The sequence below is a fragment of the Triturus cristatus genome, chromosome 6 (genome assembly GCF_964204655.1).
Source record: "Triturus cristatus chromosome 6, aTriCri1.1, whole genome shotgun sequence".
In the NCBI taxonomy this organism is placed as follows: Eukaryota; Metazoa; Chordata; class Amphibia; order Caudata; family Salamandridae; genus Triturus; species Triturus cristatus.
In genome coordinates this window covers 864,025,216-864,169,394 of record NC_140589.1, presented here as the reverse complement: position 1 = coordinate 864,169,394, position 144,179 = coordinate 864,025,216, and positions in this window count along the sequence as shown.

The following is a 144,179-nucleotide window of genomic DNA, read 5'->3' as shown; positions in this document are numbered from 1 at the left end:
ATTTGATATTTCTATGGAACCCTCACTCACCAACATAGTTGGTGACATGCTTCATCATGGGGTTCCACTGGGGGTACCTTGTGTACCTCCAGTGTGCTTCGACGCTATGTTAAGGCGGAGCAAAGAAAATCAGACTACAAAAAAATTTTGGGGTGATTTTTAGTGACAAAGTGAAGGGAATAAAGTTTAAAAAGTCAAGATTCATCCACAGATATATTTAATTGTGATGAAGCCTGAACACATTAAAAACAGTGGAGGATGTTTAATACTGACTATAAGTGGGTCAGATACATCCTATATTAAATCATATTGGTCGACATGTTTCAGCTTATTCGTTGTATATCACAAAGCTTTCTTCAGGACCTAACAAAAACTGTTGTACACCTTGGCGGTATAAGCTTACTAAACCTTATCCTAACCTAAGGTGTAGGTGACCGATACACTCACGGTTGCGATACGTGTCTTCCACAACTCCGAAAGAACATATGTATAAAAAGTGAACTGAGCTCCTTAGGCAAGAAGGTGGGTGGCGGGACTACAGAACAGTTCATCCAAGTCCTCTGCCTGGTTATACCTATGTGTACCACCGAGCCCGGAGTCACAACACACCAACCAATAAAACAGTAGTCAATCTGATTATTTTGTAATGCTCGCTTGCATTTACAATTGTTCTGTCAATGACACTTCTTACCTAAACTGACCACATATGTTTGGAACTTTGCCAAGAATCAATCTCATCAAATACTAGCCTATTCCCTGGACAGGAGGAAAAGAAAAAAACAAAATTAATTGACAAACAAAATGGTGTCAATAATTTTTACATGATTAAAAAAACACTGAAACAATTTGCACACTTGTATAAAACTAATACAAAAACTGAAATAATAGTTTTTGAACCATATTCAAAATACTGACACACCACAAAATGTTATCAATGAATTGACAAACTTCACAATCCTTTTGCTGAAACGAGACAGGTGGTGCTCTTCCAAGACCCTTGCAATGGTATTGTGGCTTATTTTCAAGATTTAAAAAACTGCTATGTTGAGGTATGGACCATAAATGATCTCCATGTTTAGGTGCTGAAACTCTTACTTCACCATCGCCAGCAGTGTTATGTTGGGGTATAGACCATAAATGATCTTCGCAGCCTGCGCAGACACCCCGGCTCCTCTCAAGCCAACAAAGCTACGAGAACCAGACTGCAAGCAAGCTCCAACATAGAAAAGCTCAGGCTGACCAAATGCCACTGCAAGCAACTTGAACACAGATGGAGACAATATCAGGATGCCACTGACAACAGCATCTACACATCTACTCTGTGACGTTGCCAGCAAATCAAAGCCACCTATTACTCTGTGTTTATCACCCACATCGAAAGCTGCAAGCTTCACCAGTGTAATCCCCCTGTCAGGACCTTTGCATCCAGCTGTCCCTATTCTTTAGCAACAACCCAGCTGGTCCCCTTCCACCCTCGTAGCTTACCTGCCCATCTCAACCAACACCTAGAGGACCACCCTGGCTACCTGGTCCACCATCACCACTCAAGACACTGAAATGGCTAAACAGTACTTACAATCCAGTGCAGCCTTGCCCTCACGACGTCTAAATCAAAGGACCAGACCCCATCAGTGTAGCCCTCACCACTATCCTAAATGATTGACTCATCATAGCACCTACCCAGTTGCCTGGAAACACACCACAGTACTCACCCTCCTCATGAAATTTTCAGCTAACCCAAAGTTGCTAGCCCATTGCGGCCTATCTGCCTGCTATCCTAACCCAGCAAAAGCAATGCAAATAGATGATAAACAAACACCTAGCCACGTACCTCAACGATAACCACCTTTTTGACAACACTCAATCCTGATTCAGGCCCAACCATGGTACAGAGACTACCCTCATTGCAGCAACAGAAAACATCCATATGATCATGGAAAGAGGTAACACCACAGCCCTCATCCTACTGAACCTTTCTACAGCCTTCAACATCATCTCTCACCCCATTCTAATCCAATGACTGTATGAGACTGAATTTACTCCTTCTTCACAGGTCTCACCCAGCTGGGCAGCCTGAGCACTTTCACTTTGGATGCTGTCAGCATTATCTACGGGTTACACAAGAATGCTCTCTCAGCCCCCCTCTGTTCAATGCCTACATGACCCCACTTGCCAGCATCATCTGCACCCATAGAATAAACATCATATCTTACGCTGACATCAACAGCTCATACTCTCTGTCTCCAAAAAGACTCCAAATATCATGACCAGTTTCTCTAGCTGCATGACCCAAGTTGCTAGATAGATGATAGCCAACGGCTCCAAGCTCAACACAGGAAAAACAGAGGTAGTAACCTTTGCCAAAGACACTGCACTCGGGGACTCCACATTTTAGCCTGCCGAACTGTGCCCCACCCCTCACAGCAACCGACACAAAGAACCTCAGAATGTTACTCAACAGCCAACTTACCATGACAAGCCAAGTGAGTGCATTCTTCTGCTTCCACACACTCAAGATCATCAAGAAGATCTTCAAATTGCTCCCTGCCAACACTCGCAAAGCCATCACCAGCAAGTTGGACTATGGCAACAAGCCCTATTCTGGGATCAATGCTCAACTGACAAGAAGACTCATGTCATAAGCCACCTACCTGAATCCCAGAGGATTTCAATGGGCTGGTGATGCTAGTTCCTGAATCCTCCCGATACTTGGCCTCGGTTTACAGGAGGGGACACTGATCAGGTGGCAAATCCTAGGGGAAGGGGGTTTGGGATGGAGAGAGCAGTAGAGTCTACTCACCTACTCAACAGCAACACTTCAGCAGGCATCCACATCAGTCTACTGAATGGTACGTACAGATAGGGTACCCTATAAACATACAAGTAATAAGACTTTAGTCTAGTATTGACTCCATCGCTTAAGGTATCACCTTTCGGAAACTTTTTTTTAATCTCAACCAACATTTAGTTTTGTTCTTGTTTTGTGTTCATTTAGAAACTGTAGTGAGTATGATTTCTGCATAAATCCGACAAGCGTCACCCAAGTCCTTTCTGGCAGGGCCCTGATAACAGTATGTACAAGTTGAACAAAAACACTGGTTACCTTTGTTTGCACCACGATGTTGCGACTGAGCTCAGTGCGTAGTAAAATCAAGTCTGTTCATGCGTCTCTACTTTTCTGCTTAATCTTTTCTCCATCCAGGTGCAAGACTAATGCAGGAGGTTCTTTGTGGTGAGGTCAACGGGCAAAGATCAAGGGAGCTGGTAAGACAGAGTTCTGGGAGCTGGGAAACAGGTAACTAGCAGGCAAAGAGGCTAAGCGAAGGGGAGGAGTTTGGATGGTCTTTAAATAAGACTGATTTAGAATGTTCACAAAGGTTGCATTCTAATTGCTTATAGCAAGGAACAGGTGCAGATGAATAATTTGATAAGGCTGTCTTTTAGAAGGCATTTTAGAATGTTCACAAATGTCGCATTCTAATTGCTTATAGCCACAAACAGCTGCAGGAGATTAATTTGAAGAGGGTTGTCTTCTGGAAGGTTCACATTGAGGTCATCTATGTCGGTTGCTTGATGCTTATTTCTGGTGGATTTTCTGGATGTTTCCATGGTGCCTGAAACCTAATGTTGCATATGCATGATAAAACATTTGTAAAAGAAGCCATTAAGCCTTTTCAAACAAACAGTGGAACACCAGCTGCAGCTAGTTATTGCCAACAGCATGTAGTATGGTCAAAAGTCCGGGTACAAGACATTTGTTCATTCTAAGGGTTGGGAGGAATGATATGAGTCATGCTGGTATATTGTGATAGTCAAGGGAGTCGAACTGTGACGGGAATCCTGACAACTCCAGACCATATAAAACTCAGTGTCCAGGCACACCCTCAATCTGCAGCCCTGCACTCACATCAACCCACAAACAATCACTCTTCACACTTCACACTTGCACACACATACAAGCCTTACTCAACATTGACCCCACGTACCTCAATAACTACATAAACTTCCACAAACCCACCAGTCTCCTATTCTGAGCCAGACTCTTACTTGCACACACCCTTTAATCTGCAGAACCTGATCTTAGAGTCATGCTTTCTTCTACCTTGCTCCTGAAGCCTGGAATGACCTTCCCCTTCACATCAGAACTGTCTCCTCAGTCCTTGAATTACGCAAGAAGCAGAATACCGTATTCTTCACCTAGCCCTAGCCCTGGCTGAGCCATACAGCTCCTGCTTCAGCATCAGGATACCTTCCTGGGTGAGTTGTGCACCATACAAATACACATAGCATAACAACACAGATGTCCAATGTATGAACACTTTATTACATCACCACAGCCATCCAGGTTTCTACTTCAATTTGAACCTAAACATTCCATTAAAGAATCACCACATTCCATAACAGAACCTATGGAAGGCATACAAAAATGAAACCAGAAAACGAGCACATCACAAAAAATCATGTAGAATTTCAATAATATTCTTCCAATGATCATCCTGCAAACAGGAAGGCTATTGAAACCTAGGAACTAGAAACCAACTCTTTGTTCTTGGCCACAAAAAAAATCTCTGAATGCTGAGTGACAGATGCTCAGGATTTGCCACCTGCGAGGCACTGTCTGAAAAGCAATGTGCTTCTTTGATTCTCTGTTTTGTAGTCACTTAGTTAAAGGTCCTTGGACACAATACTCCATCAGGTGTGTATCTTCAAATTCATCACTATTTTCCATTCTTCTGGACAGATCTTTAGCTTGTCTACTTCAACATCCTTCCATCTTCCTTACTTTGTGGAAAGCGAGATTCATCTTGAACAATTAGAAGAAAAGGTTTACCCGAGACAAAATATATGCCTTTATCACTAAACACCCAGGCAATTGGATCAATCAAAAACTGCTTGAAAGATTTATCAGTCTCTGAGACTCCTGCTATACTGAAGATTTTAACTTATTGGCTTGAGGTCAGGGGGTGACAGCATTAAAGGAAACTATATGTTTTTTGTATATGTATATAAACTTTATTCAGTTAGTGCAACCATTAAAGTATACATTCATAGTAGACATAGAAAACCAAATCATAGTTTTAAAATTATTTACATTTTTTTAAAAAATGCATAAAATACATTCTGATTAATTGAATACATAGAACATCACAGCCCTAATGTAATTACAACAGAATATAAAGTGACCAGTGGTTTAGAAACAGTGCATTTGCAATCAACAACTATGAACCAATAGCAAAAGTACAATAAGTACACTAAATATCTCACCACCAAAGTAGGGGGCACAGTAAATGTGAAGTGCATATTATTATAAAAATCCTTAAATAGCCGCATTTGAAATTCTTCCTCTCCTGTACCAGGTCGCCTCTGAAAATCTGCTTACAGCTAGTACAATTTTAAAAGAAGTGTCAGTTTTTAAAATCCTAAAAGATACCTGGTATCGGGTTATTCCCATATCACGACACAAGGGACAAAACTACTTGTGAGGAGCATTTCTGTACTCTGAGCAGAAAAACAATGAATGCGATTCATTTTCATCATCCAGACGACATATAGGGCAAGCAAAGGACTCCTGTTCCTTGCCCCAGTTATGAGTGAACGATCTCAACGGGAGAGTCCCAAAGCGGAATTGTAAGTACAAGCTCTTGGCTAAGGGAGATTGTATTAAAGGTAAGTATTGTTCAAAGAACGGTATGAATTTTTATTCAAGAAACGCATTAGTTAGGGGGCCATTTGAGCTACTATTTATATGTTCTTTGTTGATATAAGCCCAATAGTTAGTCTTCAATACATTCATATCGTTTTTAGGTCAAGCCTAGCCTAGCCTTGTCCTAGTCAAGCCAAGCACATGCGCAGCTCTGCGAGGCATGCAGTATTCCGTATGTGTGGTGTGGACACACCCACAACTGTTGATTGGTTCCTTTTTGTGCCTTTCCAAGTGCCTTTCTTTTGTATGGTCAATTGGTGTAATTAGTACCTCTTCTGGGTAGTTTCTCACGCCAAGGATGACTTGCCCTGTTACATGGGTCAGTTCGCTTCAGCCAATTTCCCATTTGGAGAGCACTCTTTTTTAACATCTGTGTATGCTCGGAACACTGGTGCTCGTGTTCTGAGTCGCTGTGGGCTTATTTGGTCAGCAGTTACGTAGATATAGCCCCTTCCACTTGTTGCAGCCAAGCATGCTGAGCTGCATCTTGTAATATGGGGGACGACCATTTATCTTGTTTTCTATCTAATTATCTCACTTTACTCTGACATCGTTATGTTATGTTAAAACGATTTATAAAGCGCATGGCTACTCGAAGAGTCTCCCGGCGCTGGCAAGGGGGAACAGACAGGACCAGGGGACTATGCGTTAAAAAGATGGGTTTTGAGTTTTTTCTTGAACAGTTCCAGGCTGTCAATCATCCTCAGGTAGGGAGGGAGACTATTCCAAGCACTGGGACATAAATATGCAAAGGATCTCCCACCCATCCGAAGGCGGTTGATTCGGGGGGCCCTTGCCATTTGAGTCGAGGAAGAGCGAAGAGTACGGGCTGGAATGTAAGGACTGATTCTCTCCTTGAGGTAAGATGGTCCCATCCCGTTCAAGGATTTATAAATAAGAACCATACATACATACATACATAAGAACATGGCTTTTGAGATCCCTTTGCTGCACTGAACTGGTCCAGCTCCTGTTTCCGGTGCACCGCGAGCGTCAGCTTTCATGAGGCACCTTCAGATACTGAGATGCTCGGGGAGAATCTCCGTACTGCCAGGCAGTGCTGCGTTTTACATCACTTAAAGGTATACTAAATTGAGGCAATGTTTTCAGTGTGTGTTCTGCTCCACTCCTCCCAGCCCATTGCACACACACACTTTAGGCAGCACTACTTGTGCCACTGCTGTCCCATGTAATCCAGACCTGTTCCAGGCAGGTCACCTCTGACCTCACCCTGGAGCAGGAGAGTGCGGGGGAAGACCTGGGAATGCCTCGATAGACATTAACATTACCAGTTTTCAGAAATCTTCAGCTTTCGTGTTGCTTCTCCCTCGGCCTGTCTGTAGGGAAACTGCCATAGGTGGTGATAGCATTCAGCATTAAAAATGTAAGCATATAACAGTGGCCACACCCTGTAGTGGAGAAGTGTGGCTCAATGATTAGAGTGGCAGACCCTGATGCAGAGGTCTAGCTGGGACCAGGGTTCAATTCCCCGCCTCGGCAGGTCTTGGGCTCAAACAATTCCATGGACCTGATAATTCTCGCCTTGGTGCCGTTCCAATCATGGAGTCCCACTCTGCAACTCTGGGCAATAGCTTGCTTAATCTCCACAACGGCCCCCACAATGCTAAGGATGCCTGGCCTCCACCTTGGGGGTGCCCAGGAGTGGATGCCTCACAGGGAAAGCCAGGAGGGGTTCCACAGCGGTATTCGTACAAGCGCCTTGAGAACCTTGCGGGTGAGAAGTGCGCTATACAAGTATCAATTTACATTTACATTTAGTTCTCCACAATCATTACTTAGCTAAGAATGCCACACAAGGGTTACGTGAATGAGTGAAGACTGGCACTGCACAGTGCTGGTCAAAGGAGTGAAAGGTAAAGTGTGCTCTCTATGGCAAAAATAAACATTACATTTCCCTGCAGCCCTTTAACACACTTTAAGCCACAAAATATAGTTGGCTGTCTTTTTCCCACAGCTTTTTCACAAAAATCAATTATTTATTCACACTAACCCAAGTTTTGATAAGGTACGTTTTCTGATTTTGGTTCACATAAAAATAAGCATCTGTTTGTTGTCACCCTGGGGAAAAGTCAAAGTACCCCGGTTTCAGAATGTAGAAATCGGTTTCTCACTTAAAAGTTCCACTGGGCTGTCTTGCTATAACAAGCATCTGTAATGCAATAGGTCTCCCATTTGCAGGAGTTTAAGCTATTAGTATTGTAAATGACTTTGCCTTTTATTTATGCTTTTAAAACCCAAAACAAATAACAGGCATTGTCATTTACAATGCCAATAGCTCAAACTCGCGTAAATAAGAGACCTATTGCATTGCAAATGCTTGTTTTTTATTCCTGCAGGGTCAGTCCAGTAACTTAGCCCCAGCTTCAACAGCCACATAGGCTCAAATGGTACCCAGGGTAGCATCCTAGCTCCTACGATCTGTTATTTCCCACTGATAGTAACAAATAAAACTGGAAGTTGGAGTTTCAGAATCCAACTGCTCAATAAAGCAATGGATAATGCTTACTTCAGAGCCATACTTTCGATCTATTACAAGGGGATCTTTGTGATTAAACAACTTGTTCTGCAATAATGTCCGTGTCAATGTTAACTCTGCGAGAACCTTATTTATGACTTTAAATTGTATCAATAAATCACCAACTGTCATGTGCGAGGTTTTATCATCTCAGCCATGTTTCAATATTTCCATTTGATTTTCGGAGAAAAAATAAGTGCAATCTTGCCTGCGACAGATAACCAGTAAAAGCTCCCATTAAGCATTGCATCGCTTCCTTTCCTATTCAGTTTCGTTCTCTTTCCTGAATTTTTACTGGTTGGACAACTGGAGTATACAAAAAAGTGATCGGTGGAATGCCTAAATTGATCTCAACCACTACAAATGACTCTGGCCACCTTCCAGTCCATTGTTATTTTGCACTCATTGCCACCACAATTTGGATCAAGTCATATGCAATTCTGTCTTGAACCTGCTCCAGTGGGTACAGTCCAGCCCGAACTGCCAGGCCAGGTCCTCCCTGAACCACAACAATAATAATAATAATCCACATTTGTAAAGCACGAACAATCACCGGTAAGGGTCTCTAGGGGCCGTCGGGAAGATTAAGCAAGCTATTGCACAGAGTCACATGGTGCTGGGCTAATCTGCTGCCAGTGCTGGGTATTGAACCGTGATCCCCAGATTCCAGAGTCAGTCACCCTGGCCTCGGTGCCACACCTCTTCCTCGCCCTGGCTGCGGCGCCACACCTCTTCCAACACAAGCAACCCCGGACTGGTTTTGCCCTTTTCCGAACTCATCAGCTGGGCATAGTTCGGTTCCAGTGGTATAGTGTGCACAAGAGCCACATCTGAGCATTACTGAATTATTTATGTTTACCATTCTTATGAAAGTTATAGATCCAATGGTGATTATAATAAGTCTTACCTGATGACATCTGTGTATAGCTTACAGGGCACATGTTAGAATTCCAGCAGGCTGGACTCACAGAAGGCACTTTTATGTACATACACATTAGGCAGTAAAGGTATTAAAATGGTGCATAGTCCAAGATCATTATTTTTCTTCTGTAAACTATGTTCTGAGGCGAAATCTTCAAATCAGATATTCATGACAGTTTTCCAAAAACTGATGACACGTTTCGTGATTTGATACAATATCACTTTGTAAGGTCAAATTAATAGTAATGGAACTTTATGCAGAAGAATAGGATTACATCTTTATCCGACATAGAGCTATACAACGATAGTTGTAGGTCTGATAACTTTTGATCATTGAAATGAAAAGTCCTAGTTTAGGTCTCTTGTTTAAAACTCAGATAATTGCTGAAATAAGTAAGACAAGCCATAGTATGGCATAAAACAATGAAAGCTGTGTTTGGTGGGTCCGCTAGGAAGCATACATGAAGAAACTACCCAGCTCTGGGTCACAGAGCTCCTGATTTCCCAACATTTTTATTTCTACCTACATTTGATGTAATTCTTTTAGAAACTGTGGGGCATATTTATGAGCCCCTAACGCCACCGGGGCCTCACTTTTTTTGACGGTGCGGTGGCATTGCGCCAATATCCATATTTAGAAGGTGGTGTTAACTTAACATTGCTTCAGGCCACCCTGTATATATGCCCCTTACCGCAGTCTGCTGGGGCAAAGAGGCGGGCAATGGGTGTTGCTGTGGGCATTCCACTGCATCTCCCATGCTTTTAACGCTGCCCCAGATTTACAAGGTTGGAGCAGCCCCAAAAACGAAGGCCAGGTAATATCTGGTCTTAAAATGGCGATACAAGGAGAAATTATTAATTTCTCCTCATTCTTTGCTCTTTCTATGTATGCTGCAGAAGCATACATAGAAAGAGCAAAACACAATTATTGATTCTTTATAAGCAGGAAGGTGTCCCTTCCTGCGCATAAACAAACGACCCTGCAGTGCAGGCACCCTTGCAACACGGCGCAAGGGTGTCTGCGCTGGCACTATGCAGCTTTTTAATTGACAACGCTAGCGGAAACGCAGGGATGTACCGTATTTTTGTAAATACGACGCACCCCTGCAATTTAAAAATTACGGAGCGCAGTGTTGCCAAATTTGCCGGAACACCACGCTACGGCATTTTCTTGTAAATATCCCCTTAAATCCTCAGAGACAACTGTCTTATTGTTAATTCTTATATTTTTCTCAGTTTCATTTCCTTATAAAAACTTAATAGAAGAGGTTGTGTCAATACAGTAATCAGGAGAATGAAAGGTGCAAAAATACTTTCATATATCGACCTTGCATGAGTTATTGATTTCCCTGCCTGTCCCTCACCCGAAAATAATGCTTTTAGTGTGAATTCCTTTTAGCCCGAGTTTTCTACTCTAAGGCATGAATGGATTTCCATGACCCCAAAATAATGTCCTCATATTATCCTTGAAAAATAAAAGTGAAAGTCAAGCTGTGAAACGCTTGGCCATTGGCGTGTTTCTTAAAGACAAAGTGAAGAATGCATTACGTGACGTTTTTATTTATTTCTCCGAACCGCTGTGCTGCCGAGGCTTCCGCCTTATAGGCTGATTCTTACTCACTTGTTAATAACTCGGGGGCATATTATCAAGACAGGCGATAAAATTATCGCCGCTTTAGCGGCAGAAAACTGCTGCTAAAACGGCGATAATGGGCTTGATAATCTGCTCTATGGAATTCCAATTGAAGCTCAGGTTAGATGTCTTTCACATCTAACATAATTTTATCGCCTGTCTTGATAATATGCCCCCTCGGTCTGGAAAAAGTCCAAGCTTAGATATAATAATATGAAAACATATGACTTCCTGTGACTCAGAGGTAAGTTTTCATTGAATAAAGGGAGCTGTTACGCATCCAATGGGAGAGGATGTAGTTTTGCGGACAGGGCAGGATAGGGAACCCAAAGCAGCCCTGGCAAATTTTGTCAGACCAGCCCCTGAGCAGTGCGTAGTGAGTGAGCACAGCAAGCGAACCTGACCACTACAAGGGGGTTTGGGGAGGGTTTCTTCCCCCAATAAATTTTAGGACAAAGAGGCAAAATGGTGCAATCTACAACCCATTTTTTATGAAATATTCAATTGTATTTGCTTTTAAAGTATAGTAAATGGTCACCTTACAGTGCACCAAGTTACAGCAATCTTTGTTGGTGCCCTTCAATGATTCCCTCACTGTTACCCCCTCATCTCTCCATAGCACCCAATTACATGTATTTATTTGTTTTATAGTGACTTTTATACCGGTGCAGGGGGTCGAAGCACTTTACATCACACACACATACAGAAATAATGAATCGTGTGTAAAATAAATCAGTGTAAGAAAATGTTATATAAGACAAAGGGGACTACAAGATGCATGTTTCACATGTCATCCATACTGCTAGGCATTTTTAAGATTGCTTGATCTGAGGAAGCACAAACCCAAGATTCAAAACGTAACACAGTGGCTAGGGTTGGCTTTACTAATAAGAATTTATTTCTACCCACACAAATCCTTTTTGGCAACATTAGCATAGTGAAAGACTGGTAAAGAACACTACTTCCTTACCTGTACAATACAGTTTTCATGCATCTCTTTGATGGTAGTTCATAGCACACTGTGCTGGATTACTATTTATGAACTGCACAGTAACAAATGGCTCTCTGTGACAAAAGCAGTAACCCACTGAGCTTTGCATTAAGCCTGGGCGGAGTTTGTGGAGTTCCGCTATGCGGAACTCTGCAAAGTGCTAAAAAAACTCTGCGTACTAAGCGGACCTACGCAAGCGGCGGAGTGTGTTAGATAAATGCAGTTCGTGGTGATTTTCAGTGCCAGGTGCTTGTCCGCACTATGCAATCATCGCGAATGGCACCATGAACAGCGCAAGCGGGTGCAGCTTCCTTTCTGTCGCTCGAGCAGGTATTTACTCGAGCGGCAGCTTTCTCAACGCGAATGGACGGTTTCTCAACGCGAGCAGTCGCAAGCATACACGACCACTCGCAATGAGAATTCTGACTGCCCGCATTGAGAAATCTCGCCGGGAGATTGATTTTCCACGCTCGCGCTCGCCAACTTGATGCTGACGATTGCGAACAAGGAAAGATCTCCTATTGGGAGGTGGATTTTCCTCGCTCTCGCTTGTCAACTTGATGTTGACGAACGTAAGCGAGGAAAAAACTCCACTACGCAGAGTGGAGTTTTTCAGAACCCCACGAACCGCACGAGCTCTGCTTCCACCTCCCAGACTTTCTTTGCATATAAAATACAGTTCTGGGATTTAGATGGAACATGTCCTTTGCAGCAGGCATATTGACCCTCTGTGCTACATTAGATGAGTTAAAAACTGCCACTAGTCAAGATTCAGATCTTTCTCTAGCAGGAAGATTAATCACCAGAGAAACTTTTATTGTTGCCTGAAAACTGCTGGATATACAAGAAACTCTGCAGCAGATGTGTTTAAAACCATTACATATTTCAAAAGATAGGGGCCTTTTTACGAAGTGATTTGCATCGCTCTTGCAAGCACAACACAAACCTTAATTCAGATTTATGAAGCCCCTTGAGGACACTGAATGTGGCCCCAAGTGGCTCCATAAATCTGGAGCGAGACAGCACAGTGCAAATCGCTGCGTTTCCTTCAATGCTTAATTTGTGAAAAAATAAGTGCCGGGGTCCTCACAAGGCTAATGCACCCTAAACCAGACCATTGCCTGTGCCAACACTGCCAATGCCAATACCAACAAAATTGCTAAGCATCACACTCACCCAAGTGTGACAATTCAGACTATTCACGGCCCCAAAACTGTAAGAATGGCTTGGAAAGTAGGTATTGGCCATTTTTAAGGTATACTGAACTAATAAACACTATTGCTTTGCTCATCTTTATATTAGACAAACACTGTCACCATGTTGCAGACTGTCATAAGTGCAGGTAATGACAATTACAAAAAGAACAATTTATGGACAGATGCAGAACACTGTAATACATTCACCCCAGTACAGAGATATGGGCCTAAATCCATCGTTTTTGTGCTTCCCATGCCATTCCAGTTTGAACCAAGTCATATGCAAATTAGTCTTGACCCTGCACCCAATGGGAACAGTCTAGCCCAAAGTGCCAGGCCAGGTCTTTCCTGGACTGGAAACAAGCATCCTAGGACCGGTTTCGGGGTTTCACCTCCTTATGACCGCATATATTACATCACTCATGACATGGTCAGTGACATCACTTATGACATCTCAAATGACATCTCTGATGACATCACTGATGACATCATACACAAAAGCACTCACACACCCACTGAGACCACCCTGCAACCTCTCGTATGCCCACTCACACACCCACATAACCACTTACATACCCATTCAATTACCTATACTAGTACTCACACACCCACTCATTCCTCCATTGAGCCACACACACCCACTAGCTCCCACAAACAGCCACTCATGCATCTATTCACTCATCCATACAGCTATTCATACAACCAGTCAGTCACTTACACAGCCACCCACACAGAGCTACTCACACATAGATATATTTACCTCCACAGCTACTCACTAAAAACCCATACAGCCTCTCAAAACAGCCACCCACTCACCCATACAAGCACTCACACATCCACTCACTCACCCATACAGTCATTGACGCAGACACTCACTCTCCAATACAGCCACTCACACAGCAACTGATTTAACCAAACACCTAGTCAAACAGCCACTCATTCACCTATACAGCCACTTACACAACGAGTCACTCACTCATACAGCCATTCAAACACCCACTTACTCACCCATACAGTCACAACATGCCCACTTACCCAGCCATAGAGCCACTCACACTGCCACTCACTCACCCATACAGCCAGTGACCCACCCACTCACTCACCAATACCACCACTCACACAGAATCTTACTCACCCACACAGCTACTCACACGCCCACTTATACAACCATACAACCACCTACACACCATACAAACAAAGATACATACAGTCACACAGGCACTTACATATGATATATTATAAGTAGTATCACTTAGTAGTAGTGCACCTAGTATACTAATTTAAATTTTGTAAGTTAGTATATATGTTTAACACCCATAAGCTCTTAGACACACTTACACTCACTTGATAATGTCATCAGTGATGTCATTTGAAATGTCATCAGTGATGTCACTTACTATGTCATCAGTTATGTAACATACGAGGTTATAAGCAGTGCATTGAGGAGCGTAAGTTATAGTTAGCTCAGGTAACTGTAGCTCCTGCATTACAATGCTTTTGTATAAGTGCAATCTGAGCCTAACTATAATGTGCCCGTAACCTTTGTTTTTTTAAGTATATATATATATATATATATATATATATATATATATATATATGCACACAGAATCTTCTGATAGAAGGACTCGCACTCGGAAGGATACACATGAAGTTTTAATTAACACTCGTAACGCGTTTCGTCAGTGAAACTGACTTGATCACACCGGTGTGATCAAGTCAGTTTCACTGACGAAACGCGTTATGAGTGTTAATTAAAACTTCATGTGTATCCTTCCGAGTGCGAGTCCTTCTATCAGAAGATTCTGTGTGCATATTGACTGCCGGGAGACCTGCTCGGTATTTTACTCGCCACCTGCCTACGGGACACGGATTTCGGGAATCTGGGTCATTTGTGTGCAAAATATATATATATATATATATATATATATTCACTGAAAAAACCATAGGTTTCACACACGTTATAGTTAGGAATTAGCATTTAAAAAACCTTGCTAATTCAATGAAAAAACCATAGGTTTCACACATGTTATAGTTAGCTGGAAATTGTACTGATAAAAAACCAATGAAATTCCCCCGTTATAGTTACTGTAGGCAACTATAACTCACGCAACCGCAATCCTCTGCTGATGCTAATACTGTATTTAGACACTTATTTGCCCATGTCTTCTTCCATTAAATTTTAGCTATACATATATTACAAATATTTTTTTTTCATAAAGACACATATGTCATCAGCAGAGGATTGCGCCCACTTTACGCAGTTAGTGCCGTACACGCAAGGTGGGCACGCAGTGCGCTACGCGCACCGCGTGCCCACGTTACGCACCGTGCGCACATGGAGGACATATTATGCGCTTCCTTGTGATAGGTAATCTGTTAAATTTAATTTGTAAGTGATGACAATAATATGCCATGCACAGAGAGTGTTTTTTTTTTTATTAAAATTTTTAGCGTAAGCGCACCGTACGCGTACGGTAAGCGTAATCGGCGAAATTTTCAAAAAATAAAAATTTACCGTTTTTGGCCTTGGGGGATCTTTGAGGACTCAACTAACATGGCTATGTGCATGGGCGCTGTCTAAACAGCCCCTTTATATGTTTTTTGCCTTTGTTTACAGCCCCCCCCTCAGAGTGCGAGAGAGAAAATGGCGGCCGCCGCTTCCTGGTTTCGACCGATTCGAATGTTTACTTAGATGTAACAGCCAATCAGAATCGCGCTCGCGCACGCCACCGTACGCGTACGGTAAGCTTACGGTAAGCGTACCGTAAGCTGGCTCAGATATATATATTGATTTAAAGGCTATTTTCTCAGAATCTACTGAACAGATTTACACCAAACCTACAAAAGGCACTTCCTTGACCTGAGGACTACCTCTCTGCCAAATTTCTCGTAATTCTGTTCAGCCGTTCGGGCTGTAGCCCTGTCTAAAGGTCCTATGGAAAAATGCATGGGAAAAACGCGTTTTGGGACCCCCCTTTTATCTCAGCCCCCGCTTGACGAATCCCCCCGAGACTTTCAGGGTAGGAGCGGAGCGTAGCGCCCCACCTATTTTGAGAAATTCGCGAGGATTCGTCGACCGGCGCCAAAGTTATTCAAAATAGAATGTTGCGGATTTCCTATGGAAACAGGGTCCTAACTATAACTACCTACTGGCGACCGCCAGTAGGTAATATAAACTCTTCGAAAAACCGCTTGGTTAATCCTGCCGCGTCTCCAGACCAAAGGGCGCGTCGTCTTGTCGGACCAACCCCGCAAGGTCCGTAATGAATTTCCACGAATTCCTTAATAAGGATTGACGACGCCGTGTCTTGTGCTGCAAAATAGTTTTATTTGCCAGCTGCTGGACGCGTTTCGCCTGACCTGCAGGCTTGCTCACCAACATTTTAAATAAAGTTTTTCACCAATTTAAATGTGCACAAATCAAAACAAAGGTCACATGGTGGACTACATAAACAGTATGATGGAAAAAAGACTCGTAGTTTTTTGTTTTGTAATTTAGATAATTACACATTCCTTTTCTCTGCACACATAATGCCTCAAACATAGATCATTTATTTATGTTAATACATTTCAAATATTTTGTTTCTATGAATGATCAGACATATACTAATATTTTTTGTTTTTATGCAAAGCCAGAATATATACCGATCTCTGCATATAAATAGTTTTAGCCCCAGTGGGCTTTGCGACTCAAAAGTTGTATATAAGAAACAATATTAATACGGCTCGTGCCTGAAAATCAGCATTTGGTATATACAACACTTGTATATCGCATTTCATCTGCTGAACATGTGTTCTTTGCCCTTTATGTTGCAATTATTATAGCCCAAGTGGGCAACAGTTGATACAGTTATCTACAGTCTCTTTATGCTTCCAGTAGTATGTGACTTTCTTCTAATACCTACTACAAATTAACCGTGCTTACATGTGAAAATGGTTAAAAACGGAAAAGGGAGTAGCGTATTTTTCAGTTCCTATTCAATTTACAGATGTGTGTATAAATCTTCTTCTACATTCAAACCTGCAGGGGTTTTGCAGTTTAATTTTATTATGTACTTGGATTCCAATTTCCTCAACTGCTTCTCACGATTTCCCCCTCTCTCATTTGGTTTGACAGCATCTATTACATAATAGGTTAGGCCCGTTATGTTTTTTTGGTGGTGTCGTTCAAAGTGGCGTGCCACTGGGTACGTTCTGTCTCCATTTTTGACTGCTCTTAAATGCTGCAACACCCTCTTGTGGACTGGTAAGATCGTGCTGCCCACGTACCTCAGTCCACACGGACACTGAAGCACGTAGACAGCATGGTATGTCTTGCAAGTATAATGGCCTCTGATTTTAAATTCCTTACTTGCTAGATTTGATGTATATTTCGTAGTGTTAGTCCCATGGATGCAGGCTTTGCATTTTGTGCATTTGATAAAACCTTCTTTTTTGTTTAACCACATCTTGGACGATTTAATAGGCACCTTTTTCATTATATTGCTAACCAACATTTCTTTAAAGCTTCTCGCTTTTCTGAATGTTAGTTGGGGCCTTCTCTGCACAATTTTACCCAGCACCGGATCATTTCTGATCAGGTGCCAGTGTTTGGATAGTATGTTTCTCACATGTGTGTGCTGTGTGTTAAACGTGGTTATCATCCTGCATACATTCACATTTAGAGTTTCTTTTTTCTTTTTTGTGTTGCTTGTCTTAAATAGAATGTCTTCTCTGGTTCTTTTTTTAGCTTTCAGGATGGCTGAGTCTATACATTGATCTGAGTACCCTCTCGCCTGAAATCGTGTATGTAGAATTTTCAACTCTGCATCACAGTTGTTTTTGTTGCTACAATTACGGATTGTTCTGAGGCTTTCCCCATACGGAATACTGTTGATTAAATTCCGGGGATGGAAGCTTTTGGCATGTAGCCACGTGTTACCTGCCGTAGGTTTACGGTATAACACTGTTTCTACTCTACCCTTGTCAATATAGATGGTAAGATCTAGAAAATTGACTGTGGTGTCACTGATGTCACTTGTAAATTTTAAGTTCAGATCATTATTCTGTAAATGCGCAATAAAGTCAATTGCAGAGTTTCTGGAGCCTTTCCATACGATGAACAAATCATCAATGAATCTGCTCCAATGCATCACATTGTTTTGCCAAATTTCTGGGTACATTTTTTGGATCACCTGCTCCTCCCACCAGCCCATATGCAAATTCGCAAAGCTGGGGGCGAAGCAGGTGCCCATCGCTGTGCCACATATCTGATGGTATAGTTCACCATTAAAAAGAAAGTAATTATTCTTTAGGCAAAAAGCTGTCATTTCTATCAGCATCTGGGTATGTGCCCAGAATTTCACTGGTCGATTGCCCAAAAAATGTTTGACTGCATTTAAGCCATCTTCATGGCGAATGCTGGTGTACAAACTTGTCACGTCTATAGTTACCAGTAAAAAATCACTTTCCCATGGCATGTCATATATTCGTTTAAAAAAATCCCCTGTATCCTGGATATATGATGAAAGACATTTTGTTAGGGGGCATAAGAAAGAGTCTACAAACTTGGAAGTATTAGCTAGTGCACTGCCGATAGCCGAAATTATAGGGCGGCCTCGAGGGTTCAATTGATCTTTATGTATCTTCGGTATTAGATACAACACAGGTGTTACTGGGTTACTGATTTTCAAAAAATTCATTTCCTCTTGCTTCAAAAGACCCCTTGTATACCAATCTGATAACATGCTATTATACAAGACATGACTATCCTGCATAGTTGATTCAGATATTTTGACATAGTTTGAACGATTGTTCAATTGTTTGTTTACTTCCAGTAAGTATTTCTGTTTGTCCCAAAGTACCACATTGCCGCCTTTGTCAGCATTCCTCACAATGCAGTTAGAGTTCATTGCTAATTTGTTGACTAAGGCAAGGTATTCACGTTGTTGTTTTGGTACAATTTCTTGTTTAGACAGTGTTTTAGTACATAGTTGTTTTAAGTCATTGACTACCAATTCACTATAGATGTCAACTGCATCCTTTCCAGTCATTGGGATAAATTTAGAGGTTGGTTTGAAATGCGTTGGATCATTACTGATGATATTGATGCCTTCACATTCTGCCAATGATACTGCTCGATCAATGTCCACACTTGTACTTGTAGATGGTTGAGAAGAACATGGTTGTTCCTGCAAATTATACATGTCTAGCATTAAGTTCATGTCCTCTACCACTAATTCTGTGATTGTTTCCGATGTAGAGGGGTCTTCACTTGATAATGTCGTTTTCGCGTAGTCACTGAAGTATTTCTTCAGTTTTAGTGATCGAGTAAATTTGAAAACATCGAGTCTTGTTTGAACATAATTAAAGTCTTCTTTTGGGCAAAAAGATAGGCCTAATTTTAAAATTCTTTGTTCTTTTTCAGATAATTGTATGTTGGTCAGATTTACGATTGTAGCTTTATCATCATCTATTATTTCCTTTTGTTCTTGGGCTGCCCTGCGTTTTCTGAATAGTTTTGTGCCCTTCCTCCTCTGTTTCCTCTGCCTCTTCCTCTTGGAGGCTTTGTGTACTGGACGAATTGTCTTGGCCGGAGATTGAATCTTCTCTCTTGCTCTAAAAAACGAAACTCATCCAATACTGAAGGGGTTGGAGCCATCTGTCCATTGGTTACTTCCTCTGCATCTGTGTCAACCTCTGAGCTCGGGACACTGCTTAACTCTGACTGCACTTGACCTGTTATTTTACCTCCTTCGTTTAATTTTTGGCGTCGTATGTTCTCAAATTTTTTTGCAAACGTGTAGATCTGACCTCGCTCATAATCCTGTTTGTCCCGTATGAATTTCTGTGCTTTCCTTTCTTTTATTGAATCTTCCAATTTACGCATTCTCTCCGACATCCCAATTTTAAATTTATTGATACATTCTTGATCTTTTTCTTTGTCCAAAAACTCAGTGATTTGTTGAATCTCTTCAATGATCTTTACTCTGTCTACTTCAGCATATTTTATGAGAATTGCTAACATTCTAGCCGATGACTCATGGTTATTCTCTGCCCACTCACGTAACATGTTGGGGTTTGGGTTTTCATACGTGGGAGCAACCAGGATGCGTAGTCCTCTGGGGATTCGTTTGACTTCAAGATATCTCGTCAATGATTTAGTCTCCCACCATTTTGAAAGTTCTGCTCGCTTGAGCTTTTCCAGTCTTTTCAGCCGTACACTGACATTATCTTTGTCGACAACTTTTGTTGCGTATTTACTTTTGGATTCAACCAATACATCATCGAAGATGCATAATGCCGCTTCCTCCCTTTCTTTAACTTCTTCAGCCGACATGTTGTGTTTAAATCAATTAATTCTTAAGAGTAGATTTTACTCGCTCCCACATGAACCGCCAGTGTCACAGCTTGTAATTCAGCATAGACTGTAGTGATCAAAACTGGCTTTCCCTTTTCCTTATCGTTAATCCAAATCCCGGCTTACCTGGGTCTCAGTAGAAAGCCTTGGGTCCTCCGACTCGCTGTTCTGCTACTCAGCGCTCCAAGTTTCGCTCGGGACGTGTGCTGAACACATGTTCAGCAGATGAAATGCGATATACCAAGTGTTGTATATACCAAATGCTGATTTTCAGGCACGAGCCGTATTAATATTGTTTCTTATATACAACTTTTGAGTCGCAAAGCCCACTGGGGCTAAAACTATTTATATGCAGAGATCGGTATATATTCTGGCTTTGCATAAAAACAAAAAATATTAATATATGTCTGATCATTCATAGAAACAAAATATTTGAAATGTATTAACATAAATAAATGATCTATGTTTGAGGCATTATGTGTGCAGAGAAAAGGAATGTGTAATTATCTAAATTACAAAACAAAAAACTACGAGTCTTTTTTCCATCATACTGTTTATGTAGTCCACCATGTGGCCTTTGTTTTGATTTGTGCACATTTAAATTGGTGAAAAACTTTATTTAAAATGTTGGTGAGCAAGCCTGCAGGTCAGGCGAAACGCGTCCAGCAGCTGACAAATAAAACTATTTTGCAGCACAAGACACGGCGTTGTCAATCCTTATTAAGGAATTCGTGGAAATATATATATATATATATATTTACCTTATTTATACTTACCTGCATGCTAAAGGCATATGCATGGTAAAAGACATATGTGTGGTAAAGGCATGCGTTGTGACAAATGCATGGTGAAGGCATGCATGAAAATTGCCAGCGTTTTAATGTCATACAACTCTCTCAGACAGGCTACCCTTCCCAATGTATACATAGATACTGACATCAGTCCGAAGAATAGCATCACCCCACATTACTTCCCCAGAAACAATCATTACAAACAATGACACATAGAGTTGTACCTGGTCACTACCCAACCCCCACATTCTGAAGTTACTGACACTATGGGAATCGGTGATTCCGGGGGTTGAGTTTGCCCTACTCCTCATTTCTCCAACTTGTTTCACAAAGAGATTCCCCCTGCATTAAGCAATTGAATTCTCCCGATGAAAGATATCACTTTTGTGGAGTTACCATTGATCAAGCAATTCATGTGGAGATGCTAACTCTAACTAGTAGCATTATTGGTAATAAGTGTGATCTCTTAATGTGGGCATTAGCAAGGACAGAAAAGAGACTATGACAGGCCATCTGCGGGAGTGAATTATCACTCTAAAGGTGTGTCAGATTGAAATCTAGGACTGTAAGGATCCCGGATTTTCAATTCATTTACAAACATCCTCAGTTATTTTGAAATCCAAATTTTTTCTCACTCCAACTGCATTAAAGGAACCAAACTCTGGAAAATGGCCTGTAGCGATGGACAGGAGTCACCTAATGGTAACATTAGTTGCATCTATCACCACCAGGCATTAGTGCAATAGACAAAAGGATGCTGCTGCTATGAGGAGCATTAACTGGAATGCAGCAGTCCCTACTGGGACCGTAAGTGGGCAATGAATGCATCCTAATAGTGGTTCAAGGTACTACTCACATCTCAGCTAGATCAGGGATTTGCTGTGATGACCCAAGAAATTAACAGTTTCTAATCTTCTTAAATTGTTGTAGCAAAACATTTCTTACAAATATGTCTATTTATTTATTTATTGGTGTTTTAGAGACTAAATATATCAGAGGCAGCTGGGGAGACAATACACTCTACGTGGTCCATTCACCATTCTTTTTTTCAGTAATTCTAATCTTGATCAGCCATGGCTAATGGAAGCTCTTTTTCTGAGGTTTGGTGAGGGACATTTTAATTAGGCTTGCTGAAACTTTCTTACACATTCTGAAGTCCTTACTTGTAATTCATATTACACCATTTACATTTGTATAGTTATATTGTCTGTTTGCTGTAATATTCGATTACATTAAAAATGTATGTATTGCTTTATTCACAGCACAATGTTAATGGCACACAAGTATTGCATGTATTATTAACCATGCATTTTATTTTTTAATAATGCTTATGCTGTAGCAAAGATAGGCATACTCACCCTCATTCATAAATCAAACCATGTTGTCCAGAGTCAGAATTCAGACTACATTCGTTTGACAAAAGTTGTATTTGTTTCTGATCCTTTAATGTCTTCAGTTCGCTCTTGTATTGCATTTTATTATAGTGCAATGTAATATAACCCTAATGTAGTGCTTCATAATATTAACTTGGATCTGAAGCGTAATTTTGGATGGATAGCAAGAAGGGAACCCATCTTCTTTTGCATGGTTGGTCGAGTGTGTTTAAAGTGTGAAATATGTGGCAAGCGTTGGGTGATGTGTGGGAGGACTGAGTAGTTGGTTCAATCATGTACTTGTGTCACTGTGGAGTCATCTCAAAGCCTACGCGTAAAAAACACAAAAGGCATAAAAGTCTCAGCCACTGGCAATCACTCAGGAATGTAAAAATTCCATCATTTTGTTGTCCACTTTGAATGGGAAACAATCATAACCAAACAAGTCTTGTCGCTGCTCTTATAGGAACAGCCATGATGTCAGTAATGCAGAAGTGTGCAGAAGGCTAGCTAGTGCATCGCTTGGCAATACTTACCATACTCTGCTGGTCTACAAGATTGTAAGGCTCAGTATCATTTTATACAGTGGCAGCTCCTCTGCTAAGGTAGTGGAGCGTCGCCCCACTGCTCATAGAGCAATGAAAAAGGGAAAAATAAAATGATAATAACTCAGTTATTATCACTTTATTTTTCGTTGCTGCAGGGCCGGGTTAGGGTAAGTCGAGCTGGTGGATGAGGGAGGAGTGGACTGTGAACACTAAGTGCACATGACTGCTTGGCCGGCGTCTTGGCCCGGCCCAACAGTCTTGCGAAATTTGCATATTTCCACCCAGGATGTAATGGACAGCCTGGTAGGGAATATGCACAGGCTACCTGTTCCCATCTGAGCATCGATCCACTGCTCTCAGACAAATCACATTTCTGCATTACAGTGTTTTGATTTGCTATGGGGAGCCTGGGTGCTTCCTTGTTCCAGGACTGTGGAGGAGAGACGAGGCCGGTGGAAGAGATAAGGCTTTTAAAAATATAGTTGTAAACCCCCCAGCCCACCATCCACGTTCCCTAACAGCCACTACTGAGTTTACACAGTAATCCTCTATTGCTGATCTGTCATTACTTCCAGGTCAAGTATTGCTGATTGGAATTGCCTTTGTAAAGAGTTTGATAATAGATACTTCTTGATAGTTATCTTGCAATAGTTACTACAATTACAATAGTTCACAAGTAGGCCCCAACAGTGTTGAAATTTACCTACTGCCAGAATTCACAATTGTACCTAATGTCACCTCACCTTGGATTCTTTGTGTTCCAGTTAAGGAAGGAGATGGCCTGGTTGTGTGTGCTGGAATGTTCCTATTGTAACAGGTTCAAAATTGATTAGCATATGACTGGATCCAAACTCAGGTGACATGATGAGCAAAATAATGATGGACTGGGATGTAGCCCCAAATAATTACCAGTAGCTAAGAATAACTTATGCATTCCACTGATCACTTATTTATATATTTCATTGTGATGTCCTAAGTGTGACAGGTTTACCCTAGGTGCCATGCTCACTGTGCTACTGAAACAAAGCTACACCTGAATAAAGAGCCCCAGTCAAAGCAAACCTAGTCTTGGGTTTCTTGTGTTCTGGTTTAGGGAGGACCTGGCCTGGTAGTTAGGGCTGGACTGTTCCTATAGGAGCAGGGTCAAGCATAATTTGAATACGGTTGGATCCAAACTGAGGTGGCTTGGTGTGCAAAATAACGATGGACCAAGACACGGCCCTTATTAATTACCAGTGGCTGAGATTAATTCAAGGATTCTACCCATCACTTTTCGGTATACTTCAGTGAGACACCCCAAGTGTGACGGGTTTGCACAGACTTGGGTCCTGTGCCCACTGTGCAAGTCGAAACATGAAAAGACTGACTAAAGAGGCCCAATCAGGGCAAATCCTAAGGAGGGTGGCTTGTGGCCCAGTTAAGGGAGGACCTGGACTGGTAGTGTGGGCTGGACTGTTCCTATTGCAGCAGGCACAAGACTGTTTTGCACATGGCTTGGTCAAAGCTTGAGGTGCGATGATTTGCTAAATAATGATGGGCTGGGATTTGGCCCCAAGTAATTGTTAGTGGCTGAGATTAATTCAAGCATTCTACCCATCACTTTTTTTGCATACATCAGTGCTCCTTTTTTTTCATACTTTTGCTCCTTGCATATAATCCTACCCCCACCATTTTTCCAATCAATAATTCTATATTTTCATGTGAAATGGAAAGAATTAAGGGCTTTGATTTATACGTTTAGAAATCAAGTGATCTGTGCTCTGGCCATCAAAGCTAATGAAGCATTTAGTTTCGTGAAAGACTTTTACTAGCGAGGAAAACCATGTGTCTAGTAAATTAGCCAAATCGAGACAATTTCATTGGCATTGTTCCTTGAATGAAATACAATATGTTTCAATTCAGAAGCCTTTATTATTGGTTCAGAAGAGGGTACACGATAAAGCTTCCACAGAAGTAAGCCTTCCAGACAAAGCTTTTAATTAGCAGGAATTTATTTGGGCAATTAAGTCATTATCAAAAAAGAAGGTCTCAGTGAATGATGATTTAGATGACATATTCTACAAAACGTTTAAGACAACAATTGCACCAATTGTTTTCAATATATACGGTTAATTATTACAAGTATTCAAAGTAAATCAACCAGATGAGCTAAGAAGCTTGGCCTTAGACCAATGGCGTTTTATGTAATGGTATTTTGAAAGCTTACATATACTTATGTTCCCTGCTACTAAGGAGTGAAGAACAATGGTAATTGATTAAAAACAGTGCATTTCTTATTTTTGTATGAATAATACAGTTTTAAGGGCGTTCCTAGATGTTTTGTATTAGTGTTTTTTTGTCTGACATTTACTCTAAGGCATTCTAGTTCAAGGACAATAGAATTCTGAAAGGGAAGGGCACCTAATTCCAAATTCTTTCAAATTGGAAAATATTAAGGGGTTACCACCCCCTCTGCGGAGTCAGTAATGTTTCAATGTTTTCTGACCGGATTATGGTTGCAACCCATTGATATGTCCTACAACATGCCCCTTCAAAATTGCAAATCGATTTCCAATTGCAGTCCTATTTTAGGAATCGGCAGAGAAGCTCCCAATCCTAAAATGGGATAAGTACATAGTAAAAACCTATTCTGGGGCCGTAAGCACACCTATTTTGTGAATTGCAGGATTTGTGAATGCAAAATAAGTTAGTACATCAGACCCCTAAAGTTGAGTGATTCCTGAAAAAAGGAGAATCAGCTACAAATGCAAAATAAATACTTTTGTAATATTCTTAAGCCTACTCCTGATTTCCATGAGCAAACCTGGAGTACTCCTGGGATGAGGAGAAGTTCAGGAATAAGCTATGAGTCACACTCACTCGGGGCAAGATGGCGGCCGTCACCATGGCCGAGTAAGCCGGTATCAGTACCCTCTCTGGATGAACCGCTAGGACTTACTGTGATGCAGTGTGGTTACATCTTCTCGGAACGAACAGCAGCGGGAGTCTGAGATGATTCGGTGGCTCTTTTCCAATACTGTATTACAACGCACATTTTCGGCTCGAGGCTTTCCGGGGCACAGTTTATCGGTGCTAGATCGCACCACCAAATCCCTTCAACGGCTCCTGTGTTTCCAGCATTATAAACTCGTTACCAGTTTGGGGGGCTGCAACGTTACGATGCCGCCGAAAAGTAAAAATCCCCCAAAAGCTGCAAGAGCCACAGCACTACCATCATCTGCACCTCACGCATTAAAGCAAACTTCTCCGCTTTCAAAGAGTAAGCGCTCGGACGGTGCAGTTGCCAGGCCTCTGAATGCAGGCTTACCTCCGGTTCCTGCGATGTTCAAACCGCGACAAGCCGTCTCTCATGAAACGCCGCGGAGCCCTGCTGATGTGGAGACTCCATCGGCGGCCGCTGCCACAACGGGACAATCCGGTAAGGATCAGACTGCTCCTGCTGTTAGTCCTTCAACGGGCGAATCTTTGTCTCCTAAGGGGGGCAGCAATAAGGGGAGTCCTACAGACTTGTTGCCTCAGATCAATACAGGGAATAATTCTGAGAATGCAGGTGGGATCCTCGCAAGTGTTCAAACTTTGTCTGGATTAACTTTACAGACCAGCAGCATGCTGGGAGATGTAGTCTCTACAGATTCATCTGCAACCGCACTTTTAATGGCTCTGCATCCGCTCCCTATAGTCCAACAGAGGGACACTATATCTTCTAAGCTCTCAAACAAAGAGGCTGACACGGATGGTGATAATTTCTATTCATTATCCGACCATACAGGATCCTTAGTGGCTGATGATGCAGTGGACAAAGATTGGACCGATGATGAGGATAGTGTATCAGGAGACTGGCGCCTCAATGAAGTCCTGAATCCTGCTGATGTAATAAGGGTCCCTTCCACAGTACGCAAGGTACTGCAAGAGTTCGGCAGTAATACAGGTTCTCTGGCATGGGATTACTCATTTTCAGGACAGCCGACGGATCAATCTAACGCCCAAGACCTCGCTATTCAGGGCCCGGGCTCTAATTCTGATTTACACCCTCCACCCGGTGAGATGACTCTGTCAATAATTTACCAAACGATTATGGCACACCGTGAGGAAACCAGACAAGAGAGCGCAAGGGCACAAGGGGCATGTTGCAGGGTCCAAAACTCGCTACGAAGAGTGATCAAATCATGCGCAGATATTGCTGCTAGGGTCACCGAGGCTGAGACTCGGATCTCGTCAATTGAAGATGACTTAGTAACCCAAAAATCTACCCTAGATGCAATCCAATCTCAACGGGACGATATCCAATGGAAGTTGACTGATATCGAAAATCGCGCCCGAAGAAACAACTTAAGAGTTTTGGGGGTCCCCGAGGGTAAAGAGGGCATGGACACCCGTCAATTTGTGATTGAACTATTCACCGAGGCATTCCTGGAGGTTAAAGAGTGGGACTGGCGCGTAGAGATTCAACGCGCTCATCGTTTCCCCTTTAAGCCGAAGAAAAGTTCGGGCCAAACACCAGACAGACCTCGTGCCATTTTGATATGTCTGCACAATTTTTTAGCTAGAGAGAGGATTTTTGACCTAGCTAGGCCTGATAGACAAAGATTAGCGAAGGGGTGTCAGTTTTTTGTACGCCCTGACTTTTGTCCAGCCACAGTAGAACGGAGGTGGCAGCTCCGTCAGCTTATTGCTCCTTTTCAAGTGAAAGGAGCACAGGTCTTTTTGCTCTTTCCCGCCAAACTCAAGGTCATTTATCAAGCTCAGACAAAATATTTTGAATCAGAAGTGTTGGCCAGAACTTTCTTAGATTCAATCTAGTAAGTAATTATAGTTAGATCATAAAGTTACTAGATGTGACATACCTGTAGGTGCTTGATGCTTATGATCGGAGGCAATGCACCATATTGGGTGTAATGATGCAGTATTTATGTTTGTCTCTTTTGCTTTTTTTCGCACTGCCTCCTTAATCATGTAGTAGTTAGCGGCAACATCTGGAGGGGGGGGCCTCACGGCCTATACCGGCTTCTCCATCAATTGGACCGTGGTCCTATTGCCCTGTATGGGGGGGTTCTACGGGTGTTGGGAGGGTGTTTGGCAGGGGGGTTGGGGAGGTAGGGTCAAGGGTTGGGGCGGCACTGGGGGTGGGCGAGGGGGGGGGTGGGAGGCACAGGAAAAAAAAAAAAAGAAGCTTGGAAAAAAAATACTTTGGGTTTTCAGTATGTTAATCTCTATACTATTATAGTCATGATTCTGGGCTATATAGCTATTTGTCAAAATGGTGTTGGCTAGAATACGAATAGCATCCTGGAATATCTGTGGCCTCAATCATGGCAAGAAAAGAGCTTTATTCTCAAATATTGTCCATCAATTGCACCTAGAAGTAATATGTTTACAGGAAACCCATGTGCCCTGGAACAGTCGTGACTGTTTAAAAATTCCTGGTTTTGACTTGATTGGGTGTTCTCGACAATCCTCGATGATAAGAGGCGTGGCAATTTTATTGAAGCGAGGGGTGGGATCCTGTGTTAGAACATCACAAGATAATGGGGGGCGCTGGGTTATTGCCGAGCTTCTAATTAGTGGTACCTTATTTACTATCTGCTCAGTTTATAGTTCTAATTTTGATGACCCGGAAGTCTTAGACTTTTTAAATGTTGAGTTAGCATTGTGGCCACATCCCCTATGCCTCTGTGGTGACTTCAATATAAATCTTGCAGCTGATTTTAATATTTGTGACAGCCAGGGAAGCTATTTAGGAAAGAAACCGAGAGTGTTTAGGTCATTACAAGCATTAGTCCAGGAACATTCTCTGACTGACCTTTGGCAGCATCATTTTAAAAACCTAGACGGCTACACCTTTTTTTCTGCTCCACATAGAAAAATGGTGCGGCTGGATTATTATTTATTTTCTGATCAGTATCAAGATCATACCTCGATTTCAATCTTACCCCGTATTATCTCAGACCACAATTCGGTGGTTATCACCCTTACTTTGAATGGAATCGTCAAACCTATTAAAGTATGGACTTTTGAGAGAAAGCTCTTGACAGATCAGGCATATTTAGACCATATGAGGCCATGGTTGCACAAATTCTTAAATATTAATAGGGACTCAGCCTCTAGTAAAATTGTCTGGGACACATTGAAAGCAGCAATTCGTGGCGAAACTAAGAGCTTTTCATTTTTTCATCAAAAAAAAGCTCAAGACCAGATTAGGATCAGGATAGAAGCTCTATGCTCTGCAGAAATTCAGCTTGTCAATGCGATTAGGGAAGGTCGTGATCTATCCTATAGTCAAACTCAGGTAGCCATTATTAGAGCTTCTTTGCTTGAGTTCTTTGGACAGGACCTTGCAGCTAAATACTTTCAGTATCGCTCAATGATGTTCGAGTTTGGTGAACAGTCGGGTAAGGTCCTGGCTAAACGACTACAGCAACGAGCTACGGCCAACCGTATTACTAAGATACAGGATAGTCACGGAAATATTCAGGATACTCCAGAATCTGTCTTATCTGTTTTTCTTGAGTTTTATAAATCTTTATATACGGAAGAAATCAGGGACCGAGACATAGATCATGACATCATCACCTTTCTATCAGATCTCAACACTCTTAGAGTTACAGATCAAGAGAACATTGTTCTGGCGGCACCCATAGAATGGGTTGAGGTGGAAACTGCATTGAATTCATTGGCAAACGGCAAAGCCGCAGGACCGGATGGGATTCCGCTGGAATTTTATAAAATATTCCGGCTGGAGATCCGTGAGGATTTCTTGAAAATACTAAGAGAGGCACAACTAGGTCATATACCAGATTCTTGGTGCAACACAACTATAATTCTTTTTAAGAAGAAGGACAAACCAGAGTTGGATCCCGCTTCGTTTCGTCCGATATCATTAATCAACACTGACAATAAAATATTTGCAAAAATTTTGGCAACGAGGCTGGCACGGGTGATAACTCCATTAGTTTCCATCCGGCAACATGGATTTATCCCCGGCAGGGACACGACGGATCATGTCCGCCGTGTTATTGCACTCTTAGACTGGGCCCAGGCCTCGGGCTCCCCTCTTGGGGCAATCCTGCTGGACGCCGAAAAGGCGTTCGACAGGGTTGCCTGGAGGTTTCTCTGGCGGGTCCTACATTGGAAGGGGGTCTGTGCCAATTTTATTCATGCTTTGCAGTCTTTATATATAACACCTCGTGCAACTATATCTATATCTGGAAAGGGTTCAAGTTCTTTTGCAATCAGTAGGGGTACTCGACAAGGTTGTCCGTGCTCCCCCCTCCTGTTTGCCCTATATATAGATCCATTTTTGAGCAAACTTGAACTCTGCCCAAACATAGCTTCTGTTAAGAACCATACAGTCGATTTTAAAGTTCTAGCATATGCAGATGACATTATAGTGGTTACTTCAGATGTTTCCACCTCATTCTCAGCAATAAAAGTGGCAGCTAAACACTATGGCCAGTACTCGGGCTATAAACTTAATGCTCAGAAAACCCAGGTAGTTCAAACGGCGGCAATGGGTCCCTCTACTGCACCGGTGGTTCACAGTGCTCGTTACTTAGGGATAGAAATAACAGCCGCAATTGATAGTCTGCCCGATATGAACATCTCACCCATTATTGACAAAGTTAATCTTACGTTATGTAGATTAGATAAGCTGCATTTGTCTCTGTTCAGAAGGCGCAATGTCTTAAAGATGCTGATACTCCCGAAATTTCTCTATGTATTTAGGACTATTCCTTTGGAATTTGCTCAGTCCAGCCTTATTCGCGCAGAGAGATGTTGCAACAGGTTTTTATGGGGCTATCGCCAGCCACGTAGGGCTGCAAAATGGATGCAGCTCCCATTGGAAAGAGGGGGGTGGTCTGTTCCCAATTTGCTCCTATACAGCTGGTCAGCGTTTATTCAATATCTTGCTCTTCCACTGTTTGGGGATAGAGCAAATCTTCCACCATGCAGGTCACCATCTATTTTTGAGATCGGGCTAGGACATGTTGCCAAGGGGACACTAACGTCAATACTCGAACCCAGCTACTATAAAAAGACCAAGTTTAAAGTTATTATCTCAATGTACTCAATATGGAGGAAGGTTCGACGTAGATGGCCAATTGCCAGTATTAACTTCTATACCCCCTTGTCAGCAGCCAGACTGCTTCCTTCAATTTTCCAAGATAACGTCACAATAAGATGGCAGTTCCAAGGTATTAAGATAGTAGGGGATTTGGCATATGAAGGGAATATGGCCACTTTTCTTTTTTTAAAAGAAAAGTTTACATTAGATACCCATCACTTTTTTAAATACTTGCAGGTCCGTAGTTGCCTCTCCAAACTTCTATCTAATACCCCAACGCTATTTTGTAGGAACACACTTATGGATTTAATTTTTAAAAACTCACGAATCGGACCAATTTACAGAAATCTACTTTCAGTTTTCCCTGATGACATATTGAAATTTAAAGCCAAATTCTGTAAGTCGGATATTGATATAGTTCAGGCCTTAGAACTCTCTGCTAAGGTTCTAATTTCCGGGAGCTTGCGCTCCCAAAGTTATATGGCCCTGTATGACCTCTATTACACCCCAGCCAAAATATATAAATGGGGCGGTAGGGGTGGCCACAGCTGTCCTAGATGCGGCATAATAGCGGCTGATGATGTCCACATGTTCTTTTCCTGTCCTAAATTGGCCCAATTCCTTCATGATGTTCAAACATTTATTATTGCTAGCCTTAAAATTCCCTTGGTTTTATCAGCTGAATTAGTTATAATGGGTTGTGAAACTGATATATCAATGAATAGAACGAGTCATCTCACTGCTTTAATATATATTGCAATGTCGCAAAGAAGATTATGTATTACATCGGAATGGATAAATTCTGCCGCCCCAACCTTTACGAATTGGAGAGCAAGGATCTTAGCCCTCCACAGAATGGAGTCACCCGTCTTTTTAAGGGGGGGCAGGAGAAGACGGGAAAGGGGCACACAAATATGGGCCCCATTTACACAATGGTTGGAAAGTTAAGTGTTATACAACTGGCTCATATTAACCCAATTTGACTTTGTTCTATTCTTAGTAATATTGCTAATGTAATAATCAATGGTTTGTCTTTTTGTTTTCTAAGAATTGTTAAACATAGGGGAATGCATGACTGTAATAGATGTAACAGATGCTAATGTTACTCAAAAAGATTATATAAATTGCCTGTGTTTCCAAGCTGATAATAAAAAAAAAATAATAAAAAAAAAAATGAGTCACACTCACTCATAGCAAAATGTTTGTGAATTGGGTCTATTGAGGTTACACTAAATACAAGCAATTGGAATTAATAAATGAAAATCTGAAAATAAATCTGTGAATGAGCATATTCGATTTATTTCATTGGCCATTGCTCGTCTACAGGAATGCCTTGGCGTCTGTGGATCAGCTCAGCGCCATGCAATACTTTTGCTTAGGGGTAAGACGAATAGTATATCACATGTTGGTCACTTCAGCCCTCATCTGCACAAAATCTCCTGAATTATAAGTACTACTACTTGTTCTGTCCTTTTTGACCTGTCCTTATATATGTGCCAAACCTAAACATGTGCGGCCGTATTACACAAACTGCCCTGGGGGTGCACCAGGCGTTTGCGCCCCCTTTGTGCACCCTGGGGCACTTTGGTATTAAAGAAGGGGCCACAGATGCTTGTGCGGCCCCTTCTGTAATACCAATTAGCGATGGACCACATAAAGCACAAGCGCTATCTTCAGGGGGTGTTCCGTCATTTGAATGGGGGCAAGCCTCATGCAAATGAGGGAACTCTTTTGCCTCTGCACCCGTGCGTTATTACAGGCACAGATGCAAAGAAGCTCTCAGGAGGTGCACTGACATTGCGCCACCTAAAAGGTGGCACACTGTCAGTGCTCTCCCTGAGAGCAGCCCTCTGGAGGGAATATCCCCTTGCAGGTGGGTGCAGTCACTGTCTGCACCCGCCTGCAAGGGTATCTCTAATCTCCTTCAAAGTGTAGGCAGGGTCCCGCCTGCACTGTGAAAACACAGAGCGGCTTCAAAGCAGCCGCTCAGTTTTTTACATTAATACGCTGACCCCAGTGCTGGGGGGGTTCGTGGCTGCCCTGAGGGTAGCGCATTCATCATAATACAGCACATTTTCCTTCATTGTGCTGGGTGCACTTTTTAAAAGGTGTGCCCAGTGCAATGAAGGAAAATGCGCTGCATGTATAATGCGGCCCGTGGTGCCTACTGTTACCATCCCCAAATTTACTTCTGTGAACCAATTGTCATTTCGTGCCATATTGCCGTCACACCATTTTCTGGAATGTACAGAGGGCTGAACTTGAAACAAAAAGATGAGATATTATAATTTAGCAAATTATGGCCTCGGGATACAATAACCAAAATATTATGTGGCAGAATATCATGTCCTAAATGTTGATTACAAAAATATTGTTCTAGCGGTGTAAGTAATAGAAAATCTATACCCAGTTGTACGATGTTTGCTACCAATATTCAGGACATGTTATTTCTCTCAGATGATATTTGTGCTAAAACTGACCTGGCATAGAACTTGTAGCAGGTACTTGTGCCACACTGCAGCCAACCTTTTCCTGTTTTTGTTGAGCATCTATAACTTTATAGGTCAAGCCTTTGCAATTAATATAGCATATTGAAAGGTTGTTTTTGAAATAATTAGACAGGATGTGTTGATTTACCACTTATGGCCACGAGTATTTTGGCTGGCTGTGTTCTTTTCCACTTCATACCTGTAAATCAGACCCCTGACAATGATCTACAGTCAACCATGGGGATGCTGACACATACATTTGAAATGATCTTACAAATATTGTTGCATTTTTAATGTACTTATCAATGGGATTTCAAACAGACACGATGAGATTAGTTTAATTTATGTTTCTTGTGAAAAATCCTTGATTTACAATCAAATGGCTATTAAAATGCATTTTTCTGCTCTAATTCTGAGGAAGCCTACAAAGATAGTAAAGAAATTAGCCCTGAAGAAGGGTACATTCATACGAACAGCTCCGATTTACCAAACATGCCAGTTTAAGGTTGTATCGAAAGGATTACAGAATGGACTTCTAAATACCAAAACTCTCTCCAACTGTAGATAAATAAAAATATTGTTTTCTTTGGAAAAAAAAAGCAAGGCATAAAGAGAATTACTGTGAGACTTAACTTAATTTACTCATCAGAATAACGCAAAAGGTATTTGTTCGGTTGTCCTCTGTTAGAGTCGGGGATCTCTGGTTGGCGCAAGGTTGCCCTTGTGTCAAGCAGGAACCCTCTCCTCCACGTCAGGGCGCAGGATAACCCCTCGCGAATGACCCTTGCTCACCCTCTAGGTGCGTGGCGTGAGCAGCCAAGGCGATTCCTCAGGCGTTGTTGGTTAAGCACTCACAATCGTACACACAGTAAATACATCAATCCCCCCAGAAACGGACACCAGACTTGGATATATATAAAAATACGATTCTTTATGTAAAAATAAGGTATATATATCTCAACAGACTTATCACAAGACCAATAACGTTTTCGCTAGGCCACCAGGTTATACAGCAGGCAAATGTTCTTGGTTCGTAGTTTCAAATGGACACTTTGTAGTCTCTTTTACTTGTAGTTCCAGTACTCACAGAGATCGGTTCCTGCGAACGGGGAAATAAGGCGTTGCGGGCCCCGAGCCCGATACTGGAGCTTCTTTCGTGATGGGGAGAGTCGGCACAGGTCGGTGCGACTCTCAGCTTGGGAAGTGTTCTTGGGTCCTCAATCAGCAGGTGTGGGCAAGTAGGCAGGCGCGGCCCGCGACCCTTTAGCACGGCGGTGCAGGAGGGTCTCCACAGCGGGGGCGGCGCGGCCTGAGATGTCCGAGGATAGCGAAGCGGGGTCACAGGGCACAGTCAGTGCAGCTGGATGACCCGGCGTGGATCACAGTCGTCGGACGGCTTCCGGCAGGAGGGGTGATAGCGCGTTCAGCGCGCTCCAGTAGCAGGCGGTGACAGGGATGCAGGCGGCCTGGCCCGGGGACAGAGAGCGGCTCGGGACGGAGCGGGGCTCTCACGGGATTGAGGCAGGCGAGCTTCTGGGTGTCACGGCCCTAGGAGGGGCGATGAGGGGCGCAGTCTCTTTTCCAGCGGGATGCACACACGGCTCGAATTGGAGGACGAGCAAGAAGCACAAAGAACCCACTGTTCCTGGGGTTCAGTTCAGGGGGCAAGCTCAGATCAAGCCCTTGGAGAATGTTCAAGCACAAAGTAGCAAAGTCTTTTCAGTAAGTCTCTTCCTCTCCTCTCTCAGCAAGGCAAGCAGCAGGCCAGCTCCTCCGGCGTCTTCTTCTCCTTCTAGTCGGGCAGAGGTTCTTTGTGGTAAACAGGATTCTGATTTCTTAGGAGCCAGGCTCCTACTTTTATACCATGATTCTTTTGTTCTTTAGCGCCAGGGGGCCTAGGCCTGGCTCAGTCCAGTTCTGGAGCACTTGGTTATGGTGACTCTGCTCTTTCCTTTCAGCAGCGGGGCAGAGACATCAGCCGCCCCACAGGGGGTGGCGCCGGCTTTGTGGTGGCAGAGCACAGGTCTATTCAAGAGTCAAGGTGTACTCCTCCCACCCATCCAGGGGTAATCTCTCTACCCACCACCTGGCAGCCAACCTGTCTCTGGGGATTCCCCAACCCTGCTCCTTACTGTTGCTAGGCAGAACACATACACACAGCAGAGGCGGACTGAGATGGTCAGGTCAGTAAATACTAACTTTCTAAAAGTAGTATTTACAAACCCAGGATATTAAAATAAACTTGACTACAAGAAGTATTTTATTATTCTGAGTTCAGGCATACCAAACTTGACACTCTACCATGCTCTCTGAGTCCACTGGGGTCACAGCGTTGGCGTGATCCCAGCAGCCCATTCTGGCCTATGGAGAGCAGGTAGCCTTCAATAGTGAAGAACGGAAAGGGCTGTAATTCACTACTAAGACATGCCACACACATCAGGGCATGTCCTACCTTATGCCTACAATGCACCCTGCCCTTGGGCCTACCAGAGGGGTGGCTAATATGTAGGTAAGGGAAGGTTTAGGGACTGGCAAGTGGGGGCACTTGCGCAGTCAGCGCGACGGTCCCGGACCGCGCACAGGGTCTGCGGTGGCAGACCCTAGACACACTTTACAAGGCCGCTTCCGTGGGTGGCGCAACCAGCGCTGCAAGCCCACCAGCAGCATTGGCATTCACAAGCCCTGGCACCCCTGGTGCACTTTACTGGGGACTGACAGTGAATCCAATAAACCAATCGGGAACATCAATTACAGGTACACTTTACTTAGGGAGCACTTGCACTGCGGCACGGATTAGCCGTGGCGCAGTGCCCTGAGCGGACAACACCAGCAAAACAGTCGAGGCACACCATCAAAAAGTGGAAGGGAAACTCACGCCAAGGTGCCAGGTCCAACACGTGTCCCCTCCAGCTGAAATGTGGGGAGAACTACCCTTGCCCAGGGGGTTCCTCGTCACTAAGGCGGAAATACCTGGACAGACCGTCAGCGTTGGCGTGATCTGTACCAGGACGGTGTTCCACCGTAAAGTCCATACCCTGTAGGGAGATGGACCACCTCAACAGCTTCGGGTTTTCACCCCTCATTTGCATCAACCATCTGAGGGGCCTGTGGTCCGTCTGAACCCGGAAGTGAGACCCAAACAAGTAGGGTCTTAGCTTCTTCAGCGCCCAGACCACAGCAAATGCTTCTCGCTCAATTGCACTCCACCTACTTTCCCGTGGAAGTAACCTCCTACTGATGAAGGCTACGGGTTGGTCCCAGCCCTCCTCAGTCATCTGTGAGAGAACAGCCCCTACACCATGCTCTGAAGCGTCTGTCTGGACTAGGAATTCCTTGGAGAAGTCAGGGGCCAAGAGCACGGGCGCCGTGCACATGGCAGTCTTCAGGGTGTCGAAAGCTTTCTGACAGGTGTCAGTCCAAATCACGTTCCTGGGCTGCTTCTTCGAAGTCAGCTCTGTCAAGGGGGCAACGATCGTTCCATAGCCCTTGACAAACCTCCTGTAGTACCCAGTGAGCCCCAGGAAGGCCCTCACTGCGGTCTGCGTCTTGGGGGGTTCCCAAGCCAGGATGGTCTCAATTTTGGGTTGCAAGGGTGCCACCTTGCCACTCCCCACTTGGTGTCCCAAGTACACCACGGAACCCTGCCCGATCTGGCACTTGCTTGCCTTGATCGTGAGGCCTGCTCGGCGCAGCGCCATCAACACTTCCCAGAGGTGGCGCAGGTGTTCAGGCCAGGTGGTACTGAACACTGCGATGTCATCCAGGTAGGCGGCACTGAACGCATCCAGCCCAACCAGTACCTGGTTGACCAACCTCTGAAAGGTGGCAGGGGCATTCTTCATCCCAAATGGCATGACTCGGAACTGGAAGTGCCCATCTGGTGTAGAGAATGCTGACCTCTCTTTGGCCCCATCGGTCAAGGCGATCTGCCAGTACCCAGACGTTAAATCAAACGTACTGAGGAACCGGGCAGCCCCCAGCCGATCTATGAGCTCATCAGCTCTGGGGATGGGGTGCGCGTCAGTCTTCGTGACTGAATTGAGTCCTCTGTAGTCCACACAGAACCGGAGTTCAGGTGTGGCTCCCGGCGCAGCAGCCTTTGGGACCAAGACCACGGGGCTGGACCAAGGACTGCTGGAGGACTCAACCACCCCTAGCGCAAGCATTTTGGAGACCTCCTCCTTAATGCAAGCTCTGACCCTGTCAGTTACCCTGTAAGCCTTGTGCTTCACAGGTAAGCTGTCTCCTGTGTCCACATCATGGACGCACCAATCTGTGACACCAGGAACCAGGGAGAATCGGTCGGAAAATTGTCCCAGCAAGTGGCGGCAGTCTTCCTGTTGTTCGGGCGTCAGGGTGGGTGAGAGGTTAACTCCATCCACTGACCCATCTTTCTCAGAGGCCACTAGGAGGTCAGGAAGAGGCTCGGTCTCCTCTTCCATTCCATCATCAGTGGCCAGCAGCATGCCCACTTCGGTCCTCTCTAAGTGGGGCTTAAGGCGGTTAACATGTAGGACCCTCAAAGGGTTCCTGGGAGTCTGCATGTCCACCAAGTAGGTGATAGGACTTTTGCGCTCCACAACCTCAAATGGACCTGTCCACTTATCCTGAAGTGCACAAGGCTCCACTGGGGCCAAGACCCACACCTTTTGTCCAGGTTGAAGCTCTACCAGAGTGGCATTCCGGTCGTACCACCGCTTCATCTCCTCCTGGCTGGCTTCCAGATTTGCCTCAGCAAGTTGCCTGAAACGCCGAGTCTGGTTTCGGAAGGCCAGCATGTAACTATATACATTCTGGGGAGGTTTCCTGGGAGATTGCTCCCAGCCTTCCTTTACCAAACTCAGAGGTCCTCTTACCGGGTGACCATACAGAAGCTCAAAGGGGCTGAACCCTAGAGACTTCTGCGGCACCTCTCGGTAAGCGAAGAGCAGGCATGGCAAGAGGACGTCCCACTTACGCCTCATTGGACCGTCCAGGCCCATGATCATGCCTTTGAGGGTTCGGTTGAATCTCTCAACCAACCCATTTCCTTGGGGATGGTAAGGAGTGGTGAACTTGTACGTTACCCCACACTCCTTCCACAGGGATTTCATATACGTGGATATGAAATTGGTCCCCCTGTCGCTCACCACCTCTAGAGGGAATCCCACTCGGGAGAAAATTCCCATCAGTGCCCGTCCCACCACGGGGGCCGTCACTGTCCTCAGAGGGATGGCTTCAGGGTACCGGGTGGCATGGTCCACCAAGACCAGGATGAACCTGTTGCCCAGGGCTGTCTTGGGATCCAGAGGCCCCACAATATCAATACCCACTCGTTGGAATGGCGTACCGACCACAGGGAAAGGTTGCAGAGGAGCCTTGTGCTTCCCTCCGCTCTTACCACTTGCCTGGCAAGTCTGACAGGTTCTGCAGTAGGAATCGGAATTCTTATGCATTTGGGGCCAGTAAAAGTGGGTGACAAGCCTGTCATAGGTCTTGTCCATCCCCAAATGTCCTGCTAACGGCACATCATGAGCCAGCCCCAGTAGGAAGGTTCTGAACTTCTGGGGTACCACCAGCACACGGGCTGACCCAGGTTCAGCAGCCTTAGGCTCGGAATACAGGAGGTCACTCTCCCAGTACACGTAGTGTGTTTTGGCCTGAACACCATTGGCCTGGTCTGCAGCCTGTTGCCGCATACCCACGAGAGAAGGGCATTCTTTCTGCTCCCTGCAGAATTCCTCCCTGGAGGGACCTCCTTCTTGCTGCCAATGGGTCAGCTCAGGCAGATCTCCCAGTTCGGCAATCTGTTCCCCGGTAGGCTCCAGAGCATCCCCCTCAGGGTCTACTTCCTCCTGGGCCGTGGGAACTTCGGGGGCCGGTTTCCCGCGCCTCCTGCGCCTTCTCCCTAAGGCCGGTTCCGGGACCTCTCCCTCAGGCTCCAGGACCCTCTCAACACCCCTACTGGCTGCCATGGACCGGGTGGTCACGCACGCCCAGTCGGGTAGACCCACCATCCTCAGATGCGTGGTCTTCTCCACCTTTTCCCAAGGGGAACTCTCCAGGTCGTTCCCTAGCAGACAATCTACAGGCATGTCAGTTCTCACAGCGACTTGTAGAGTACCAGAGACCTCCCCCCACTCAAAGGGAACTTGAGCCATTGGACAACGACTCTCTACGTTGTCAGCATTGACAACCCTACAGTAGGCATTGGGTACAATCTGCTCTTGAGACACCAGGTGTTGCCTCACCGAGGTCACGCTGGCTCCTGTATCTCTAAGAGCCTCAACCTTCTTTCCATTGATGGTCACCACCTGCCCATATTTCTTAGTGTTAGAGGGTAGGTAGGTTACAGGGACCATCTCACTGTCTCCTAGCGAGACTAGGGTCATCTGCCCGGGACCCCCACCCTCCTGGACTGCTACTTCCTCCCCAAAGTTAACACTAGCTACTTGCCGGGGTGGAGCACCAGTGGGTGCGGTCTTACCAAACAGGCGACACTTAGGATCAGAGGCAATGTGACCCGGATCGCCACACTTATAACAATTGAAGGGCCCCTTTGGAACAGGTCTACCTGTCGGGGCCCCGTTCTGCTGCGGGGTTGGGGGAGGCTGAGAACCCTTCTGCTGGTTCCCTTGGGAATTACTTTGGGGGCCTTTTTGGAACCCCTTCTGTTTACCCTTGTCCCCCCCACTCTTCTGCTGGGGACCCTGCCCACCTTTGGCGGAGTCTCCCACTTGACCCTTGTGGACCCTGGTGCTGAGCCAGCGGTCCGCCTCCTCAGCAAGCTTCCTCGGGTTGGACAGCTTGCTATCAATCAGGTGCTGGCGTAGCTCAGGAAAACATTGACTGGACAAGTGCTCCCATGCAATTAAGTCAAGCAGCCCTTGATAATCATTCACTTTGCTACCCTTCACCCAACCATCCAGCGCTCTGCAGAAAAAGGTCACATATTCCACATACGTACTCTCAGGGATTTTCTTGGTCTCCCTGAACCTCTGTCGATATAGCTCAGGAGTTAACCCATACCTGCTCATTAAAGCTTCCTTCATATGGGGGTATGAGGTCTGGACTTCTAAGGGTAAATCTAACAGTGTGTCACGCCCTTCAGCAAGGAACCTTCCCCACAACCCCGCTCCCCAGTCTTTCTCAGGGACCCGGTGTGAGGACATGGCCACCTCGTAGGCCCTAAACCACTGCCCTATGTCATCCTTTCTGAAATACTCCTTTACTACATCTTTGGGGATGTACACCTTGGACTCTACCTGCGCTGGTGGAGTGCTGCCACCAGAAGGAGCGGTGTCCAAACTTTTCGCCTTCAGCTCCAACTCCTTCAATCTGATATCATGATCCATTTGGCGTTGTTGTGCCTCCAGGGCCAACTTCTGCTTTTCCATTTCCATTTGTCCTGCCAACTTTGCCATCTCCATTGCATGCGCCCTGTCTGCTGCCCTGTCTGCCAGCTCCTCTGGCGACCGGACTCTGCTGGGCTCCTCAAGGTTGTCGGGTGGAACGATGTCCCCCGCATTCCGTAGGTCTCGTGACTCCTTCCAGGCTCTCAACGCCTTGGTGTACTGGGGCTTCCTCTTGCATCCAGCATGGGGGACTCTGAATTGTACACTGTAGCCTTTCAATTGCTCCATCGTGTAGCCTTCCAGTCTCTCCCAATCCACCTCATCGATTCCAGAAATCACAGAGAGTGCTCTCCCAGCGGAGTGTGAGCCAGGCATGGTTGCAGTAATGGCAGATGTCTCAACAAAGTTCAACAATTAAACCTGTGGCTGCGTTATTTGGTCTGCTCTCACTATCTGGTGATTAATAATTCACTGTATGCAAATTACAAGTGCAAATCCGGAATCCGCACCGCTGCCACCAATGTTAGAGTCGGGGATCTCTGGTTGGCGCAAGGTTGCCCTTGTGTCAAGCAGGAACCCTCTCCTCCACGTCAGGGCGCAGGATAACCCCTCGCGAATGACCCTTGCTCACCCTCTAGGTGCGTGGCGTGAGCAGCCAAGGCGATTCCTCAGGCGTTGTTGGTTAAGCACTCACAATCGTACACACAGTAAATACATCAATCCCCCCAGAAACGGACACCAGACTTGGATATATATAAAAATACGATTCTTTATGTAAAAATAAGGTATATATATCTCAACAGACTTATCACAAGACCAATAACGTTTTCGCTAGGCCACCAGGTTATACAGCAGGCAAATGTTCTTGGTTCGTAGTTTCAAATGGACACTTTGTAGTCTCTTTTACTTGTAGTTCCAGTACTCACAGAGATCGGTTCCTGCGAACGGGGAAATAAGGCGTTGCGGGCCCCGAGCCCGATACTGGAGCTTCTTTCGTGATGGGGAGAGTCGGCACAGGTCGGTGCGACTCTCAGCTTGGGAAGTGTTCTTGGGTCCTCAATCAGCAGGTGTGGGCAAGTAGGCAGGCGCGGCCCGCGACCCTTTAGCACGGCGGTGCAGGAGGGTCTCCACAGCGGGGGCGGCGCGGCCTGAGATGTCCGAGGATAGCGAAGCGGGGTCACAGGGCACAGTCAGTGCAGCTGGATGACCCGGCGTGGATCACAGTCGTCGGACGGCTTCCGGCAGGAGGGGTGATAGCGCGTTCAGCGCGCTCCAGTAGCAGGCGGTGACAGGGATGCAGGCGGCCTGGCCCGGGGACAGAGAGCGGCTCGGGACGGAGCGGGGCTCTCACGGGATTGAGGCAGGCGAGCTTCTGGGTGTCACGGCCCTAGGAGGGGCGATGAGGGGCGCAGTCTCTTTTCCAGCGGGATGCACACACGGCTCGAATTGGAGGACGAGCAAGAAGCACAAAGAACCCACTGTTCCTGGGGTTCAGTTCAGGGGGCAAGCTCAGATCAAGCCCTTGGAGAATGTTCAAGCACAAAGTAGCAAAGTCTTTTCAGTAAGTCTCTTCCTCTCCTCTCTCAGCAAGGCAAGCAGCAGGCCAGCTCCTCCGGCGTCTTCTTCTCCTTCTAGTCGGGCAGAGGTTCTTTGTGGTAAACAGGATTCTGATTTCTTAGGAGCCAGGCTCCTACTTTTATACCATGATTCTTTTGTTCTTTAGCGCCAGGGGGCCTAGGCCTGGCTCAGTCCAGTTCTGGAGCACTTGGTTATGGTGACTCTGCTCTTTCCTTTCAGCAGCGGGGCAGAGACATCAGCCGCCCCACAGGGGGTGGCGCCGGCTTTGTGGTGGCAGAGCACAGGTCTATTCAAGAGTCAAGGTGTACTCCTCCCACCCATCCAGGGGTAATCTCTCTACCCACCACCTGGCAGCCAACCTGTCTCTGGGGATTCCCCAACCCTGCTCCTTACTGTTGCTAGGCAGAACACATACACACAGCAGAGGCGGACTGAGATGGTCAGGTCAGTAAATACTAACTTTCTAAAAGTAGTATTTACAAACCCAGGATATTAAAATAAACTTGACTACAAGAAGTATTTTATTATTCTGAGTTCAGGCATACCAAACTTGACACTCTACCATGCTCTCTGAGTCCACTGGGGTCACAGCGTTGGCGTGATCCCAGCAGCCCATTCTGGCCTATGGAGAGCAGGTAGCCTTCAATAGTGAAGAACGGAAAGGGCTGTAATTCACTACTAAGACATGCCACACACATCAGGGCATGTCCTACCTTATGCCTACAATGCACCCTGCCCTTGGGCCTACCAGAGGGGTGGCTAATATGTAGGTAAGGGAAGGTTTAGGGACTGGCAAGTGGGGGCACTTGCGCAGTCAGCGCGACGGTCCCGGACCGCGCACAGGGTCTGCGGTGGCAGACCCTAGACACACTTTACAAGGCCGCTTCCGTGGGTGGCGCAACCAGCGCTGCAAGCCCACCAGCAGCATTGGCATTCACAAGCCCTGGCACCCCTGGTGCACTTTACTGGGGACTGACAGTGAATCCAATAAACCAATCGGGAACATCAATTACAGGTACACTTTACTTAGGGAGCACTTGCACTGCGGCACGGATTAGCCGTGGCGCAGTGCCCTGAGCGGACAACACCAGCAAAACAGTCGAGGCACACCATCAAAAAGTGGAAGGGAAACTCACGCCAAGGTGCCAGGTCCAACATCCTCAATGAGGGAATAGGGTTTTCCAACCTGTTTGGAATTAGGTTCCTCTAGTATCAAATGTGCAGTCTATCAATTAGCATAATTGTTAATTTTCAGATAAATTAAATGTTTGATAATCAATCAGTTGGAGTGTTTAAAAGCATTTCTTGAATGACAGTTTTAGTCAATATTTTATTTGTGTGATGTGATCTCTTTGCAACTATCCTATAATTTCTAGGCCTTCATACAGCTTAATTAACTATATATTTGTGTATGTATATGGTATTTCTATAGCATAAACATAGCCAAAAGGCAATGGATCACTGTACATTGTCAAAGGTAACCTTAAAGTTGGTGAGTGAGAGGCGAGGAAGCTGAGTTGTGGACGAATAATACACTGTGATATAGTGTTCTTTAAAGAGGCGAGTCTTCAATTCTTTCCTAAATTTGATCAGTGTTGGAGTGGTACTGATGGATTCGGGGCTGGTGTTTCAGACCCTGGCTGCATAGATGCGAAAATGCCTGTTGATGTGCTTCTTCCTTTTTCACACTTGATAGACTGCACTCTGATGGTGTCCTCACTGTGGGTGTGCTGAGAACCACCAGCGATGGTGAGCTTGTCTGCAAGATAAGTGAGGGTGTTGGTTGTGATTACTTTGTAAATAATGCAGCTTGTTTTGTAGATGATGTGGGCTGGCCAGGGGAGCCGATGGATTTCTATCAGGGTAGGGGAGATGACATCATATTTCTTCAGGCCCTGGATAAGATGTGCTGCAACATGAAATATGTCCTTAAGAGGTGCCAGAGTGGAGTCAGGGAGGACACGGAGTAGGGCATTACCACCATCCAGATGAAAGAGTATTGATGTCCCGATGAATCCAAGTGATTTGGTTTGTTTGAGAGTTGAGTTTCCAAGACATCAAGGTTCATGTCATTTAACCAGGTTTGAAATGTATCGTTTGATGATATCTGCTCTGACACCTCTCTGCCCACTTTCCATGATACACTATTTTGCCCCTAAAATCAGATATCGTGAGGGTGATGATATACACTGATTTTCGTTGGTTTACTCATATAACTTGTCCAGAAAAGGGATGAAAACCTTTAAACATGATACCTTAGACGTCAGTCCAGAACCCTTAATAGTCATTTGTTACAACAACATTCAAACAACCATTTTAAGATTAAACTACTATTTCATGTGTGACACATCAGCCTGATTATACACTTTCTGAATCCCCACTAACATCACAAGAAATGCCAAATTCACCTGTGGCTGTAACCTCACCACTGCGTGGACAAGATGGCGGCAGGAGCATTCGCATAAAAGTGAGCTCCATCCTGGCACGATGGCAATCCTGTGATTTCAGCTGTTTTTGTCCCTCCATCTCTCTAGGGACACCGGAACATGGGGCCCTCCATATCCCAAGTCTGCACAGGAACCTGATCTGCCAACGCATGTACCCTGCACACGCCAGAGGCTGTTGAGCCGCGCTGTGCTGTGAGCGGCTTGCATTGCTGACCACTGCAGTCGTACCTGAGCTCATTTGGAGACCAAGGACGAAGCGGAGAACCAGCTGGTAGAATGGGAAGGGCTGCTGCACAAAGGTGGGAGCTTTCACTGCGTCGGAGCTGGGAGGAGGCTGCGATGTGGAGCAGTGAGTCGGCACCTCCCCTGATGATAGTGCCACGGCGCCGGGGTACATGTAGCACAGATTATGGCCTGCCAGCCTTGCTGAAAAGGACTACTGTGGCGGTAATGAAGAACTGGGGGGCGGCCCTTCCCGCGCTAATGGCCCAATGAGGCCCTGCTGCATACGGGGACCATTAATTGATCAACCATACTCAGAGAGGCAGTCTGGCCCTGCGGGAAAGAATCCTGCAGTTCAGCAGTGGGCACAGGGAGCTCATACCCACAGAAGGCCCCAGGTGTGGCACACAGCCACTTGGGTTGTAATGGGATCAGGTGGGTCTCCTTGTTCCCCACCACAGTGAAATCTACCAATTGAGCAGATCGGGCGAGGACTTACGGGAATGCTAATGGCCCACCAGCCTCTTGGGGAACCGTGCCAGTAAAAAATCAAGAAGGGTCCTATTCCTGCAAAGGGGGGGCAGTAAGAACAGAGGACCCCCAACCTCCTTCTACTATTTGCTCATATGGGCACCTACATACGGAGACCAAGCAGGCACTGTGAGGGAGGGCATTGACTGTGGTATTAATGGGGGCGCCAATTTCAGCGGGGTAAGGTCGCGGATGGCCCAGGACACCATGGGAGCCCAAGGATCTCCTCTCCCCCCATCAGCATAGAAGGTCTGGGGGTGGTAAGGAGCCCTTTCTGACTACTGGCTCCCTCTGGCCCTTGCAGATTCATGTGACAGAGCAATATTGTGACGCACAGACCAGCTTGACCAGCCACTGAGGGTGAGAGGAAGAACTAGTCCTTCATAGGGGTAATGTGTAGAGACCTAATAGGTTAAATAATTTGATTATTCATCTCAGTTACTACTGCATTTGGCTTAAATACAAAGTTTATTCACTTGCACCTGACCTAAATGCAGAACAAAAAGTATCAGAAGAGTGCTCTGCTACTCTCTCTTATTACATGGGTATGGGCAGAGAGCTTCTCTGACCCAGACATGCACATCTTGGTAACAGCTGTTTTGTAGTTTATTGAGCACCATTGTTCCATTACTTCTCTGAATTGAAGTGATTTGCAACTGTTGTACCATTGTTGCCTTGTTCTTATTTAAATCTGGATTAGAAGGTGCTCAACAAGATCTTAGCCACTCAATGACTCATTTGTGCACTCAGACCAGAATGGTTTAATGCCAGGGCGTAACACTTCCTCAACCTGAGGCAACAATTTCACACTATGGACTGGACAACATGTACGGAGACAGCGGGTTGGGCTGCATCCCTTGACATATAGAAGGCATTTGAGACGCTCGGCTAGCCCTATCTTATGGCGGTCATGAAACACATGAGATTTGGACCACCTTTTCTTAGATGGGTGGCACTGTTGTACATTATGCCAGTCGCCAGGGAACTTTTTTTACCAGTTGATAGGGGTACTAGGCAGGGCTGCCCTTTGTCACCGTTGGTGTTTACCCTGGGAATGAAAACACAGACATGCTTACTACGGGACTGAGTACCGCAGTGGGGTCTTGCGATACTGAGACATTCCCAGATAATATCCCTGTATGAAGATGATGGCTTGTTTACCTGAAAACAGACCCTCCCATGCTGCCAAGAGTGATGATAGCACTAGACGATTTTGGGAAAATGTTGGGACTCTAACAACTGGGATAAATCCTGCTTGTTCCCTTTGACGCCACTGACTGATTACCAGCGGGAGGTGCTGTTGAATACAGGTTTGACATGGCACCTTGACTCCATCAAGTATGTGGGGTGCAAGTATACTATCAGGAAAATGCTATGCTGGTGGGCAATCTGGGGATGGTGGTGGCATCCATATGTCGTTTACTCCCTACTGGACCAGGTTGCCGTTGTCCCCGATGGCGGGATTGCCATCTCCAAAATGCTGGTATTGGCCAGATTATTGTACATCTTCTGGGCCATTCCTTTGGTCATATGGAAGTCATTCTTCAGGGAACTGCAAGGTATATATTGATGACCCTGATATGGGGCACCGGTTGGCAACGGTGACCCTTAGCAACTTATATGTTCCCTTAGAAGAGGATCTCCAATTACAAGCTATATTACTCGGCAGCCCATTTAAAGTGGCTAATGCAATGGTTAGACGGTGCGCCTCCACTTGAATATGCAGGGACTGTCTGGACGACCCCTTCTGCATAGACTCCCAGACACCATCCCCCTCAAGAGCTCGGACAGCGTGTTTTTATGAACGGCCCCATACACATGGAGACAGTATGCCTGTGGGTTCAAGATTCATGCACTACAGTTCCAGCCTCCCATTATGAGCAATACCAGAATGTGCTGGTTTGAGTGTAATATACTGCCTTAGGGGTTGGGAATAAGCAGGGATTCTATCCTGGACAGATGTGATATCCGACGAAGGGTTACACACCTTAGACGAGCTGGTAATAGCATATGATCTGGGACCGGAATAGTTTCTATTATACTTAGCCATCAGAAGGGTGGTGCAGAGGACATGGAGGTCTGACCATGAACTGCCACTAGAAGCTTTTTTAGCTTGGGGGATTTCCACTAGGCCATCACTCACCTATACTCTAGGTTGCGGTTGCACACCACTGGGGGAGTGACAGCACTACAATCAACATCCTTGACAAGGTACAGAATCAGTGCCTCCAATCAGTTAGGCAAGTGACGCATAATTCTCAGTTCCGCCTTTCTCAATTCCATTATCTACACCATGCACATCTAACCCTGCAGAGGATTGGGTGATGTTCCCAGGAGCAAATAGTAAGTGCCACAGGTGTGGAAAGGAAGAAGCTAACTACATTCAGACACCTGGGGGCATATTCTCAAGGACTCATCGCCAATTTAGCGGCACTTTCCCACCACGAAAGTGGTGATAGATTTATTGCCCTATTCACAAGCCTGCACCAACAGCTGACATCGTCAGTTTACCTGCGATAGATGGCACAAAAAACATCGCCAAGGCTGACAGGACCAACTAACGCTAATCATATGCAGAGTAGGCGTTCCCTCCAAAAACTCACAATAACACCACTTTGCGATATTCTCAACGACCAGCCAGATCGGCAATGCAGGCCAAAAACAGGCGATAAGGCACATTAGTAGGAGGGACTTAAGACCTTCTTTTTTCTGGTCTTAAGTAGGACAAATACCTGCAGTAGAAAGGGATTCCAGCCCAGAGCCACATCTGAAGAGATGCCATGGAGCTACTAATCATGCAGCTTGGAGGCCCAAGGGGGCGACAAGACCCACCACCACCACCCCCAGGACCACCCCCACCCCAGGACCACCTCCTCCAGACTAAGACCGATGCAGTACAGAACAAGACAGCGGACTTTCCAAAGACGCACCAACCTCAGAGACTTAACGCCAGAGGATGTCATTGCCCTCATTGCCCACTACAGGTTCAAAAGAACAACCATCCTCCGCATCCTGACCCACATTGCCCACAGGCTGACAGTACCAACACAGTGGACAATCAACATCCCTCCGCAGACAAAGCTGCTGGCTGTGCTACACTTGTTGGCCTCTGGTATCTTCCAACCAACAACTGCTAAAGTCGGAGGAGTCTCACAGCCAGACCTATCAAAGTTCCTCACACCTGTCTTTGATGTCATCATCAGCTTGATACCCCAGCACCTTCACTTCCCCCACACTGCAGAGGAACAGCTGGAGACCAAGCAAGGCTTCTACGCCATAGCTGGCTTCCCGCACATGTTGGGGGCAATTGACTGCACACCTGTCCTACTTGTGCCCCCTGTCGACACAGCACACAATTACCACAACAGAAAGAACATGCATTCCATCAATGTGCAGGCAATAGTGGACCACCGGGGACTGTTCACCAATGTCGTCGCCAACTTCCCAGGCAGTGTACATCTTCCGACAGTCCATCATCAACCAGCGCTTTCAGGATGACACCTATGGAAATGGACTGCTCGTTGGTAAGTACCAACGGAACAAACCACACACCTCAACTACACAATCATACAACTCACAACTGTGGGAATGCACACATAACAAAATCACATACAACATGTCAAACAACCTGCACCTTTACGGATGTGGTCCACACTCAGTCCCCGCATTGCAGCTTTTCGGTTGTTAGCGAGATTCAGCTTGGTTTTGCGCTTCACATCATTCCAGCGCTTCTTGGCACTTCACTCCGACAGCAATCACCTTAGCCAAGATGGACTGCCATATTGCATTTTTAGTTGCCAATGACACAGTTGTTGGTGGTGTTCTATCACCTCCGTAATCAGGATCTTGTTTTCCTGCGGACTGAATTGCGGGTTCCTCTTCTTCTTCTCCTTGCCGTTCTCCTTCCCCGAGGTCCCTGGCTGGTCCTCCGGGGGTTTGTGGGGTTCTGGTTGGCCTCTGTAGTTGCTTTAGCTTCCTCCATGATGCTTCTCAGTTGTTTGTTTGTTTTTTGCAGCTTTTATGGTGCTTTTTCCCGCCTGACATTGGAATAGCAAGCCTGGCACTACTTATCGCTGAGTTTTTTATCGCTGTTGGACTCATCGCCGCTTTTTTCATGTTTGGGTTTCCTTTTATATTGGCGTCCTGGTAATTTTAATGTGGACGTTTGACGCGTTATCAGGATACTATCGCCTGATGCCCGCATGTTGAGAATACGCGGTTAACACGGCATTCGTTTCCCGCGATAGACAGCGTTATGTGAAGGTGCGTTAACCTGGGTTGGCGATGATTATCGCCAGTTCTTGAGAATATCCCCCATGGTGTGGTCATGTGTAATGATATCCCCCTTCTGGTTGCAGGTCATGCAGATGGTGTTGGGAGTAACGGGATGCCTGCTCCCACTGGTTATACACATGCAATTTGGGGGGTTTGTTTTTTGTTTCTTTCCTTTTGTATTGTTCATAATAAAAAATTCATGTTTTTGTTGCAATTGCCTACTCTCCTGAGATACTATTTCCTCCCCAATTATTACATGCGAGTGCTCATTGTTTTCCCAACTGGGCATGCCTGCTCCCCCATGTTGGTGGAGTCTTTGCTGGGGGAGCGGAAAGCCCACGATTGTTATATTGTGCGGTGGTATGAACATGCATGATCAAAATGTAAATGGCTTCCTTCCTCTATTATGGAGTGTTGTTACTGTATGCAAAATGTGCATTTGTTGTCAATACAAAAACGTAATAAACATTTTTTTTTTTAAATGCTCACCACTGCTGCTACCCAAAATCCATTATTTGACAAACTACCTTAATATTTGATCATGGGAAAACAATGATTTGAGGCAACGACAGCAACCACAATGGTATAAGCCTACGATCACACCGATCACACACAATCTTCGTACTATACAGCGGAACCCTCTTTGACTTCAACTTGCAGCTTCTATGAAACCTTTATTAGAAATAATTGAGGTAACATATTTTCCCACCAAACTCAAATTGGCATAGTACTTAACTGATTGACATAGTAAGATAATACTCAAGAAGCTGAACGTACTTGGTAGAAGGCTAACCGTAACAGTCAAACACCCTATTTTTCTAGCATCTAGATGGAACTTCAAATCCATGTTTCAGACGTTGGTGCAACTAAGACTGGGCTATGAACAGTCCTTATTCATTGGTCTTCCTCATTGGTCTCCCAAAAAATCCACCACTAAAGCTGCCCTTAATTCTGTGGGATGCCCTCCAGTGAGAACATCACTTCAACTCTGTTGCTTGCCTTTGGCATCCAATAGTTATTGTTATATTCATGACAGAAGTGGCAAGAGACATTTGGTACTTGCCCTTATTAGGTGAGGGGATGTGATGACTCACTCATCAATGACTTGAGGTGTACATTCTGAATCTATAAGAATTCCAGTTCAAGTCTTATGGGTTCTGAACATGTGCCAAGGCAGCTGATTCTCACCTCTTTAATGACCGCTAAATTCTGACGCACAAAAACTTCACTGCCACTCTGAGAACCCAGCTAACCCTCGAAGCGCTCATTGGATGTATCTTCACCTTTGACTCTGTGAGTACTCCACTGTCCCTCAGCTAGATTTACACCATACAAATAACAAACATACAAACGTCCCTGCTGACATACATACATACATTTTGGTAATGGCAGTGTGCTAAAAGTTGTCTTTCAGCCACTGCAGACGCTAAGGGGAAAGGGGCAAGGAACAAGAAGATGAAACAATTTACAATTTGAGATGGGGAGGTTAGGGTTTGCAGTGTTTATTAGAGCTGAGGAGGCTGATATCCCTCAGATCTGTTCACAAGCATGTTTTGTGTGCATGTGGTGCAATTGGTATTAAGCATCTGACTAACCTATGGCGTTCTAAATAATTGGGTATGAAGGATGAGAGACTGAGGCTCCATAGACTTAAGAGCAGCTATAAGCTGTTTGTAATGCTGGAGTATGTGTTTACTTCTATTCAAAATATAAGAAAATCTGCTTAGTTCTTATTTAGTGTTGGAGGCAGGCCCAGAAAGTCAATTATTGGCATGTAGTAGCCTATAAATCGTGTTTCTGATAATACCAATGTACAGGCTGTTGTAGGATCCTTAAAGAAAGGTGGAGATCAGGTTATAGGGCTAATGTACAATGGTAATAAGACCTAGGGTTCAGCATTAAAAGGATTTAAACTAAAGAAAGAACATTGATCAGGGATCACTTGTTCTATTTTAGGGTTAAAATGCAAAAGTCAGAAAATGTGCATGCTTTGCATTATGCAGAGCACTGGAGTTTTGCCAGTGGTTTTGTGGATAGTACAGGTGTGGATGGGATAGCAGTGGTGTCGCTGGGACTTCACAAATTCAAGAACCAAAATAAACAGAAAAAATCCTTTTACGTTTAATCTTTTGGTCAAAAAGGGCAGCTCCCTACTCATCCCTCTTAAATGTAGCTCTCGCTTACAGGTATCATCAGGATGAGAAACTAAAGAAGGCTCTCTAAGTCCTTTTTCTAATTGATGTTTATGGGACTTGCACCATTCAAGTACTTTAAGGGACTTTGGGTCATCCTCCTTCATGCAAAGGCTTTTTTTTCTCTGGACCCTTGAGCCAATGGCTTGAGACATTGTCAATCACATCTTGATCAGTCCATGGGAGTTTCTTAGTCTCAGCATTCTTTTACTGGTATTTTGAATGTGTCATTTGTCCAAGAATGCATGAGGTAATGTTTTATATCTGAAATCAGTCACTGTGGAGCGAGCACTGACAAGCTTCTTATAATATGGTGCTACAATAAAAATGTCTGCTTTATTTTCTGTAGTCTTCGTTTTTCAGATACATTTGCCACACAGCATTTTCAGTCCACTTTAATCCTCACCTTAAACACCCCTGCCTTTCAGGTACCTGGAAGTGCACTGCTTTAAAAATGCATTGCTAAGGTGAGGATTGGACTGGCCATCTGGAAATTCTGGTGGTTTCCTGGTGGGCTGCAAGCTAAGGGAAATTTTTTAAAGTTAGATAGGCTATCATGAGCACACCTTGGAAACACTTTGCGAATATTTTTTTAAACAGTGCTATGATAAGCTCCTGTAGTAGCTTAATTTCGTGAGATGCGACGCACTAAAGGTATAGAAAGTGCATCTCTTGTGCGTTTTCAGAAATATATGTGTGCATATTAAAATTATTTACTTCTCAGAGACATCCAGACTACTGCTACTAATCTTCTATAGGTTTAGATTGTAAGGTGGTGCGCTACAATGTATTTAATGCAGTGCAATCACCAGGTATTAGTGAGGGTGGATCATTTGTGTTTAATGCTTTTATAAATTTTGGGCAGAATCTTATGCCTGCTTAAAAATTACATGCATTAGTTCATTTATCATTTGAATACATCTCTGTAGGAGTATTCTTCTTTATTGTTCAATAATTAAAAACATTACAATATGTTACATTTTCCATGTATAGAGAAGGAAAAGAAAAAGGAAAAGTTATCAATATTTACAAATGGTAGCAGTGGTCTAATTGGTAGCACATCACTCTCTATGTGCATTAAATATCAGTATACAGTATTGGTGCCCCTCAAGGTCAAGAATTTTCACCCCACTACCTAAGGTGTAGTTCACTATGGCTCGCAAGAACGAAGTCGAAATGTCAAAGACTAAAGATAGACCTCGGCACTCAAGTCAGTTCAATTATGATTCATACAAAATAATTTTTTATAAAAAAAAAATGTATACCAAAATCTATTGGTTTTCAGGAACGGCTCCGCTAGACAACGCAACTTGCGAATAACAGGGGCATCTCATAGCCCGAGCCTCGCTGTTGAATGCATCAATTTCCATTTTAATAATTACTTGAAAATATGGGGAATCATTTTTGATGTGGAGACATATATTTTCCTTGAAAGCTTTTTCCTTCTATCAAAATTCCTTTTGAAGGACTATACATTCTTGCTAGAAGATCAAAATCATTTATGAAATACTTTGAGAGCTCATCTAGTACTCTGCTAAGCCTTGAAAAAGTTTCCTTGAAACGAAACACGTGTCAGCTGCCGGTTCATTGCTGAGTGGAAGGATTAATGTATCAAGCTTCCCATCTATGAAATACAATATTGTCTGTCTTCAAATATATGATTTAAATGTATTTGATTGATGTACTGATTACATTGAACAGCAAGTAATCTTTGGTATAAATTTTTCTGGAATAAAAAATTCTTCTGTACGAATCAAAATTGAACTGACTTGAGTGCTGAGGTCTATCTTTAGTCTTTGACAAAAAGGAAAAGTTATAGGGCTAACTGAGTTTGCTAAAAGCTATAAAATTAATTGTCCGAACTGAAATTAAAGTGCTAGTGCGTAGGGGTGACTCCTGCGTCTGGGAGCCCGATTTGCACATTTTTTAGATTGGCCCAAAGTCTGATAAAATTAATGTTTATTTTACGGTTACTAAACATTTAAGACAACTTAATTTTCCACGTTTCGGTGCCAGATACCTGGATAGGGTTTTCTAACATGCTTGTTTAGTCCTCTAGTCTTGATCGTTTTTTTGTTCCCTTGTGTGCCTGGGATTTGTGATGAATGGATTCCGAGGCAGAACACTGAATATGTTGTAGACACAGGACTGATATTTTGCTTTGAGGACTGTTTTAATCATAGCCACTCTGGCTTGGTGGCCAACTGGTCACAGCTTGTGACTTTAGTGGTTTGTGTAAGTGCAGCCCGGATTGCATCTATGAATTTCCCTAGTCGGGCTACAATATGTGCTCTGTTGGTGAAGAAGCACAGGTCTGAGACTTCTCTACATCGCCTAAAACCATGAGACCTGCAAATTGGGAGTACCAAGCAGTGCTGCTCTCTTGCCAACTTTGGGCAGCAACACAGCAGATTCACAATGGTAGCTACATAGACGACAGGCGGTTGAGTTGTCTTGCTGGGCCCAGGATGGAGTCCACGATGGGCAGTGCGAGAAATCTCATGTAGGTGATTCTTTTCTGGGCCAGACTGTCAAAGCTTGCTCAAAGTATGGCTGAGGTTTTCCCAGGATATAAGAGGTGTCCAGTGTGGAGAGATTGGGTTGGTAGTGTAAACTTTCCAGGTCGCTTTCAAATGATATTCTCTTGACCTGTGCGTTCACTGTCTTTTTCCAGGCTATGGCCAGGATATCCTGGTTGTGCAGATTTTGGACTTCTATTCCAAGTAGACTTGTAGCTGCTGCCAACTGTACCTGACATGGGGAGCCACCCTCTTGAAAGATTGTTTTGATTTGAGCTTTCAGTGAGGGTGCTGAGGCACGCAAAGTACTAATGTAGTATTTTATTATGTCCCCATAGCAAATAAAGTGGGGGCGGGCAAGTCCCAGCTCCAGTCTTACTCTGGCTCTCCTGGCCTGTCGAGGGAGAGCTAGAACCTTCCTGTAAGCAGAGATTGTATGTATTAGTTGTTGTGCCACATATACTGTTAGAGACACAGGTGTTCCGAATCTAAACATTCGACTTGGTGCTGGCTTGATTCCACGATATAACCAGCGTGGGTTCTGTCGTAAAGTTAGAGACAGACGCAAATAGACCAAAATTAACACCTTCAGTTGCAAAGTGCTGAATCACTTGGAAAACAATATAGCAAGCAGTATGAAATTGAGTGCTTTTGAGAGTAAATCCACCAAGCATAGAGTTGATATGAGTGTTCATCACTTCAGAGTCATGAGTAGAGCCCGGAAATGGTACAGTATTAGAAACGTGTCCACAGTTTTCAACCAAAGAGTGCGTCTAAAAACTTAAGTGCTAGCTTCTAGGGCAGAAAGTGACAAAATGATTGAATAGCCATAGCATCCAGCATTGCACTGTTTGGTTGGTTGGCCCATCTTGTAGGAGCTGTAATTGATTTCAAAAAAATAAAAGCTCCTGTAGGACATATCAATTCAGAACTGGGGTACATTTGTATGGTTCATATTCACAAAATGTTTGTTGTATAAAATGTGATTTGCTTTGCCTTTATGTTTTGTGGGTGAAATGCATTTCAAAGTATGTTTATGACATTTCTTGTTTATTTTGTGTATTATGATTTGAAACAAAAAGGTAAAAAATAAAGAATATACAGAATAAACGGTGATCGCATCTAATGAGTAGTGGGATCATGAAGTAACTAAGAGTATGTGAAAGCACAATCAGTATTGGCACTTGTTTGTTGTTGCATTTTTAGTGAAATAGCCTTACTAACTTAAATTGGACCTCCTCTTTTGTTGGTGATTTACATATACGAACACAGCACGATATAGCTTGATTCATTATCAAAGATTTGATCTATAGGATTATATGTAGGTTGTGGAACTAATGTGTTTTAAAGAGAAAATGTTAAGTTAGCCAGATTGTGGGCCTTAAGCTTACAGTGGAGATAGTTAATGCTAAGTATAAAATTGTTTTTCTGCATGTTTTTCTCTTTTGCAGGTGCAGGCGAAGGCCTTTGTTAGCTAGTGAAAAGTACGTTATATTTCTGAGATAGTGAGGCGAGGAAGAGCTGGCAAAGTCAAATGCTTTTAATTGAAGGAACAAAGGGAGTGATACCAGTTGGAACTAGCAGCCAAAAGGAGGAACCCAAAGATCCTTTGGAAGTAAAGACTGGAATATAGGAGTAGTCTTCACTGCACCAAGTTCTTTTCTGGGAACTGGAAAACATATCATGATGTGGATGAGGGCATGTTTTCTCGAATGTTCTTTGTGCATTCTAATTAGTAGACCCACCTTGGGTTTAGTTATATTCCCTTCAGACTTCTAGAGGTACAGAACTCTCTTGACATCTCTAATTGTGTGGATTTCCGCTATACATGACTCCTTACTTGTCGAACTTCTACAGAGATTAGGATGCTTACACCTTTTTTGCTACCTGGCTTCAATAGGGTTTTCCCTATCCCTAGATTAAAGTAAGGGTTATTAGATGCTGCAAATCTTTTCCATGTATGGGGAGAAGGATCAGAATTATTTGCCCAGCCATCAAGTTCTTTTGTTCATATTTTGTATCGCTGCTACTGAGATACTTATATGCTTCTTGTTGTTAAGGGCCAATATTGCCAGATGTTTTGGCCTACTTTTGCTAATTCTCTACTTTTACAGTATGTTCTTGAGACTGATTTATATCAGTTTAGCTTTGACTTTGTAATAAGCCTTTTAACTTCAAGTTACTGATTCTTACTTTTGTGTGGTCCTAATGATCACACTGCACCTCAAGATTTAAACTGTCGTTAATTGTTATTCCCCTGGGCTACTACAACGGTCCATTGACTAGAGTTCCAAATAAAGAAAGGCTTAGAGCGTTCTCACTCCTTTAAGACCTATTGTGTTACACTGTGTCAGACTGTCCAATATGTGGTCTATTTAAACATATGCACCAGGACTGGTTCCCAGTCTGGCCAAGTTACAATGTTTTGTGATAGGGAATATCAGGTCTGAAAACGTTATGTCCATGTGACATGGAGTCATATTGTAACTCCATGCACTTCCTTCTAGTAGACCTCCACCCCAATTACCGATAACTTACCACAGAACTCGGTTGTAACACCTCAATTCCGAAATCTTGGGTTCAAATAAAGTGAATTTTCAAATAGCAATTCTCAATCAATCAATCAATCAATCAGGGGAATTGTAAGCGCATTACTAACCCGTGAGGGTCTCAAGGCGGGGGGGATAAGCAGCTCCGTTCAGTCGAAAAGCCAGCATCTTACTGAAGATGTTCAGGGAGGGGACGCATCTGATGTTGAGCGGGAGCTCGTTCCAGGTCCTGGCTGCGATGTAGGAGATGGTTCTTCCACCTGTTCTGGCTCTGCGGATGCGCGGGGTTTTGGCAAGGTAGGCAGATTGGAGGTTTCTCTTGGGTACGTGGTAGGAGATTCTCTCATTGAGGAATTGGGGTCCGGTGTTGTGGAGGCATTTGTAGGCATGGGTGAGTATCTTGAAAGTGACTCTCTTCAACGGGGAGCCAGTGGAGGTTCCGTAGGTGTTGAGTGGTGCGTTTGTGCCGAGGAATGCCGAGGACGAATCTAGCTGCAGTGTTAAGTATCATCTGGAGCTTGGGGAGCAGAGACTTGTTGATCCCGGCATATAGGGCGTTTCTGTAGTCCTGTCTGCTGGTTATGAGTGCGTGGATGATGGCCTGCCTTGATTCGGGGAGATGCATTTGAAGGTTTTTTGGAGGATTTGGAGGGTATTGAAACACCTGGTAGTGACGGCGTTGACCTGTCCTGTCATGGAGAGGAAGGACTCGACTACGATGCTGAGGTTTTGGGCATGGTTCAAGGGTGTGGGGTGGCTGCCGAGGGTGGTAGGCCACCAGGTGTTGTCCCATGCTGAGGGGGAGGGTCCGAGGATGAGGACTTCTGTCTTCTCCGAGTTGAGCTTCAGGCAGTTTCTGCTCATCCAGGATGCAACGTCCTTCATTCCTTCCTATAAGTTGAGTCTGGTGGTGATTGGGTCCTTGGTGAGGGAGAGGAGGAACTGGGTGTTGTCGGCGTAGGATACTATGCTGAATCCATGCTGTCTGACGATGGTGGCGAGGGGGGCCATGTTGATGTAGGAAGAGCGTGGGGCTGAGTGATGATCCTTGAGGCACTCCGCAGTTGATTTCTGTGGATTCAGAAAGAAAAGGTGATAGTCTGATTCTTTGGGTTCTGCCAGTGAGGAATGAGCAGATCCAGTCGAGGGCGGTTCCTTGTATGCTGGCGGAGATTGTGCGATGGGGGACGGTGTTGAACGCTGCAGAGAGGTCAAGTAGGATCAGGGCCGCGTTTTGTGCTTGGTCGAGGAGGGTGTGGATGTCGCCTGTGGTGGCGAGTAGAGCGGTTTTGGTACTGTGGTTGCTGCAGAATCTGGATTGGGAGGGGTCAAGGATGGAGCGATGGCGGCTCTGTGGAAAATGTGCGGGGGCAAGGGTGCATGGGGGCCCCTGAGTTAATTACTTTCATGGTCGAAGTGGTGCCTTCAGTGGTGACTGGGGTCAAGGAGGAGATGGTGGGCTGGAAGTGTTGCTGGAGCAGGAACTGGTTTCGGAGTTGGGTGTCTGGTCGTTGAAGTTGTCATAGTGTGCCTTGATTTTTAGATGGAAGTAGGATCCGATCTTGTCGCAGAGGTCCTGCGAAGGGGTGATGTCTGTGGTTTCACTGGGGGGCTTGTTGAATTCCTGGATGTCGCTGAAGAGTTGCTTGGAGTTGCCGGCGTTGGCGAGGATCTATGAGTTTCTCTATTACCAGTTTGTATTTTCTATCCATAAGCTACATCATTCATTCAATATTATCCTTTCAGTTTATTCACTAGTGTTGAATACTGATTTTTAACTTTGGCCCCTTTTAGGATGTGCCACACTCCATCGGCCACTTAGCTCAATCCTTTATTATTTTGCTTGTTTTACCAATTAATAAAAAAATACTCTGCCTTGTTTCCCACGGGTGTTTTCTGATAATTCATCACATGAGAATAAAGTTTTAAGCAGGGCCCTAAACTTTACATGGCAGCTGAAAAATATTAATCTAATTATTTGATTTTAAATGTTTATATTTTACTTTCATCCCTTTTGATTTTTTTCTCTCTACAATATCATGGAACATTTCTGTACCAAATTCTCTCCTGTACTTTAATTAAAGTTATTCCGATCCATTTCTTTTAATTCTGCACAAAAACATACCAAACCGTTTTTTTATCAGCATGTGTAATATTCTGGTCAAGTATAAATATAATATGTTGTTGATAATATATCGATGTATCCCCTTCATTTGTTTCCCTGTTAGTTATTGTTTTAGTTCATATATTTATCACCAAAAACCTTTGCTCATGCATCATTAATTACAAGTAGTCTTGTAGATTTTTTAGTCATACCACAAATTTACATTTGTCTGTCTGTCTAAAATATTTGTTAAAAAATGCGGATGTGTAGTACTAAGCTAATTAATTTTATTGTTTGCTTATCCATGTAATATAATATTACCGGATATGCCTTTTTTGTAAATTATTAACAGGCAGCTCTCCTCATTGTCAGTCATGTAGCCTGCTACTATGCTTTATACCAGATCATGCCCTGTAACGGGCTGTTGTGAGAAACAGAGCACATGTGGCTGAGGCCTGGGCTACCAAGGGCCTGACCACAGAAGAGATCAAAAAAATCTAGACCCTAAACTTCTTTGAGGGCATCAAGCACAGTTGGAATTTCCCACAATATGTTATCGAAAAGATCATATTCACACTGAATTATGTAAAATGCAATTAATTAAACTGAGATCAAATAACTGTAGCAGCTCAATATATCTGTGATTAGCAGTGGGAAGACTCACAGGTGTAAACTACTTTACCATATATGGGATCCTCCATGAGTCCTTGAAGTTAACTATCAGAAGACCTGGATCAGCAAGGCACCCAAAAACACCTTTCTCCTCTGAAACTGGTAATTAAGGGCCTTATTACGATGGTCGTGGGACTGCCACCGTCAGGCCATTGTTGGTGGTCCCACCGCCATACAGCTCATTGGATCCGACCGTGCATTAGGATGCAGGCAGTCGGATCTCGGCTGGCAGAGGGAAAGACCGCTGCATCCAACAGGATCAAGGATCCCGTCAGTGCAGCAGTCGGGCTCCTATTCCCTACAATGGGGTGGTGTCTGCTCAGGCACCGCTGTAGGGTTTAGGACAACCCTTTCTGCTGGCCCTTACATGGGGGTTAACCCGCCATGAAAAGGCAGGCAGACAGTGACTTTGTGCGCCACTAGCTGGGCCCCCTTCCCCCCTGTCCATCCACTATCTGCCATACCACATAGTGCAGGGATGTTTAAAGTGTGTATATTTTGTACTGTGGTGTGTGCTGCAGGCTGCGGCACATCCCCCAATGCAAAGTATACAAATTTCAAACACCGTGAAGACGGTTGCACTGTAATGCGGGCAGAGGGACCGCCGACTTCCAGTCGGACGGTCCTGCTTCCGCCATGGTGCTGGTCAGATAAAAATTCCGACCTCCATCGTAATCAGGCCCTAAGATCTGAGTTCAGATGTAACATCCGAGAACGGTAGCTAGTGACTGCATGTGAGCAAACTTTTTACAAGTGAATAACTGTACTTTTCTTACCACAGGAAGTTGTTGATATCAAATTGTGCAAACACCATACATTATAGGGAGATTACTGTCTCCCGTTTGATAAACCTTGTGAAAACATGGTAATATTATGTCTTTTTACCTCAGTCAAATGCTGATGGAAGCACCTCAGTAAAATGTTTCAGAAACATTAAAGAGGCTGTTTTATAGAAAACGTTTGCTCATTATGATCTGGTTTGACAGTGCAGCTGTAGCCAGACAATTCTGTGAGCATCATTAGAGAGGGGCTCTGGCTCTGCCCATATGTTGGGAGCCAAGAGTACCTGTTTTGATTGGGAAACTGTTGTGTGCTTCCACAAATATGTGCTGGCCCTCCACCAACAATGCTCCTTTTGTTTATTTATCTTGTTGCCTAAACTTGAACTTTCAGTGGGAAAAATGACAATGGATTGCTATCAAAGGTTCTTAGGTAACTAAATGATTTATATTGCTTTTCTTTATCAGCAGCACAGATGGGAGGAAGGCAGTCAATAACCTATGTGACTTTTTAGGTCTAGCTTGACAGTGCAACTGCAGAAACAACAAATTGATGGATGACATTCTCAAATTAATCTCAGCCACTGGCAATGGCTTGGGCCAGATTCCAATCCATCATTGTTTGCCCACATGTCACCTCAGTTTGGACTCAACCATATGCAAGTCAGTCTTGACCATGCTCCTCATGGGAGCAGCCCAGACCGAACTCCCAGTCCAAGTCCTCCCTGAACCAGACTACAAGCAACCTAGGGACCGGTTTCACCCTATTTAGGGCTCTTCAGTCAGGTATAGCTTGGTTCCAGTGGCACAGTGAGCCTGGAACCCATCTCTGAGAATACACGGTGCACTTAGGGAGTCAAATACAAAAGCAACAAAGTAATGGATGAATCGCTAAAATTAATCTCAACCACTGAAAATCGCTCTACCCACATCCCAATTCTTATTCTTACCAACCCTGTCACCTCAGATTGGACATAGCCATCTGCAAATCAGTCTTGACCCTGCTCCTCATAGGAACAGTTTAGGCCAAACTACCTGGCCAGGTCCTCCCTGAACCAGAACACAAGCTACCTAGATCCCGTTTTGCCCTAGTTAGGGCTCTTCATGTAGGTAAACAGTGACTTGTCACTTATCTTTTAAACTACACCAATGTCAATCTACAGTTTTTTGGTTCCACACAAATATTTAACTATTCCATGCTATTTATTTGAAATGCTTTGCAATACTATACAGCATTCTTTAATGCCAGATCAGTGGGATCTACGATGTCATCTGTAACTGACTTGTGTCATTTCATTAATTACAAATTTTATTGATCAACAATTTTGTAAATAACAAGTTGCTCACAGTGAGGCTTGTGAAAAAAAAATCAGATCATGACATTGCACTATACCAAATACTTTGGATAGTACTCCTGAGTTTGTCGGTATATTTGTTAAGGTAAAGACATTTCAAAATACTTAATGCTTTTAGTATATACACAGAAGTGTATGCATAGACACAGGCCCGTGTTCAGTGTGCCACCAAGAGTGTAGCTAAGTCAGTAACATTGGAGGGGTGTTAATCTCAAATTACCCAGCTGAAAAAGCAGTTGCTGCAGGGTGGACGGGTGAGATGGCTAAGGTTCGGAATAGACTGTTTCCATGAGGAACAGAGTCAGTATTCATTTGAATTAGGTGGGCCTGTCTGGAGCATAGGTCTTCAAACTGTTTTGCTGTGAGCCCCCCAAGCAAAATATTAATTTTGTCCCCTTCCAAAACTTTATGGCAGTACTTGGGAGAGTGGAAGGTTCACAGCTGAATGCTAGGAGCATTAGTATAATTTAAGGGGTACTTTTTACGTGGCTCATAATCCATACTAAATGGGAGACTTATAAAAGAGCAAATATATCAAGCAAAAACACTACTACCTATAATTTGGGTGTCACACTCTAGGGACTCAATACAACTGTATCCAATGCCTCTTTCATCCCTTACCCACCATTCTGGCCATCTTGCACTTGTTGCTCACCACTTTGCAGCACAGGTGCCCTAAGCCCTAATGTCAGCAACGACAATGAGCCTACAATCCTCTTTTATAATTTAAGGCAGTCGTACTTGTTATGTGGTGGACCTCTCAAACTCTTGGTCATGGCACCAATGTACCTGCTTCAGTAATGATAGCAACTGCATGCTGAAGAGGGCAGTCTCCTCTACCCCTTGTTGAAGACACTGGCCTCCATTTTGTCCCATTCTCCGCTCTGCTATCTGAGGCCGAAGCTAAGATGTATCCCCTGCTTCAGTTTTTCCCTCTTTTGAGCCATTGTTCCAAGGCACAAAGCAAAACTGGCATAGCACTTGTGCACTGGGTTGTAACATAAGCATGTAATGATATTAAAACCATTTTAATTTGGGTTTAGATGGTGCCCCACACCCCTGGGACCCTGGACACTGCATCTGCTGCACAAATGATATCTAGTCCACTACTGTTAGATCTGAGGTCTCTAGTTGGCAGAGGTAGGTACCACTGTCCAAATAGGGACCCTTGCTTCTAGTCAGGGTAAGGGGGATACACCCTTTAGATAACCCCTGCTCACCCCCTTGGTAGCTTGGCACGAGCAGACAGGCTTATCAAAGGCAATATGTAAAGTATTTGTACCAACACTCACAGTAACACAGTGAAAACACCACAAATGGACTCCACACCAATGTAGATAAATAAAGTACTTTTATATAAACTACACAAGACCAAAACGACAAAAATCCAACACACACAGTTCAAGAATATGGTTTCAAAAAGAGTTCTTATGTTAGCGACAAAATCATTTACCTTAACGTCAATTTTAGCCAACAGTACCTGGTGATGCGATAAAAGTTCTTAGCGGCGCTCAGGCGTCGAAAAACAAGCAACAGCGTCAGTCCTGAGACCCTGGGGAGGCGATGCAATAACCCCGCTGCACGCAGCGGGCGTGGGTTACGAATCCGGTCTGTACGGGGAGTGAGGCGATACTTGTATGGATTCCAAGGCGTAGCTTTTCCGGTAGAAATTTACTCGCTAAGGCACAATGAGACAAAATTTGTCCCGCTAACGGGGCGACAATTTCACCAGCGATGATCTGGGTTGGCTCTGTGACGATATTCGCAGCGATAAAATTCTGCCAGCTAACGAGCGGTGCAATGATTTTGGCTGACTCTGCGACGATGTTCGCAGCGATAAAATTCGGCACGCTAACGAGCGGTGCGATGATCTTGGCTGGCTCTGCGACGATCTCACCCAGCGGCGGCAGGCTCTGTGACGATCTCATAGCGATAAAATTCTGCCCGCTAATGAGCGGAGCAGGGATCTTGGCTGGCTCTGCGACGATGTTCGCAGCGATAAAATTCGGCCCGCTAACGAGCGGGGCGACGATTTCACCAGCGTTGATCTGGCTCAGCGGCAGCAGGCTCTGTGACGATGTTCGCAGTGATAAAATTCTGCCCGCTAACAAGCGGAGCGATGGAAATTTTCTCGCTAAGCCGGCTGTGCGTGAAAAAGTGTAGATCCTTTGCTTCTTTCTTCTTGGTCAGCTTCACAACAGCAGGCACAACTTCCAGAGGCCCCACAATTGGATCAAGCACTCTAGGAAGGTCAGAACTCACTCAGCAGAGTTCAGGGGGAAGCTGGGGGAGAAGTCACTCACAAACCAGACAGTCAATTCACAAACAGGCCAAGGCACACAGAAAGGGCAGAAAAGGAAAACAGCCACCTTCTAAAAGTGCTATTTTCACACACAGGATTTAAAAAACATCCTTCCTAAAAGATGTGTTATTAAAATCTGAATTCAGGGATACCAGACTTTAGCTTTCTATCTTGCTCCTATGGGAAGATATGCAGGTAAACATTATACTCAGCATTCCCCATTATAGACTATGGGCAAGATAGCCTTTCAATAGTGAAAAACGAAATTCAGCACAGCGTCAAAAATACAGGAGGTAGAGGCAAAAAGTCAGGGGAAACCACGCCAGAGATACCAGGTCTAACATCTACTTATTCCACTGGGCCATCACTCCTCGGCTAAGTCCCAAAATGGGCTGTCTGCCTCCTTGTGTGAAAAAAAGTGTGGGGCACATCTTGCCCCCTGTTGCTTTGTACCTCTTCCCTGCCCAGCAAGGTTCACCTGGACTAATATGCTAACTACAAAAAGGGTTCCAACCCATCATATGTGTGCTAGTAACACAGCCATAATTTGGGTACAGTAGTCCCTCATAGCATTACCCCAGTGTCATTGAACCTGCCACACTGATAACAGTGATGACCATTTAAAAAAGGAATCTCCAACTTCCTTAGGGGATCTCCCGGAGGAAGCTGTGTTTGACCATTTGTAAACAAAGAAATTAGCCCTCCACAGCATCCCCTCTCCTCTGGGCCCTCTCTTTGACACTATCCATGGACAGAGAACTAAAGAAGAAACAGACCTTCTCATCGGGGTGCTTGATATCTGAAAGAAAGGTAAATGTGTGTAATTATTTAATCACCAATTGTAAAGGCGGCTTTAATTTATGGAGTCCCTTGAAGCTACATGGTGATCAAGATGTATTCTTTTTTAGGGGTGATTTAGAGGTGTTTAGTTTTGGAAAGCATCCTTTTAATGGGCTTTTAGAAATGTTTATACTAGGTACAGTGTATTACCTATTACTAAAAGGTATTCTTTGAAAGCACTTGTTTTATCTTAAACACTAAATTATTTTGTGACAGCTTACCTTATACTCAGGACCACTAGAAATATGGAATTTTAAGCCTGCAGAATTTTCCACATAATGTTGGATTTGCCATAGAATCCACCACCTGCTGCATAATCTGCAGATTTTAACAAAAAATTGTTTCTAGCTCAAACAGATAAGAAGTTACTAAAAATGCACCAATACCTGTTTCTTGCGAATTGGATGGCCCATCGCTAACGTTTACTGCTCACCTTTCTGTTGCTTATTGCTGTATTTGGGTGCTAAACTGATACTAATTAAGACAAACCTTTGCACAGACGGTCTTAGCATGTGTACAACTGACAAAATCATGAATTCATGCTATTCCAAAAAGTGCCACATGAAGCCTCATATTTTTCCTTTCTTTGCTGAAAAATAAAGTCAGCCATATAATTTAGTCCTACCGTGCCACAAAATGCCAGGAGCCATGCTGATACTGTGTGCAGTGCTATTTTTAACCAATGACTTGCATATCCACAGTAGGTTGTGTTACAGGATCGGACTTTATAGCGTTATAAATGCCCGAGCCACTATTATGAACTGCACCAACCAGGATTCAATTGTGTGACTTTACAGTCACACACTTAGGCATCTGCAGCAATCACATTCACCAACTCCTTTTGGCCAGAAGGATCGAGGAGGCAGATAGCTCCTGCAAAGAGATCTTTAAGATTGTTAAAGAATTCACCTCTCCCTCCTGCTGCATTTCTGCATCTGCTTTCTCGGAACCTTGGATCATGGAGCTTGCAGTATTTTTCACTAATAAAATACGTACTATCCAGTCAGCGTTGCAAGGAACCCAGATCATCTTGAGCACAGGTTCAGAGGTCGATGGCCTTTCCAACCCCTGGTTATGCCCACCAGCTATGCATATGGATTCTGTGGGCCCTACCCTGCATTGTTTTCCCTCTTTAGAGCCTCAGGCCTCGCTTGACCTTTTGTCTAGCCTGAAATCTGGCTCTCCTCTGGACCCTTGTCCCGCCAAGTGTCTTGCGACCCTGGCACCTGCCCTTAATCCGATCATCAACCCTCTCATTAATGCATCTTTGAGGTCGGGCAAAGTCCCCTCCTCCTGGAAACAGGCCTTAGTTCTTCCCCTTATTAAAAAACCAAATGCAGATGCTAAACTGCATTCTAATTATAGGCCAATCTCGCTGCTTCCTGCCCTGGCCAAGATCACTGAAAAGTGTGTTCATACCACCCTTACCAACTTTGTAGAGGGTAACTCCCTTTTACATCAGTCACAGTCTGGATTTAGATCTAACCTGAGCACTGAGACCGCTCTTCTTGAGGTTACTGAGATTGTGAAGGAGACCCTCGATAGGGGTGAAAAGGCCCTGCTTATCATGCTTTATTTGTCGGCGGCCTTTGACACCGTCCCCCACGACCTCCTCCTAATTAGACTCTGGGAGATTGGGCTGCGGGGTACGGTGTTCGCATGGTTTCAGTCTTTTTTGGCCGATCGGACACAAACGATCTGGGCTCCCCCTTTTTCCGCCCGGATGCCGCAGCTTAAGGTAGGGGTCCCGCAGGGCTCCATACTGAGTCCTTCCCTCTTTAATATCTTCCTTACACCTCTTGCGGCACGGGTGGAGGAGCTAGGGGCCCAGATCATATCCTATGCGGATGACACACAGCTCCTGTTCACTTGTGACAGGGGCTGTGACTTCGATGGAGCAGCCATTCGGAAGTGTTTGGAGTTTGTGTTTGACTGGTTTGGGAAAAATGGCCTCAAATGCAACTCCGACAAATCCGAGATATTGTTCTTTGGCTGTCCTGCAGACCCACGTTGGAAGTTATGGTGGCCTTCGGCCATGTCTCCCCCTGCCAGCGATTCGGTCACAGCGAAGAACCTGGGTATGATGGTCGATAACACTCTTTCCTTTAAAACCCAGGTTGCTGGCTTGACTGGGAAGTGCTTTGCCATCTTAAGGATGTTGCGCAAGTTTCTGCCCTATTTATCTTTGGAGCATAAGAAAATTACGGTGCAAGCATTAATTGGCTCGCGCCTAGACTACGCCAACATCCTTTACTTAGGTCTTCCTGAGTATCTGCTGACTCGTCTGCAGATAGTTCAAAATTCTGCAGCCAGGGCAATCTTTGGTTTAACTAGAAGATCTAGGGCCAGCAATCTCCTTGTCTCTCTGCATTGGTTGCCGATTCGTAAGCGTATCTTCTTCAAGACCCTAACTACAGCTTTTAGGGCGCTTCACAATTTCGGCGCTGAATATCTGCAGAGAAGGGTCAATTTCTATCTTCCATCTAGACCTCTGAGATCTGCTGCCCAGGCCAAGGCTATCGTTCCAACAGTGAAGCGTGCTCGCTGTGGAGGTCGCTCCTTTAGTTACCTTGCACCCCGCCTCTGGAACACATTGCCCTTGACGTTGCGGGTGTGCACCAATCTCTCGGCTTTTAGGAAAGGACTTAAAACCTATCTGTTTGCTTTGTAATGCTGTTATGGTTAATTCTGGTTATGTTTTCTGTTATGGCTGTTTGTTTGCTGCTGGTATTTGGTGTGATGATCTTAAGCGCCGGGACGCTCTTTGGAGCAGCTGAGCGCTCTACAAAACAAACAGTAACATAACATAACATAACAACTGAGTTTTCACAAGTTAAAATAAAGTATTCCCATAAATTAGTTTAATTTGGATTTATTTTTCATTTACGGTATGTGCATTATTTGATAAGCAGATGGCTAAAGGTGAATAAAAATATTTATAGATTTTTTTGTTTTTAGGCACTTAGCCACCAGTGCACCAAGAATCACAGTTGCCATACTTTTATAAGCACTTTAACAGCTTAATGTAGATGAATACAGCCTGGAAATGCAAAACAAAGAAGGTTGCACTTCAAGGCTATCTTCATTTACACATAATTACAAAGGCATTGGTGCCCTCCTGCGAACACAGCCACAGACCACCAGGGGTGCCCACGCCACCGTTTGAAGACCATTGGTCTAGAGCGTCACAGTGGCTGAAAAACGATGGGTTGCTATGCTACAGGCTAGACTATTTGCAAGCATTCCCTATATCCTCAATTAGGTTTTTGATTGCCAGAAGTATGCCTGGAAACTCGAGATTGGAGCACTTTTCCAAGCCTATCGCTGTCATTGTTTGTGAGTTTCAAAAAGTAGTACATTTACACCCATTCAAGGAACACTTCGGTGGGTGCAGATTTACTACTTCATTGGTAAACTGGTCACTATACATATTTAAGATCTAGATCCAAAATATTACCTAGGTAAAACCTCTTAGTAGAATGAGACTGACCAGAAAAATTGACACAGAAATAGCAGACCAAACTCTGGGCCACCAGACCCATCAAGCATATCAAGTGGACATTTTGAGCAATGTCACACCCTAAAAACCCCAGCTGAAGCTACGCCCCTGTCCACCTGGGCCTGGTAGTAATCTCTAGAGCCTCATGAATACGTAAAGAAAAACAGACTGGCCTGGAGTCCCTGCCATGGGCTCACATATATTAGATCTATTTTCACTTCACGTTCTCTTACTAGAAGTCTTAATGGTAGAGTTGTCAAATCAGTGCATGTTAGCAAAGTTCCATTTTTTTAGTCCTCACATTTTGCAAATCATTTTATCAAGTGACTGATTGCTGCATGCACTATGCCCGAGTCGCAAAAGGAGAAGGGTGCACCAGCAAATTAATAGGGTGAACCAAGTCATGGATTTGGCTTGGCTGTAAGAATCCATGCATGAACTGAACCATGAAAATGTTTGGCATGTATATTGTGCAACAAAGTTGATAGAAAAATATGAAAATCTCCTAAAAATAAAAAAAGTTATTATATTGACACGTGGAAGGGTTTCACCTCCGTACATCAGATTATACCATTGCATAGACAGACATTTATTAAAAATGATAGATTTTTAAAACATTCATGACACACCCCAATGACAATGCCACTAGTGAACTAAGAGGCAAGTCAGTAGTCACGCAAACCCTAAACATGGCCTAGATTCTTATTATAGATGGAGCAACATTACATTCTATTAAGTCAAATTAAGAAGTGCTTGTAAAGTGCACATCCTAAACTCAAGTATCTCAAAGTGCACTCATATATGATAATAAAGCTCAGAGTCTAAGCATCTCACCTGAAGCGTGTCCGTGTGTCATTATCCTGGCCAATGTACCAGAGTTAAGGAAGACACAACATGAGTCAACAGAGAAATTAATGGATAAAGTGCTTTATTGGTTCACCAAGTCTGCAAGAATTGGTCCATATACAGGGGCATCTCCTTATGGCAAGGAAAAGGTTATGGGTGGGACCAGACCAGAAAGGTATCTCAGGTGATTATATTGTGGTAAATTTCGATAGCCCGGGGCAAGTAGGAGACCTACTAGGACATCTACCTATAGCTCCATTCATAGGGTCCCTGATTTATCCTCAAGCCATAGGCTTTTTTTATAAGCCACAAGATATATGTAAGTTTCAGAGAGGGAGAGCAAATAGTATGGTTCACCCTCTTATCCACCCCCTGAGAAGACAAAATTTATTTAATGGAATTCATACTAGAAATCGGTTTACCCCATTGGAGAGTCTGGAGAGTTGCGATTGACCCCATAGGGCAGAAAATAAGCTGGATCAGGATAGGGAGCGTAAGCAACTAGCCACAGGGGAGTGTAACAAACAGAAAGAGGGGTCAAAAGCAATCAAGATAATAACCTGGACTATAGCAGGCTATATCCAAAAAAAGGATGAGAACGATTGGATAAAAGAGGTTACAAAATACAATATTATATGCCTCCAGGAGACATGAGGCATATCCTATTTCCTTGGATGGATATTGATCTTATCAGACCCCGGCACTTCTTTTTAGAGTCCGTAGGGCAAAAGAAGGAAGACTGACTGATAGCGAATACCTTCAGGATTAAAATATTGTAATTTTTTTATGATTCCCCTTATTTTTATTACTTGGTCTGTGAGGGCCAGGGAGATTGGGATTTGGTCATTATAAATTACTTTAATAATTATTTGGGGGACATGTTCTATGTGGTGGAAGAAGTGGAATGGGTGATCGATGATGTAAGTTATCAACATTGTAAGGCTTTGAAAATTATCTCGATGGGAGATATTAGAATCAAAAGTTGTAGAATAGTAGCGAAACAGAGGACTGTCCTGTTGAGACCCAATTATCCACTTTAGTCATTCTCTATATGGGAATACATTAAACAGGCTTTTCATTACATGGATTTGGGGATTAGTAACAGGATAGATCTTCTTGCTGGGCTAATGGATATGACCCTTGAAAGTGCAGGCAAAGGGTCCACAATCAACTACATACTGGCCTCAGAAATCCTGATAGTATAAACAACATGCAGGTGATGTTCACATGTTTTAGTGATCAGGCCCCACTTACTTGTGACCTGAGATGGGTGATGATACATCAAATCGGTTGAGGTAAGAGTCCTAAAGTCCACTTTAACTATGAAAAATGTTTATATTAAAGTGGGATAAAGTGGATAAGGTGGAGCTACTCACATTAGTCCTTACATGTAAACATCTTGAGGTTATGACCTGTTTGGATGATAGTGCCACCCCAAAACAGGTGTTGGGGGCATTTAAGAAAGTCTTGAATGGATTTAAGCGCACCTAACCCACCCATCTTTGAGCAAAGAGTGTTTACCAGTGCAGTGGTTTGACAGAAATTATTCAAAGACCCTAGCTAGTCTGCATAAAGCTCTATGTTTGGTCCCCAGAGATATTCAGCTTGTACGGGCCTTACGTTCAAGATACAAGGAAGTAAGAGACACCAGGTCAAAATTTGTAAGAGAGGAAGCATGGGGGGGATCTACTGCAAGCTTCTGAGAGAAATGATAACCAAGGGTTTTGGAAGGTAGTAAAGACTTGGGGGAACCATCGCTAGATGTGCGTATCATGGAGGATTGATGGATCACACACCTTCAAGATATTTTCCGAAACACCACCGGGATTACAAATCATATAGCTAGCTTGACGAAGGAAAACATCACCCATCAGACTTTTGAAGTGGCAGAAGTAGAACAAGCCTTGGCACAGTCATGTTCCCTGAAGGCTCCTGGCCCTGACGGGGTTCCTGTTGACATTTTTTTAACCAATACGCTGCTGTGGGGTCCTTTATTGACAAATGTTATTAATACATAAGCCACAATAGACCCGCTTACATCATGAAAACACTCAATAATTGTACCAATATTTTAAAAAGGGGGACAAATCCAAGCCAAAATATTACAGACAAATATTTTTAATTGACTGCACAGCTAAGTTGATGGGGCGACTTTTAGCAAACAGGTTAGAAGAATGGGTAGGGGAAAAGAAAGTGCTATCAGAGACACAGTACGGTTTCAGGAAGGGCAAAGGCACAATTGACCAATGCGTGAACCTGATGATGGTGGCTTCTAGGTACATAACTACAAAAAAAGGCCAACTTTGTATGGCCTTTATGGACCTATCTGCTGCATTGTACTGCGTGGTCCACAGTCAATTATGGGTCATTATAGAGGTATGGGATTGGAACTACCTATTATCACATTTATAAGGCAGCTATATGCACTACTGCATGTGACCGATATGGTAGGGATGGGGAGCGTGCAAAATCATTTAATATAGAAAAAGTTGTGAGACAAGGTTGCGCCCTTGCTCCCTTCCTGTTTGCCCTTTATAAAAATACATTGGAAGCCGTCCTGGCGGAGAGTGCCAAGGATGTTTCAGTTGAGGCTACTCAGCTTCCGATACTCCTTTCTGCAGACGATGCAGTGCTTTTCGCCAGAACCCCATTGGCACTGCAGAGACTCATAGAGGAGTGTACAAGCTTTATGACCAATTTGGTCTTACACATAAATGAGTCCAAATCATTTGTGCTAATTGCAAGGGCATATTCTAGATTTTACATAGGTAATAGAAGGGTAGAAGTGGTGGAAACATTTACATACAGGAGGGTCCTATTTGACTGTAAATTAAATTGGAAGTACATGATGCTAAACAGTTATTCTTGGGGAAAAAAGCATTGCTGCAATTTTTAGCTTTTCAAACAATTTAGGATCAAAACCTATCCTGGAGATTTTAGAGATTTAGCTATCTAAAGCACAAGACATTGTCACATATGGGGCAGCTATCCAAGGTACAGTGGATCTAGAATCACTGCAGCGTGCTGAGGGAGCATTCTGTAAAAGATTACTATCAGTGCCTTGCGGCTGCGCAAACTGTATATGTCATAACGAGCTGGGTTTACCATATCTCACAGACAAGATTAAATTGGCTCCCTTGTTATTATGGCATTCAATATGGAAAAGGGATAGTGTTAAATGTAACCAAGCAGTTTTAAGGGATTGCCTAAAAATTGAATATACACATAGTATTCCATGACTGAACTATGTAGAGACAAACCGGTCAGCTCTGGGTCTCCGTGAACCAGGGCTTTAAGTGGGCCGGGTCTCACCGGTGCTGAGCACTGGCAGTTTTTTAAAGGACGCCTTGAAATAGGTCTCTATCGGGCTCAGTTTTGTGCCCTGGCACAGGCGGTCCGTTTTTTTCCGAACTGCAGTGACAGCAGGCACATCGATGTGCGCGTGCTCACACTGCTCACTTCTCACTAGTGGAGAAGTTACGGCATGACATCATGCCAGGTGAACGTTGTAGGAGAAGGGAAATCCTTTAAAGAGTCATTTTCTCTCCGGATTTCACTTTTCTTTTTGAAACTCAGGAGCAGCAACATTGTCGTGGTGACACAAGGGCATTCAGTGGAAGCTTTTTTAATTTTATATAATAGCCATAGTTGCTGCATATTTATCTTATGCAACCAACAACCTTTGAGAAAGCCAATAGTTCTGACTTGTTGTAGGTATGATGTTACTTGTTGTATCATAGATCTGGATGCAATGACAGTAACAGCAAAATACAAGTCGGTCGGCACACCATGCTAAGCACACATTTTTAGTTTATGTGTTTTTAAGCCACACCCTTAATTGCATTGACCACGCCCCTTTGAGAGACCCCCCAGTTTTTTCATCCCAATTAAAGCCGTGCCGTGAACTTATTTATACTCTGCTGCTGTGTGCTAGCTTTCCAAAGTCTAAATTAAAAGGAATCCTTCTGGCAAAGTCTATAGCTGACAGATGGGTTACAAATAAAGATAAAAGTACGATAGCTTTGTGCCGATCGCTTCCTTCTGTGAAGTATGGCGCACAGTCATATTTGTCCTTTGTACACAATCCGCAGCACCTGTGTATTTTGATTCGGTTCAGTTTAAATTCTATCTCCCGAATGCTTGGTTTCCCTGCCAACATTCATTCGCCGAACCAATTGTCCCCCCGTCCTTGTGACTGGAAGTCCTCACTGTCAAATTTGCATTTACTATTTTCTATTTCATATACAGACAACAAATGTTATACAATGTAGGCCAGCACTATTTTTTATCGAACAATTGGAAGACGCTTTTGATTGTAATGGCTCTTGCATCTTATCTTTGGGCTGCTTTAAAGTGAGGACAAACATGTGAGGGGCTGTGATATTGGTACGGGCAGCCACGGTAGCTTTTCTGACTGACATTTAATTATTTTAATACAATATTGATTAATGTATAACAAGTTTTACCTGTGGATAAGTGTGCAGCATAAATGATATCCGGCTTTTACAACATGTATTTTATCTATGAATATATGAACTGTATGTTAACTGTAGACATGTATATTTTATTAAGATAATTGTATTATTTCTGTACTTTTCTGCATTTCAATAGATGCAAACTAAAGCTCTGTGACTGACTGACTGATAATAAAGCAGAAAGAGGCTCTGTGAATAAACTGTTTGCCTGGGATCACGCAGTTTGGACAAGCAAGGAAGCCGGCATTGGTTCAGCCACTAGATAGATATCTCTGTCTCTCTCTCTCTCTATTTCCCTCTCTCCCGTTTTCAGAAAAGGTCACTGTTTAGTCTTTCATTCTTGGCTCACAAAAAGAATAACCAACACAGAGATAGCAGACCCAACTCAGAGCACCCAGATTAGACCACCCAGCGAAAAATGCATTTACTTGCGACACAACGCCGCCCCTCTCGAAGCTATGCCCCCGTGTGCCAAAAGACACAAGCTTCACCCTATTGACAAGGTCCAAATAGGAAAAACCAGTCGGGGGTTACATGTGTTCTCACTGAGAGGGGCTCTGGCCAGGCAGTCTGGACTGGGCTGTTCTCATTAGAGCAGGACCAAGGCTGGTTGGTGTATGTTTGCTTACTGTCTAAGGTGGCATAGTGGGCAAAAGAATGATGCACTGCATCGTTGCCCATTGTAATTACCTGTTGCTGTGGTTAATTCAAGCAACCCACCCATCTCACTTTTTTGTTTTATTCAGAAACATTGCATATTTTATAAATGCAGTACATCCCCTGATTTGTGCAGGCATATCTGATTCATAGCTATCGAAATGTTTGCTCCGCCATGCGTTTTGTTTTCCTATATTCACTTTGACAAATCAGCGGCCTCTCTGTTGCTGGATGCAAGGAAGGTGTGAGGATGCCTGCACGTATGTTGTATGCAATCTTTTGGGAAACAAACCTGTGGTTACATCTGTGCGGGAGTGGCATGGATATGTCGTCCTATTTATTAAATGTTATTCCGGAGCAAGTAAACTTCTGTTACCGAGCTCCGGTCTTGCCAGCCCATGGCGTTTAACTCTAAATGTGAATGTTTCTGTGTATGGGCACTGCCTACGTTTCTTAGCACTATGTTACTTCAGAAGACAGTAAATCTGTGTCTTAAAAAATGCTGTCCCTGTCTATCCCTGTAGATGTTGTGTGTGGCAGATGCTCATCAATAACACATTTTATTTAGAAAAGGGACAATGGTATAAAAGTGAAACTTCAAACGTTGCCGCTCTGCAGCACCGTCTGCAAAGTGTATATATGGATGGATGGGTGAGAGCTTTGCAGATATGAATTGGAGGTGTGACTATGAAACAGAACTCTGTGATATACCAGTAGCCATGGCAACTAATGTCTGATATGTTCCAGTCGGTAGGAGATTCTCTGCAGTGAGCACTTGACCGGTCCTAGTAGCGCCTGACCCCTCTGTGTTTTATTTATCTTCAGTGCATGCAGGTCATTTCTAATATCGAGCAGTGCTGTACTAAGGAAGCTCTACGTCCTGCATCACCGGGTCCATGGACTCCTGGGGGCCGTGAAAACTGCTGAAGGGGGTTGCGGCTGTAATAATCATCATTATTCATTCAAAGGGCTAAAGACCAAAAGAGTCAGCTGACCTCAGGAACTCTTTACAGAATTAAATAATATTAGCAGATTGATAAATAATATATACTTAAAAAGACAAAATAAGAATTTGCAAATTTTAAATTGTTTTGCAAACGTGAAGAAATTTGAAATTGGTGGCACTAAAACTTAAGTTGGCATCCTTAGCCTTAGCTTGAGTCATGGAAGCAGCGCAAGTTAGGCGGAAAAAAAATGGTATGATGGGTGGGCTCATTGAAAGCATTAGCATGGGGTAACACAAGCATTTGCAATGCAATCAGCCTCGCCTTTGGGAACTTTTATGTATTTAGCTATGCAGCACATAAGCCTGGGTGCTGAATCATCTACTGTTCTTTAATGTGGAGGGAAAGTAAGCTCTAAACTGTGTGACACAGCAGGTAAGGGAACACATGAAGAGAAATATTGCCTTTCAGGGGGAAATGGCATAGTCCAAAGCTCTGTTTTTAATATAAAATCAGGGCCTTCGGTGCTCATATCACTGAAAATTCAAGATTTGAAAAAAATATTATTGTCTACGGGTGCTCATGGAAGACAATTTCTATAGACTGGAATCTAGAGAATGCTAAAGTGATTCTGGTATTTTACTGACCTCTGCTGGTCGTTTTCTATCAAGACACTTAAATAGAGGCAGTTGAAGAGAAAAAAAAGTACCTAAGTGGAAGCATACAAGTCCTAGGGCTGATCTCCAGAGCCCACAAAGTACATACACATATAAGTATATACTAAAGTATATACAAGAGGTCTCGAATGCTCGACCTAAAAAAGAAAGAATACTCTGGAACATTAAGGGACAAAGTTGTGTGCTAGAATCTAGTATATTGCTAGGTCTTCTAGCAATACACCCAAATTTCAAAAAGCTTCAGTGTTCCCATTCAAATGAAAATTTCGATTTTTGCATATTGTTAGTGAATGAAATAGAGTGTAATTATTTATGTATTTCAATAACCTTTTTCTGTATTTGTGTGCATTATTTTGAGGTTCCAATTGTAGAAATTGCTCAGGCCTTGGTCCCCAGCTTCCAGTAGTGATTCTGCGATGGTCCAAAGAAGTGAAAAAGTTAAGCACTTTATTGGCAAATGGTAATCCTCTGCCTGTTTATGTTCTCCCTCCTTCTCTTCAGTTCATATTCAGCAGTCTATATCCTAATGTGCCTCAGTAAGATGTATGGGACATCCAATTTGACTAACATTGTTGCATTGTGAGAGGACTGATTAATGCTAAGTGTAGCTGTATTTGGGAAATCAGAATTTTACTGGTGCAAGACAGGTTGTATTAGTATTTAGTATTCTAACTTCAGTCCAACAAACACTGGGGAAAGTGCACACATGAAAGTTGGACATATTTACTATCCTAATTTTAGTCTGACATTCTTTGGTAAAGTGTATATATTGGGGGGGGGGGGTCAAATTTACTATTCTAACTTCATTATAATAAACATTGAGTTGAGGAAAGTGCACTTATTTGATAGAGTCAAAATCCACTATTCTAACTACCCAGCCAAAGTCTTAGAGAAACTCATCAACAGGTGCCTCTTTAACCATCATAGTGATTATCATCTCTTTAATGTCACTGAGGCCGACTTCAGACCTAACTAGAGCATACAAACAGCTCTCTGTATGGCCACAGATGACTTCCATGTGACACTGGAGAGAGGAAACATGGCATTCTTTTGGACCTCTCTGCGGCATTCATCATGGTATCCCACCATGAATGTATGTCGTTTCTACGCATACATTCACCATGCATGGCTTTACAAAGTGGACGTTACAACAACCGCGTTGTTACCACGTGTGCCATTACATCGCAAGTCGTAACAATGACTTGCTGTATGGGGCGTGCTGGACTTAGGAATAGTATTAATTACTATTCCTACACCAGTTTGTGCAACAGCAGGGAAGGTGTTGGTTTTAAAATCCAACAAATTCCCTGGTTTTGCACGCCCCCTACAGCAAATCGTTGCTACGACTTGCGATGTAATGGTATGCGTGGTAACGACCGCGTTGTAAGGCCATGCGTAGTGGAAACAGCGTTGTAAATGCTGTTTCCCTTCCCACCATACCTCATCCAACACCTGCATAAGAATAGAATCCAAGGACCCACCCTCCACTGACTCTCCTCCTTCCTGACTGGCATAACAGTCAGTCAGCCTTGCCCACTTCTCCTCAGACGTACGCAACTTTATCTGTGGTGTTCTGCAAGAATTCTCTCTTAGCCCACCCTTCTTCAACACATACAGGATCTCACTGGCCAGCATCATCTGCTCCCACAACATCAACATCCTCTCCTCTGCTGACGACTTTGAGCTTACCCTGTCCCACTCAGGCAAAACCCCCAACACCTGGAACATGTTCACAGTTTGCATGACCAAAGTCACTGAATGGATGAAAACTAAGTGTCTAAAACTGAACACCGACAAGACAGAAGTTGAGTTCAGCAATAACACTTCACCATTGAACTCCACCTGGTGGTCAGTGGAACTAGGACCCACACCTACTCCCGCCAGCCATAACAAGAACTTTGGATCAACATCAACAGCAAACTCAATATGACTACACAAGTCAATGCAATGACACCATCCTACTAAAACTTCCCGAAGATGCTGAGGAAAATCTTCAAATGGCTGCCAACCAACATCTGTAAAATAGTAAATCACGCCATCATCACAAGCAAGCTGGGCACCGGCAACATCCTGTACACCAGATTAGGCAAACAACCCATCAGAAGACTGCAAACGATTATGAACCCGGCTGCCAGAATCACCCTCAAGATCCCCCACAGCTCGCACCTCACACCACACCTCAAGGAACTCCACTGGCTCATTATAGATAAATGAGCACAGTTCAAACTCCCAAGTCACACTTACAAAACTTCACACAACACTGACCCTGCATACCAAAACAACCAAATCTCCTTTGACGAACACACCAGACTCCTCCAATCAGCCAGATTCCTATTAGCACACATCTCAGGTATGCGCAGAACCAGATTAGGCAGTCAGGCCTTCTTGTACATTCCTTCTAAAGCATCGAATGACCAGCTGTTACACATCAGAGCATCCGTGTTGATTTTTGAGTTACCCAAGAAGCCGAAGACCCGCCTCTTTGATTATTCCATCCAATGCCTTATACAAGGTTACACCACACCTGCTCAGCACCAGGAGACCCTCCCATGTGATGACGTGCATTAGAAATTCCCATAACATAACATAACTCCAGTCCAACACATGCTGGGTTAAGTGCATATATTTGAGGCTGGGGAATAAGATTTACTATTCTTACTGCAGCCTAACAAACATTTGGAAAAATGCATACTTGGAGTTGAGAAGGGAAGGCCTACTATTCTAAAACTAGTCCAACAAAAGTTGGAGAAAGTACATAGATTGGGGGGGTAAATTTACTATTATAATGCCAATATAACAAACATTGGGCAAGTGCATCCATGGGGGGGGGCAGATTTAGTATTTTAACTCCAGTCCAACAAACGTTGGGGACAGCTCATATATTTTTTGAGGTCCTGTTCTAAATTTACTATTCTAACTCCAGTCCAATAAGCATTTGAGAAAGTGCATACATGGTGATGACAGTCAGATTAGATATTCAAACTTCAGTACGAAAAATGTTGGTTAAAGTGCATATATTTAGGGGCCAAGGGATCAGACTTACTATTCTAACAACAGTCCAACAAACATCGGCGAAAGTATATACACAGGGGGGGGGGGGGGTATCAGATTAACTGCTTTTATTCTAGTCCAACAAATGCTGAAGGGAAGTGCATATAATTTGGAGGTGGGTCAGATTTAGTATTCTAACTCCAGGCCAACAAACAGAGAAAGTGCATAAATGAGGACTAGTCAGATTACTATCTTAAATTTAGTCCAACAAACTTTGAGTAAAGTACATATATGGGGTGTAATTTACTATTGTAACTTCAGTCTATCAAACATTGAGTTGAAGAAAGTGCATATACATGGGGAAGTAGGAATTTACTATTGTAATTCCAATCCAACAACTGTTGGGTAAAGTTTGTATATTTGAGGGGAAGGGGGGGCAGGATCAGATTAACTATCCTAACTGAAGCCTAGAAGCACTGGAAAAAGTCAAAGGGAAAGGGGTAGATTTAGAATTCAAACTCCAATACATCAAACAGTGGGTGAAGTACATACATTGGGGGAAAGATAGATTTATTATTCCAACTCCAGTCTAAAAAATATTGTGGGAACTGCAAACATCAGGGGTGTGGGTTAAATATATCATCCTAACTTTAATCTAAAAAGTATTGGAGAAAGTGTATAAATTGTAGGGAGGTCAGATTTACTATTCCAACTCGAGGCCAACAAACGTTGGAGAAATAGCAAATATTTGGGAGAGTAAGATTTATTAATGTAACCCCAGTCCAACAAACACCGGAGAATGTATATATATTTGGTGAGTGGGTCAGAATTACAATTCTAACTACTGTCCAACACACATTAGAGAAAGTGCAAATATGGGAGTGGCAGATTTACTGTAGTAACTCCAATCCAACAAACTTTGCGGAAAGTGTGTATATGAGGATCAGAGGCGCAACTTGAGCCAAATTTCGGGGGGGGGCTAAAACTTTTTTGGGGGGGGGCTGATTCTTCCAGAAATAGTCAGAGTGGCGATGCAGGGGCTCTTAAAGGGATGAAAAAACAACAAAGCCTCATTAACAAGCAAATGGCCTTGTTTTTAAATATAATTTTATTGATCAGCTTGCAACAAGAGTATACATGATCCAATAGCTGGAACTGACCAAAACCGTTAGAACCATATAGCAGTACAAGCATTTTACATCTGAAAAGGTACACCAACGAACATACCCATCAACCCACCCCCACCCTTCCCGGCACTTTAGTTGTTATTCTTGAACACATAGCAACTTATACATCATATTTATGGCATCCCTCATTAACAGCCCCAACCCTTACAATCGCCTGCGGCCCTCACATTTATGCATCATGTCTACTGCAAGTCAGGATTCTCAAGTAAATACACAGTTAGTGGACCCAAAAGTCCTTCGGACAAGAGGCCTCTGGTAGTTCCTCTGCATAGGTCCCCAGCTGTTCTCTGCAATATATCAAATCCCGGACCCACTTTTTCACGGTTGGGGTAGTTTCGGCTCCCCAGCATTGCGCCACCGCCAGCTTGGCAAACAGGGTCGAGACAGCAACAATTCGCCAATTGCATGGCTTAAGCTTCTTTACCTTCCCAATAGACTAATGTCAGGCGTGCACTCCACACTTTCCAACATAACCTCAGTGAGCACTCTAGTGACATGAGTCCAGAATGTGAATATTTTATCGCAGCTCCATGCAAGATGCTTAAAGTCCGCATCATCCTGCCCGCACCTCACACAGCATGCATTCTCCCACAAGCCAAACCTCCGCAATTGAATTGGTGTATAGTATAACTGGTGCAGATATTTGAAATGAATGATGCAGAGGTTGCAGTTTGCTGTCAATCAGCCAGTCAGCTCGCAGCAGAACTTCCAGTGTTCCAACGACAGAGAGGATCTTAGCGCTGTGTTCCATTTATTATATGAAGGGTCTTCAATGAGTTCCCATTCTCTCAGGGACGCATTGTATATTTTAGTTAACAGACCCCTACGTTCTTCCCCTGCTATCACCGCCTGCAGCGCCATCAGTGTTCACTGCTCCGCTGGATAATCAGGAAAAATGGTTCTGACCGCCTGCCGCACCCTTACATATGTGAAACCCAGCATTATACCATGGTCCCGTCCACCCTGCTAGTCCAGTGGTGACCGGAACTGGCCATGCTTATACAGGTCTCCCAGCTGTTTGATCCCTGCTGCCCCCAGTGCTCTCAGGGCTGCCTGCTCCTGTGTCGTGGAAATTTCCGGGTGTGCAGCAAGCGGTAGCGCCGGGGCATAGAGATAATCCAGCTGTGCCCGCATAGCCAGAGTCTTCCATGCACACGCAGTACATTGAACAGAGTTGATTTCAGTTCTCAGACCGCCACCTCCACCCGACAGCGCCGCCGCCAACAGTGGTACCAGAATCGCGGTGTCCATCTCAATTGCAGTATGTGGCAGATGCCGCTGCTGCAATACCAATAGTGCGCAAACTGCACCTGCGCGCACAAGTAGTACAGCCGCATGTCAGGCGCTTCAAAACCTTCCCGTGCAAAGGGTTGTGCGAGCACGCCCCAACTGCATCTTGGTTTCTTGCCTCCCCAGATGAAGGCCAGCATGGCTGACTGAAGCGTATTAAACAATGCAATATTCAGAAGAATGGGGATGTTGAAAAACAAATAGAGGAGTTTGGGCAATATCGTCATTTTTGTTACCGCATTCTGTCAGCTAGCGAGAGAGGCAATTTAGCCCACCGCGCCGCTTGGTCTGTGTAATGACTCTTCCATAATTCATGGAGATTACCTTATCAGAATCCCTATGTAGCCATATCCTCAAATACTTCACTGGGTCATTTGACCACGACAGCGGGAGATCCAACTCCACCTCTTGGGTGCCAGCCATCAGAGGGAAAACTGTTGACTTTGCCCAATTTAATCCTAATCCTGATTATCTCTCGAACTTCACATATTCACGCAGTAATTCCAAGAGATGCGTGGCAGGTTTGCAGACATAAAGCAGCATGTCATTGGCATATAATGAGACCACTAGTTGTCTCTGCCGAAATCTCAGCCTGCATGTGCATGCTTTTGATGTCGTTTTCAAGCTAAAGGCTCCAGCGCAAGCACGAAGAGCATCGGCGACAGGGGGCATCCCTGCCTCGCACCTCTTCTGATGGGGAATGCAGCAGAAACCAGCCGTTTACACGTACCCGTAGCTGAATCCATTTAAGGAAAAACTGTGGTAGGCCCATTCTCAATAGTACAGCAAACATATACTCCCACTGCAAGGAGTCGAACGCTTTCACTGCATCAAGCAGCACAGCCACTGCCTGGAAATCTGGCTTGAAGTAATGCAACGTTGCGAAAACATTGCGCAGGTTTTGCGTCGTCGATCTAGTGGGTACGAATCCTGACTGGTCGGGGAGGACCAACTTGGGAACCACGACTGCAACCTATTGGCTATCATCTTTGCTAAGATTTTGGCATTATGTTGATGATGGAAAGAGGCCTGTATGAGTCACACCTGTTTGCTGCTTTATCTGGTTTCAGTAGCGTAACAATAAGTGCCTCTTTGAATGTGGGGGGAAGTTTTCCCATATCATATGCCTCCGCAAAGACATCTAAAAGCCTGGGTGCCATCTCCTCGACGTACGCCTTGTAGAACTCACTTGGGAGCCCATCGAGACCCACTGCCTTACATGTGGGGAGTGACATTGTGGAAAGTTTGACATCCTCTACGTCAAAGGGCTGCGCGAGATACTCCCGCTGACCTGCTGACAGCCACCCAAGTGCAATATCTTCTAGGTAGGTGTGTATATCAGCTGCCGGCACCTGTACCCCTTCGCCATAAAGGTCAGAGTAAAAGTCCAGCACTATCTTACTGATCTTAAGCGTGGTGTGTTGCGCCACTCCTTCCTTGTCAAACATTTCCGTGATGTAATCCTGACACCTTGGGACCGCCAACTTCATGGCCAGCGATCGGCTGGGCCTACCTCCCTCCCATAGTAGCGAACTGTGCTCCACATTAATCTGTGCACCATCTCTTGGTCTACTGTTTCATTGTGCTCAGACACAAGATTTCTTATTGTGTCAAGCATTTCTGAGGCCGGGTTCCACTCATACTCCCATTCTAGATTGGATATTTCTGCTTCCAGCCTACTGGTTCTACGCCGCAAGTCCTTCAGGATTCCAGCCTGCGCACCGATACAAGCAACCCGGATAGTAACTTTAAATTTTTCTCACATGACCCCTGCGCTGTTCACTGTGCCCTCGTTTTCCCTGTAGTAATTTCGTATCGCCGCACCAATAGTACTCTTAAAAACTGGGTCAATCAGGGAAGCCTGCTGTAACCGCCACATAAAAGGAGGCCTCTTGCACACAGGAACTCGTATGTCAAGGAGTACTGGGGAGTGATCCGGGAGCGTTCTGGCCAAATGGCTAACATGAACCACCCACGTGCATGCCACCTCAGAAACAAGCCAATAGTCTAATCGGGACCACGTCCCATGTACCGAGGATATAAAGGTGCTTTCCCGTACCCCAGGGTGCCGCAGTCACCAAACATCATGGATATCCCGTGCCTCCAACAATCCAATTAAGGCATCTGTCCCCTGCTTGTGTCGAGTTGTCCCACTCCCAATCTATCTATATGCTCATCAAGGCAAGTATTAAATTCACCACCCCAGATTATTTCCGCAGGAGGGAATATTGAGATTCGGCGCCAAACATCAACAAAGAAGGAAGGGTCATCCACATTTGGGCCGTAAACATTGACGAGTAGGACCCTTACGCCACCCAGCTTGCCCTGGACTAGCGCCACACTGCCCTGCTCATCGGTCTCTGAGCTAAGTACAGTAAATGGAACCCCCTTCTTAACAAGGATCATCACACCCCTGGAGTAGGAGGAGTAGAAGACAGCCACCCACACCCCAGCCCAGCGTGTACCAACATTTTTCTCTGAGATCTTTGTGAGATGCATCTCCTGCAAGAATGCTATCTGGACATCTAGCCTGTCCAGCTAAGCTATAACAGAATGGATTTTCTTGGTTCTGTTTAAGCCACGCACGTTCCAGGTAAGGAATCTTATATTACCCCTGATACTTGCTACTCAGCAAGATATAGAAGAAATAGTGATGGCCAACATTGGTAATGAGCTGCAATGGTTCAGTTGCAATGCTGTGGGTAAGTGCCCAACATCCCTTTCCCATCCCCCCACCAACCCCCCACCTACTTCAGCACTCCCAACTTGCTAAAGGCATCCCTATCCTGAGTGAAAAATACCCTCCAACTACAACAAACAAATCGCAACATGTGGGGCACTCCCATGTGGGGAGTGACAGAGTACTACCAGCCTTCTACTAGATCAGATCTATTACTCGGGCAAGAATAATATAATCATTCTTTTAAACATTTTGCATCCGAGTGGTCTCCCATGCAAGGAGTAACTGAGCTCCCCAGTTCAACATCAGAAAGAGTGAGTCATTATACATTTGCTAGAGTCCATGCCCAAATGCAGGTATCTGGCGCAAGTCTGTTCGGCCTACACTACTGCTCCTCATCATCCGGGTCAGCCGAGGCCTAACGCCGTCTCCGTTTTAGCTTCTTTGCATGATCCAGTGCCGCCTTAGGGTTGGTGAAAATGTTAAAGTCCCCCTCCTGGCCGATTGTTAGTCAAGCAGGGTACAGCATGGGATACCCTCCGATTGTAGGAACATCTTTACTGTGCCGAACTCCCTTCTCGCTGCCTGTACTGTGACTGTAAAGTCAGGGAAGAATGCCAAAGAGTTCCCATGGTGTTCAATGGCGCCTTTTTCTCTAGCCATCCACAAAATGGCATCACGGTCTCTATAATTTAAGAGTCTAGCAATGATAGGGAGAGGGGCGGCACCCGGGATTGGTCTCGCAGCCAAAAATCGATGGGCCCGCTCGATGATGAACATATTTGACAGATTCTCTGGGCCGAAAATGTCTCTGATTTAGTTCTCAACATAGGCCTCCATCCTGCCGGTATTGGTGGACTCCGGTAGGCCCATGATTCTAAAGTTGTTGCAATGGGACATGGCCTCTAATTCCTCGTTCTTTGCCTGTATAAGCGCCAGGACGTTCTCTATGTGGAGTGTTTTACCACACTAAGACCATGTTCCGTGCAAGAGACTCTTTGTTCGACCTCCCCTAATCTGACGTTGTCCAGCCTGTGGTTCAAAGCAGCCAAATTCCCCTCGATGGATTGGAGGCTTCGCTGCATTGACAGGAGTGCTGTTTCAAGCGTGGATGGGGCCTCCTCCTGGGCATCTGCCTCCATATCCGAGGCCGCTTTTGGCTGCGCTTTACTTGGATTCCCCGCGTCAAACATGAGGCGAGGCTGGGATTTATCCATCTTCCCTATTGTGTGTGTCAGGCAAAACAATGCAGTAACTCCAAGCTGTATGCGTAGATGAGGCTGCTACGGTTAAACGCTTTCCTGGCCGCCTCCAAACAGGCACCCATTAACTCGCAATTTCCCCCTGACAGGGCCCTCTATGTCTGTGCCTCCACTAAATCCCTGTATCTGCCATCAGTTAGCAAAACACCCCACGTGTATGTATAAAGGGAGAGACAGCTGTTCCAAGTGAGTGCTAGGGGGCCGTTGGGCTGACAATCTTGAGGCTGCAAGGCACTGCCAGGCTTCTTCTCTGCCCCTCCGCGATCCCTGAGTCCTTGAAAAGTTGTGGTGGGAGCGCAGAACTCCAAGCCCCCAGGGCTTCTCCCAGCAAATATACCGGCCTCAGGTCAGCGGTTTTGCGGCACTAGCCAGCAGCGCCGCGCTTCTCGCACTACTAGCTAGCAGGCAAGCCAGTTACCCCCAATGTCAGGTGCCTCTATGCTGTTTACTCCCTCAGGCCGCAGCTTCCTGTGCGCCTTTCTCGCCAGCAGCAGCTTGTAGGCAAGCCCAGTCCAGGCCGCGCCCCCACTCACCGCACCAGGCTCCCGGCTCGTCAGTCACTCTGCGGAGCCTGTAGATAACATTTACAGGTCAACTCCAGCTCTGGCAGGCCTCCGCACTTCACAGCAGCTCCGCAATCAGCTCCACAGGTGTGCGTGGGCTACTGCACTTGCTCCGGGCAGATCTCGCTGTGGTGCAGACCAGGAAGACCCTATCTGGTAAGGGGCTGTCTGCAGACCACAGGTTCAGCTCCGCCCGACCGATCGGTGCACACCAGTGGTTCCCGCCCCGCTGCCCGCTAGCTCAGCGTCCCGTCTCACCACGTTGCTATGGCGGCCGCCATCTTACACTCTCGCAGTGAGGATCCCTCTCGGCAAACACCAGCTCTTTGCGTCTGCGCCGGCGGTCCGCAGTTCCACCACTGTAAACCGGGGTGTCTCACTGGTCAGATCTGTCATTTTTCACACCTTAATGCAGCAGATTGCAAGCAGATATTAGACAGATTGTGGATCAGCCGGGCAGAGCTGCACAACAGCGCAGCCATCTTGCCGTGCGCCCTCTAGCGCCCCCAGCAAATGATCTTTTAAGGACCTGTGAATGACCCAGTGCGGCTGTGTGTGTGCCCAGGAAGATGTCTCAGCCCGGGCTGCAACGCACAATGGTGGCGGGGGGGTTGAAGCCCTTTGAGCACAATGGGCGTGGCACGCCTGATGGGGATGGTGTAAGGGGGACTGACTTACTTTGCTAACTCTAGTTCAACAAGAATTGTGAAAACAGCGGACGGGAGAAGGGTAGATTTACTATTCTGAGTTCATTTCAACAAATGCTGAGAAAGGGCATGTATTTGGTTGGAGGGTACGATTCAGTGGCGGCTGGCATGCTTGAGCGTTAGAGGCACTGACCCTATCAATTATGGAGGAGAAAGGGAAAAGTGCATGAATACCAAAGCAGCTCAGCACAAAGGGCTGGCTGCTTTCTGATAATCCTGTTGGAAATCTTTTTTTTGGGGGGGTGGTGTTATCTGTGCATGTGTGTATTGGACGAGGTCCTCACTCACCCTCATGTAAAAGGACAGAGTTGTTAAGAAGTGTGTGAAATGTGGCCAAATATCTGCAGTGTTGGAAATATCTTTCCTGGAGCTCTGACTGCTGTGGTCCAGGGCAGAGTCAGAAAAGCTCCTTTGCTGTAATTGCAGGGGGCAGGACAGGGGAGTGGGGTTAAGGAGGGAGTTAGAATCACCAGGCTCAAAGTGGGAAGTGGGCTCCACCCACTTTTTTTGTTGCTACATGGTTGGTTGTAGGTAGGCTCCGGGGAGGAGTAGGGAAGACACCAGGTGTGCCAGATGTTAAAAGCTTCTGTGCTGAGCGCTTGCACGCGTATGATGGGTTTTGCATTATGAGCCTGGAGGTTGTAGCCTGCAGCAGTTGGTTTCCTCTCTCTTTAAGTGAACACAGATTTGTCCAGCCTATACCGCATCCGACTAAGGTAGTGGAGCAAGGAGTCCTCAGCCGATCAATGCACTCCCTTCCGGGATATATTCTCCCGAGGTAACATGTATTCTCCCCGAGGTAACAGATCTCTTGATTCGAAGTGGCAGACAAAAGAATTGTCTTTGTTGTCTCTAGGAGCAGTTGGTGTCTGTTTTCTTTCCTCAAGCAGTTTAATCTCTTACGCCATCATATTTGTATGTATTTTAGTAGTGGTGGGTGCAGAGTGGTCTCAGGCTGATTCAGGCAGCAGTGCAAGTGAGTGGAGTATTCTGGTCTCTGATTGCTGCTGGTACTTCGGTCTGCTTCACCTAGACCTGGGGTATGTAGTGACTTTGCCATATGTATCAAGCTAAATTGCGATCGCAAATGCTGAAATTCGCAGAATTTCAGCGTTTGCGATTGCAATTTAGCAGTGTGCAATGTATCATACAAAAACCCACTCGCAAAATAAGGAATCGCAATATTTGCAATTCCCTATTTTGCGAATGCCTTTGAGGTATCGCAAATTGCGATTCCTTAAATGCAATTTAAAAAGCACAAAAAAGTGCGATTTGGCCTTAAGGAATCGCAAATTACCACCAACTTCAAGTTGGTGGTAATTTGCGGTTTTCTTTAAAAAAGCACTTTTTAGATTTTTTTAACCCGTTCCCCGCTCATGACGGAACCACTCCGTCATGAGCCACGGGTGCGCTGTGCTCATGACGGAGTGGTTCCGTCATGCTGCGGCCGTTGGCGGCATGCTCCTCCCACGCGGCGCTAATTCCCCGCCTGTGCGGGCGATTAGCGCAGTGGGTGGAGTCATGACGGAACCACGCCGTCATGAGCACAGCTCACCTGTGACTCATGACGGCGTGGTTCCGTCATGAGCACAGCGGCGCCGTCAACTCCCCCAAACCCCCCCAGCGCTGCGGCGGAATTCGCGCCGCAGCGAAGGGGTTAAAGTGCCATATGTCGCACATACATGCCCTTAGGGCATGTATGTGCGCAAAATGTGCACACATGCATATTTCAGGGGTGCAAAAGGGTGTTCTCTTGGCACCCATGCAACCTTGAAAATGAATTCTCAATTTGCGATTCTCTAATTGGTAATCACAAATTGAGAATGTCTTCCCATTTTTTCCTATCGGCCTCCTAGCCCATAGGAATGAATGGGAAGGTATTCCTTATTTGCAAATCTCAAATTGCGAATCGCAAATAAGGAATATGTAGGATTCGCAAAGTTTTTGGCAAATCCTACATACATTACATTTTGCGATTCTCTAATTGCGATTCGCAAAAAATCGCAATTGGAGAATCGCAAAACTCGTTTTTGGTACATATGGCCCTTTAACTTAACTAAGACCATACGAGTCATGAGGGGAGCAGTTTGTTCTGTTGGTGGCATTGGCAGTGGTTGTGCCAGGCGCTTCTAACTGCAGCATGTGAAAGCGTTGCTCTCGTTTTGATATAATAATTACAGAAAGAGAGGTAACTTGTTATACTGAAAAGTGTGTGTGACTACCCTTCTACCCCTTTAGTCCCGGTCCACATGCTATGTACTTGTTTCTAACCTCCACTTTTACCACCATTTCATTGTGCTTTAAAAAACAAATCTGACTTGAAAAAGTGTCCAAATGTATGTGCTCCACAGGGGCTGCTTTGTACTCCACAACATGACAGGTCCAGACATGGTCAGAAGGGTAAGGACTCTTTGAGCGGCATATGCATTTGCACTGCGAGAGTTTTCTAAAGAATAGCCGACTAGACTTTGAAGCAAGTACGCCCGATAGTCACACTGATTTTACATGTGCAGCAAGGATCTTGGAGCAGAGTCTCACTCTTGTCCATTGCTGCAAATCTGCTGTGTGCTGACTGCTGCCATATATGGTGACATCCAGTAGTACTGGCTTTTGCTTTTAAACGACAGCACACTGTGTTCTGGGATATGTAGTTCACATTTCCCAGTGTAGGTGTGAGCCTACAAGTCTCAGAAAGTTAGCCAGAAATGTAACCCTTGGTGCAAAGCAGTACAGGAGGTGCTGCAGTACCATGTTTGACTATCTTTTTATTCTAGAGCAGGATTGTGTTAGATCACATTAAGACCCCTGGCATCATTGTTACACCACTGAAGACAGGGAGTGCTAAAGACATCAGACGAGACTTGGGTGGTCTTTGCAGCTTTATGCTAGATAGAGCATTACTGACTGCACTACGTGTGAAAAGCAGAGCAGTCTGGTCACAGGTGAGCTGCTTATTGGTATTATAACCACAGCCATACATTAGTTCAATGTTATCATGAGTATTCTTTCAAAATTGCCTAAAACTTGTAGTCTTTAAGCTGATTTCTTGGGGAAAACATGTGTAAAATGCACTATTTCGCAGATCTAGTGTTCAGGATTGTTGCACTGATGAACCCCATATATCCCTGTTTGAGCTTCCACACATCACTCACTCACTTCATCATATTTGGGTCAGCTGTTTACACCCCAGCACTTTTAAATTTAACCAGCCCCAGTAGTAGGATTTACTATTGTAATTCCACTCCAAGAAACTCTTGTGGGGGGATAATGCATTTGGGCTGGATCAAAATTAGTATTGTAATTAATATGCAACAAATGTTGGTGAAAGTGCAAATATTTGAGAATGAGAGGTTGGGGGGTGGTCAGAATTATGATTCAAACTCAAGTCCAACAAATATTGGGGAAATTGCATATATTGGGGTAAGGGCACATATACTATTCTAACTAGATTCTAATAAACATTGGGGAAAGTACTTCTATTTGGGGGAAGTGTCTGATTTACTATTCTAACTCCAGCCCAACAAACATTGAGGAAAGTGCATATGTCTGGGGCGTTTCAAATTCACTTCATACAAAAGTAGCCATTAAATATTACTTAAAAATTAAATGATAACATTCTAAAAAGTAATGGACTATGTAAAGTTTGGAAAAATGTTATTTTTAAATAAATGTAAGATTGAACAGAATTGTTAAAATGAGGAGTATTCCTCAGTATTATACATATAACCCACAAACCTAATTCTAAATCTGCAATGATGTGGGAAAAACTTTGACAGACCCAAAAATCACATTTTAAAAATGTTACAGATTTAAGTGTTTAATGAAAAACAAATTAATATTGTCTTTAACAAATGCCCTCACATTTTCACCTTATACCTCACAACCCAATAGAAAAAAGCAGTAAACTTTCTTTAAAAAATATGTGATCAGCTATTGTTAAAAAAAATTACTTTAATGGAGATATCTCTGCCAGTCCAGTTAAAATAGTGCAAAAGCAGTTTTCAACAAATAGACTGCTTCACTATTTATTGAAAACTGCTTTTGCACTATTTTAACTGGACTGGCAGAGATATCTCCATTAAAGTAATTTTCTCTCTCCCATATCCATTTTTAATCTCACTCACTAGCACTGCACTGACTACTCCATCACCCAAGCTACCGATATCCACTCTCTAAAGGAGATAACAGCAAATCAAGTAATTTTCTTCTTTCTTGTTTGCACTTCCTTCTGTTGTTGTTTGATGTAGCCTGATCGCAATCCGTTCCACAGTATCTCTCTCAGTGATCTGGAAGAGTTGTGGTAGGAAGGAAGGATATCCAAGTGATGACACTGACCTCTCTTGGTAGTTGATGGACATCCTATCATCTGGCGAAGGCTGCCTCTCTTTATACACTCTTTCTGGGTTTATTTCATTTTTGGATCCACGCTGGGCGTTTTCAATCTTAGTTGTTGTGATAACCTGTTTTTTGCTCTTCTCTCTGAGACCACCAGATTCTATTGTAGTTGTGATTAAATACAACCTACCCAAACTCACACGGCAACAATCTCTGTATATGTAAATTGCCAACTATATTAAATGGTATAAATACACAAACCAGTAGTCTACCTTTACTATCTTAGTTCATAGATCCTAAGAGAGGGTGTACTATGTGTAACCACTATCCTTAATGAAACGAGATCGCTATCATGCGGAGCCCTCAATTCACCCAATGTAATCATAAAATTACGAGAAGATAGTGTGATAGACAAACAAAAAATAAAAACGAAGTAAATAGAAGAAGGAAAGTAAGGTATAATATGTCTGAGTAAGACATCAAGTAGTGTACAGCGCTCAATATAAGATAACCTCTGCTCACCCCTCAGTAGCTTGGCATGAGTAATCAGGCTTATCTCAGAGGAAATGTGTAACACATTTATACATACACACACACTAACACAGTGAAAACACTAAAAAAGGACACCACACTAGTTTAGAAAAATAACCGATATTTACCTAAATAAAACGAGACCGGAATGACAAAAATCAATCATACACAAGTAAATATATCACTTTTAAAGGTTCAAAATAGTTCAGTCCATAGGAAACTATGGATGCGTCAGTTTCATCACAAAGTACCTGGTATATGTCAAAATCAAAGACAAAAACAGGCACAGGGGAGATGAGGCACTGGAAAAGCAGGGCAATGCATCGATTCATTACTCCCGGTGGAGCGGATGCGTCGATTGCTAACTGTAGCGCAGGAGAGGTGATGGGTCGATTCCTTACTGTCAGGGGAGGTGATGCATTGATTTCTTACTGTGAAGGGAGATGAGGCATTGGTCTCCGGCCACGCGGCCTCTGTTCCTTACTGCTGGGCAACATTGATGAAGAACTTGGTGCACAGGTGCGATGCGTCAAAAATCTGGACAGGCTGGGTCGATGCAGCAGTGACTACACAGCCGGGCCTGCATTGGAGTCGGAGTGGGTGCCACGGTCATCGGGGACATGGTGCTCAGGACATGGGCTGAGGCTATGTTTCAACCACACGGCAGATCCTGTGTCGATTCTTTGGCCGCACTGTGGTGATGCGTGGGCTTTTCAAGTGCACGGCAGTACTGCATCCGGAAAACCAGGCACTGGATGTCAATGTGTGGTTTTACTGGAGTCCTTTGCAGCAAAACCATCCCCAAGCACCCAAAACTGGAATTGGCATCACTTTGCAGGTCAGAATTCTCAGCAGAGACGTTCAGGCACTGCAGAAGAAGTCTTTGATGGCCCTGAGATTTCATACAGGAGGCAAGCATACATAAGCCCTTGGAGATCCTTGCAAGCAGGATTTAGAAAGCAAAGTCCAGTCCTTTCACTCCCAGGACAGAAGTAGCAAGCAGCAGGCCACCATAACAAAGCAACAAGCAGAGTGGCAGTTCCCCTTCTACAGCATCCAGCTCTTCTTCCAGGTCAAATGTCCTCTTAGCCCAGAAGTGTTCTGAAGTTATGGTGTCATAGCTTCAGTACTTATACCAGTTTGTCATTTTGAAGTAGGCAAATTTCAAAGGAAAGTCTTTGTAGTGCACAAGACTCTGCCTTTCCCTGACCTGGCTCCAAACAGACTACAGGGGGTGCAGGAAGGTTTGTGTGAGGACAGATACAGCCCTCATCAGTTGTCAGTGACTACTCTTCCCTCCACTCTAGCTCAGGAAGACCTATCATCCTGGTGATGGGCCTTCAGAATATGCAGGACACACCTCAGCTCCCTTTGTGTGACTGTCTAGAGTGAATGCAAAAACAGCCCACCTGTCACCCTCCCTCAGATGTGGACTCCACAGGCAGGCAGAGACACAGAATGGTAAAGCAAGAAAATTACCACGTTCTAAAAGTGGCATTTACATAAGCAATTTAAAAACCAACTTCAGTAAAAGATGTATTTTTAAAATTGTAAGTTCAGCGAACCCAAACTCCAAACCTCTATCTCTTCCCAACTGGAAGTTACACTTGTAAGAGGTTACCAGGCAGTTCCAATAATAACCTATGGGAGAGATAGTCTTTGCAATAGTGAAAAACAAAATTGGCAGTATTTCACTATCAGGACATGCAAAACACACCAGCACATTTCCTACCTTCTAAATACACTACACCCTGTCCATGGGCCTACCTTGGGCCTAAATAAGGGGTGCCTTACAGGTTGTAAAAGGGAAGGTTTGGGCCTGGCAAGTGGGTGCACTTACCAGGTCGACCAGGCAGTCTGAAACTGCACTCACAGACACTGCAATGGCAGGTCTGAGACATGTTTGCAGGGCTACTCATCTGGGTGGCACAACCAGTGCTGCTGAACCCGCAAGTAGCATTTGAATTGCAGGCTCTAGGTACACACAGTTCACTAGGATCTTACTAGTAAATCAAATATGCCAATCATGGATAACTAATCACCAATACAATTTAGACAGGGAGCATATGCACTTTAGCACTGATAAGCAGTGGCAATGGGCCCAAAGTCCAAAAGCCAACACAAACAGGTCAGAAAAATAGGAGGAAGAAGGCAAAATGATTGAGGATAACCCTTCAAAAAGGGCCAGGTCCTACAAGTGGTTTCCTCTGTTTGCAGGGATTTCACATTTCTGGTACCCAGTACCCAGAAACCTGCCCCTTTGGAAACATCAGGGCCACATTTGGCCACATAGGTGTCATTAAGTTAGTGACTATATCTAAGGACATGATAAATTGCAGTCTTCTGGTATATAATAAATTAGCACCCAATGCACTGACCCACCTTCTAGATTAGTATCACACAGCACGCAACTTATGCAGTTCAAAAACTGGCGCAAACTGTGAGTGTGACATAAACCCAGAAGGAGTTCTTGTGTTGGATGCTGTTCCCCAGTTACAGGTTGAAATGAGCACCAAAGCATCTGCACCTGAAATGCTTGTTTTATCCATACGGTGTGCAATTACACATGGTTGACAAAGAAGATGTAACAAATTAGTCACATTTTTAGGATTGTCAAAATTCACACCTAAGTAGGAAAAAATAAGGGGCCTTCTTCAAAACATGCCGTTTAACAAACAATACTCTAGATTTAACAGCTTTATTGCCCAAAGTTACAAAACGTTTTGGATAGCTACATCCAAATTGTGCATGCAATTATCAAAGGAGTTGTTCAAAGATTTTGGACCAATGTCTGTTTTGGCCATTACAATGGTATCATTAGTGTTTAGAAGCACAGGAATAATTTTACATTTACGTCTGTGAACATTAATCCCTGCCCCTGAAGGAAGTTCAAGAAAAATTGTACTCTTGCATCTGGAAACGTTCAAACCTGCCCATGATATTTTGAATGCATTTAAAGTGGTTTATCTTAAATGGATGAGGTAATTCCTATAATTTCCTAATGCAAAGGCCAAATTGCTTATATGATCTTATCAATTGTAAATATTTTGATAATAACAGTTTCATGGCATATGTAATGTAAGGGACCACCGAGACCAGGAAGACGGTCACCCAGGCCCTCGTCACCAGCCGTCTGGACTACGGCAACTCCCTCCACGCCGGAACCACCGCCAAACTCCAGAAGAGACTCCAGCGAATCCAGAACGCCTCAGCATGACTCATCCTGGACATCCCCTGTCGCAGCCACATCTCTGGACACCTGAGAGACCTGCACTGGCTCCCGGTCAACAAGAGAATCACCTTCCGACTCATCACCCACGCACACAAAGCCCTACACAACCAAGGCCCAGGATACCTCAACAGCCGCCTCAACTTCTACACTCCCCAACGCCAGCTTCGATCGACTGGCCACGCCCTCGCCGCCGTCCCCCGCATCCGAAGAGCCACCACAGGGGGACGGTCCTTCTCCTACCTCGCCGCCAAGACATGGAACACACTCCCGACCCACCTCCGCCTGACCCAGGACCACCTCGCCTTCAGAAAGCAACTCAAGACCTGGCTGTTCGAGCAGTAGCGGACCCCCCTTCCCCAGCGCCTTGAGACCCTCTGGGTGAGTAGTGCGCTATATAAATGCTTGATTGATTGATTGATTGATTGATTGACTCTCCAAAGAAACCCACTTTGAACCAATGCTCCAAATGTTGTCATTTAAATCATGAAATACTTTGCTAGTTTCTCTAAACTTCAAACATATAGCACATGTACAGCTATTTGAAATTTTGTGAACTTTAGTGGAATATTTCAACTGTTACAGTACGCCACTATAATATTTATGTGTTTGCATATTGAAGATTTATACTTTGGGAGCTGTGTGTTATGGTCCTGTATTATCAATATGCAGTTCTGCTGATGAGATGATCAACCTTGATGTTGAACGGTTTGTAAATGACACCAAAACCCAATAACATGTTATGCTTAGATATTTTTTATAATGCATGTTTTTGAAATAAAAAATGTATGATGAAAGAAGTATGTGATGGCAAAAAATAGCTTATAGATGCCCATGTGACGAGGAAGCCACCCAGTCCACGATGCACTTTATGCTGTTATGCAAGCTTCACCAAGATATGAGGTGAACATTTTTACGGTCAATTTTCATGGAAAATAAACCTTTCTTTTATAAGGATGCCGTGCATTTTATATGTACCTTTGAAAACAAATTAGCTTGTCGAGCTGTTGCAGGATAAATAGGCCAGGCCAAAAAAGTAAGGAAATCCCTTGCATTTTTAGATAATTTACTTTACGAAGCCAACTCAAAAATTATTTTAGAATGATTTTAAGTTTATTATACCTGTTAACCTCTAAAAAACTAAGATTAATTTATTTATGAAGTTTTAACAATCAATTGAATGAATCTTACTTTTATGTTTGATGCTATGGAGCCATTGAAGCAGATTTTATTTTTAAGTAATATGCTTATTTTTTTTATTTTTTATTTATCTTATGTACTTTTATGGATCGATAAAAGATTCTGAATAAAGATATGATGATGATTTGCAGGACATAACCATTTGATCACCACCTATCAAAAATAGAAGCACAGACGGTAGATCAGATAAAGTCAGATAGAAAGACACATCAGAAACACAGGAGAATTGAACAGGAATATAAAGCAGAATAAAGGATGAAGTAGAATTGGTAGGTGGACAAATGAAAATTTTGAGAAGTTTGTATATTTTGGAAAGTAGCTTCAGGAAACAGAAGCTGAGAAAAGGATCATTATTTAGAATATTTAAATGAAGCAAACAAGAGATATGAGCAAATGTAGTAAATAGAGAGGAGATGCCCAGTGGATTCCTAACCAACCACATGGAGAAATGAGAGTTATAATGGAAAATGTGGAAAAGCCTGGACCATACAGAGCAGTGATGGGTAGACTAAATGCCTTGTTTTAGAGTTTTGAGGGATAGAGAATTACAGAGCATCGGAAATTGAATATTATTTAGGCATGTGGATATTTGATGATGATTTAGCTATCCAGTTTCGATGAAAGCCGTCCCTTGTCTCCAGGTCCTGTGTTTTAATTAACACACAGGAACTGGACTTCACCTGTGAAGTACTGGGTATTTTAGTCCCAGCGGTGCAGGGGCACACACCCTATGACTTCTGGGTTTCACCCTGTTCCGGACCTACAGAAACACAGAGTCTTCTGGGTGAAGTCAAAGAATCGTTTATTGGCTGCAGACCAATTACAGGTATCCTAGAAGTACACCAGCGTGTATGTTCTCAGGAGACTGCTGAAAATCATAGGAACAGGCTACATCTTAAATAGGCCTTTTCTGGCCCCAAGCATACATTCCTGAGTTTTATGAAACGGCAATATACAAGGATATGTTACAAAGAAAAGGCAGAGTCATGATGACCATCCCACATTCCAGTTCGGCCAGCCCACAATGATTTACACAACAAGGTTCAGATCCCACATTAGATTTACAGATCCCCCCAATAAACATGAGCATCTCCTGTTTTGGGAAGCAAGTCATAAAGCAGGAACAGCCAGGTGCGAAAGAGATTAGCCAGGGGCTTGTGTAGGATGAAAAGGGTTTTATGACGGGCCAAGCCCTGATACGAATCACAGGTGGAGAGAGGAAGGGGAGCTCGTGAGACCAGTTTGACCCGGGGCAGCAGAGCCAGCTGCCCAGGTCACAGAGAAGTCAGAGAGGAAGCCCATGTACTGTGAGGCCCGTATTTGCTCCATTATAGCCTATGTGAGGGCAATGACAAGATGGCCACTGCTTCCAAAATGGAACCCGCGTAGCGAAGCAAAATAACGTGTACGCAGTGCATTCATAGCTAGAACGATATATAAAGCACTCGTACGTGCCGCATTTACCATTTGCGGTTCGCTAATACCAAGATAGACAGAGGTAGGGCCCTGTTCCCTACGCGGTCCCGAATATTAAAGTACGACAGACCCTCCTTTTGCCCTTACATAGGCAATCACTATACTCATCTTAATCCGAGTCTAGGTCAATGTTCACAAAGTCATGGAGATGTTGCTGTAGCATCATCCTATTACTTAGCTCGTCCCTCGATACAGGTTTCCTTACACATAAGGTAGCACAGAGGCCACATATCGCAGGAGCACACTGTACGCATAGACAGAACAGGAAAAGAATGGCTAAGGTCATTCCAATGACCATTAGAACTTTCCAACCCCAGGCAGATATCAATTCCCAGAACCACCCCACCAGTGACCAATCTCCCTTATCCACGTGTATGGATTCAGATATTTTATGGAGTTTGGAGATGGCTTGATACACTGTTGGAGCATTATCTGGTATGAAAATGCAGCAACTGGATTGGATAACCCTGCATACCCCACCGCGGTCTGCAAGAATAACGTCTAGGACCATGCGGTTCTGCAAAGTCATAAGGCGATCCGCTTGGAGCTCAGCTGTCAGATTACCAAGGGCACCAGCCGTTACATTGACGGTGGATTCAACCACACGAGTCAGCTGTCTCAGGTTCCTACTATTGACCATAGGTCCCCAAAACGGCAGGAAACCCAAGAAGAAATCTCCTGCTTCCTGACCGGCAGTGTCCTCCTTACTAATCACGCCTCTCACAACTCTGGTCTTGTGATAGTCGGAGGCAGCAGTAAATGTAGGCGGTAGCAGATTCGCAATATAACATGTGCCCGAGAAATCAGGGGGCAACCATGTATATGCTCGATCATTACAGATGAAATATGTACCCTTGGCAGTCAAAAACGCAGGGGAAAACTGTGACGGAAAAGTGTACGTTTCAGTACAGTCACTTCTTCCCAGTTGAGCTCTAGGATTCTGACCATTACCCTGTAAGCAGAACCGACCCATGTGGGGTACGACCCAGATTGGAGATGAGATTTTTCGCTGTCTTTCACCCAGACTAATACTATACCCCGTCGCGTTCCATCCTACATAAGGTCTCAGCTCTTCTTTGGGAATGGATGAGTATGCATCAATATCCCTACTCATATCGGCAATTCCTCTCACTAAGGCTTTATTATTTGTACCAGGTCTGATGGAACGCGGTTGGCGAGGGGAGTACGTATCTAGAGCATAGAGAAACATGGTCTGGAATGCCCATGACGATCCATTGTAACTATATGGCAGCACCAGGTAGGGAATACCCTTGTTAATGGTATGTGGCATTAACCCACACACCCAGCAATTGGTCGTGTTCACTACTAGTTGGTGCTGGTGCAAGAGCTGGATGAACGAGTTATTTACGAACTCTGATCGTCTGGTCTGTTCGTGTTCAGGCAAAGGGTGAAAAGAGTGAGAGGAGGCAGTAGAAAGGGGTATAGGCTGTTCAGTGGGTGCAATGGGCTTTTGAGCAGAGAAAAACACACATCCTACAATAAACATCATTATACTACACAGTGCAAAAAGGCACAAAAAGACAAAACATTTACTTTTCACAATTCTACACATCCTTGTTTGAAAGTTCATTTCCTCAATCGGTCTCTCCATCTTAAACAACTCCATCCTCTACTCGGGCCGCTCGCGGCGGATGAGTTTCTTCTGCTAAGGAGTACGCCTGTCAGTCCGGGGAAACGCCCTAGACCAACCAGAACCGTTGACCTAACGTCTTCGGCCTGTACCCCAAAGTCTTGGCACCGCGACCCTGCGGCAGAACCCGGATGGTGGTTCGAAAAACAAAAATCAAGAAAGTCCTTCAGATGGGAGAGCAAAAAATGTCAAAAAGGAAAGAGTAAGGAAAAATCTTTATTTGTCCATGGGCCTTGGTCTCAAATTATAACGGAGACGGCCAGGTGCCGTTTGGTCTTGAAACAAAAGTTCAGGCTCAGTGGTGTCCAGTCGATTCGATGGCGGCACAGCTTCCTGCAGAATATTGTCACTCTCTTGGACTGAAGCTGTGTCTTTTAGGCGTGCGTCACTGAATGGTACAAAACGAAGCACAGTGTCTGTCTCAGTGTCGGCGATACCCTCTTTGACCCACTGGTCATATGGCAGAGGCAAAGGGACTATTTTGCAGTGGGCACCATGAATCCAGTGCTTCCTCCCTTTTACTCGCACCGCTGATCTCGTTGACAGAAGCACAAGATGAGGGCCGATCCAGCGAGGTTCGTCGTTGCCCTTACGCTGGAAATTCCGGACCAGGACCCACGAGCCAGGGTTGATAGGGTGTCCAGGAGGTTCAGAAGCTTGGGGAAGAGTATCATGTACCTGTTGGTGCAAAACACGCAGTTTAACAGTCAAATCATACAGGTAATCGAGCAGTACTGGATGCTCTATTTCACTGAACTTCGTAGGCCTTGGCACACCCCATACGTTGGCCGGGCGGCCAAAGACTATTTCATAAGGACTAAGTCCCACTCGTGAGTGTATCGTCATTCTGGTGGACAGGAGTGCTAAAGGCAGAGCGTCAGGCCATTTAAGACCGGTGCTCGCCTGGATTTTGGCCAGCTTGAGCTTTAAGGCTCCATTGTAGCGTTCAACTAGTCCAGCTGATTGGGGGTGATTTGCAGCGTGGAATTTCTGCCTTATGCCTAAACCTTCACATACATTCTTCATCACTTTACCCACAAACTCACTTCCATTATCACACCATACCATTCTCGGCATTCCAAACCTGGGGAAAAATTCCTTCACAAGGGCTTTGGCTGTGGATAGGGCAGTGTTATCTTTCAGAGGATAAGCCTCTACCCATTTGGAGAAAGCACAAACAACCACCAGTACATATTTTAGGTTGTTGCATCTGTCCATGTGAATAAAATCCAGCTGCAAAACTTCGAATGGACATGATGGGGGTGCAAAGTGACCGGCTGGAGTTGGGGTTCCCCTACCAGGGTTGTACTTCAAGCATACCATACAATTCTTGACCACATTCTCTGCACACTTGGGAATCCCAGCATTCTGCCATACTGGAGCCAACAACTTACAGATACCTTTCGTACTGATATGTGCCATTCCATGTGCCATAGTAACCACTGGAAGCACATATGCATCAGGCAACAACCATCGCTTATGTTCTGTCAGATCAATCCAACAACCATTCTCATCCAACTTACCCATACTCTCTCTCCACTTGCTTAACTCTTCTTCTGTAGCTTCAGCCTGAAGCGACTTCACACTCTCTATTGTGTTCTCGCACATTCCCACATCATTAACCCATCTTGCGGGGCCTGCAACATACATTCTAGTCTTCACATTCTGTGCTGTCTCTTTCGCGGTCTCATCAGCAAACGCATTCCCACGTCCAACATCATCTGTGACTTTCCTGTGCGCACTGCATTTCATGATCGCAACTTGCAACGGTAGGGTCAGTGACTCAAGGAGATCATTCACCAACTTGCCATTCTGGATTTTAGCTCCATGTGACGTCAGGAACCCACGCTCTTTCCACAGTCGCCCGAAATTATGAGCCACGCCAAAGGCGTACTGGCTATCTGTGTATATATTCACTCTCATTCCTTCAGACAACACGCATGCTCTCGTGAGGGCAATTAATTCTGCTGCTTGGGCCGAATTATGTGGCACTCGTGCAGTTTCCACGACCGTGTGTAAAGTCGTGATAGCATATGCAGCAGTCGTGTCACCATTAGGGAGTTTGAAGCATGAACCATCCACCCATAAAGTACCATCACACTCAGTCAGGGGAGTATCTTTCAGATCCACTCTCCCTTTCGTTTCTTCTTCCGTTCTGAACAGGCAGTCATGCTGCTCAATCTCATCTGAGTCTGCTGGAATCGGCAATAACGTGGCTGGATTCAGCGTATTGCATCTTTTTATGTGTATATGATTCGCTAACAGTGTGAGTTCATACCCTGATAATCGCGCACTAGTCAAGTGTTGTGTCTTGGTCCTATTTAATAATGTGTCTACAGCATGTGGAACCATAACGATCAATGTGTTGTCCATTACCAGACCAGCAGATTGTCGGATAGACATTGCTGCAGCAGCTGTCGCTCTCAGACAGCTTGGCAATGCCCTCGCTACAGGGTCCAAGGTGGATGAAAAATATGCGCATGGGCGCGGTCTGTCGCCAAAAGGCTGTGTTAACACTGACAACGCACATCCATCTTTCTCGTGAACATACAATGTAAAAGGCTTGCTATAGTCAGGAGTGCCCAACACAGGTGCTGAACACAACGCATTGCGCAATTCCACAAAACTTTTCTGGCACTCTTCAGACCATGGGATAGGATTCGGTGTGTCTTTGCATGTTAATGCTAATAAAGGTTTTGCCAACAAAGAAAAACTTGGGATCCAATGCCTACAGTATGAAGTAATGCCCAAGAAAGCACGCACTTCTCTCTGTGTTCTTGGCACACTCAACTGTGCGATGGCTTGAATTCTTTCTGGGGTCAGTCTCCTTCCCTCCTTCGATAAGAGATGACCTAAGTAGGTCACTTCTTGTCGACAATATTGCAGCTTAGAGAGAGACACTTTGTGATGGTAAGCGGATAAATGGCGCAACAATGACAATGTGGCTTCTTTACAGATCTTCTCAGTATCCGCGGCGATTAGTAAATCATCCACGTACTGAATCAGGATAGCTCCATTAGGTAAAACAAGTGCATCAAGCTGCGCTTTCAAAGCTTGACTGTATATGGATGGACTCTCGCAGTAGCCCTGGGGAGCGCGTTTGAAGCGGAAGCTTCGGCCTCCCAGACTAAAACCAAAAATGTCTCTGCTCTCTTCTGCAATTGGGATGCTAAAGAAAGCATTCTTTAAATCTATCACTGAGAACCATGCAGCAGAAGCTGGAATCATCGTTAACAAGGCAGTTATATCAGGGACAACCGGAAACTGTGGCACAACAATCTTATTAACCTCTCTAAGATCAATCACAAATCTGTAAACAGGTGGCTGTGAAGGGTCCGTTCGTTTTAAGACAGGTAAAATCGGACTATTGCAAATGTTGCCTCTTGTCTCTTCAATCACACCCTTATTAATCAAGTCGCTGACAATGTCTAACAATGCTTTTTGGCCTTCATTAGAGATTTTGTACTGGGGAATACGTGGCAGTCTGACATTAGCCTTTAAAGTCACCACGTATGGCGGTATCTCCAAGAGGCCCACATCATTGGGACCAGTAGCCCAAAGGGCATCCGGAAGGGATGACAACTCAGGTGGCATTGTATTTTTAGACAAGTACATAGGGGAAATCACTTTTTTGCCTAATGTAAGTTGTACTCCTGAAGGAGAACAATACAGTGTAGCGTGCAATCTTTTCAACAAATCTAATCCCAGCAAATTCTCACCACAACCTGTTGTTAGGATCAGGGGTGCTTTCAGTTCGCAAGGTCCAACAGAAAGTGACATGGGACTAGAAATCGGGTTCCTAACTGGGGCGCCAGAAAAACCTACTGAAACATTTATATCGCCAGACAAAGGTGCGCCAGGGAGTTTGGAATGCATTATTGAACTCTTTGCAGCACCAGTGTCTAGCAGGAAAGGCTCCGTTACATTTGCTGTAGTCACATCAACATACGGTCCACTCTGATCCACTGGCACTGAAACAACTCCCTCTCTCTGTCTATGGCTGTCCTAGTAATCATTATTTTCTGCATCGCCATCCTCCACATAATAATCATTATTGTAATACTGGGCCGTATTACTAGTCGCGTTAGCTTGCTGATCAAAACTATTAATGGCGCTTTGGGGCGGAAGAGGACGCGCGTTTTGGGGAACACTTCCACGCCCTCTGCCTCTAGGAGCTTGCTGACCACCTCTACCTCTGGCGCCATACGCATTACCGTCCCGTTGCATTAATTTAGGGCAACTATATTTAAAATGACCTTCCTCTTTGCAGTATGAACATTGGTTGGGACCTACAGGGACACGTGGTTGATAATACCCATTCATTTGCTGATTAGTCTGAAACTGTTGGGGTTGGTGATAAACACCTTGGGGTTGCCTATAATTATTCTGACCTCCACGTGGTGGATAGGCCTGCTGTAAAAGGACCTTTGTCTTTAATTCCTTCGTTTTCTTTTCTGTCCTATCTTTCTCGTCTTTATCTCTGTTTTCATAATACTGTGCAGTAGCCAGTATTTGCGCTGAAGAAGAAACAGCCCAAGAACTCTCTGAGTCTTTCAACTTTTTACACAGGTCAGGAAGTAAATTCTGCACAAACTTATCCACAAACAGCCGTTGGCCACCCTCAGTACTCATATCCTGCCCACTGTGGTCAATAAACGTTTCCTCAAACCTAGTAAAGAAGTCTGACACTGTCTCATCTTTCTTCTGCTTACATGCAGATAACTTGTCCCAATTTACGCGCATCGCAGGCATTAGTGTCTTCATATACGTGATTATTCTACCAGGCAATTCAGCTACTAAAGGCTCAGGTTTCGCGCCACCAGTTTGTCTTGCATCAGCAGCAATAATGTTAGCCCATGTATCCCCTAGTTCTGCATCGTGATCTGCATTACGAATTGACCCCCATAGAGGCTGTGGAACAACATTACCAAACAACATGTCTATATCGGCCAGGTTCATAACGCATGACCCTGCCGTCTGTGACAACTCTTTATAATAACCTGCTGGGTTTTTACGGGGATCAGGCAATGTCTGTTTAAGTGCTAACACCTCAGAGCGCTTCCATGGAACATGCACCCAAACACGTTGGAAATGCGCTGGCACAGCGGGGTTATTGCCGACAGCTGCAACTGCTTCCTTCCATACCGGGGGAACTTCTCTCATGGGATATTGTCGCGCTTTTACCTTTTTCCCCGCAAGGACATCTTGCTCAAACAATGACTGATGACAATCATCATTCCTAAAGGAAAATACGACCGCAATTGCTTTATCTATATCGCGGTCCACAATTACACCAGTTCCGAAATCAAACCTCACTCTACACAATTCCTGCGGGCTCGGATTTTTACCACTATCCTCCAATTCCTCACAGAGAAATTCGCACATTTTCTCAAACACATATCTCTGTTTTGGGGCATCCCACTGATGGAAGACGTTGACAACTGATTCCACATCATACAATGAAGGGAAAACAATCCATCTACGCGCCATGCTATCTATTACCCTTCTCTCATCAGGGTTAGGCAACTGACTACGCAATTGCTTACGCCGTAAACCAGGAGTCGCACCAGATGACTCAAAGAGAGGCGACATTAACGTAGTAACCACATTAGCTAAACGCTGTCGCGCTGAAGGAGAAGCTGAAGCGGAAACAGGGGGAAAAACAGAGGGAAGAAAAGAGGATGTAGAAACGGGTACTGGAGTGGTGCAAGGAAGAGTGTTAGGGGAGGCAGCTGCTGGATTAGGCAAAGTCGCAGGAAGTGCGGGGGCAGTTGGAAGCACAACTGGCAGCCCTTGAGAGGGTTGCGTTACATGGATAGGAGCCGGCTGCACAGCAGCTGGCGGTAACGGCAAGGCTTGTATTATATCAACTGGAGGTGGCATATTCACAAGCTGGGGAGGTGCTGTGGCATTTTGAGCATACGGAGGTGGTGAACTCAACAAATGTGACATCAGGGGATCTTTTTCCTTTTCTTCTAACTCATTCTGCTTAGAATGTGGTAAAGCTGGGTAACATTTGTCAATCCCTAACTTACGCTGCCTGTGCATTTGCTCGCTCATCTGCTCCTCCTCATTGTCTTTAAATTGTACAGCTGCTTGCGTTACTGACATACCTCTCTCTCTTTTATTCTTCTTCGCTAGCTTAATTTCCTTCTGTTTGGCTTCCTTTCGCCATAAGCGGAAAGAGTCAAACATCGCCGGCCGGGCTTTCTTCTTAAACAATTTAATTTCCAAATTATCTAAAATATCGGTATCAAAACTACCATTTTGGGGCCATTTTAAAACACCGTCTTTCCTGGTGTAGTGGATCCACACTTCATTATATGCAATTGGGCCTACGCCATGTTTTACATAGAGCTCATAAGTTGGAGTTCCAACCGGAGGAACCGGACATGATTCTTCCAGCTGGAAACCTTTTCTACAACCCAAACAGAATAATCTACCAAATAGTCCAGAACCAGGCATCTTCGCTCACTAGTCTAGATCCAAACGTCAGAGGATTATCGATTACGATATTCTCGTGAATACACGAGTCCTCTGGCTTTGGGGTTTGCAAACACCAAATCACCAAATTACCAAATCAAACCAAACGATCCCGAAGGATACCAAAACAAATGGGAGACGCTCCACTTATACTTAACTGAATATTGCTGATCGATGACGTCACCAGAAGACTCTCTCGATTGTTTCGCTCTCTCAAACTCGTCAAGGGTCCAAAACAGGTCGATTAATCAGGGCAGCAGTCCTTCGTAGCCGTCGGGACGCGGAGAACCTCGCAGAAAAGACTTTCGGACCACGTCGACATGCAGGGGTCGATGAAGTGGCGGCCTTCCTACGGAATTTCCACACGAAGCTCCTCACGAACCTCTGGCTTGGACTGGTACCGCTGAAATCGTCCCGAGTTGGGCGCCAAACTGAAGTACTGGGTATTTTAGTCCCAGCGGTGCAGGGGCACACACCCTATGACTTCTGGGTTTCACCCTGTTCCGGACCTACAGAAACACAGAGTCTTCTGGGTGAAGTCAAAGAATCGTTTATTGGCTGCAGACCAATTACAGGTATCCTAGAAGTACACCAGTGTGTATGTTCTCAGGAGACTGCTGAAAATCATAGGAACAGGCTACATCTTAAATAGGCCTTTTCTGGCCCCAAGCATACATTCCTGAGTTTTATGAAACGGCAATATACAAGGATATGTTACAAAGAAAAGGCAGAGTCATGATGACCATCCCACATTCCAGTTCGGCCAGCCCACAATGATTTACACAACAAGGTTCAGATCCCACATTAGATTTACAGATCCCCCCAATAAACATGAGCATCTCCTGTTTTGGGAAGCAAGTCATAAAGCAGGAACAGCCAGGTGCGAAAGAGATTAGCCAGGGGCTTGTGTAGGATGAAAAGGGTTTTATGACGGGCCAAGCCCTGATACGAATCACAGGTGGAGAGAGGAAGGGGAGCTCGTGAGACCAGTTTGACCCGGGGCAGCAGAGCCAGCTGCCCAGGTCACAGAGAAGTCAGAGAGGAAGCCCATGTACTGTGAGGCCCGTATTTGCTCCATTATAGCCTATGTGAGGGCAATGACAAGATGGCCACTGCTTCCAAAATGGAACCCGCGTAGCGAAGCAAAATAACGTGTACGCAGTGCATTCATAGCTAGAACGATATATAAAGCACTCGTACGTGCCGCATTTACCATTTGCGGTTCGCTAATACCAAGATAGACAGAGGTAGGGCCCTGTTCCCTACGCGGTCCCGAATATTAAAGTACGACACCTGTAATAGAATAAAAGATTGCCTCGTGCAGAGTAATTTAATTGCAATATCGTGGATCAAGTACATTAGGAACACTTTGTGTGACTGGGACTGCGTGACTTTTTTGTAGAACCAGATAAAATTGCCCTAAATGCAAAGAATTTAATAAAAGAAAAATATATTGTATATAGTGAGGAAGCTAGGCTCATGAAGGTAGCAGACCTGGTCACGGTTCAAGCATACGTGCCACTCTCCAGATCTAAAGGCATGGAGCCCTATTTGAGCTGGGTAAATGAACCTGAGCTAAGGTTCTTCCTGACTAGGTTACGCAGAAACAAGATTCCCTTTTTGGTGGCTTTCCTATTGCCATGCACCTGGATTCCATGACTACCTTACTGTCCTTGTGATGGGAAATCACATCAAACAACGAAGCACTTTATGCTCTTTTGCACGCTATATTCCTCTCTCAGGTTAGGGTTTCTGTGCCCCGTTTTAAGAGGGCGATTTTTTTAACACTCACCAGGAGTGTTTGTGGTTCCTCCAGTGCTTGGAGTCCAAAACTATATGCTGCTCAGTATTCAATTATATTACCAAAGCACTGAAACTAAGAAGGAGATATGCACTTTAGCTCATGGTGATTCACAGAACTAAACTGAGACAAAATACTAAACATACTACTTTTGGTATTCACAGAAGGCATTTAGTAGTAGTAAAGTTAGGATTTTGTCTTAAGTTTGACTTAAGTTTGACTTAAGACAGACTTAAGACAAACTTAAGACATACTTAGTACAGACTTAAGACAGACTTAAGACAAAATCCTAACCTTACTACTACTAAATGCCTTCTGTGAATACCAAAAGTAGTAAGTTTAGGATTTTGTCTCAGATTACTTCTGTGAATCGGGCCCTAAGAGTATGTAAGGACTTTCATGTGCGAACCCAAAAAGCTATCATAAACTTTTGTAATTCACGAGGATTCTAAAATATTTCTTTAAGTATTCTTACTTTTCTTTTAAATTTGGGCAACACTTGATATTTGCATGATTTTATTGTGATCTGATCTTTTTTGGTCTTGTGGCCAAATAAAGCTTGATGATGATGAAGTATGTGATACTCTTGTATGGTAGTATTCTATAAAAGTCTCTATGCTCTCACTGGTGGAAAGCCATTATTCAATGGTGTAATTCCCATCAATTATGCAAAATAAATATTTTCTGGCATGGAATTATTCCTATGAAATATTGGCACCATTGAAAACCTTTGATTTTCAATATTTCTGGTTTGCTACTTGTAAGAAATTGGGTTCATGGTTGAGGGAGGTAGACGCCCCACTCAGTCAACAGTCACAATCCTTGTCCGGGTGAGCCACAACATTTACTACGCTAACCTGTGCTTAACCCTCTTGTAGGTTGGCACAAAAGCAATCGGGCTCAACTTAGAAGCAATGTGTAAAATATCTATTGGGGATGGATATTTATTGTGGGTGATTATTTATGTAAAACACAAACAGTAATAAAGTAAAAACACAATACAAGAAACATCCCAAACCAATTTAGAAACATAGATTATATTTCAGTAAACAGAATGCGGACCAGATACAGGAACCAGGTTTAGTCCACTGAAGAATTATTTTCTCAAGTTTGGCTAAAAGAGTTCTGTTCACATGGGAGTAGGCCACGAGGAGCTCAACTTCAGGATTTTCATATTTGTCTTCTGGGCAGAGCTTCCACTGATGCCAGCCAAGGGTCTATGACCTGGGGATCAGGACTCACTCCAGCAGAAGCCAGAAGCAGGTCACAGGCAGGTCCAGGAAGGTCAGAGCAGGAAGGCCCCTGGAAGCGTATTGTGTACCTGTAGCTCACACAGGCGGTTTTTCAACTGTTCTTTGGAGTAACTCTGGGCAGCTTGGGGTAAATGCAAGCAAGCCCAGTTCTTAGCCAGACAGCAAGACAGTCCTACAAGCAGCAAGGCAGTTCTTCTGGCAGCAGGGAAGCCCTTCTCAATCTTCCACAGGCACAGGAGTGTACTGAAGAAGGGTCTTGAAGGTCCTAATTTCATACCTAGTGTCAATCTTTGTGTGGGGGGACTAATTCTAGAAGGTTCTTCCCCTTCCCCTGGACAGTGCTACACGCTCTTGGGATGACAACAGGCAGGGCAGGTCTGGTGTCAGGTTCTTTTGTGTGCACTGAAGGCAAATCCCTTTGAAGTGGAAATGGGTCAGGGTGCAGCTCCAACCCAGTCATTCTGTCAGAAGGCCCTCTCACTAGTTCCACCCAGGTCCTATTGTTCAATGTCTGGGCCCAATATGCATTCTTAATGGGGGAAACATTAACAAGCCCAGGCAGCTCGAAACTCCTACAGGGCCTCCGAAACTTTTGGAAATGAGAATTTAAACTTTCTAACAGTGGCATTTTCAAAATTGCAATATAAAATCCAACTTTACTATTAAAGAGAATATTATCCTTCAATTAATTGGATGTAAAAAGAGTATCTCTATCTGCTCACAATCCAATGCTAGCACTTATTAGATTAAATCAGATAAACCAGTGCTAGCCTAATGTAGAGAAAGGCCTTACAGTAGTGAAAAACAGCTTTAGGGGTAAACACATATGTGCTACTTTTAAATACCATGCACCCTGCCCTCGGAATGGTTAGGGCGTACCATACAGGAAACCTATAGGTTTTAAAAAGGAAGGGTAAGGCCTGGCAAAAGGTTTGTTTTGCCGGGTCAAAATAGGCAGTTTAAAACTGTACAACAGGCTAGAGTGGCAGGCCTGGGACATGTTTTAAAGTGCTACTTTAACAATTGGCACAATGAGTGCTGCAGGCCCACTGGTAGTATTTTATTTGCAAGGCCTCACTACAGAAGGTACTATTTGCTAGGGACTTATAAGTACATTAAATGTACCAATCAGGTGAAGGCCAATTTTACCATGTTTTAGGGAGAGAGCACAGGCACTTTAGTAGTGGTGGGAAGTGGTAAAGTGCCCAAAGTCCTAAAGCCATCTAAAACGAATTCAGCAAAACAGGAAGGTGAAGGCAAAATGTTTGGGAGGAGACCATCCTAAGGCTGACAGGTTTAACAAGGAGAATGCAAACCAATTCCATGATTCACTGGCACTCAGGCAGTAGTTTACAAAAGAATCAGTATGTAGATGAGAATTGAAAAGACACCAACTAGATCTAGGATTAAGAAAATGGGTATCTCACAATGGTCAAAGAACCTCAGGAGATTAATCGGAACTTCTAACTGAGTCTTGTCTCAACTGTTGGACCTGTGGAATACTCTGCTGTGGTGATCCTTCGAGCATTGCAAGCCAGAAGAGAAGAAGCTCAAGAGTATTATGCAGAGGCCAGGGCTTACAGCTTAGCGATTAAACAATATCTTGCAGAAGTAAACAGCAAAGTAACGGCACTCACATCAGATATCACAGAGCTACAGCAGCGAGTCACGGATACAGAAGAACATGCTACCAGGTCCGTTAAAGTCTCTGAAGCACATGAGAGCCAGCTCACCTTTCTGCAAGGGAAAATTGGGGATCTAGAGAACTGGCAACGCCGGAATAATCTTAGGCTCTTTGGGGTTCCAGAAGGCGAAGAGGGAACTGATCTTCGAGCATTTGTAGTGCAATTATTTATAAACGCCTTCCCTGATTTGGCTGACTGGGATTGGGACTGCCAAGTGCAGCATGCACATAGACTACCAGCAGTCCTCAACAAGCCTGTAGGTCATTATCCCCGGCCAATTCTTATTTATTTTGGGAACTTTCTTTTGAGGCAGACAGTCTCCATCAAAGCTCGTCCTACTGCTTCTACTTGCCTGGATTCCTTTTCCATCTTTGTTAGATTAGACTTTTGTCAGAACACTACACACCAGCGATGGAAACTGCACCAATTTATAGATCCATTAAAAACTGAAGGGGCAGAGGTTTGTTTGCAGGAACCAGCTAGTTTAAAAGTAACTAAAGATGGGCAAACACAGCTGGTATACACGGAGCCTGAAGCCCAGCACGTTTTGGCCAAGTGTGACAAGCAGCTAAATAATCTTTTAAATAAGATACGCTATTAAGCTCTTGATTAGGGGAAAAAATCAGGCACCTATGAGATGGGGCAGCTAATGTGTACCAATTTGCAAGATTAGTAATGTTTATTTATGCTCTTTATTTCTTATAGCGATTCTTAGATTTATCTCCCCATGTCTTTTCTGTTTTCTTAACTTTTTATTTTTTTCTCACAAATATGCTCTAGACATGTGTGATGGGGCGGCACTCTGGGTGTGATGGCTCTCAAAGGCTGTCCGGCCAGTGACAGCAGCGAGGGGGTTGATTCTATTCCACTGACACAGGGTGGGGTGTCTGGGGGTGGGTTTAAGCCGAGAAAAAGCAAGGAGGATATGAATGAAGAAGGGCAAAATGTTGTAAACAAGAACCAGTTTATAGGAGTTTTTACAATAACTGGAGATAGCATCTATAAGGGTTATTTAAAGGAAATTATTTGTTTTTAGGAAAATCAATGATGCATGGTCACTCTCTGAAACATTATGGCTTTACTTAAGTGTCTAAGCTTGAATGTCTCTGGCTTAAATGCTGGACCAAAGTGTCAACTTGTCCGTGAGGAATTAAATATGTATAAGCCTCGCTTTGTATTCCTATCAGAAACTCATTTGGCCTATAAGGATAGGAGATTGCTTAATCAGCTAAGATATCAAACAATAGTGTGCACATCTCGAAATGTTTCGATTAGAGGAACTGCTATCTTAGCTAGTAAAATGCTTACATACAAAACACATAGGGTATTAGCAGATCATAGAGGGAGATAGGTAATTACTCAGCTGGGAATACATGGTATAAAATACGTCTTAGTAACTATCTACGGGCCTAATGCTGATGACTCTTAGGTTTTTAACTCGTTAATGTTAATACTATTGGAATGGCAAGGAGTCTTAATAATCATGGTTGATTTTAACTGTGTTATGAATTACTCTATTGATTCTACCAGCCGGCGAATGATTGCACGGATGCCGAAAGTACCGGCATCTATTCTAGAACTAACACGTTTTCATATTGTAAAAGATGTATAGAGAACTTTCCACTCTGCTCTCCCAGGATATACATATTATTCATGTCCTCACAAGCAGTACTCCACAATAGATATGGTCTGGGCTACCAATATAATATTTCAGTCAGGCACGATTGAGGTTTGTCCAAAAATAATATCAGATCATAACCCCATTGTGTTTTGTTTCCGAACACAGTCGGCAAGTAAACCTAAGCATTCCTTTTCCTTCCCATGGTATTTACTGACACACAATGAGTATATTTTACATATGGAGAAACTACTAGTAGAGTTTATCCACTGTAATCTTAATTAAACCACTTTTGGTGCTGTTTGGGATTTGATGAAGGCATATATTAGGGGTATCAATAAACAATTTATACTACAAGAGAATAAAACTAGAGATGCCTCGATTAAGGCTACCTGTTTAGTGCTCGCTATTTTAAAAATACTCCATGCCACAGCCGTTAGACAAAACGAGCCTAGACAAACACAGTTTAATATTGACCTTGTCGAAGCACTAAAGGAGAGAGTAGCAGCTTGCTATAACAAATATCGTTCCGCTCAGTACGAAAATGTTGAACAGGTGGGGAAGACACTTGCATACCATTTGGCCGATCAAAAGGCTAAAAAGGTAATAATGGCCATTAAGGGCGCGGATCATACACTCCATTCTGAACTTCAAATGATACTCAAACAATTCATAGTGTTTTATGAAACTCTTTATGCTCAATCAGATCCAATAAATATAGAGGAATTCTCTAAGTATTTAGGGAGGGCCGCGCTCCCACGCCTACAAGAAGATGCCATTGCCCAGCTGTCTTCTGAAGTTTTACCAGAGGAAACTTTTGTTGCCCTGTCGTCACTACTCTCAGGCAAGGCATTGTGGGATGATTCAGTCCCTATTGAGTTTTATAAAGAATTCAGAAGTATTATAGTTCCAGTGCAAGCCAAGGTTAAACAAGAGATCAGCGATACTGGGATAGCACCATTAACCTGGGATACCACAAATATCATATTTATTCTTTTTTTAAAGGCAAACCGCCTGAAGAATGTGACTCGTATTGTCTGATATCTCTTATCAATGCACTCAAATATGCTACGGTTTTGTCTAATCGCTTGGCTCCTCTGATGCCAGGCTTGATTTCAAGCCAACAACACAGTTGTATAATAGGTCGAGGTACTACGGCATACACAAAAAAAAGTTTTGTTTGTTTTTTTAATTTGTTTTTATTGTTTTTTATAATTATACAAAACTTTGTTAAATAAACCAGTTTAGAATAGTCCGTACACATAGTGGATATCATCTGATATACATGTCCATTACAATTTACGGCATGGTTGTGAACAGTTAACAATTATATGTCAGATAAATGATTATGAATCCAATTGTTGTCAAGGTGAGACATAATTCATATTATATAAAAAGAAGAAAGAGCAAGAGGAAAGGAGGGGGGTAAAGAGTCTCAACCGGTGCCTACATATGTAAGTATGCTGAATAGTATTACACTCCGTTAACTGGGATTACACTAGTTAAAGAAATAGAGCGGGTATAAATTCAATCTATCAAAGCATAAACAATCTTGTGCCAATAGTTAGAGCTAATATAAACACTCCTGTCTGTGTGGTTACTTTGTAAGTTAAAGAAAAAAAGGTCAGGGGGTATTAGGAACTAAGTGCGTTGTAGCGATGCATGAATGGGTCTGGGTGGGCACTATTTTATGATGCAATGTAGTCATCGGCATGGACTGCCAAATCGGGTGTTGCGTCCTGATCCTGATCCGCTGTGCGGAAATCTAACAGTATTGCGTCCCATGCTGGAACTAATGGTTGCCTACGTAGTCCTATTGCATCTTCTCGGTGGAGTGCAACACTCTCCGCCTGTGCCTAACACAAGAGAGATTGATACCAGGCCTTGGCCGCTGGAGGTTCAGGCGATTTCCACTGGCATGTGAGCAATCGCTTAGCCACTATGAGGCCTAGGTGAATGTACCTGGATGTCACTTTATATCTCTTGGATCTATGATAAAGGCCCAGGATGCACACCTCCCACGTCCAGTCCAGTGTCCTTTCTGTGCATGATGTTAGTCTCCTAATAACTTCAGCCCAGTAGGGCTGTATTACTGTACAGGACCACAGCATATGTACAAGGTCAGCCCCCAGTTTGTTACATTAAGAACATTTGGCATCTGTATGATTAAAGATTTTATTGATTTCGGCTGGTGTGAGGTAAGCTCTGTGGAGCATGTAGTACTGGATGAGCCTAAATTGCGCGTTACGGGGAATTCTCATGGGGCTTTCAAGTATGTGTCCCCATTCATGATCCGTGATCTGCCGTTGGAGGTCTGCATCCCAGTGGGTGCTCAGAGAGAGCAGTGGCGGTGCTGTGTGAGCCCTAAGTGATTCCGCAAACCATTTGATGAGGTGCCGACCAGTTCCAAGCTTGTGTAAATATTGTATAGTAAGATGTGGGTCAGGTTCCTGTAGTGTGGTTCCCCAGTGTGTGGTCACCGCGGCATGGAGAAGGAACTGCTCACGTGGCAGGCCAGTATTGCCCGCCAGGTCTTCAAAGGAAATAAGCTGCCCATCATTGAATAAGTCTCCCACTGTCAGTATGCCCACTTCCTTCCACTGCGTGAACTCTGTGTTGGATACCGCTCGATGTCTTCTGGGGGTGCCCAATATAGGCAGAGAGGGTGTGTTAGGCGAAGGCAACAGCGATAGCATTGATAAGCAACTTTCAGTTACAACTGCGTAGGCGGGCTCCCTTTCCTGTCAGAGTGAAAGAGTGTCACTATTTGGGGTTGGGTGTACCCGGGCACCTGTGTTGCCGTATCCCCAAGGTTGCAGGCGCTGAGCCAGCGTGCCACCCACTTAAGTTGTGCTTCTAAGTAATAGTGCGCCATATTTGGTAATGATAGGCCTCGCTATGTGGTCGATGGGTACATTCTAACCATTGCTAACCTGCTGCATGAATCATGCCAGATAAAGTGCCGTATATCGGACTCCAAATCCCTGAATAGTGGAGGTCGAAGATAAAGTGGAAAATTAGTGAAGTGATAAAGTAAACGCGGCAAGACCACCATTTTTATTAAAGCAATTCGATCCATAACTGCTAGGGGCAGGGTTTTCCAGAAGGACATTTGCGTCCACACTGCTTGCCCTCCAAGAGATCCCGCTGTTCGCGGGGTATATGTACTCAGAGATATCAGAACGCTGTCATTTGCCAATGAACTGGCCTACCATTGATAACTAAGCGCGGATCTGCTATAGAATTGTCGAAGGAATAGAGGCATGATTTGTCCAAATTCTCTTTTAGTCCGGACACCAAGGCAAAGCGTTCCAGCGTACGTTCAACGGACCCGCAGGGCTGCCCGATGTCTCAAAGGTAAGTGAGCAGGTCATCCGCATATAGCGATACCGCATGTATGCCATCACCTAAAGGAATCCCCCATTCAGCTTGGGTGGTACGGCACACACTATGGCTTTTGATTATGCTAAACAATCAGTTAGCAATTTAGGTATGATACATTTAGATACGGAAAAGGCTTATGACCGTGTGGCTTGGAGCTGTCTATGACCTACTCTTGCCTCATTTGGAATGACGGGCTGATTTCTTACATGGATACAAGCTTTTTACCGCATACCGCAGGCTAAGCTGAGCTATGCAGGAACTCCATCTACATCTTTTCATATACACAGAGGCACCCGTCGGGGGTGTCCTCTTTCCCCACTTTTGTTTGCACTTTATATTGAGCCTTCGATACGGGTATTACTTGCTAAGGAAAACATCCCACCTTTTCAGTCAGGAAATGATGATCTGAAAGTTACTGCTTCTGCAGATGATATTGCCATCTTTACAATGGACCCAGCCGCTTCTTTAGAAACAATTGTGAATGAAGCGGAAATTTTTGGTTCTTTTTCTGGGTATAAGTTAAATACAAGTAAAACACGGGAACTTTTAAATTTTAAACCAGATAGGCTTATAGCTGGGGTGTATTCTGAAGAGATTTACCTGGGAATTCCCACCACATCCCAGATTAAACATATATTAAGGTTGAACTATGACACTTTGCTTCAAGATGTTAGTAAGAAGCTAAGAAACTGGCATAAATTACCTATAAGTATAATTGGTAAATTTAATATTATAAAGATGATGATACTTGCAACATTTTTATATTTATTTCACTCAATTCCCCTAAGAGTTACAGACTCCTTTTTTTTAAAACTAGAAGGCGTAATAACCAGTTTCATATGGGGGTATAAGCAAGCACGTCGCGCTATTAAACTTATAAACCAGTATAATCAAGGGGGCCTTCAGCTTCCTGAATTTAAATTATACTACTGGGCTTCTTTTATGGGCCGTTTACTTAGCCTTCTTTCAAGTGAGTGTCAAAACTTTAGCCATCAGCTCCTACTAGGCCATGATAGTTGTAGGTTTCTCTATTGGGCCCACCACCCAAACTACTTTAAGCGAGTTTGTTTCAAGACACCGAGGGATATGGTCACTATATGGCAGGAAATTCTTGCTAGATATTCTCTTCAAATAAATTATGGCAGGTTCCCCCTCTGGGATCTTTGAAGACAGCCTCTCCAAGAGGTGGGCTAAGCGTGAGGTTGTAAGACTCGGACATCTTTATGACTGCAATGGCTTTAAAACTTTTCAAAGCTTACAAGATATGTTGGCACTCACACGCCATTATTATTATAAGTATTTACAACTTAGAGACTTCTTTATGAGATCACAGGGGGTCAAATCCGTAGTGATACATGATATATTGACATGCTTATAAGAGACACCTCAGAAACATGCAATCCATATAGCATCCCAATACCTGTGTCAGGATAGAATGAATCCATGCTTACAGTTAGCCTCAAAATGGAGCAGAGCGTTGGAAGTCACCCCTACAGCGGCAACCAATGCACTTATAATGCTACAAGAAGCTGTATGCTCAATTAATTTAAAGCTCCGCAGTTCCGGACAATATGCATGTTATACTACAGCCCAGAAAAAATAGCTAGCTGGGGGAAGTTAGATGGACGATATTTTAGTAACAAGACAAATTCTCCAAAGTGCGGATTATGTGCTGCAAGTAATGTGCATATGTTTGCTATTTGCCCACTGCTATTGGCATTCTGGCAGGAAATTAGACACATCTGTAAAGTTCGCTTTGGCATAGATCTGACTTTTACCACACAGGAGATTGTAATGGGGAATAAGGCTGACCCCAGCCACATGCGATGAGCACTGTTTGCTTACATTTTATTTATCACTAGGCTAGCTATTTCAAGGGCCTGGATCTCTTCAAAACTTAGTAGTATTGCAGAATGGTGGGCTATTGTGGTCGATATTTTTGAGAGAGAAAAGGCTTTGGCTAAAACCAGAGGTATACGGTCATTGTTGAAATGTAATGCTTTTTGGCATAGAATGATCAAGGATTGATAAAACATAATGTGATTTTCTATAAGTTCTTATATTTTTATAATCAGTAATTACTGTTCTAGATTTCTCTATAAGCTTTTTCTTTTACAATCTATGATATAAACTTCTATATATGAACCCACATTGCCATACTGTTTATTTATTTATGAACTATGTTGATCTCCTTTGTGCTAATAAAAAACTATTTTAAAAAAAAACTGCTAAGAGATTCTCTTTGTGCACTTCCTACACCTAATTTATTTATCTATGAACTATGGTGATCTCCTTTGTGCTAATAAAAAACTATTTAAAAAAAAACTGCTAACAAAGTCTCTCTGTGCAGCTCCTGCACCTAAAGCCAAATTGAAGATCCCTTGATCAGGCAAGTGGTTCATCATCATCCTGCGATTGTGGATTTGTTTGTGTTCAAAACATTTTATTGTGCTGCAAGAGCAAGCAAACAGACAAAAATCACAAAAAACCAAAGGTACAAATATTGATGAACTGGTTTACTTATCTTCCCTTTCAGGTGAGATTTGGCCTAGATGTTCAGATAGGGCTGCCCTGTTTTTTGGGCTGGGACCAAGCCTTCCTCTTTGTCTAAGGTTGTATCTTGTCAGTCGAACAGACATGGTAAAGGATTGGCATGCCGCTCTACTCTGCTGTCTCTCATTAAGGCTCCTTCTGAAAGAGTTCCCATAACCTACTTTACCCTCTAATAGCTTCTTCTTTTGCTGGCTTACACACCCTTCCACTCTTGCTCCTCCTCCTTACACCACCTCATCCAGATTTTACCTTGAACCCTACGTCTTTCTCTCTGGGAGTTGAGGGCTACCCTGACTCTCCTTCCTACTCTCTCTACCCCACTTCTACTTTCACCGCCTTAGCCTCCAGTACCTTCCTTGCACATCACTTCTGTCATCCCATTCAAACACTTCAGGCCTCATCGTAACCCCCCCATCTACAAAAGGGGCTTTGCCACAGCTAACAAATACAGACAGTTAGGTCACTAGATCTATGTGTTTCCCTACTCTCTCATAACCCCTCAGAGACAAATCTTCTCACCTTCCCCTGTTTTCCTTCATCCTGTAGACAGTATGCATTCTGCACTTACTGACTCCTCTTGTATCTCCTCTGTTACTATCTAATACCATCCGAATGGCTCCCAGCCCACTTTCTTGGATTAGGAAGACAGGCCTTCTACCCCTAACTTCCCAAAACATCTATTATTTCTACATGGTCAACGTCTTTCCAAATATTTATGCTCCTCACCTGCACACTTTCCACCTCGTCTTTTCTTCGGTTGCCTTTGTTCCTTATGAACTGTTCTTCCTGGTCCAACTCTCCAGAGCTGAGTGGCTTTCTCATCAATGCACGTTTGATGAACAAGAAGCAACTAAACAGCTCCAATTTGATTACAAACTCAAACCAGACTTACTTTTCATCACTGAACTTTGACTAGGAGACACTGCATCCCCAGACGTGCAAGACATAATACAATCTGCTTATGGAACCAACATCTGAACCACACAACAAAGCCCTAAGAAACACTAGCCATCAACTTCAAAAACTGTTTTTTGACAAAGTTTTCTAAACGTTGTCATGACTGAATGCAAATCTTTTCTAGTCTGCTGTTCACATTTAATCCTGGGCGTAGAACTACACTACGCTCAAGGAGCGTGCGTAGTTTGCGCTACTATGCACTACACGAATGGCACGTAGCACTGTGCAAAAATGTGTAGCGTAGTGTAGCGGGCATTTTTTGCTTGCTTGCGGTCTTCAACGTCAAGTTGGCGACCGCGAGCGAGCAAAATCAACATCCTGGCGAGACTTTTTCCTCGTTTGCGATAAGCAACATCAAGTAGCCGATCGCGAGCGTGGTAAATAAACCTCCCGGCGAGATTCTCAACGCGGGGAGGTCAGGTTTCTCATTGCGAGTGGTCGCGTATGCTCGCGACCGCTCACGATGAGAAACTACCAGTCCGCGTTGAGAAAGCTGCTGCTCGAGTTCAAATCTACTCGAGCGGCAGAAAACAACCGCTTGCACTGTGCAAGATGCCGTTTGCAATGATTGCACAGTGTGGACAAGCATCCGGCACTGTGGAATCAGTGCGAACAGCATTTCTCTACTGAACTACGCAGTTCGCGTAGCTACGCGTAGCGTGCGTAGTGTGAAGTGCACTTCACGTAGCTACGCGTAGCGCCAGTACGCAAACTATGCCCAGGGTTATTCACATTCACCTACTTTCATCTTGACCATTCTTGCTGATCTACAGATCTTCTCTGAACAGCAAAGCATTTTCAGATTCCATATGTATGCCATCTAAGACATAAACACTTTGAAGTTAATATTTGTGTTCTTATAGTACAATAAGGCAGAAATACATGTATTCTAACCTAATATCTAGTGCAAAGAAAGACTACTTAATATTCTGCTTGTTGTATTGTTCTATTGTCTGGTTTGAAGGAAATTGCTTTCCCCTGTTAATGGCAAAAGATAAGTGCCGATTGTGCTATAGCTCAAAAGAGACTATGGGACATATAATTCAGACATGCCCAAATGAATACGTTCGCAGAAAAAATAAAGTGTTACACTTAATTTTTAACAAAACTGGTATATGAATGATTAGAGAAGCAGTACACTTTTGTTTTAGTAGCAAAATAAAATGGGTAGCTAGTAGGGTAGTAGAATTTATAAGGATACTGAAAATAGCTATAGAAAACATTGGTAGAATTTGAAGGGCATGCTACATAATTCAGTGAAGTGATGGAATTAAGGAGATGAGACTAACAATATTTAGTTTTCTGTAACGTAGACACCACCACCTCACACCCTCTTATCTACATAATATTAAATTGTATTCATCTAAATTAATTAATCATTTAACGTATGTGTTTACTGTTGCTATAAGGTATTGCTTTCTCTCATTCCATCATGGTTTGACTAACTTTCACCTACCAAGATCCCTCATAACTTTTTTAGATACTCTCAAGTTCTTCGTAGCTTATCTCTAATCCTATGCATATGATTAGCCACAACGCGGACACAATATTATCTCCTCTTGTACTAATCATAGTAACAGCAATCTCCCTATCACCCAGATTATAAACAGTGCTTTAAATAGACCTACACTTCTTATGGGAGAGTACTAGTACTATTGTCATGACCTCTGCAAGGGCCCTACTCAATAACTATTTAAGGTTATGCAACTGTTACTCCAACTTATCAATCGCCCATCGAGCCACTTCAGAACATGAAGATTCATGAAGAATCATGTTCTGACGTAAAACCAATCACCAATGACCCTTTCTTAGGACATAAATTGCAAGAGTGACTCTCACCCAGACACTTGACTTCTAAGAAGATCACAACCTTCTTTAAAACCATCAGCTTGAGATTCCCACAGGGATAGGAAATATTCTGACTGAATTATCTCAAAAGTGGAGTTTGCTGCATCACAACTATTAGAATTGGCTGCAGTTTTTACGAAATCCATTGCCTCTACTTTCTAATGAGACTAGAGGAACTTTGCTTTAACAAAACAATCCTGTAATGTGTATCCTACTAACTCTAGCAGTTTTAGAATCATATTATTGACATATTTTATATCACCTCAGGGTCAGCTGATGTCATACCGCAATGTTAAATGATTTCCCCTCTCTTTTTCAATGCATACCTCAGCTCGCTACTGGACGTCATCATGTCCCTCAACTTCACTTGCTACAAATATATTGGCAACTTATATACTAAAGATGGAAACACCAAGGGACCTTGACTTTTCAGGACTATACCGCTGCTTCTAAGCTGTTGGACAGTGAATATGAGTATTTGCCTTAAACTGCATTAATACAAAATCAAAATCCCAAACTGTTGAGAAGATGAGCTCTTTTAGCTAACAACAACCAGGCCATATATTCTAGGCCCATCACCAGAACACCATGTGAAGTGAGAGACAAAGTGTGATCATAGACACCTACCTTTCACCGGCCCCTCAAGTGAACCCAGTCACAAGAAGCAAACTCTTTGACACTTCCCTCTTTCTGGTTTATTTTGGATGTTTCAGTCCACAAAGCCTCAAGTCATGCCTTGCCTAGACTACACTAACAAATTGTACCTATGGGCTCCTCTTTTATTAATCTGAGTTATCCAAGCAATCCAAAATTTAGCTGCAAGACAATTTCTACATCTTTGACTTTGGACCACATCTCACTGGCCCTGCAATCCACTACAGAGGATACCCATAGCCAGATACTTTGCATTGAAAGCACTCTGCATTGTCCACAAAACCATCCATGGCAAAAACTCTACTCTTCTTTCATACAAGTAAAACTGCTACGCTACTCACAGAACAGAACCCTACACTTCAACTGGCACCTTAACTGATAATCCCCTAATCAAAAAAAAGAACAGGTAAGTAGGATCTTTCTTCATAGAGATGGCAAAATTATGGAACTCCCTACTGGCAAAGACAACAAACTTTCAAGAAGACTTTGAATCCAGGAATGCAGTTGAGACTTGGTTCTGTTCTAAAAGATGGTAAATAACAACAACCAGAAGAAAGAAATGTTTGCTATCATAAGGAGGGCTTATATACCACTGATCTAAGGATCTTAACCAACACAGAATGAGAACAAAATGTGTAAAGAAATATAGTCATGAAAATATGCAAAACTATCTCTCCTTCACTCCACTCCATGCATTAGTGCAGCTACATTTTGCTGTGACACAGGATGAGAGGCTTCAGCTAAATTATGCATATCCTTTCTGTATTCCCTCACCTTTCTAACCAAACACATCAACACTGCATAAACTTAAGCGTCATATCTCTTCTCTTTATACCCCAATAGACGCCAGTTGAAAGTGACAAGATATAATATAGGAGCACAAGTCTTGTCATCATGCACACTGCCGTATTTTCTCAAAATGAGATAATTATTACTGTTCAAATTTATTTTACTGGCACAATTGTTGACTCCTTTTTGGAAAGCAACTCCTAACCCTCTGGTAAGGTCTACCACTACATTTAGATTGGACAGAAAAGTCAGTGGGTGGAGAAGACTTCCCAATAGGAAAACATCAAGACTGTTACAGAGGATGAGAAGCAGTATGGCAGCCATCCTTCAAATAAATGTAGATAGGATGGCAACCTACCTTCGGACACAACATGATTTGGGGATGGGCAAAGTTCCTCCACAAACAGCAGCTTCACCAATGTAAGAAATTGGGTTGTTGGTTGACTAGGGTGTACGACCTGGTCAAGCAGCAACCACAATCCTTATCAGGGTGAGGCACAAGCCAACCTTAAATTAACCTGTGCTCAACCATCTGGAAGCTTTGCACAGAGCAGTCAGGCTTAATTTGGATGCAATGTGAAAAGTATTTGTGCAGCAGTTCAGTTATTAAGTGAACACCACCATACAAAAAGGAGCCCACACCAAGGTAGACAAATAAACGTATTCCAAATAAATAAAACACGACCAACACAACAAAAATCCAATCAGTAGAACCAGAGAAATGCAAATTTAAAGATTTCAGTGAAAATTGCACCAAAAAGCATGAAGCACCAACTGTGAATATCACGTCACGCCATACTAGGACAAAGTCTCAAGATTAGGCTGACTGCAGTCAAGCATGGGCTGGCTACAGGGATCCAGTTAGGCCCGCTGAACAAAGTACCTTAAATCCTGGTTTGTGGAGTGCAGTGTAGATCTGTGTCGAAGATGCGTTGCACAGCTAAAGCAATGAATCGATTCTGAGATTCAGTGAGGTCCTGTGTCATCATCAAGGATCCTGTCAAAGAGGGCAGTGGTTCAGATGAGGTGGCAGGCTGCGATGCAAGTCTTTGCAATAGTGGAGATCCACGCATCAATGTGTCAGGTCTGCTTGGTGTTGCGCCGCACAGCACAAGATATGCATAGATTCGCTCTGGATCCACAGAGGCGGGCAGAGCCCCTTAGACCTGCTTCCAAGGTTCCATGACTGGGGTGGCACCTCTTGGTAGGGCGAACTCACAGATGGTTAAGGCCAAGAGCTGGGATTGAGGTTGTTGGAGCCTTCTGGCCCTGAGGCTCAAGTCTGGAGGCTTACGTACTAGCCCTTGGAGTCACTCTGACATCCTGGTTCACCCAGGCAAGAGGGCAGCAGGTCAGCACAGTAGGGCAGAAGCCCTTCAGATCAGCAGTCCAGCAGAACGGCAGTCCATTCAGCAGCACAGCAGTCATTCTTCCTGGAAGAGAATCCACATGTCCAGAAGTGTACTAAAGAGTTGTGTATGATGTCCAATATTTATATGAGTGAAACAAAGAGAGGGAAAGGGAATTACAGTGGAGCCACTCTTGGTCCCCTTGTAATATATCAATAAACATAAGCATACTGCCGACCTGGGGGCTGATGTTACTGCGGTGGGGGCTAATTTCGTTGAAGGAGACCTGCGTGGCTTCGAAATAAACAAAGCAAAACGAATTTCGTTCAGCACACGCAGGTCCCCATCAACGAAATCAGCCCCCAGCGAGGCAGCATGCCAAAATGCCCGGTAGCCAGTCCGGCCCTAGCTTCTGTGGAGTGAGCTCCGAAGTAGAGTTCCTGAGGTCCTTGAACCTATGCTAGATGCATCACGTTGTAAATATGTCGCATCGTGGCGCATTGTTTACAACGCCGCTGCATCACAGAAGTGACGCAAAGGCGGCATAAAGTTGGCGCAAGGGGCTTGTAAATCTGCCCCCCAGGATTTGAAAACTTTTTGCTAAATTTTGCCTGGAGAACTATTGAGGGACCAGGGCCAGCCGATCCGCCGAAGGTGTTGCCACAAGGTCAAAAATTCTGGTTGAATCACCAGTGAGCTTGACTTTGCCGCAGCTCCTGCTGTGTTCTCCTCTCAGCGCCAAAATCCATCAATGCCAACCCCTGCTCAGGTTCCAAATTGCAGATTCATCACTGCTGCCATAGAAGGAGACATGACCAATCCCAGATTCCTCTGGGATACGAAAACCTGAACTTCTTCCACCTGAGCTTTTCTCACCTAAATCAATGTCTTCGCCTAGGCTCCATGTTAACGATAAAAATCCATCGATGCGAGCCACCTTCTCCGCCAGTTTACTAACTGCTTTTACTGAAGATTTTCGACATTCGGAGGTAACTTCTCCTCTGGGACTTGTAGCCGATTTGCACTCGATCATGGCCTTAAATCCTACTGGTGGCCCAGTCAAATGTAACCAGATGACAGCGGTTGTCCCTTAAAGGTTTTTGGTGCTAATTTTAATTAAGAATTCATGTTACTGGTTACCTATTTTGAATTTTTGGCATTACAGCGTCATTTTGTTAATAAAAATGTTCTGTATTTTTAGCAGTTGGAGTGTGATTTTAATTGAGTTGTATTTTTACTTATTAACTGTTTCAGTACTTCTAAATGCTGTATGTATTTTTTTAAGTTAAACCTGTCTACTCTGTACTATGGCTAACAGGGATTAAGCTTCTGTTAAAATTACTGAAACATTTAATAGACCTAACAAGAACAGCGTCATAATTACTTGTGGTGGACTGCCATCCACCTACCTAACGATCCACTTTCTCACACCTAGTAATGCACTGAAGTAAAAAAAAAACAATTGTCCTAAGATATTATGTTGCTTATTGTAGTTGTTTAAACCATCACATGTTTACCTTAAAGGGTTCAGGGTTTGGCTGGTTTGAGAGATTAAAAGGAGGACCAGGGGAAAGGAGAGAATAAATAAAGCATACTTTAAACAGATATGGAATGAAGGAAAAGAAATAATAATGGCAAGCAAGAGAAGGAAGGAGGAGGAAGCAATCGAGGGAAGAAAGTGAGGATGAGAGTTTAGTGAGAAGATTTGGGGAAGGCAAAAAGTGAAAAATATGGGACAACTGTCCAGTAGATAGTAGGGCAGATCACAGAGAGCCCATGGGAATCACAGTATTAACCACCCACTTCACAGTGTCTGCAGTTAGATCTTTCTTGGGTTTCTCATTGATATTTAAATGTAGCTGTGTTCCCACAGTTGAAGAGGGTGAGGGAGGAATGGAGAGAGTCCTTCCCGTTGGTGGATAGCAACCATTAGATTTGGCGATCTTATGATTTTAGGGAGTGGGAATAAGTATTTGCAGGTAGGACGGTGCTTATAATGAAAACAACGAAGAGCAAGTATTTACTAACGTAGAGTAATTGCTTATTTCTCAGGAGAGCTTGTACCTGTGAAACTAAGATGAGGCGGGGAAACGTATTGCAAAGCCTGTCTACTGTACCCAGTTCCCATCCTTCACCCACACTGAAGACCCCAGTATGCAGCTCATATTACTATTACGCCCGTTTGTCCAAAATTGTTTTTAATTATATTTCTATACTAGTCCAATCACTCTTTCTAGTAACAGTTTCAATACCAGCTTTCTGCAAGAACCATTGTTATGCTATTACTCAGCATTGTCCCCAGAAGTCTTATCCCGTGAGCTCTTTGCATTATAAAGGAACTTTACTAAAATAAACTCATGATGCCGTGTTGTAATCCACACTTGTTATGCCCCCGCCACCCCTCTGCCCTCCACCCCAATGGCACATGCCTGGCAAGAATGTGCGAACATTCCACAGCTGACTCCAGCTGACTGGAACCTGTGATGGTGTTGAGACGTAATAAAGAAGACTCTTAACAAAGTACCTGTATGCCTCATCTTTGCAACACTGGCGACGAACAACCGTGTGGGGACGGTTCAACATCACCCCCAATACGTACTTCAGTGACAGCCAGTACTTTACTAAGGATAGTAGGAAAGTGAGTACTACCTTACCTGACAGAGCTGATGCTGCTGGTAGGATCACAGCCTCAAGCTACCGTATTCATTGGGATGTCGTAGCGCTTCCAAACAAATCACCTGGCCTTTACAGGAGTCTGTAGGGAAATTTAATCAAGAAACCCTCCAGTCGCCCAGAACATCGGATTGCGCTGCTGTTCAGCAAGAACAGAGAAGTGGCGGAGCGGAAAGACTGGTGTCGTGAGCGTGATCCTGTCATGGTTACCGTGTTCTGGTGTGGGAAGAAGGGAACCCGGTCTCCTGACAGGTGGTGATGGTTGAAATGCATCGCTGAGGTGAATCTCCAACTGTGAAGGGATCGTCGAGGAGGAAGCACAGCCTTAGGTACCTTGAAGGAAGCGGCGGAAGCGGCAGCCCCAGCGTTGTGCCCCAGCTTCAGGGATCGGCGTGAGGGAACTCTTCAGAGGTGAGTGGCAGCCCCAGCCTGGTGCCCTTGGGGTTCAGGGATTGGCGGGGGTGTAAATTAAGCCCACCATAATGCAGCCCTTGTGAGCGACAGCCCCGGGGGTCACAAATAAATGGCCCCGCCGACAGTGTCGTTTCACTCACGAAGCGGACTCGAGCGCTTTCCTTTCCTCGCTGAGGCAGCCTTCTGCGTCAGCGCGTCATTGGCTGAGACGGTGCAGCGAGTCATAGAGGCATCCCTCAGCGAGGAGCTCAGAGAGCTTAACCCTTTCCTCACCGCAGTTCACATAGCTTGCTGAGGTGGTGCAGTGAGTCAAAATGGCGTCTCTCAGCGTGTTCAGGGAGCTTAACCCTTTCCTCATCACAAGTTTTCTAAGCCTGCTCCTATTCTCTCGCTGACAGGCACAGCTTACAAAGTGACTCTCTTTATTGGTTCTTCCTCTAGTCACAAGTGCAGAGTTGGATGGTGTATGGGTATAAGTGGATACCTGGTCAAATACGCCTGTCTCCCCATCACACGCTGACCGGCACAGCTTACATGGACCTCCATCCTCAGAGTAATGATTTGTTTAAGCAACCTCTCATTTTGAAGGTCACTCATGGACTAAGCTTTGCTGGGTCACGTCAGAGTAAGAGCTTTACCCTGTAGTTGGAAATAAAGGGTATCAAAGTACATATTAGTGTAAAGCTCACAAAATGGCCATTACAAATGTCGCAACCACCCCCTTTTCTCAATGAAGTGGGGGAGCCACTCTTATCGTGGAAACAATGGTTTGGGCTGCTCGAGTCTTACCTCATCGCAATTGGGGGAGAGAAATATTAATCTCTGCAAAAACTACAAACACTGCTTCACAACCTTGGGATCGAAGGACGCAAAACATATGACAACATCATAGCATCGGCAGAAGTTGATGAGGACAGCGACAACAATCATAATGTGTACTTAGTCGCTGTGAACAGACTTGAAAAGCATTTTGGATAAACCTTTAATGTGGTGCTAGAAAGGCACAAGTTCTTTTCGAGGGTACTGGGGAAGAGTGAAAAAGTTAAAACGTACATTGCAGCTTTGAAAGGGTTGGCCAACACTTGTGAATTTGAAGCTTTACAATATTCCCTCATTAGGGATCAGTTGGTATAGTGCACCAACAACAGCAAAATACAGGAGAGGCTCCTAGTTGCCAATTCAGATCTTAAGCAAGCTTTTGACATAGCCGTTGGTATTGAACACACTGCAGATTGTATGGTAGCCATGAAGGGGGACGGGGGGGGGAAAGTACTGAGGTAAATGCAATAAGCAAACATGAAGCCACCAAGGAGAGCTAGAGTAAGTGACCCAGTGTTGTTCCGTCAGCAACCAAGCTAAAATTTTACAGATGTGGGAGCCCCACTTTTCTAGCTAATTATGTAGGGTGTCAAGCCAGCTCAGTCACCTGTCACAAATGTGGAAGGAGGGGTCACTTATCCAGGGTCTGTAGAGATCAACAATTCAAGGATATACTGGCTATTGAACAGGAACCTCCCCAAGAGGCCAAACTGGTGTTCCAGCTACAAAGTGGCGACAAGACTAACGATTTCCCATCTTGTACCATCACCTTGGACAAAAGAGAGGTGACGGTGTTCGCCGACTCTTGCTCACCCTATACCTTGGTGGAAGCTGAGGCATTTACAAAAATGTTTTACCTGGTGGCAACAGGGCATGCAGCCTCCAGACATCCATCCAGGGGGTTACAATGGGGACCCCATACCCTTGAGAGGCATGACAACCATGAATATAGGGTTTAAGGGGAAGAGTACGGTGGGTAAGATTTACATCACGCAGAAAGGATCCAACTTGTTGGGGTGAAAACACCAGAGAGAACTGGGCATCAAGTTGGACCCTAATAGCCCTGACCAAGTTCTCCTTGTGGACCCGTCTGTGGGGGGTACGGAGGTTTGCAATGACTTCCCAGAGGTCTTCATGGACAAGCTATTCCTACTAAAAGACTACCAACACTCCATCAAGCTCAAAACTAATGCAAAACCAGTTGCTCATAGGGTCAGGCCCATACCACACATGATGCAAACACCCCTCCAAGCCGAGTTAGACAAACTCTTGTCACAGGGGTTTATAGAACCTATAGAAAGTTCACAGTGGTTGGCCTCGATTGTCCTGACGACTAAGGCGTCTAGCAAGGAGATCAGATTATGTGTGGAACTAAGAGACTTAAACAGTAACATATGGGTGGATAGGCATCCCTTGCCACGCATACATGAGGTCCTCACCCTAATCAAAGGGGCAAGTTGCTTCAGCGTGTTGGACCTTTCGTCCGCCTACCAGCAAGTGGAGCTGCACCCTGACCCTCGTCAGTTAACCTTGTTCATTACTCCTCTGGGGGTCTTCCAGTATATTCGCATGCACTTCGGGTTGACCTCAGCAGCCGGATGTATGACGTTACAACGCGTGCTGTTACAACGCGTGCTGTAACAACGAAACTGTTACAACGCAAGTGGATTTACAACGCATGCCATTACAACGCAAGTCTTTACATCGACTTGCGCTAGATGGCGTGCTAATATTAGAAAAGTGTAATTTACTATTCCAACTCCAGTCCACTTAACAGTAGGGAAGGTGTTGGGATAGTAAACTACACTATTTGTAATGTTAGCACGCCATCTAGCGCAAGTCGATGTAAAGACTTGCGTTGTAATGGCATACGTTGTAAATCCACTTGCGTTGTAACAGTTTTGTTGTAATGGTAGTGCGTTGTAAAAGTTGCGTTGTAAAGGTTGTTCCCCTCAGCAGCCGCTGCCTTCCAGAGGATCATGCAACATGTGCTGAAGGACCTCCCATGTACTATGTGCTTCCAGGATGATATCCTCATTTACGGGAAAGATCTGGAACAACATAACACCATTTTGAGGAAAGTGTTGACTAAGTTGGAAGCAGCAGGGTTGACATTAAAGAAGGATAAGTGTCACATAGGGGTAGGATCTGTAGAGTACCTGGGTCATACTATTTCTCAGGATGGAATAAAACCGAAGGTTGAGCTAGTAGAAGCCATTCAGGGGACAGCCGCTCCAGACTTAAAATCATTCTTGAGGCTATCCGAATACTACCCCAAGTTTGTCAAAAATTATGCGAGTATTGTGGAGCTGTTGAGGTCATTACTGAAAGCAAGGACCCCTTTCGTGTGGAACGAGGATTGTCAAGTGGCGTTCATCACAGTGAAGGCGAGCATTGCCTCCGCCCCATCATTGGGCAGATTCGATCCCACTAAACCCACAGTCCTGTGCATTGATGCTAGTAATAAAGGGTAGGGTGCCAGTCTCCCCCAGGTCGTCAATAGCAAGGAACAGGTGGCTGCATTCGCTTCTCGCGCCCTTAAAGGAGCAGAAGTAAATTACTCTGTAGTCGAAAAAGAAGCACTTGCATGTGCATGGGCCATCAAACATTTCCGCTTCTTTCTGTGGGGTATTCCCTTCACTGTGAAGACCGACCACAAACCCCTCATGTATGCGTTCACAACTAAGGGTTCTGAAAAAACCACACCAAGGATAGCAAGATGGATTTTAGAATTGGAAGTATATGCCTGGCTCAAAAAATGTAGTAGCGGATTACCTTTCTCGCTCACCTACTGATGTTAATGATTGTGCAACTTAAGTTGAAGCTGGCGAATTGATCCTTAAACTGTCTTGCCTAAGCAAAGGGGAGTGGGAGGAGTGTTTATGTAATGATGAGGAAATGAGGGTCCTTAAAAGCCTTATTGTCAAGGGGTGGCTTGATGAAAAATGCAAGGTCGCCACTCCATTCAGCGTTTTTTGGGACGTGAAACTGGAATCGAACATCCAAGAGGGGACGGTTTGTAGAGGGGAGAAAATTGTCCAGCCTGTGGCACTTAGACCAAAGATTGTGGATTTTGCCCACATTGGTCACCTGGGGCACAGCCTCATTAAGAACAAAGTGAGATTGGATTACTGGTGGCCGGGGATGGATACCATGACTGAACACACAGTGAGGGACTGTCTGGAGTGCAGCCGATCGGATAAAATACAGCAGGCAAGGAAACCCCCCCTATCCCCTGTTACAGTGCCAGATAGTCCATGGTCAAAACTGGCCCTTGACATAATTAGTCCACTCAACCTCAAGAGCTTGAAGGAACGGTTCATACTGGTCAGGGTGGATTACCACACTCGGTGGGTGGTTTATAAGTGCGTGCACCAGATTGACATGAAGGTACTTATAAGCTTCCTGGGGGGTGTATTCTTTGAGGAAGGGATCCCGGACACCCTGGTAACTGACAATGGGGTGCAGTTTACTCCGGAAAACATGAGGGAATTCCTAGCGGAAATGGGCATCACCCATCACAAAACAGCCCTATATTGTCCCCGTGCCAACGGGTTGGTGGAACCGCCTAGTAAAAGAGTTTTTACAGCGCGCCGAGATCTTAGGTATCTCGGCGGAAGACACCTTGCAGGACACACTTTAGGTCTATCGTACCACTCTTAACTTAGTCACAGGAGTATCCCCTTTAGCTCTTTGAAGGGAAGGGTTCCCAAAACCAGGCTCTCACCACCTCTTAAAAAGCAGAACACCTGTGCTCTGAACTGGGAAGAGATCAGCAAAAGTGTGGCTGATCACCAAGCCAAGTATAAGGTCAGGTATGATACAACGAAACATGTCAAATCTCGCACTGTGAAAGAAGGTGATTGGGTCTGTGTGGACCTCCCCAAGCCACTCACAAGGGAGGCCACAAGGTTCTCAGAACCCATGAAGGTAATCAAAGTGGATACAAATGTTGTTCAGCTTGCAAATGGTCAAACCAAGGAGCATGGATAGAATTGTTCCTCAAAGGGAGGTGTCGGGCCCTCAAGTTGAGGCTCCAAGGGGTGAGAATCCGAACGTTGCTCGTAGGAGATCCTCAAGGCCTACGGCTGCGCCTAGGTGGACAAAAGATTATTGTTTCACATGAAAACCTCTAAAGTTTTGCATTGCATTATATCGTGTTCTTTATTCCTCTGGTTACCTAACTTGGTCCGTATGACCCTATTGTATGCATCTCCTTTTCTAGCTCGTAGGTAGCACTGTCCCTGCCTTGTCCCCCCCCCCCCATTACACTTTCCCTTCCTTTCTTTTTCCTTCTCTATGTAAGGAGGTGTGTTGTAATCCACACTTGGTATGCCCCGCCACCCTCTGCCCTCCACCCCAATGGTACATGCCTGGCAAGAATGTGCGAACATTCCACAGCTGATTCCAGCTGACTGGAACCTGTGATGGTGTTGAGACGTAATAAAGAAGACTCTTAACAAAGTACCTGTACGTCTCATCTTTGCAACATGCCATCCTTAAAGAATCTGAATACTTAAGTTGTAACTGAGTTATTCACCATGCACTGTTAGAAGGTTTCCTCCCCAAATATAGCACATTTTTTTAAATATTCTGCTGCTAACAATGATCTTGGTATGTTTCAAATGTAGGTTTTGATTCGTTGTTGAGGGGGCACTCGGATAATCAGACTCTTTGGTCAGTTGCTCTCCTACATATGTGTTTCTACTGCCAGCCACATCCTTCCAAATGTGGGTTTTTGGCACTATGTACCCAAGCAAATCAATGCTAAGAGAGTTTGATGAGACTTGAAATTGGGAGAACATGTAGAACAGTGGGCTGCAGTTTTAACATGATGTGTGTTATAGATTCTCGACATGAGCAACCCTTCCCCTGACCACAAGAGAGATCTCTTCTGATCACCCCATCCTGAAAACCGAGTAAAGGTGTTTTGTGCTGGTAAGTGCAGTATGAACAGAAATATAACTAATGAATGGGGGGTAACCAACACCATTTCCTGAAGTTTCCCAACCTTGCCTTTTGGAAAGGGGGCCCACATGTATTATGAACACTTTAAATAAGTCATTTTTTAATTTGGCAGCAGTGCAACTGTCCCAGTGTGTTTTAGAATGCACAATATCCCAAAACATGCCCCAGAAGGTTGAATCTGAGCTGACATATCCTATCAGGTCTATTAACCCCAAGTGTAATAAAATGTAATATATTTTATTTACTCTGAAATCTTTTCTTAAAGGAGAACTCTAAGCCTGAAGTAAAAGGTGTTTAGTGGCATGATGCTGACTCCAACATTACTGGCACTAGTGTCACATTTGAAACATACATTTGAAGCTCGTCTGCGTATCTCAATACTTCTGATGCAGAAGGGAGGAAAAATGCCTTGATTTTTGGTTTCTGTTTAAAAATACACTTTCTCATTTTAGACCGTTTTCTACATTCACAATCTGTTTCTAAGTAGTCAGCACTATTCAGAAATAATGTTAATCTGGCCTAATTTGCTTTCATACATACACTTTCCATCCAAAACACCAGAGCTGCAGCTAAGATCTTAATTGCATGTGTTCGCCTTTAGGCCTAGCAGTTTCCTCCGAGCCAACAATAACTTGGGAGCAATTAACGCAAAATGTGCCATCATCAACTTGCTCATATTCGCAGCTGCACTGCTGATCGTTTTTGGCAGAGAATTTACAATTATAGCAATATGGTTAGAGAATAAATTCACTCTTGAATTGTGAGCTGTTTGTTTAGTTCATTAAATTGTGGGCCTCACAAAAACGTAGCAGCAGCCATGCAACAGGTGATCTCTGGTAGAACCAGGACAGTTAGAGAGGGTACAACGAGTGCCGTTGAATTATCTATCATGTCTGTACAGTAAACAAAACAAGCATTTTCAACTCAATAGCTCTCGCATTTGCGAGAGTTTAAGCTATTGGCAATTTAAATGACAATGCCTTCTATTTATGTGTTTGCAAAAGCAACACATATAAAAAGCTTTGTCATTTCAAATGCCGATAGTTCAAACTCTCGTAAATGCGAGACCACTTTCATAGTGACCGCGCCCATTTCTTTAGACGCTGCTCACCCTATTCAGGCTACAGTGAGCAGCATCTAAAGAAAGGGCGCGGGCAACATTAAAGTGAAAGCGCGGCATGGGGCGCTTTCACTGAAAAGAAAAAAGACGTTTCGGTAGCGGGCTGCTAAAGTGAAAGCTGACTGCGATGCAAATTAACTAAATGAAGAAAGGCGTCCGCTAAAATGAAACCAGACTGCACAGAAAATTAAATAAATAAAGAAGCACGGCCGCTAAAATAAAAGCAGAGCACGCAGTATGATAAAATAAATACATCAATAATAAAAAAAAATACATTAATAATAACAATGTAAAAGCGGGCGGCGACATTGTGGGTGGAATAGGGCAAGACCCTTAAAGAAAATAGTGCTTCCTGACGACTAGATAAAACAGACCGTGTAAGACCACAAGTAAAAAGTCCAGTCATTATGGGAGGTTACAAATGCAGAAAAGGCGGTATCAAGGAGGGACTAGTAAGCCTATTCACAAATGAAAAGCAACGACTTTGAAAGGATTGTAACAAGCCAATTAAAAAGATGGGAGGGAAATGCGCAGAGATTTTATTCCATTCCTCAATACAGCATGCCTCACAGAGCAGTGCATGCGCAGCCCAGGCTTGAACTAAAAATGATGCAGCTCAATCAAAAAAAGAAACGGGGCTTACGTTATTGAATTGGCAAGGCTAAGCATCTTGAAGTTTTACAGATACACATTCTGAATATGTATTGCACATTAGTAGTAAAGGTATAACCTCATACATCTTTCAATGTGCATGAACAAGGTAATAAGGGATAAGCAGAAACATCCCTTATGAATAAATAATTTGTACAGCAGTATATGAAGACTTAGGGCCCAAAAAGTGCATTGTGCACTATGTTATGTAACAAGGCAGATTACATTAACACTACTCACATGCCATAAAATGTAATTCACAAACCTACGGCTAAAGGCTTCCGCCTCTCCTATCGATTCTGGGCTGAGATCTTCGCACATGTAAGTATACCACTTTGTAGTAAATGTGGAAGGGACTGGAGCAGTGGTGGGAAAATACGGAATTACTGAAAATTGGGTGCGGTTAAGGGAAATTTAAGGAGATTTTTGGGAGGGACATGCTAACACAAAACAAATACCCGCAAACTAAAAATAGCATGGAGCAAGACCATTTCAAATTACACTTTTGACATTGATACAACCCTAAAAGTGTCAAAACAGTCTTAAATGTTCTCCAGTTCATCCTTGGAGTAACACTAAATAAATAAGCTGGGGAGCAAAGTACAATACATCCTGCTGTCACAATGACAAAGATTAAAATTATTCAGTTTTAATGATTAGATTGATCACATTCATCAGGTGACTGATTGTTAATGTGAACTAGCTTACCCATGAAGTGTATGATGTAGGGTCAATGTTGCACATAAAATATTCTTTCTACACCTAGAGGAGTTGTATCTGTGATGGCATTATTAATGCTTCATATTATTCTGAGCTATTTCATACTTACTGTCAGGCCTCTTATGTCATGCTAGTTTATAGAGTAATGTGTACAAAAGAAGCTTGGGTGTTGTCATAAGTGTTGTCATCCGTGATGTCATCAATGATGTCATTTGAGATGTTATCAGTGATGTCATAAATAATGTCATAGAACATGTCATCATTGATGTAATATGTGAGGTCATGAGCAGTGCATGGTGGGGGCACAAGTTATAGTTACCTCAGCTAATCATAACTGGTAAATTTCTGTGTTTGTCTTTTAGTTCAAAACGTTAAAGTTGTCACTGACATATTCACCTAACTAGGAAGTTACTTTAAGCTTTGCTTTTTTCAGTGAATTTCTACGTTTTTTTTAAACAAAAACAGATCTTTTTATCACACCTTACTGTAACATTACTTTAACCCATTTTTTTCATTTGTTTTCCACAGTTTTTAATGTAAAGTAATCTTTTATTATTATACGTAAAGCCAACACCCCGCCAGGTACGGCTATTACCATACATAAAGCCAACCCGCAGACAGCAAACTCCATGCTGTGCACGACCTTTAGCGTGGCATGGTGTTGGCTTCCAACTACCCGCAGGCAGTTATCCGCTGGCAGCAAACCCCATGAAACGCATGCATGGGTAGTTATAGTTAGCCCAGTGTTTCTATAGAAAATGCCATTTTTGTTTTGCTCATAACTTTGGCACTGTTTGGTGAATCTCCACAGAACCTTCCAAAAAAGTGCTCTTTTATGACTAGTTCTGCATGCATAGTTTCGAGGTGATCCATCAAGTGGGGGTGGAGAAATAAGGAAGTACCAAAACGCAAAACGGAATTATACCAAATTTGGCAGATAGCTAGATCTTGGTCCAGAAAGTGTGCTTTTTGTGCTTTGGTGTAAATCCGTTCAGTAGTATTCGAGAAATTGAATGTTCAAAAATATTTGTATAGCTGGACGGTTGGGTTCGAGAGACTCTCATGAGATTCCCCTCAACCCTATTTTAAAAAAAATTCTGATTGGCACAGGGAGATTTTTCCTTGGGCCACTTTGCTCACACTGGAGACAGGATCCTGCAGGAGCGAGCACTCTGATTGGCTACCAGCAACATGAGTAAAATGTTACCGGCAGCCATTACAGGATGTGGGTACTTAGTCACTTGTCCTGAAGTTTTTTTTTTAAATGAGATAAGGGGGCAGGGTAGGAATACCCTGCCCACCCTAGGCCCTATTGAGCCCCCAGGGTTCCCGCCCCAGCCCACAGGCCGGATCACATGCTGTGTCCCAAAGAGCCCAACTCCGGGTCACAATAGTTTTCCTGCCTGCGCCGGCGTGGCCAGGAAAACTTGTGTTTTCTCCTGCTTAGCAGCAACATTTTGAGAACTCAAAGCAAACTGGAGCACACACAAAGTCTGCTCCCAGCGGGCGAGATCTGGCTGGGAGTAGTCTTTTGATCTGTTTCTGCCCACACTGATGCAGGAAGGGAAACAGATCAAGAAATAGCTCCTGCCTGGAGGGAGCAGAATAAATAGCGGCTCCCCATGGGATCAACACCGGCTACCGCAGCATATAGGGGAGCTGGCTGGAGCCCTGGGGTTCACCCTGCGGCTCCTAATGTTGTGCATGGTGGGTGCTGTGGGTGGGCACCTGGGCACCGACTTATATCAAAAACAGGCACCAGGGATGAGGTACATAGAGCCAGAATAGGTTTAATTAATGGCCATGTTGGTTGGGGTCCCCAGGGCGTTTTCTTGGCTTTATGAGACAAAGCATAAGTAAAGCCCTAAAACAATTTGACATGTAAGTCTTGAAACAAACAGCATGGAAAAATATTATTAAGACCCATTCAAATAAAGCTGTTTCTTCAACCTTTGTTCTTCAATTAAGAACATTGGATTATATCACAGCGTTGAGTGACATTTTTCAAAGCAAACTGTGAAGGAGAAAAGTGGATAGCATTTTTCTGTATTTTTAAAACAGCACTTGTGTGGCAAAGGCCAGTGCCTGGCATGCTTGACCGGTCTCTAACTCATCTGTCCCAGTGGTTGAAGGGCTGGACAAGAGCCAGATATTCACTGAGCCAGCCTCAAGCCATGTCTGTCCTGCCCACCTACAATGGCACAGTGAGCAAAAAGCAATGGACTAGAATGCGTCCCAGAGTAAATACCAGTTACTGAAAATATATCAAATATTTCACCTTTTATTTTTAGTTTTTATTTGCTTATAAGAAGCAGAAGTTAGTGTGATATCCTAAAGGTGCAACAGAAAGATTGATATCATTTTTGACAATATACACATGTATCAACACCCCCTACATCAAATGAAAATTGTAGAAAAATTTGTAGAGATTTTGTTCATTATAGATTCAATGATAAATAACTACAAAAAATTACCAGAAGCAAATAGGGCACCCCTTGATATGAAAATGAACAGATTTTGCATCTCCCTATTGGTTTGATAATTTGCTCACTTTACTGAAGAAAGTCAGCCCTCAGAGTGAAAGGAAATTCATGGAAAATACAATAAAAGTTCCCCTTGCAAACAAAAGGCTGTAAACTCCAAAGTCATTTCACTTATTAGAGCATTCAACAGCAGCATAGCTATCAATAGTGCCGCAGGTGTTGTGACACCAGGACCCAGGATTGTCAGAGGCCCAGTGGACCCCAAACAGTAGCTTTTGGGAGAGTGCAATTTACATTAGCATAATCAACTAATTTCTGGGCAAACTGTGATTTCCATTGCTAAATAACTTGTGCATTTTAATCATATAATTTGTAGTAGGTAACTGCATTTAGCTATTATGAGCAGCACAAGCTAGCATGTTGCATAACTGAAGTTAGCTACAGACCTGTTACCATTTTGAACGTCGACATTTAAGGCTGAGAGGCCTGCATATTTCATTCTCATTTGCTTTGCACGCTGTGTTTTTCCATTGCAGATGCTGTGTATTTCAGACGCCTTATGCTAGCTAGTGAATAGTTTATTGTTATGTATTAGACGACTAATAGTGAGGTTCCCATCAAAAAGAAGAAGATGCCAGAGTGCGAGAGAGACTCGTTGGAAGAGCTGACTGTACTCAACAATCTGTCCGGTGTATCAATTCAAGGACGTAGCCATGAATGACTGTTGCGATGCCTTGAGAAAGGGGGGGAGTGTACCAGCTCCAAGCGTTTGGAGTAATGTGACTGAGAGACGTTACAGAGAGAAAGAACAAGCTGTAATACTACAAACTAATGCCTTACTTGAATGAAAATAGTGTGTGTTCATTAGATTAGAGAGCAGATGGTTGCTGAGAAAAGCCTCCGCACCTCTGTTGATTTCCAAAGCCCGAGTTAAAAGGCTTTATGCCTAAACAGTCTTATTCTCTTGTTCTGAAACCTTTCTTTGGGGCATATTATCAAGGACGGCGTTAAAAATTATCGCCGGATTAGTGGCAGTAAACTGCCGCTAAAGCGTCGATAATGGGCTTGATAATATGCCCTTGAGAATTCCAATAGAAGTCCATGTTCTGGTGTGAACCTGGGCTTCTATTGGAATTCTCCAGGACATATTATCAAGTCCATTATCGCTGCTTTAGCGGCAGTTTTCTGCCGCTAAACCGGCGATAATTTTAACACCGTCCTTGATAATATGCCCCTTTGTTTTTTCTGAAGATGACACCTTACCTTATTTGCCTGATCAGATGCCTTTTTCTGACTTATACCTACGTAGTCGAGACTGGGGATATCCTTTATGGAACACAATTTCTGGATGTGTTGTCTTCTTTATATAATTCTTGTTAATGTTCTATATTCCTTAGTTTGAAATATGAACGCTTGAACCATTTAGAGTTGTTATAGTGACGCTTTAATCAGAATTCTTAACAGATTAATTACTTCACTTTAAATAATTTAAACTAATGAATCCTTTTAAACTCATTGCAATACTTGTTGTCGCTTCTTGTTATGGAAATGTATTTAAATGCCAGCTCTTAAGTACATCTCTGCATCAACTAACAAAGTGGCAGGGTTTATATGACGATTACACAAGTAGATTATGATTCAGAAACCCCTGCTCCATCGAGTGGTAGCAGGAGAACTGTTATGTAACTGGAGAGAAGGAGAGAAGGAGCTAGAAAGATCTAGCAAATATAGACCTGATTGGACCTTGCTCCAGCTCAAATTGTCAATTCCCTGAAAGTCAATGGCCCAGCTTTGAAGATTGACAGTTTTGGAAGTTCCAAATTAATTTGCTGTGGTGGATGAGTGAGCATAAATGGGGTTGTGCATTGCAATTGTTATGTTTAGCTTACGGTGTTGTGTCCAAGTTGTGCGTTTCGCATTGTGGTGATGTTCATGGTCTAGTTGTGTAGATTTGTATATATAATTGATGTTGAGCTGTTGAAGTTGTTATTGGGCTAGTAGCAGTCCAAAATCCCAGTATTGATAAGAAGTATATTGTGGTTAAACTTGTCTGCTAGGTTTTGTAGTGTCAGTTTGTGAGGTACAATTGACCACACAATAGAGCAACAGAGATAGGGACCTGTAACCAATTGTTGTGAGTGCACCAATAGTGATTAGTGCTGGTAGACCCTTTTCTGCAGAGGGGAAGCTGCATTAGTAATGGTGATTTCCCACTCGTCAAGATTTCATTTGTGTGTGTGTGTGTGTGTGTGTGTATGCGCGTGGAATTTGGAAAAATTTATTACCGGCTGATTCTTGTGTGAGTGATTGAATTGTTAGTGGAGCAGACAAAAGTTATTTGATAACTGTGCTTGCTTTAGTGTTTGTAGAAGTCGGCGTACATAACATTTTAAAGGAAGGTGTACCTCTGCAAAGAGTGAGGATAGCGTCAGAAATCTGTAGGCGTTAAGTGTCTCGGTGGGATTGGTTGTTTTGCCGTGCTGTGATAGGTCCACGGAGTAAAAAACTGCTCTGTGGTTGGAAACAAGTGCTGATCTTTATTGAATTGGGATTTGGACTAAAACGCTGCACATTTGAATTGAGATTTGTTCATTTCATTGCTAAAGCGTTGTAATAATGAAATGTTTCAGAGCCCTTAGATATTTGATGAGGGGTGAAGCGCGAGTTTTTGTCAGTGAGGGTGAGGAAGTTTCACAGATGATTATTTGGTGACAAATATAGGGCTTCACATGTTTGTGGCCTTGTCAATGGCATAAGATCATCGAGAAAGAAGGCCCATTACAATTTCCTCCACCTGGCGCATTTAATGTGTAGTACTGTATGACCTGAAATCTCTGACGAAACCTGCACATTATGAGGCCTTGGGTACTTGGGGGTGTGCTGTACATGCCAAAAAGAAAGAGAAATACAAGACTAGAGCTAAGGGAGTGGTGCGTAAATACTCAGATGCTAAGTGGGATGAAGAACAGCATAGGTGGAGGAAATATATAATTAAGGAAACTAGGATGTATCCTGCCTTAACGACTGAAAAGTCCAAAAAGAAAAGAACATAGGGAGACAAAGATGCTGATGCCGCAAAGAAGTCTAGCAATGATTGTGACTCTAGGGATGATTTCTTAGACATCTTGTTGCCCTCACGTCCACCACCTTAAGCTGCTCAGTCCAGTTAAGACAGTGCTCAGTTAGTAATAGAACTATTGCCACAGCCTCTGTTGACCCAAATGCGACTCAGATTAGAGGACCACCACCAACCCTTCCTGTTGCAGTTGCACCTACTGAGATAGCTATCAGTGTGGCTGCCCCGTTGTTCCTACGACTGTTGCGCCTATTCCTGCTCCAATACCCAAAGTCATACTAGCTCAGACTTTAGCTGTTCCTGTTCTACTCAACCAAGTGACTTGTGTCCCGATTCCTGTAGTTCCAGGAGCTGTAGGCGGAATGGCCATGAGAGGTTTATTCTGACATCACAGAGTAAACAGGCTGTTGCCTGGAGCTAGCGGTTAATTTGTAAAAAAGAAGTGCCCAGGCTCTTGTCAGCAGGCAGCTTTGACTAGCCCATTTCTCCTGTTAGTGCTGCCTAACAAAGAACCAACAAACCCTTCAAGTGGGGTGGGATGTGGAGTAATGGCCTGAGGTGCCAACTGCGGAGCTGGGTAACCTGGTTCGAGTCTCAGCGTCGGCTCAACATCTTGTGATTCTATGGGAATCACTTATTATACCTGTGCCCACCAAAAATGAATGTGTCCTTAACTAGGTCTCAAGTGCCGGTGTTGATGATTAAGTGCCGGTACTGAGCATTGGAAGCCACCAGCTCAAATTAAATCTGCCTGGAACCCATCCCAAAATTCACAAACCCCAGAAAAAGGAGGGAGACTTGTCTTCACAACATCAATTGCCCAAAGTGGGATGGGACATTTTGATACAGAAATCTTCCCTCCATGGTTTGAGCAGTCTCCTGAGAGTATAAAGACAGATGAGACTGAGTCACCATCCATGAGTTAGCCTAAAATTAGACCCTTAAATATACCAAAGCTGAAGATAGAATTGGAAGAGATTATCAGAGGATGTTTAACCCTTTCACTTTTGAATCAGTATCAGGAAAATGAGCTATCAGATTTGGCAGAATAATATGATGTAGCTCTTTGTAGAAGTCTTACTTTGCAGAAAGATTTCAGAGCTTTATTAGATGATGATGCGATTGTCACTACATGATCTTCAGGGATAAGGTTATATATTTCTGAATTGCTTAAATGCATTTGAAAATGGAATGATGTTGACTGGTTGGAGAGCCAGTGGGTGAAGAAACAAGAAAAGAAAAAGAAGCACACAGTTGTGTAGGGGCAGATGGGAATCCACCTCCAACACCCCAGGTGGAAATAATGCTCACACGTTTTCTATGAGGGAGGTGCCAAGTATGTTTATGTGCTATGGAGTTGAGGTGATCTTGCATCATTTGCAAACTATTTCCCCAAATTGAGGAAGAATCCATCTCAATTGCACACCCAGGTTGACAGGTTTGCTAAGATTTCAAAGTTTTTGTGGATGGATTTGAATTGTTTTTGACATTGTGGTGCTGATTGATTAATGGGCTGAGTGTAAGGTGGCTGTACAGTGGTCGCGTACTGAACTCCCAAGGGATCCACGGATTCATGCACCATCTCAGATATCAAAGTATGATGAGGTGATTACATTTTTGAAGGGGAAGATCCCGGCAAGGGATATAGTTTGGTTACGTTTAACAGAAAGTCTCAGGAAGATAAAGAATACGTGCATGTCTATTATCAACAGCTGTCCCAGGCGTTTAAACAACATAGCAGTCAAGAGAACCCTGAAAAGGGAGATATGGAAAGTTTGGTGTGACAGTTCGTTCTTGGATTGCACCCGGAGATTAGCATGCATATCCAGAAGAATCTGATTTGTTGGCAATCCAAACCATTGGATGAGATTTTGAAATATGCCAAGCACTGTAGTGATGAGCAGTAAATGAAACAGAGGAGACTTCAGAAGAAGTTAATATTGGCACAGACAAAGCTAGAACAGAAAATATTTCAGAATCATCCATATGTGGAAAATGTTAGTGGAATACAAAGTGTAGGATTGCAGAGAGAAAGCCAAGGGGCAAGGTGGAAATGGTGTTTCACTTGGCCTCGGACACTGTGTTCCAGCTGATCCGATTTTGGTAGTATGTATTGTGACAATTATGCAATCAGCTCCCTGTTATTATTGTAAAAAGTTAGGCCATTAGAAACGGACTTGCCGTCAAAACCCAAATTGTGTAGTCAGTGATGGTCAAATGCAAAATCTCAATCCTACACACATGCAGAATGTTGTGGTCCAGAAAATGCAAAATTAAATCAGTCACAAGCCCTGGTGATGCAAGTTCCATAAACTCAAAAGCCTTAGCGGAACATTAGCAACCTCAGGGTTCAGTATCAGCCATATGTGGAAAATGTTGGGGGAATCTCCTATGCAGACGGCACTCATCTGATCCTCTCACACACTGAGGAACCATCTAATGCCAAAACCAACTTCTGCAACACCATGACTAATGTAACCAAATAGATGAGAGACAATGCATCCAAGTCAACTCTGACAAAACTGAAGTACTGATCTTCAGGAAAAACACCTCCACGTGGGACCAAAGCTGGTGGTCTGCAGAACTCAAACCTACACCACCGCCGACCAACCATGCACACAACCTCGGCATCATCATCGACAGCCAACTGTCCATGAAACAACAAGTCAAGGCAGTCCCATCCTGCTGCTTCCACACACTTCACATGATTTGTAGAATCTTCAGATGGATCCCAACCAACATCAGAAAGAATATCACTCAGGCCCTCGTCACCAGCTGCCTTGACTAAAGCAACGCCCAATACGCCAGCTTCTCCACCAAGCTCCCCAGAAGACTCCAGCCCAGACCATACAGAACGCCACTGCCAGATTCATCCCGGACCTCCCGATACTAACGCATATCGCCCACCCCAACTAAGAGATCTTCACTGGCTCCCCATCTAGAAGAGATACCAGTTCAAGATCCTCACACACACCTACAAAGCCCTCAATGACATAGGAGCTGCTTACATCAACCATCAACTGAACTCTAGACACCTGCGCTACTCTTCACTCGTGCACACCCCTGCATCCGTCTCATCCGCAGCAGTGGCCTCTCCTTCTCCTACATCGCTGCCAAGACCTGAAACGACCTTCTCCTTCAGCTCCATACAGCCACTTTGCTGGCCGACTTCAAAAAGAGACTTAAGAACTGTCTCTTCAATGGAGACATTGTGCCCAGATCAGCGGCAGCTCCTCCGCTATGGCGAAGGAGCGTCAACCTCCCTGCTTAAGTGCCAAGCAGCAAACAGGTATGGGAAAAATAAAATGCAAATAAAACCATTTTATTATCATTTTTTTTTCTGCTGCAGCCAGCCAAGTCTGGGTGAGCCATGAGGAGTTCAGGGGGAAGAGTCATGCA